At 37.9% G+C, this 112,140-nt stretch overlaps 2 protein-coding genes and 1 pseudogene across 7 annotated transcripts in view; all 3 read left to right on the top strand.

Annotated features, from left to right (window-relative positions):
* Abca5 (ATP binding cassette subfamily A member 5) overlaps positions 1-6,837 on the top strand; it is a 68,614-nt gene extending 61,777 nt beyond the window's left edge. Inside the window, exons 35-39 of the mRNA XM_055592412.1 lie at positions 103-222; positions 1,319-1,468; positions 1,809-1,888; positions 3,211-3,266; positions 3,926-6,837. Coding sequence (XP_055448387.1) covers positions 103-222; positions 1,319-1,468; positions 1,809-1,888; positions 3,211-3,266; positions 3,926-4,033 — 514 coding nt within the window. The 3' untranslated portion in view covers positions 4,034-6,837. The remainder of the gene's footprint in view (positions 1-102; positions 223-1,318; positions 1,469-1,808; positions 1,889-3,210; positions 3,267-3,925) is intronic.
* A 6,407-nt stretch (positions 6,838-13,244) lies between these two features.
* LOC129665650 (splicing factor YJU2-like) lies at positions 13,245-15,664 on the top strand (annotated as a pseudogene).
* A 16,385-nt stretch (positions 15,665-32,049) lies between these two features.
* On the top strand, positions 32,050-97,195 carry Abca6 (ATP binding cassette subfamily A member 6). Of its 6 annotated transcripts, none has more exons than XM_055592523.1 (39): positions 32,050-32,253; positions 33,265-33,365; positions 35,092-35,296; positions 36,278-36,436; positions 38,256-38,359; positions 39,050-39,276; positions 42,473-42,614; positions 46,771-46,956; positions 48,624-48,771; positions 50,166-50,334; positions 51,556-51,614; positions 56,244-56,354; positions 57,299-57,474; positions 57,649-57,768; positions 58,010-58,148; positions 58,900-58,990; positions 60,918-61,057; positions 64,202-64,321; positions 65,456-65,639; positions 66,015-66,181; positions 69,321-69,454; positions 70,721-70,858; positions 75,170-75,277; positions 78,744-78,917; positions 79,545-79,658; positions 83,356-83,475; positions 84,912-84,989; positions 86,566-86,657; positions 87,298-87,418; positions 88,028-88,142; positions 89,440-89,531; positions 89,931-90,106; positions 90,562-90,637; positions 90,726-90,820; positions 93,108-93,227; positions 93,406-93,546; positions 94,440-94,519; positions 96,090-96,145; positions 96,271-97,195. In XM_055592523.1, exons 2-39 carry the CDS (start codon positions 33,276-33,278, stop codon positions 96,370-96,372), a joined length of 4,869 nt encoding a protein of 1,622 aa, XP_055448498.1. In that variant the 5' UTR covers positions 32,050-32,253; positions 33,265-33,275; the 3' UTR covers positions 96,373-97,195. The 6 variants fall into 6 exon arrangements, with proteins under 6 accessions (XP_055448498.1, XP_055448499.1, XP_055448495.1 ...); XM_055592524.1 differs by having other exon boundaries at positions 32,051-32,253; positions 46,888-46,956; positions 88,025-88,142; XM_055592520.1 differs by having other exon boundaries at positions 32,051-32,253; positions 88,025-88,142.
* The last annotated feature ends 14,945 nt before the right edge of the window (positions 97,196-112,140 follow it).

Raw genomic sequence — 112,140 nt, 5'->3', positions numbered from 1 at the left:
AGGATGCAATAGCTTATAGCCCTTTACATCGGGCAAGGCTTAGTCATTGCCAGTAGCAGACAGGTGCATTCGTCCTGCTTACATTTTCTTTATATCTTGTAGGAGAGCTATTCGAGCTGCATGGAAGGACAAGAAGCGGGCTGCCCTTCTCACTACTCACTACATGGAGGAGGCAGAGGCTGTCTGTGACAGAGTGGCTATTATGGTGTCTGGGCAGCTAAGGTACATGTTTAAATAGCATACCTTTTAGAGAACGTTAGGGTAGATTTTTGAATGTGATCTTTTAAAAGCGTAGAGAACTATACATTAACTTAAAATGTAAAAACATTTCTTTTAGCTTTTAAAATCAGTTTTCAATAGCTTTTTTTTTTTTTGGAAATACCTGTGTTTTTGTTTATTACAAAACATGTCCAGCTAACTCTATTAGCATATTTTCATGTCTCGGGTTTGTTATTTTTAAATTATTAGGCTATTTAAAAATAATAGGTCTTTTTGAATAATAACACAAAGTATAAAATAAATATCTTGAGTTTATATTTGCACAAATAAATGTGTTGAATAAATAAATGTGGGCAAAGAGGCAAATTTTCTTTACACATTGATTCCAAATAATATATGTCTATATTGTTCCCTCAAAGGAAGTTTACCCTTTCTTGACCCCAGGTTTATGTTGGATATAACTAGTTTCTCCTGGAAAATTGAGTAAGAAAAAGAAAAAAACAGGTTCACAGTTGAAAAGCTTACAGCTACCTTAACTTAGCAGGACTTGCACATCCCCGAATATGATATGGTAATGAGAAGCATGCTTCACATGTGGTTTTCTGTCCCAAACCCATAACCCTAATTTAACATAAGCAAAATAAACACTAATTGAAGGACATTCCCACAAAACATCTGATCAGTATTTCTTAAAATCATACAAGTCATAAAAAGAAGGAATGAGTAAGGTATGTCATTAACTTTGGAAACTATAGAGACATAACGACTAACAACATTGCAACATGGAATAGAATCGCAGAACAAGAAAGACACTAATGGAAAACTAGCAAAATCAAACCAGGCCTAATTTTGGCTAGACATGTATAATGTAGGTTACTTGATTTTGACAAATTTGGCATAAGAATAGAAGAAGAAAATATTAGGGAAAATGAAACTAGATAGAGCATATGAGCATGCCTCATGATGTTTGTAACTTTTTCTACACATAAACAATTCCCAGGGTCATTTTATTCAGACAAATTCAGTAGAGACATAAGCAAGAAATCATTCATGGAAACTGTCAAGCCATTTTAGCTCTTTCTTTTAAAAATTACTTCAGATGTATTGGAACAGTACAACATCTAAAGAGTAAGTTTGGCAAAGGCTACTTTTTGGAAATTAAATTAAAGGATTGGATGGAAAACCTGGAAATAGACCGCCTTCAAAGAGAAATTCAATATATTTTTCCAAATGCAAGCCGCCAAGAGAGGTAACAACTTTTTTAAATATATTTAATACTTTTAATGGTGTAAAAATCTTACAAGGTTATTTTTTTCAGTTACGTTTTCTGTCTGTGTCTTTGACTATCTTACTTTGAAGTGCTGTGTTGTCACCAGTATAGGACTGTGCTGTCAGAATAGACACTTGTATCTATTTCAGGGTTAAAACTACATGGTATTACCATGTCATTTTGTACACATTTTTAGGAAAATGAATATCAAAGTATATTATTGAAATTTAAATTTGAACTTAAAAAGTTTTAAGCTTTAGGTTTCAAACAAACAGTAGTTAAGCTTTGTGTTCTCTTTTATTTTATCTTTGTTTTTCAGCTTTTCTTCTATTTTGGCTTATAAAATTCCTAAAGAAGATGTTCAGTCACTCTCACAGTCCTTTGCCAAGTTGGAAGAAGGCAAGTAGCATTTGAGAGTATTGCAAAATAGGTTTTAAATAATGAAAGTATTTTAATCAAAAAGTTCAGAACTGGGAAGTAGGTTATTGTTGCAGTTATAGCAAATATAATCTTTGGTTTGAAGATAAATGTAACTGTATATATTTTTGCATACATAGATCAGTAACAATTAAGAAGACTTTGCAAGGAAATTTGGGAGACACAGGAGGACTTGAGGGGAGAGAGAGAGGTAGAATAATGGAAATTTAGTCCTCATGTATATAATTCACAAAAAAACATAAAAATTTGTAACATATAGAATTTTTATCTTTTGTTATGTGGATTCTAAATAAGGCAAGATTTATGCATCTCCATAGCTGTAGAGTTAATTATTAATGGTAAAAATTTTTACCTTTTTGGTGTAATTTCATGATTAAAAGAATAAATATACTAACGGAATTTGGTATTGGATTGAAATGCAAAGGGATTTGAAGTGAATATCGAAAAGCTTATAATGACCAATGTTAAGAAATAAATTTAAGAGTCAAGAACAGGCCATAGTAGAATTTGGAGAATGGGAGAAAGAAATCTGACACCACAAGAAAACAAACAAACAAACAAACAAACAAAACAAACGAAGAAGATGCAGGAGGAAAGGAGGGGGTAACGTAGAACATAGTCTGTCATCTCTGATCTGTGGGACCTACCTTTTCTCGCTCTGCTCCTTCTCAAACTCACATATTTTGTTCTGAGGTCATTGTTTCTGAGAATTAATTAGGTCTTACTCCATGTTGCCTCTTGGTTTCTGGCCTCTTGGGGTGTTGACTGTTACAGTAGCAACACTGCCCCAGCGCTGGCCAGCGGGTCCTGCCAAGGCCATTTAAAGGCGGATGCCTGGAGATTCTTCTCACAGTGTCCTCTTGATTTTCAAATTGTCTGGCAGCTTTATGTACAGTAAACTTTCAAGAAAACAAATAAAAGTTTCTTTTTTATTTAGGATAAAATAGTTAGAACCTGGTGAGCAAACTTGTATGTACATGTGTGTGCATGGCATTTGTGCACATATACCTATACAGATTATATTATACACACAGTTTTGTACTATCATTTAAAATAAAGACGCTTGTTAATAAAAAGAAAATGAAGTTGGTCACATAACACTTAGTGCTAATTGTGTACAGAGGACGAGTAGTGGGCAAGGTGGAGAGAAAAGTAAGGCTGAGGGGAGTAGCATGTCTGGGCCACTTGAGGTTTGGATGCACAGAGTAGACCTAGCCTTAGAATTATTGCCACTTCATTCCTTAAAATATTGCTAAGTATGATGCTCTTTTTATGTTTAATAGCAAAACACACCTTTGCCATTGAAGAATACAGCTTTTCTCAAGCAACACTGGAACAGGTACTGTAAAGTTAAATTAGAAATGATTACTATATAGTTAAGTGTATCTAATAGCAATTGCTTAGGTCTATATTGTACAATATATTGTATATTATATTAAAACTATATAATAAAAAACATTTACTTATTTATTTCATGTGTGGGTGTACAAGTGCCACAACATTTCTGTGGGGGCCAGAGGATAACTTGTGGGCATCAGTTCTCAACCATGTGGGGCTTGGTGATTGAACTCAGGTTAAACATCTTTAACTGAAAAGTCATTTACATTTATTGAGTACAGTGTGATGGTTTGATTTATATATACATTAGTGAATGATGAATTCAAGTAAGATTTATTTTGTTAATTTTGAATATCTTTTTGTTCATATTGGTAAATAATGAAAAGACTCATATTTTATATTAGAATACTTGAAGTTGTTTAAGCAATTGTAAATTAAGACAGCACTACTTGATATTAATCAGAACTTTTATTAACCCTTTAAATGTGTTTGTCTCTGTAGCTAATGGACATGGCTTGTTCTTTTTTAATATCATCAATATCATTAAAGCTCTTGATACTTGTTAATATGTTAGTTACGGCATTATATCATATCTGACTTAGTTAAAAGTTCTTTGACTATAGCATAGTTTATATATTTTTTTCTTTCTCTTTTATCTAGGTTTTTGTAGAACTTACCAAAGAACAAGAGGAAGAAGACAATAGTTGTGGGACTTTAAACAGCACACTTTGGTGGGAAAGAACACAGGAAGACAGAGTAGTATTTTGAATGTTTCTGGTCACTCTGCTTACTGACACAGAACTTATTTATTCTTTTTATTTTAACTTTGATTTAAAAAGGTTATTACTTGAATAGTAATTGAAACATGAAAGCACTTGGGAATTTCTTTACTTCTTAATTTATATACTATGGTTGTTTGTTTGGCTTTCCTTTAAATAAATTTGTGTCTAATTGTCAGTCTGCATGTTTATAGCTGAAGTATATTGAATGTAGTCTACATGCCATCTTTTTCACGTTTCACAAAACAATGTTTTTCAACTTATGATTTAAAGAAATAATGAAAGAATTCTAAATAATATTTAAGTTTATACTATCTTACATAATTATGTAATTTCCCAGTGCTAATTAAAAGGACGATAGACATAAAGCAATGAGGAAACTTTGGCTTTTCTTTAGAGTTTGTAAAAGAAACTCTTAGTGGAAGCTGTCATCTGTAAAATGCAGAGGCTGAGAAGTGACATCCACTAGGTGGCAGTCATTATCGTAGTAAATAAAGCAAAGCCTTAGTCTAGTAAGTGATTTTAAAATATCTAGGTAATTAGATGTTTTAAGTTAAATTACTTTTCCTACATTAAAATTCACATGTGTTTTGGTGATTGTAATTCACAGAAAGACTATGACTAGAGTCTTGCTATGTAATAGTCTGATTTTCTAAAACTACAATGACAGATGTCTGTCGAGGCTGGAGAATTCATATATACCTTTCTCCAAATGATGATTCAAACAAAATAAAACCAAGACATTGTTGCCTTTCTCACAAAGGGCACCCTTAATTTTATTCTTAGACAAGAAATGTATTGGATAATATTTTATGTTTTAAGTAGGTCAACATATATATTTCCTTAAAAGGTCACCTTAATCACCTCAAAACATGGTAGAATATAGTAACTCTTTCAGGGATTAAATTAAGAAATAAAAATTAAGAGTTTCATTCTTACTACAGTCGGAACATGATATGATAATATAATCTTAGAAATATTTCATTATATGACTCACATGAAAAGGTGTACTAACGTGATAGTGATAGATATTATATTTCAGTCTGTTGTATAAAGTTAGCTTTGCAAAAACGTGTATGTTGTGGTGTGACGTCTGCATTGGAGAGATACAAAGAACAGAAAGGCTTGCTACCAGCTTTCTTTAAACACTAAAACTTTCAATGAAGTTATTAATTACTTAATGAACTTTTAGTCCTGTTGGCTAATGAACCATTGGTGATTTTAGGCGTAGTAGCGAATTTAGTTGTTCCTTTCTCAGTACAAAGTGGTATATGGCTGACAATTTCCTCTATTGCTTTGATACTTTCCGTCCACCTTCCTAAAGGTATTTGTTGTAGTCTCATATCTCAGAGCTACTCTAATCTAAACAAACAATTCTACAAGTCTGCCTAGATTTTGTGACCCCCTCAGCTAAGTTCTGTATTTATAGTTTCCTAGGACAGTTACTGAAAAAAGTAGGTTTCATTTGTTTTTGAAAAGCATTTGACCATTCTAAGACAGAATGGTTGTTTCAGAGAGATGGTGAACATACACCATTATCACCCGCTTTTTCGTAAGAATTTGGTCACTGTCTATTAACATTTCTGAATGTGTGATCAATATAAGGTATACTTTTTCTTAGGGAGTAAAAGTTGAGATTACATTATCTAATCATCTGTTGTGTTAATCCAGTTATATTATTTTTCTGTGTAAAACAAAGTTTTGTAAACATTTTAGATAAGACATTTGAATATAGCTTTTAGGTTGCACATACCCAGTAAATATATTTTGGTCATGAACCAAGTTTTTTGGTTGGAATCTCCTATTCCCCTTTAAAAATAGTAACATGATTTAAACTATTCTTAAAACAAGGATAAGGCAAAAAGAAGACAGAAAGACAAATAGAAATTATCATATTATAGTATAAAGCTTGATTTGCACATATACATATTTTAAAATATCTTAAATTATTGCTATTAAAACTTAGTTTCATATCAATACAAGTAAATACGTAAGTATATTTGTTAGGCAAAAGATGAAAATAAACAGCAACATCACCTTCCTGCCTTACATTTTCCATCTGTGGCCAAATACTGAAAAATAGAATAAAGGTAAAGCTCTAGTGACTGCCTATGAAGGCAGTGCTGTCCTTAGCACAGAGAAGCCAGTCGTTTGGTGGCAATGAAAAGCGTTCCTAGTGTTTTACTTTGTGCAGTTCTTTTCCCCTCCCCCTTCCACTTTATTTTTAGTAAAAACAATGTTTTTGGGTTTTGTTGTTCCAAAAATTATTTTTTATATATTTTGGTAAAAACTATTCTTAGTCAGTTTTGATTTCACTATTAAAATCTTTTTCAGTACTTTCATTCAGCACATCCTCCAGTGACTGTGTTTCCAGAATGGGCTTTTTGCGTAGGAGGAGGAGCTGGTTTTGGCTGTGTAAGATCTCACATGCTATTAAAAGAAGGATAGGTACTTAAGTAACTAGTTATGGTATGGAAATGCTTTGCTACTAGTACTAAAAATATCTTATAGGACAATTAATAGCACAATTAATTTTACTCTAGGGTAAGTGTTGTTTTCATGTGTCTTTTTTGGTCACTCAGTATCTCATTCTGATTGTGCTTTTTGCGTTTGTTAAAATGCGATATTTTCATGTCGCATATAAGTAGGCATTAATTTTTTTAATAGTAAATACTTTTTCTTAATGTATTTTTAATATTGTTAACATTGACTTTTCATCTTTTCCCTTGAAATAGCATAACATAAAATGAAAGAATTTATTCTCAGGTGAATTATTTTTGTATCAGCTATTCTTATAAGGTAAAAATTTACTTATTTTCTATTCATAATGTGTTGTATGTAAAAATTCTCAATACTACCCTTTAAGAAAAATGAATGTGCTTATATTATGAATAATAAACTTTAAGAGCTAAAAGTCTAAGACAAATTTTATTTTGTAGAGCAAGGTGGACTCTTTGTTATTTAGTGTTTATAATTAGATGAGTTACTTAAACTAAAAATGGAAGCAACAATATATAACTCAAATAGTAATATCTCTTAAGGACCTGCATAAAATAACAGATAAGAAAATGTTGATGAGGATTGTGATTTGATTAAACTTAGGTTGTGTTTATTTTTATGTTAAAGGTATTTCATACAAACACCAGTCATTCATTTATACTGAATAAATATCTGTTTCCTTATGTTTTTAAAATAAATTTGATTCTTTCACTTAGGCAGTATTTTGAATTTAATGGATAAATTTTTCCTAAGCACTTAAACAACATAACAAATCAAGGGCTGTAAAAAAAAGTTAAGCTAGTCAAGTTCTGCAGAATTAGAGACATCTTCAAACTAGACTACATGTACAACTACATGTGCTAACATAACTACACAAATGTAGACACACCGAGAGGCATGTTTCCATGGTGAGTAAATCCCTAAAGCCTGACAGTCAAGGTTCAAGCGCAGTTGTCTATTATGATTGGGGCGGAAGAAAGGCCATGTGTTCAAGTGAGCAGGCACAGGCACATAGCCTGGGTTCAGCTGCTAAGACAGTCCTTTCTTAAAGTACAGGTTTTGATGTTTTTCATCCTGCAGTTCAGACTTAATCCATTGTAGGTTTCCAGTGTTTTCTGCTAAACTAAGACAATACATAATTTTACTTTTATAGTTCATCTAACCTGGTGATAGAGCTTTCCAAACTGTATTCTCACTTTTTCACCATCGAACTTAAAAGGTATCTGAAAAAGCCTCCTAACTGAAGCTGCAAGTTTACCTTGCTGTTTTAAAATTAGTATATAATAATTTTATCCATTTATGAGATGTGCTGTGCTAAATTCTTTTTTTGTGTGTGCTTGGGATTGAGCCAGGAGCTTGTGTATTGCAAATACACTATCTCTTACTGAGCTGTGCACCTGCCGCTTTCAGTTAGTTTAAGTGTTATAAACCATGAAGGTATTTTACTAACAGAATGATGCCATTATTGTTTTAGGACATTACCAGTTATTAGTTATTAAAGTATCTTTGACATACAATAGTAGGGAAATGTATTGAGTACTGATTCTCATTGCTTGTTGAGTAGTACTTTCTTTAAGGAATCTTCATCAAGAACATGAACCTGGGGCTTCATGCATGACAGGCAAGTGCTCTACCATCAAGTCACACCCAACTTGATTGTTATTGTTTAACAATAATAAATATAAGCTTGATATTTGTTTTCTACTGATTATATTTAAGTACTTATACATTAATGTATATGAAATCACACTTGTAACTGAATGAGTCCAAAATTGTTTCTCAAGTTTTATAAACTGGGCTTGATTTTATAGACATACTATGATTGTGGAGAACAAAGTAGGTTGTTAGATTTCAAGCAGGAAGGAATACAGTAGTGATAAGAAAATTGTAATAAGGTAATCTGTTTGTAAATATTTATTGTGGATGGATATTAAGAGTTGGTGAATGAAATGAACATAAATTGCTTACAAAGACAGTATGTTCACATGTGTATGTAGATATTAGCTATAGTTTGAAGTTTAATGCCTCAAAAATTGTTATGGATGTAAGTATGCAATTGTTCCTTCAAGAAGAAAACCCAGAATCTTAGCTTGGTCCCCATAGACTTTACTTTAAAAACTACAAAACCTCAACAATACACAACTGAGAAAAAAAAAAAAAAAAACCACAGGATTTTGTTGCTTAGTGAGCCACTGGACATATTTTGGTCATTTTGTCTAATTGAAAGTCTTAGAACTTAGAGTTAGCAATTTATAATTTAAATGTAGAGCTCAGTGTTGAAGAAAATAAAAAATGGCTAATAATGTTTATTAATGCTTATAATTATTACAGTGGTTTTATTTAATCCCGTGTCAAACAATAAAAGACATAGACGCCTGATAGATTTTAGATAAGCCTTATTTTACCTGGTGCTGGGTAGAGATTAATCCCTGCTCCACATTCCAAGTCTTTGGCTTAATCATTCCTATCTAGGCTACTTCCCTTCCCGTATCCCCATAAACACTTGTACATGTTTTCCATCTGGGCCACTCCTCTCCATGCCATTCACTCCTGGCCCACCTGGTTCTTTCCATGCTAACCCGCCGGTTCTGCTTTCATCTTCTCTTGTACCTGTCTCCCCTTCCCACCATCGTCTTTCCTCAAAACCCATGAAACTGTCACACCTACCTCAATTCTGTCCTGCCCAGTTGTGTAGGCATTAATTCAGCTAATCAGGGATAATTTTGGAGGCAAGGATTACAAACGGGGTACCTGAGTGTCCACTCGTAAAAGACTTAGAAAATGATTAACAATCAAATACAAGGCACCAGACCAGGCTGGTACAGCTCTGTGTTGGAGAGAGTGACTCTCATTAGAAATGTAACAATTCCAAAGTTATTTATTTAGAGGTGTTTTATTTCTATTTTATTTATTGCAATTAAAGTTTGCATATTAAAAAATACCTCATTAGCCAGAAGGCATTAATCCAGTTAGATGGAAGAAGCTCCAGCTTTTTTTTTCAACATATTTTTAGTGGTTATGTGCCCTGATAACACTCACTTTCCAGCCCTTCCAGGTTTGCCCCCCCCCCGACCCATGTGACCTCCCTCCCCTGAAAAAGAAGAGGGTGAAATGAACAAGTCCAGTTTATATTGTCCAAGCTCCAGTGGAAAAAGCAAAGTAGAGAAATTGATAAATCCTTTGACCACTAGATGGTAGCAGGGAGCTGGGCTGAAGAGCACATTCCTATTCCAGGAAGTCAGTGGGGTCATGCTTCCACGGCAGAGGCACAGCCAGCAAGGCATTCTTGGTGACCAGAGGCTGAACTCTGCTGAGCTCAGTGGTTACATAAATGCTTGTCTGTTTGGGAAATGGTGACAGAATTCAAGAGATAACACAAAGGGCAAGAAATGTGAAGTGAGTTGTCAACCTGAAAGCAGAGAAGCCATTACAGATATAATTATGATGGTTTTTGTAGGCCCAAGGCAAGGATTAAATCAGTCGTTTCCAATTCCTCCTCTGATCCCTTTAAGGAGTCACAAAATCTGGAAAATTCCATCTAGTCTTCAGGGATTTTATTTTATTTTTTATTTTTTGTTTATTTTTTATTTTTTAAATTTTTTTGTTAATTACAGTTTATTCACTTTGTAGCCCAGCTGTAGGCCCCTCTCTCATTCCCTCCCAATCCCACACTCCCTCATCTCCTCCCATGACCCTCCTCAAGTCCACTGTTAGGGGAGGTCCTCCTCCCCTTTCCTCTGACCCTAGCCTATCAGGTCTCATCAGGACTGGCTGCGTTGTCTTCCTCTATGACCTGATAAGGCTGCTCCCCCATCAAGGGGAGGTGATCAAAGATTCAGCCACTAAGTTCACATCAGAGACTGTCCCTGTTCCCCTTCTTACTAGGGTACCCACTTGGGGACTGAGCTGCCACGGGCTATGTCGGTGCAGGGGTTCTAGGTTATCTCCATGTATAGTCCTAGGTTGAAGTATCAGTCTCAGAAAAAAACCCTGTGCCCAGAATTTTTGGTTCTGTTGCTCTCCTTGTGCAGCGCCAGTCCCCTCCAGGAATTTCTATCTCCTCCTTTCATAAGATTCCCTGCACTCTGCCCAAAGTTTGGCTATGAGTCTCAGCATATGCTTTGATATACTGCTGGGTAGATTCTTTCAGAGGCCCTCTGTGGTAGTGTCCTGTCCTGTTCCCTGTTTTCTCCCTCTTCTGATGTCTGTCCCGTTTGCCTTTCTGAGAGAGGATTGAGCTTCTTGCCCTGGGTATTCCTTGCTTAGCTGCTTTAGGTGTACAGATTTTAGTATGTTTATCCTATATTATATGTTTAATATCCACGTACAAATGAGTATATACCATGTGTGTCTTTCTGCTTCTGGGATACCTCACTCAGGATGATCTTTTCAAGGTCTCACCATTTGCCTGCAAATTTCATGATTTCCTTGTTTTTAATTGCTGAGTAGTATTCCATTGTGTAAACGTACCACAATTTTTGTATCCATTCCTCAGTTGAGGGGCATCTGGGTTGTTTCCAGATTCTAACTATTACGAATGAAGCTGCTATGAACATGGTTGAGCGAATGTTCTTGTTGTGTACTTAAGCATATTTTGGATATATGCCTAGGAGTGGTATAGCTGGATCTTGATGTAGCACTATTCCTAATTATCTGAGAAAGCACCAGATTGATTTCCAAAGTGCTTGTACAAGTTTACATTTCCACCAGCAATGGAGGAGGGTTCCTTTTTCTCCATATCCTCTCTAGCATGTGTTGTCTCTTGAGTTTTTGATCTTAGCCATTCTGATGGGTGTAAGGTGAAACCTCAGGGTTGTTTTGATTTGCATCTCCCTGATGACTAAGGATGTTGAGCATTTCTTTTAAGTGTTTCTCTGCCATTTGATATTCCTCTGTTGAGAATTCTCTGTTTAGCTCTGTACCCCATTTTTTAATTGGATTACATCATTTGCTGCTTTTTAACTTCTTGAGTTCTTTATATATTCTGGATATTAGCTCTCTTTCAGGTATAGGGTTGGTGAAGATCCTTTCCGAATTTGTAGGCTGTCTTTTTGTTCTGATGAGTGTGTCCTTTGCTTTATAGAAGCTTTTCAGTTTCATGAGTTCCCATTTATTGATGGTTGCTCTTAGAGCCTGTGCTGTTGGTGTTCTGTTCAGGAAGTTGTCTCCTGTGACAATGACTTCAAGGCTCTTCCCCACTTTTTCTTCTAACAGATTTAGTGTTTCTGGTTTTATGTTGAGGTCTTTGATCCACTTGGACTTTAACTTTGTGCAGGGTGATAAGAATGGATTTATTTGCATTTTTCTACATGTAGACATCCAGTTAGATCAGCACCATTTGTTGAAGATGCTGTTTTTTTCAGTTGTATGGTTTTTGCTTTTTTGTAAAAAAAAAAAAATCAAGTATCTATAGGTGTATGGGTTTGTTTCTGGATCTTCTCTTCGATTCCATTGATTCATCATTCTGTTTGTATGCCAGTACCATGCAGTTTTTATTGCTGTTGCTCTGTAGTACAGCTTGAGATCAGGGATGGAGATACTTCCAGATGATCTGTTGTTGTACAGGATTGTAATTTTTTTTGAGACTTTTATTTTATGCCAGTATGTATTTCTATGCACCACATGCATATAGTTTGCCAGCAGAGGCCAGAAGATGTCAGAATCCCCAGAACTGAAATTATAAACAGACAGGCCGAGTTTCCATGTGGATGCTGGGAACCAAGCTCTGGTCTTATGGAAGAGCAGAATGCACTCTTAACCTTTGAGCTAGTTCTCCAGCTCCATGATCAGGGGATCTTATCATTTGTTATTTCAAGAGCAAAGCTTATTGCTAACTTGAAGAATTGGGAGAGGAAGGCGAAGCTGGGAAAAGAAAACCTTTAAAAAGGGATTGCTAGGCTATCATCTTTGTTAGTGTAGACATCACTACAGCCTCCAATTAGTTTTTGTATCTCAACTCTTATTTTCAACAGGAAAGCTAATATTAGTCACGTATTTGAAATAGGTTTAATGTTTCTCTTACAGAGTCATTTAGGGATTTAGCTGGTAATTCTTATAGTGAGTATAATAGACCATTGATATTAAAGTACCATTTTCTTAGAATATTTGAAAATTAATTTTTCACCATTAGAAGACAATTGACTTTATTAAAGTTACACGCTGGGGACGGGATAGGAAGGTGGCAGTTTAGAAGCTTTCTTAGTGTGAGTCTCAGAAAGAAAGGGCTGGGTATCAAAACAGTCTCCATTGCAAAGATACAGAGAAAGAACACAGGGAATCATGAAGCTCTCTTGGCTATTGATAAACAGGTCATATAATGGGGAAAGAGGAAACAACTTTTTAGCCTCAGCTGCAGGGAAATGAGGAGGGGTGTGGGTAGCACAGCCATAGCCACAGGAAGAAAAGCTCGGCACCTCTCCTGAGGTGGCAAACGAGGGAGCTCACAGTTTTTGTAACTTGTAAGCCCAGTAAGATGATACAGCATTTCAATGAGTCCTCCATGGTAGCCCAGCATTGGAAAAGAAATTCACTGTGCTGCTACTTAAATCTTCCGGTGTTATAGCAAGGTGCCATCTTGAAAGTGGGCCTATTGTTTGAGACTGAAACACTTTGGTGACCCGAGAATAGAGCAACTGATATTCCAGGAGTCTGAAGACAGCCTGCCTCATTGCCTAAATAGGCAGAGGCCACAAGAGGTAGTCATGGAGCAGGGAACAGTCAGGCATCAACAAGGTGAGTTTAATCGTGAAGTCAAACTATGGAAAGCATGGTAGGCCATCCTGCTCTGACACAGGCCTGAGTCCTCATTTCAGAATAACTGGAGAGAACAGCAGGGAGCCCCTGTAGAACCGACCAGCTTCTGGAGCTTGCTTCCTGCCAAGTGCAGTTTGCTGCCAGGTGGGACTAAGAAAAATTTCCCTGGTTCAGCAGATAGATCACTGTTTTCCTTTAGACTCTTTCCTCCATTTTGGTGTAATATACAGAGGTGCCTAAATTCACTGAGACCAGCAAACGGAGTTCTTCCTTTTATAGCTTGTTCCCTTTCAGGTGCAGGGGCACCACCTCTGCCAGACACATTTGCCACACCTGGCAGGCAACACATGATGACTCAGAAGCAGACTGCGTATTAGCTAATACTATGCTCCCATAAATTGGAAAATCTGGAATAAGTATAATTTTACAGTAACTTACCATAATTAAATCAAGATACAAATTACTTGAACAGATATTCAGTGGTTGGTAAGACTGAAGAAGCGATAGAGTTCTCATCAAAGGAAGGCCCCGGGAAAGATTTATCACCATATTATACCAGACTTTTAAATAACCAACAAACACTCCCTAAGCTGTTTCATAAAATAGAAGAATTCACTAAATGAAGCCAGTAATAGATAAGAATTCAGGTTAACCCAATATGCCAATGATATGAAAGGCCCTAAAAAGCCCACCAGAAACTATTGAGTATGATACTTTTAGAAAAAGTAAGATACAAAATCAACATATAAAAATAAATGGCTTTCCTATATGCCAGAATCAACATTTTGAGTAAGAAATCAGAAAAACACTCACACAATAGCCTCAAAGATGAAATACCTTTAGGAATAAACCAAACCAAGGAAGGAGAAAAACCTCTAAAATTTAAAGCATAAAAACTTAATTGTAGAAGATACTAGGAACTGGAAAGATCCCATGTTCATAGGTTGGTAGAATTAATAGTATGTGAATGACTTGTAGTACTAAAATCAGTTAATGGAGTTCCATCAAAATTTTAGTGAAAATCTCCATAGAGTTAGTAAATACAATTATATATGGAAACATGAAAACCCCACAAATAGCCAAAGAAAACTTGGAATGCCCTGAAACCCAAAAGTCTCTGTTCCTAGTAATACGGTTCGGGGAAGGAGGCAGGAAGAGGTAGGACTCCCTGGATCCATGTGTTCGGATGCCTGACCCTGTTTCCCTGCGTCATCCTCCATCTCCCTGTAATCCTTTACATGCTCACCCGCGGGAATGCTTTTAGGGTCCTCTGCCCTCTCCCACAGGCCTGAAGCCTATCTGCCATCTGCCTGGCTTCAGAAGTGATGCCAGTGCTGTGCCTGATCTGAGAAACACCAAGAGAACCAAAGAGAACTGCTTGTTTGCTTGTTCGAGAACAAGCAGTGAAGGTGTCATAATGGAAAGCTTTAAACAAATACTACCCACCTGACTTTGACCCGTTGATGATCTCGAAACTCAAGCTACCTAAGGATCAGCAGTATGTGGTGCGGCTGATGCCCCCTTCAACATGAGGTGCAAGATATGTAGAGAATGCATCTACAATGGGAAGTTCAGTGCGCTCAAGGGAACGGTCCAGCACCAGGCATATCTGGGCCTGCCCGTCTTCTGGTTCTACATCAAGTGCATGCGCTGCTTGGCCGAGATCACCTTCAAGATAGACCCAGACAATACGGACTCCACCGTCGAATAGCACAGGGCTACACACAACATTCTGTCTGAGAAGCTTCTGGAGAAGGAGAAGCAGGTGCAGAAGGAGCGTTGAGTATGAAGGGCTGAACAACCCCATAAAAGTCCTAGAGAACCACACAAAGGACTCGAAGCTGGAGACAGAGGTGCTGGACAACCTGCAGGAGCTAAAGGACGCGAGCCAGCGGCAGGTGCATGTGGACTTTAGTGCCGTTGCGACACCACCTGTCACAGGAGCAGCAGCAACAGCAGCAGCAGGAGGAAGACAAGCGTGGGACTGCAGCCTTGTTAAAGGAGGCTTGCCGCCGCAGGCTTCTAGAGGATTCCGACTCAGAGGGTGAGGGGCCACCTTCCCGAACATTGCTGTGCTCAGCTCCACAGCCATCTTTCTTGAGGTTCCAAAGGCCAAGAGGAAGGCAGAGGCCCTTCCTCTGGGGAGTAAGGGCAGTAGGGCACAGCTGGCTGCCTTGATTGTGCTAAAGAAGGTGAAGATGGAAACCAACAAGGCCTCAGAGCAGGTCCAGGTGCCCCTGAGAGCAGGAGAGCAGCCAATCTCATACCCCAGACTGGGGGGGCGGGGGGGAAGAAGATGGTTTTAGGGAAAGGGGACGTAGCCCTCTTCTTCCTGCTGGGTAGGACTGTAGGATTCTCTTGGGGGTAATACCAATATCCGTCGTCAGGAAATCCAGAAGTTCAGGTAACCAGCTAGTACAAGCTGTCCTCCTCCAAGCCACTGTGCCTTTTCCCCCCTCTGGGCTATTTATACCCTACAAAGTCGTCAGGATTCAACTAATTCCAGCTGGCAAAACCACGATCCCCACGAGACAATTTACAGGTGTGGACAATAAAATCCCCCACTTGGGATTATAACAAAAACATGTTTACATATAAACCAACAACATTGCAGAGCATGCAAATGCTTAGAACATCTACAGTGCATTCAGTTACAAGATGAAAAGATCTATTTCATTAACAGAGAACATTAATCTGTAAAAACAAAGAGAAATGGGGGTGGACACCAGACCTGGGGTGAGTTGGGGGTGAGAGGATAGAGGGTCTACAAAGAGAAGAAAAAACATGGGCAGGGCATCTCCGTGACAATCTGGAGATCTAGGACAGCGTAGGCTTATGGAGGTAACTCAAGCTGAAACTCCTAGTAGCAGGGTTCATGGATACTGCAGAGGATACCTTCTAGCTAGACAGGACTCCTGGTGGGGGGGGATGGGAACACTAACCCCCACACAAAAATTTTGATCTAAAATTTACCCTGTGTACAAGTTGTGCAGGTAAAAGATAGAGCAGAGATTGAGGGAATGCCCAACCAATGCCTGGCCCAACTAAAGACCCATCCCATGGGAGAGAGCCAACCCCTGACACTGTTGGTAAGCGCACCAACAGGAGCCTAACGTAGCTGTCCTCTGAGAATCACCACCCAGCAGCGGATTGAAATAGATGCATAGACTCACAGCCAAACATTGGGCAAAGTGTAGGGAGTCTTGTGGAAAAGAGGGAAGGATAGACTTGGAGGTGACAGGAGATCTACAAGACCAACAAAGCCAGTTATCCAGGTTCCAGAGGGACTTGTGGAGCCTGAAGCAACAACCAAGGACAATGCATAGATTGGAGCTAGGCCCACTACACAGATGTAGCAGATGGGCAGCTGAGGGTTCATGTGGGTGCCCTAGTAAGGGGAGCCAAGGCTGTCTCTGACATGAACTCTATTGCCTGCTTTTTGATCACTTCCCCCTGGTGGGTCTGCCTTGCTAGGCCTCAGGGTAAAGAGCTTAGTCCTGATGCAACTTGATGAACTTGGGTGGGTGGGTATGAGGGGGCTCTCCTTTGCTGAAGAATAGCGGAGGGAGGGAGGTTGGGGCTGGGAGGAGAGGAGGGAGGGGACTACTTGTGGGATGTAAAATGAATAATTCAAAAAATATGGAGAGGAAAAAATTAAAAATATATGCACATGTGTCATATTCACAATATACAATTCATGGAACCACTGTACATGCTCATTAATAAGTGAACTGATAAAGAATATATCACATAACTTTTTTTGCAAGTCAAATTTAATAAAGATCAGTCAGTGGGTATATATAATCCATGGTATTAGTTATTTGATTCTGTCATAGAAGCAGAAACAATAGATGCTGAAGTAAAATACTACATATTACCTTCTTATTCATAATTTTCTCTCAAAGAATCCTTAGCATTTTTTCTGTTTCTCCTCTCATCTTTTGGAGCCATTGCATGTTGTTCTTTAGTCAATTCATCAGTCCAGCTAAGTTGTAGTTCAAAAGTTTTATTCTTAGCTTTGTTGTATACTTTGTAAACAATTTAAAAAACTTCTTTAACAATACTATGACCTGTCTTTTCTTCTGGAGCTTTTAATTTCTTTCTTTGCAGCTTACCTGCTTTGGCAGTCACAGAGCTGCAGTAAACCATGTAAAAGGATTGGTCAGACATCATCATACGCCATAATTTAAGCTAAGACTAATGTAAAACTACAGCCAGCATTTCTAAGAATGTTCTAGAGAATACATGCACATTCACAAATGGCTGTTTTGTATGCAAGAAGTTTTAGTGATTTGTTATAATTAAGGATGGAAGTTCATTCTTACTAAAGTAGAAGAATTCGAGAATAAACTTTTTATTATCATTCCAACATTCTGATTGGCATTAAAAGGTTGGGTTTTGGAACCTTCATCAGAGATCTTCAAAAATTAAAAATTTCTGTTTCCCCCAAAAGACAATACCATCTTTACATCTGATCCACATCGGTGGACTATTTTCCACAACCTCAATCAGAAAAATGTTTTATTCAGAAATGGAAAAGGTGGCAGTTCAATAAGCTGATACTTACTGAGATAATCATGCAAAAATACCCACAGGATAGTTTTTTCCATAGTTAATGCATTTTATTAGATGCATAGCAGTATTAACAGTTTTTGAATATGAGAGAGCAATAAAGGACTGAGCCCACACAAATGATTGTCATTTTTGAGTACATAGAAGTTAGTAGAAAGTTAACACCAGAGGGTAGGGAAATGGTAATGAGTACATAGCCCTAGGTCTTTGAATTAGAGATGAGAGAGAAGATAACTGGCAGAAGAAGAGGAGGAGGAGGAGGAGGAGGAGGAGGAGGAGGAGGAGGAGGAGGAAGAAAAAGCTACTATAGAATCACCAGAAGATCCAGAACACCTGTGGGTGAAAACTGCTTTAGAAACTATACTTTGAAAGATCAGTCCAACTAAGAATATTATAACATGTTTATAGCAGGAGTTCTGCTATATTGTCGACATTTCAGTTTTAAGACTATGAGGCTATTCTCATGCAAACCTCCACATTCCACATTCCCTGGCCCTCATAGGCTCATGGCCACATCACAAGGCAAAAGGCATTTGGTTTAACTTCCAAAGTGCCCACTGGTTTTCAAAGTCTCAACACAGTTTAAAATTCCAAAGTCCAAGTCTCTTCTGAGACTCAAAACAGCGTAATTGTCAGCCCCTGTAAAATCAAAACGCAAAGTGCATCCTTCCAGAAGGGAATGTCATGAAATGGTGCTACTATCCCAAAAGGGAGGAATGTGGGCACAGTGAGCTGAAACAAGACTGAGACCAGCAAGGCAAATCCCAAATTCTGTCACTGTTGAGCAGGCATCCTGTCTGATGTCAAAGGGCTTGGATGGCTCCAACTTTCCAGCTTTGCATACTTCTCTCTTGAGCTGGTTCCACTCCCCTTCCATTTGGTACTTTATATCACAGCTATTTGGTACTTTATCTCACAGCTAAACCTAAAAGTGCAATTTGTAATTGACTTCATCACATAATGATGAATTTTTTGATTTTTAAAAATTTTCATATTTTTTATTGAATTTTTTTTTATTTATTCACTTTACATCCCTATCACAGCCCCCTCACTCAAATGGTGGGATCTAGAAAAGATCATCCTGAGTGAAATATCCCAGAAGGAGAAAGACAAACACGGTATATACTCACTTATATAGACCTAAAAGATGTGATAAACATAATGAAATCTGTACACCTAAAAAAGATAATCAAGAGAGCAGACATGGGGTAAGATGATCAATCCTCATTTAGAAAGACAGATGGGATGTGCATTGAACGTATGACAGGAGTCTACTGAGCGCATTTGAAAGACTCTAACTAGTAGTGTTTTCAAAGCAAAGACTCATGACCAAACCTTTGGCAGAGTACAGGGAATCATAAGAAAGAAGGGGAGTTAGTCTGATGGGGAAAGGATAGGAACTCCACAAGGACGAAATATATCTGGGCACAGGGTCTTTTCCGAGACTGACATTCAACCAAGGACCATGTATGGATATAACCTAGAACCTCTGCTCAGATGTAGCCTGTGGTAGCTCAGTAACCAATTGGTTTCCCATAGTGAGGGGAACAAGGACTATTTCTAACAGGAACTCAATGACTGGCTCTTTGGCCTCCCCACCCCCCAAGGGAGGAGCAGTCCTGTTAGGCCACAGAGGAGAGCTTTGCAGCCAGTCCTGAAGATACCTGATAAAACAGGATCAGATGAATGGGGAGGAGGTCCCCCCTATCAGTGGACTTGGAAAGGGGCACGGTGGAGATGAGGGAGAGAGGGAGGGACTGGGAGGGAATGAGGGATCAGGACAAGGCTGGGATACAGAGTTAATAAAATGTAACTGATAAAAAATAAAATTCAAAAAAAAAAAGGTGGGAGGAGAGGGAAAGACAGAGGAAGGGACTGGGAAGAAAAGAGGGGGCAGAAGATTCTATTCAAATCTAAACAAAATAACTATATTATTTAATGAATGAAAAAAAAGAGTAAGAAATAGATTAGCCTAAAGGTATTTCTTGTTTCATAATGACTTCCAAATCATGCTAACATGACCAGAAAGGACAAGACTATTGAAGAACTTTCACCTAATATAGAAAGAGACAGAAATACTTTTAACAGCCAAAAGGTAAATTGGCACATCTTGCTTTCAGTCAAACATTGCCAGATCTTGAAAAAAAAAAAAAAAAAAGAAAATGTGGCTCATTATAAACAAAAATGATCAATAGTATTTAAATTAACAGACAAGGGGATATAACCATTATCATTGTGTTTCATGTGATCAGAACACTAAGTAGGAACATGGAGATTATTTTTCAGAGCAGATTGATATTACAGAGATAAAACCTACAATATATGATGTGAAGAGAACACTTGATATGTTAAAATAAGTTAAGTATTGCAGAAGAAAATAATAGTGAAGTTGAATTTGAAAATACGTAAATAAAACTTTCTAAATGAGAAGACAGAATGAGAATTTGTGAAGGAAACTGAACACAACTTTCATAAACTTTGGATGAATTCAAGCTATTGAGGAGTCAAGTTTCTGTTTCCTTTATTACTCTCTAAGTACAAAAGTGTAAGTTTGATAAAGTGGGAGGAGCAGGAAAGACCTAGACTAAAGTGTCTGTGTGCACGCGCATGTGTGTGTGTGTGTGTGTGTGTGTGTGTCTGTGTGTGTGTGTGTGTGTAAGAAGCAACCTGAAGAAAGAAAGGGGGGAGGTAGGAAGAAAGAGGAAATAGAATATGTGTGTATTGCAAGCAGAAGAGCTGTTAATAGGAAGAAAAACAATAGATAGGAGATCATTGGAAGGAAATAAAGGTAGAAAGTAAGATCAGTACAAATGGAGGAAATTTCTTAATGCAACCCATTCCTTTGCATGCTACCTTAAAACATTAATAAAAGTAAAAAGTATACTGGACGTAATTAAGAAAAGAGTAAAAGATGCATGTGTACTTTGCATGTGTGTTTCACAAAATAATATATACTTGCATGTCCTGTGCACACATGCACACAGAGCATTTATAGTTAAAAATATAGTATGCTCTGCTTGCTGGTTTATATGTCATCTAGGTATAACCAGAAAATAATCATCTGGGAAAACGAAACCTTGATTGAGAAAGTACTTCCATAGGATTGGCCTGTAAGCAAGTCTATAGGGCATTTTTGGTTTGTTTGTTTTAATTATTGATGATTGATGTGAGAGGGTGTAGCTCACACAGATGGTGTCTCCCATGAACAGGTGACCCTGGATGGTATAAGAAAGCAGGCTGCACAAGCCATGGGAAACAAACCAATGAGCAGAGCTCTTTCATAATCTCTGCATCAGTCCCTACCTCCAGGTTCCTGTCTTTGTTTTCTGCACTGGTTTCCTGAGCTGACAGGCTACAAATTGTTTAGGGTATAGAAATTGATAGATAATAGAGTACTTTATCCAAGGGTACAAATATCCAAAACTACAAATGTAAAACTTAACCAATAATTTTCATAATTGTGATTATTACATACCCTTTGTTATTGTAAGAAAAAGAGCCTTATATTAGATGGAAAGGGGACGATGTAGGCATAAGGTGATTGTGTAATTCAAATGCTGATTTTGCACTTCTTGCATCTGGTTACAATACTTGTTCTGAGAATCTCTTTCTCAATGTTGTGTAAACGTTGCTCCCCAATTGTCCCCTGATATGCCAATAAAGATGCTTATTACAAATTGTTGAGCAGGGTCTCAGAATATGGGACTAAATACTCTTGTCAGAATTTGAAGCAGGAAGTGAAACTTCTGCAGGACAGGCTCACCCAGTAGTAAGCTAAGAAAAAAAGCACACATGTTCAGAGAAGGACTTTTTGTGGAGTAGACAATGAGATGAATGTATAATAGAACTTAAGACCCAGCTGAGACTGAAGATGCTAAAGTTGAAAGATCCGTTTCAACAGGTTTTGTGACCCAGGAAGAAGACTGAGTTGACTTCATTATCTGATGACAATTACTGAGGTACATTTGGTATGGGGAGTACTGTTTTCTAATCTATCCTCTCCATCTCTACACGGATTGTTTAAATTCTTCATTACCCAGAAATAATAAATTTTTGGTGCATGGGTTTTATAGAGGAATTAAAAAAAAACAACATCAAGATTTGTGATAAATAAACATAAGACTCAGATGGAGATAATTGGGAGTCTGATATTGTTTCCCAATAGGATCATCATCCATGCAATTTATCTTCAAGGAGACATGTTCTTTGGAAACATTTTTGTACTAGTAAGTTTTTCTTTCTTTTTCTTTTTATGATGGGCATACAGCTTGGCTAGGTTTCTATTGCTGTGATAAAACACCATGACCAAAAGCAGCTTGGGGAGGAAAGGACTTATGTTTTGTAGTCAGGGATTGTTTGTTTATTTTTTGTTTGTTTGTAAGGTTTACAACACAACAAGTGAGCAGTTATTACTTTATTCTTAACCTTCTAAGCTAATACGGTTTTCTCTTTGCCAAAGTTCCCAAGATATTTGTACTTTGTGTCTTTCTTTGCTCCAGCTGAATCCTCTGGCTGGCAAACATATATGAGAAAATTTGTTGCTCAAACATATATGAGCATATATAGCAAAATTGTTTTTACAATGATATATACTGATTAAAAACAAGAAAACCTAAAATTAAAGGAAAATAATGAAGGCTAAAAGTCAAAGTTTGTCTATTATAAGTTTATTGTGGTTATTATTATTAGAGATTTTTTTCTTAAAATTTTATTATTGTTTATTAAAATTTTATTATTTATTACAATTTATTCACTTTGTATCCCTATTGCAGCCCCAACCATCATATCCTCTCAGTCCTACTGTCTCTCCCTATTCTCTTATGCTCCTCCCCTAGTCCACTGATAGAGGAGGTTCTCCTCCCCTTCCATCTGACCCTACCCTATCAGGTCTCTTTAAGACTGGCTACATTGTCTTCCTCTTTGGCCTGGTAAGGCTGCTCCCCACTCAGGGGGAGGTGATCAAGGAGCCAGCCATTGAGTTTATGTCAGAGACTGTCCCTGTTCCCCTTACTAGGGAACCCACTTGGAAACTTAGCTACATCTGTACAGAGGTTTTAGGGTACCGCCATGTATTGTAATTGGTTGGAGTATCAGTCTCAGAAAAGATCGCTGTGACCAGATTTTTTGGTTCTGTTGTTCTCCGTGTGGAGCCCCTGTCTCCTCCAGGTCTTTAATCTCCCCTTTCATTTATAAGATTTGCTGCACTCTGTCCAAAGTTTGGCTATGAATCTCAGCATCTGCTTCTATACCCTGATCAGTAGAGTGTTTTAGAGGCCATCTGTGATAGGCTCCTGTCCTGTTCCCTATCTTCTCCCGCTTCTGATGTTTATCTCATTTGCCCTTCTGAATGAGGATTGAGCATTTCCCTAAGGTCCTCCTTCTTGTTTAGGAGTACAGATTTTAGTATGTTTGCCCTATATTATACGGCTAATATCCATTTATAAGTGAGTATAATAAGTGAGTAGAATAACCATGTGCAATAACAGATCTTCTGGAGGTATCTCCATCCCTGATCTCAAGCTGTACTACAGAGCAACAGTAATAAAAACTGCATCGTACTGGCATAGGATAGCATATTCTTAACCACCCAGCTACCAGTGATCACCTACTTTCTCACCTTTAGTCTTCTTTCATCAAATTCTGACACCAGATGACTTACACTGAGCACACAGAGCATGAGAGAACTAAGCGTCAGACTGTATTTTTTTTTTCATCCTGATTAATATTACTCACAGAATGAAAGAAATTGCTTATTTTTTGGCACAAATTATAAAATAATAAAAAAAGAAAATTTAGACTTCTAACTTTTAAACAGCTAATGTATTTCTGTTTCTTAAAACACTTTATTCATTATACATTTCTCAAACACAACCCTAAAAAGAACAAATTCACTTTATTGAGTGATATTAAGTGGTTAATACACAAGGCTGTTACATGTCTATGTAGAGCTACAAGAAATAAATCCCTCATGTGAAAGGGCAAACTCTTTTCTATTACCAAACTTCCTTTGGTGTGATCATTGGGCTTAAAATTAATTCTCTAATCCAAAGAAAACAGTCCCTATTTGCTTTCAATATATGTCATTTAAGCTAACTATTTTTTTTTTCAATGGTGAGAGCAAAACTTGGAAAAGCAAGTATGTAAATATAACTTGAAATTTACATTGAAGTTCAAAATATGATGAAAATTAGATGTCTAACAAAGACTTTATTTTCTCTAATTTGTATTAAATTTCCATTTAAAAAGAGGAAAGATTACATTTAGTTGAATGATTGTTTCTGTAAGAGCCATTAAAGGGAATTTTAACAAATCAAAATATTATAGCAATCTTGGATGTCTCCTTAGGTAAGAATTCTACAAGAGCTTTTGTGGAAAGATGATTATTGCTTCTAAAAAGAGCCATGTAGATAATAAAATTATGTCATTTGATTTTATTTTTTGATTCTTTTATCAGATAAGAAATGTTTGTTTTATATGCAATATTGGAAATGTAGCCTCTTTGATCAAATTTAATTTGGAGGTTCTGATGTCAGAATCTGGTTTGTATTTAGTCAAGTTATTCATTCAATTATTTATTGGCAATATTCACACAAACATTAACACAGCAAATTGATATTGTTAATCTCAGTCACTGGTGGGAAAACAGTATCATTACTGTCAAATTACTTGACAGCATGGTGTCTGGTCAAATTAAGCAACCTTTCTCTTTCATAATAAATCAAGTTAATGCCTTGCTTTGCAAATAAAAGTGTTAAAGTTAATCTTTTCATTGATATAAAACCATAATATGAGAGCACTTGAAAAGACATGGTTTAATGACTGAAAAAGTATTTCAGTTTTACCTAAAACTTCTACATAGGTAAGTATACGTCCAGGTTTTTTGAATTAGCATTTCAGACTATGTCTACAATATGTATAATGTGTGTATATATACATGTATGTGCACATGTATGGGTGTGTGTACATGCATGAAAGAGAGGGGGTTAGAAAATGAATAAAGACAAATTAAAACAATACTCACATTGTGGAGTGCATTGTTGTAGCCACTGCATATTCACTGTACACTTAGCACTGAGTAAGCAGGTAGGGATTGAAATGATGAGCTTGACATGTTGCTAGAGAGCAGAAACATTTGAAGAATGGGCAGAAGAAAGAGTTAATAAAATGTAACTGATAAGAAAAAAATAAAATTAAAAAAAATTTTTCATATTTTTTATTGAAATTTTTTTTATTTATTCACTTTACATCCCTATCACAGCCCCCTCACTCATTTTTTCCCTGTCTCCCCTCCCCACTTCCCTTTTTCCTCCTCCTCCTCAGAAAATGTAAACACCCTCCTACCAACCTGCCCTGGACATTAAGTCACATCAGGACTAGGCACATCCTCTTCCACTGAAGCCCAACCAGGCAGCCCAGCTAGGGGAAAGTGATCCGAAAACAGGCAACAGAGTTCATGTCAGAGATAGCCCCTGCTCTATTTGCTAGGGGACCCTCATGAAGACAGAGCTGCTCATCAGCCACATATATGTAGGGAGTCTACGTCCTGTTAATGCATGCTCTTTGGTTGGTGGTTTAGTCTCTGTGAGCCCCCATGGTCCTCTGTTAGTTGACTCTGTTGGTCTTCTTGTGGAGTTCTTGTCCTTTTCCAGTCCAGTCCCTCTCTCTCTGTCCCAATTCTTCCACAAGACTCTTCGAACTCCTCCTAATGTTTGGTTGTGGGTTTCTGCATTTGTTTCAATCTGCTGCTGGGTGGAACCTCTCAGAGGACAGTTATGCTATGCTCTTGTCTGCCAGCAGAGCAGAGTATTGTTAATAGTGTCAGGGATTGGGTCTCTCCCCTGGGTCTCAAGTTGGGCCATCAGTCATTGTTTGGCTCTTCCCTCAATCTGTGCTCCCCCCCCCCTTTTTTTTAAAGATGACTATTGAGCTAGACATTAGCTTTTGCGTTACTTAACACAGAAGCAAAGAGGATCTGAGGCTTTTCAAATTGCACTCAATGTTGTAGTGAAGTGTCTAAATTCAATTTTTTTTTTCATTTACCCCTGCCCTTGTGACTTTTGGACATGTTTAGTCATATAAGTACAAATGGACAAGCCCTTCTTCAAAAGCCCATTTAAAGCTTCTGTTCATATTACCTGTTGTCTTTCATATCGCACACTTTACCATCTATCTAGATTGTGAAGTGTGCACCTTAATTCCTTGGTTCTTTTCTGATATCACTGCCAGGTTTGTCTTAATACTTAGGATTTTGATTCAGGCTGTCAGGTATGAAGTCACTGTTCCGAGTTATGGCATACCTTCTTTGTGATGAGCAATGTACTGTGATATTATTTCACTGTATAGTTCATGTAGTCCCCTGAACTTGATATAAAGCTAATGTCCCCTATAGGAATACTAAGATATGCAACAGGACATCCCAAGTTAATAATTCCTAACTGTCGGATCCTCTTCCCTGGGTTTCCAGTGCCTATTTTCAAACTCTGCCCAGAAATGATTTTCATGAGCTCACTCTGATACATCAGTATCAGGATCATTTTATTCCTCTAACATGTCTTCATACCCAAATGTTAGCCAAGGGTTCAAAGGCCATCAGAAGAACGGGACGAAGATACTGGAAGAAAAACAAATGAGAGATTGCAAAATACAGTGGGTTTTCACAGATTGAAAGAAGTATGACAAAAGGGATTTTGTCTAAAAATTATTTTCTAGATGAGGAAATTGAAAGGTCACAATGTTGACAGAAACAAGGAAGTTCAAAAAGGAAGTTTGTATCTTTCATTTTTCTTTTTTTGAGACAGGATCTCGCTATGGCTGTTCTGTAACTCACTATGTAGACCACGATGACCTCAAACTCACAGAGATCCACAGCCTCAGCCTCCTGAGTGCTGGAATTAAGGCTGTGCATCACTACACCCGGCTAGCAAGTTTATTTGGAAGTGATATTCATGTCAGTATGAGAATTAGTGCATTCGATGAAAGAGGAAACATACATAAGTAGATACTTCATGTAGAATATTTTTTAAGTAAGGAGAGACACCAGAGGAATGAAGATGGTGCACACTTTGAGAGTCATCAGGATGGAGCTGAGTGCATGCAGAAGACAGATGGGAGAACAAAGAACCAGTGCTTAGATGAGTAAACTAAGAAATACTCACAGATAGAAGGCATAAGCCTAAGGAGAAAAATTTATTTAGATAGACTACTGAAAAAGAGACAATAGCCAATGCATATCAACTAATGACAGTATTTCATTCAAAGTCTGACATCAGGATCAACTAGGTGGAAGACACTTCTTACCATGGAGGGAAGCTAGGAAAGGGGATATGATAATCCAAGTTGCACATTTCTGCAATTAAGACTGTGCATTTGTTAAGTGCCTGGTGACCTTGTTCTTCCCGCATCTATATCGATCATTCAAAAACGGTATTCCACTGCTTTTCTGCCCATGTGCGTGTGTGTGCACATACACACACGTCCACACACACAATTTATCTCTTTTGCATTCTATTTATTTCATGGTTAGCATAGTAACACATTTCCTCATCTGGGAAACAATTTTGTTTTTTAGTAAGACATATCAATTCCTTAAAGGAGTTTCTAATAGCAAAGAAAATATTGGTTGAAAATGAAAGAGACAATTTAGAGAATGGGAGATAGTATTTACCTGGCCAAAGGATCCATATCTAGATTACATAATGAACTTCAAAAGTAGACAAACTCCAAGAAATCAAAAAAAAAAGGGAAAAAATAAAAAATAAGTCAATCAAATGAATACATATTTTTATAAAAAAAGAAATACAGATGGCCAACAAATTTATATCTTTAGCTGTCAGGGAAATTCAAATCAAAACCACACTGCAAAATCATTTTACTATAAAAAGAATGAGTATTGAGGGGAAAAACAAACCAATCAAAATATTCAAATGCAGAGATGAGGCTGTGGAATAAAGAGAATGAAAGCAAGGTTAGTGGGGATATAAAAGTTCTACCATCTGATCCAGCAAGGCCACTGCTGGGTATATATCCAAAGGAAATGTAATGTATCAATGCATCAATGCTACATGTATTGCAGTGATAGCTATTGCAGTCAAGATGTGGATGCAACCGAGGTGTCTTTTCAGTGGTTGAATGGATAAAGAGACTGTGGTGTACACACCATGTTTTATTGTATTACACTTTCATTTGTCAAATGTGACATGGAACTAGAGAACATTAGGTCAACTAAAATCAATCAGACACAGAAAGACACATACTATATGCTATTTCTCATATATGGATGCTACAAAAAACAAACAAACAAACAAACAAAAAAAACAAAACTGGTGATCTGAATGTACAATGTGGTTACTAGAGGCTGGGATGGTGTTTTAGTAATCTCCATGAAGAAACTTCTTAGCCACATGGTTGGCTTCGCTTGCTTTCCTTAACTGCAGAGAAAGATTCCACAACACCTTTCCTGTATCCTTCTCGAATAGAAATCTATAGACACATGGCAAAACTGCCAAGTTCTGCTGCCTCTTAGGATTGGAACCTGGCTCCTTCCAAGACTTGCATCTGCATAAGCTTTAGCTTGATGCTCTTTCCTTTGCTGCACAAACTTTTCTTTAATTTCCTTTCATATTTGGAAGCTTAGTTGGGTGGTAATTAGACTTGTTCTGAGGGTACCCTCTCTTTTTTTGTTGTTGTTTCTTTTCCATTTTAAATCATGTTTTTCTTCAAACTTCTCATTTCACTGAGCTCAAGAACTCGCCCTGACATTAAATCCTCTCAAACTGTACATTTTGTATTTTTTTTTTTTTTGCCCTGCATGCTCTTTTCCATTGTAAATTTACATAAGAGTATGATCACCAATAACCATGTGGCATAGTCAATACTAGGCTGTCTTAAAAACTCCTTTGCAAGTGAACTTAACCCAAAACTCTTTAGTTTAGCCTCTGGTTGGATTTTGGACAAGGACAGAAAGAAGCCACAGTATTTGGCAAAATATGACAAGCACAGTTTCCAACATTATTTCCCTCTGAAACTCCTTGAGCTGGGCTACCACTGTCCACACTGCTCACAGTCTTCCAATCTCCTACTAGAAAAGCTTATAAAGTCTTATAATATTCCAGTGCTTCTCTAGTCCAAAGCCCTATCTTCCATATTTATTCAACAAATAGCATGGTCAGGCATATAACAGTAAACCCTGGCACCAACTTTTGTCTTAGTTACCTCTTTATTGCTGTAAGGAGACACCATGATCAAGACAACTATTATGAAAATAAAACACTTAACTGGAGGCTTGCTTGCAGTTTTAGAGGGTTAGTCCATTATCATAGTGGGAAGTAGATAGGCAAGATGCCAGAAGAGTACCTGAGAGCTTTACGTCCTGATCTGCAGACAGCAAGCATAGAGAGATTGAGATTGGGCATGGTATGGACCTTTGAAACCTCAAAGCCCAACCCCAGTGAGCCAACAATGCCATGTCCACTCCAACGAGGTTATACCTCCTAATCTTTCTTAAACAGTTTTGCTAACTGGGGACCAAGCATTGAAATAACATGGTCCCATAGGGATCATTCTCATTCAGACCACCACAAAGAGAGAGACAGAGACACACGAGAGAGAGAGAGAGAGAAAGACAGAGAAAGACATAGACACACACACACACACACACACACACACACACACACACAGAAAGAGAGGGGGGGGGAAGAAGCCAGGCAGTGGTGGCACACACCTTTAATCCCAGCACTTGGGAGGCAGAGATAGGTACATCTCAATGAGTCTAAGGCTAGTTCTGATCTACAGCTGGAGTTCTAGGACAGCCAAGGTTACACAGAGAAAACCTATCTCAAACCCCTGTAGTGAGAGTCTTAGTTTCTTTAAAATATGTGAATATATTAATTTCTTTAAACTATGTGAATATGTTTTTGTTTTAATCTGAGGTGTGGGATATGGGCCCACTTCACTTTATCTACAGTCATTAACTATGATTGTCTTGTGCACTCTAAGGGGTATTTGCCAGCTGTTGATAGTTCAATTCTAGGGACTCTGGAGAGGAAACAAATGCCAGAGCCCAGAGAGGGACAGGGGCCACTCTGGAGAAGAAGGAGGAAGAAGAGGAAGAGACGAAAGAGGTAGAGGAGGAGAAGGAGGAATGAGGAGGAAGAGGTTACTTCCCACCTCCCCCTGCTGCTCCTGGTTGCTGTTGTTATGTGTTGCAGTTTGACAATAAGAAGTTGGAGATATCCTGACTATACAATAAGATTTTCAATACTTTATACGAGAAGACTGGACTTTCCCCAAGGAACCTGCCAACCCTAATCAGGAGCAAGAAGTAGTCTAAAGAGACCTATGCCCTCTTTCTCCTCTTTCTTTCACTCATACCTGGTGTTGGGGTGGGATTGGAAGGGATTGGAATGGAGAAGGGAGTTAGAGGTACAAGAACCCAAAAAAAGGAGCATTAAAAAAATAAAATAAAACCACACAACAATCCCACCTCCAGAAAAAAGAAAAAGTGAAAAAGACGGAAGATAAATAATGGGTTCTGCTTGAAGGAGTCTAATGTTCTACAACATGATTCGGTGGTAGTAATATACAATAAGATTTTTAATAGTTTTTGGAGAACTTAAAGAGCTCTCTTTAGGTGGCATAATCTGCTGTAAGTGTACCTATTAAGTGTTATTGCTATTTTTAAATTGTATGCATTCTAATGGATTATTTTCTTCCTCTCCTAATTTAACTATTTTACATAGTTTCTTAAATTTGAAGTATAAATTCTGTACTCTATGTTACAGAGCCTGTTAACTTTACTTCTTAGTTTACTAGTGATCTCATTCCTCTCCTCTCTGTCTCTCTGCTCTGTCTCCCCTCCCCCCTCCAAGTGTATATTGGGCTTTTGCTCATGATGTTCTCTTCTAGGAGGAATATAGTTTCAATCTGTGAGCTGGCTTATGTGTTTGTAGCTTTCCAGGAGTGAGAATAATAAAGAGAGATGTGGGGAACAGACTGGGAGGAGTAGAGGGAGGAGAAACTGTGGTCAGGATGCAAAATATGAGAGAAGAATAAACAAATAAATAAGTGAATAAATAAACACAGAAATGCATAAATACATAAGAATAAAGAGGTCTAGGAATTAAATAAATAATATAAAACTTTTAAGAAAGAACTTTTAATTTTTATTAAAAAATAACTACAGCAATACAATTAATGAAAATATGAATTATAGTTTAGATTACTTCAAAAGATTTGTTCTGCTATTAAATTTTTTAAAAATGTTTGTAGCTTTTTTTTTTTTTTCACAGTCCTGGAACTTTTAAAACATCCCTGTTAACTTGTTTGTTTTGAAAGTTTTCAATGTAAAAGACGTGATATTTCACTTTTGTTTACTTTTAAAAGTAGAATTAATTACCAATTAACTACCATGGCTGAAATTGTTATTATCCTAAAACTGTCCCCTATACTCTGGAACTTCTCTCTGCTTTATGATTATTAACACATGTGGATGAGGAGCCATGTCAAATATTTGAGATTTCCCAACTCCTGGACTTTGCTTTCCTGTTTTGCCATTTACGGTGGCAGGTCAAAAAGTTTTCAGTGCTTTTCAGACACACTGTGCAATGAGAATGGAATAGATTTCAGGTATACTCATATCAATGTATAAAAATCAGAATCCTTTACGTGCATTTGTCACATAAAATCTATTTTATTTGCCTACATAACTCATAAAATCCCACATGACTGTGAATAGAGTAGGAGAAATTCGCTTGAAAAGAACTCTTCGTCTGCCTAACGTAAGAATTTCTTCAAGGGAGAAATGTGGATTGGTTTACTTTTAAAAGAGAAACAGAAAAAGAAAAGAAACTATCAGCTTTAGCTATTGTTTTTACTTGGCATGAGTTTGCCAAGTTGAAAACTGACAACTGTGCTTAGCTATGCATAGTGAGAAAACATGACTTAATACTTCCCACACAAGTTTAAAGACTTAGTTTCATTAGTTAATATTTTTACTCTTGTTTTTGTCCTCTCTTCCCATCTTGATCTCATCACATCAGAAGGGCTTAAGCAAGTTTTCCTTATTTGCATTACTCTTCCTGGAGTTGAAAGGCTGAACGAACAGACACCCGGTTTGTTTTATTCCCAACCAATCACAGGACAGTATTTTCCCAGGAGAATAACCGGCTTACGGAAAAAAGGGGACACAACACAAAACAAAACAAATTCATCATGTACAGCTTGGATTGACCACATCCCTTTTCAGAAACTAGTCTGAGTAGCAGCTGCTGAGGGTAGGCACCTACTTAAGAAATATATCAGGAACCAGAGATAATGCTTTAACTGGTAAGCTAGGAAGAAAAGGAGAACGGTGTGAATGCCTCCAGAGATCGTGAGCGTTTCTCATCAGTAAGTAAAGCTTAGCGCTGTTTGTGCCCTGACGAATAAATGGGTGGATAGTGCTAAGATCAATCTATTTTTCAGACACTTGAACATTTTACAGTGACTTCAGAGCTAATTTTCATTTTGTCCCCAACCAGATTTTATTTTGTAGATATTAGCAATAGACTCTAGTTTGCTTCCATTCTAGCCAAGAGAAAATTACACAAAATTTTGTTATGTAAATTTAGGAAAGATGAAATTTTATAAATAAAAACCCAAAAAGTTTTATAAATGTGTTTGTTTGAAAAATTTCTGGGCAAAAATACTTTTCCATCAAATTTCTCCTATTCTCTCTCTCTTTAAAAACTTATTTTGTACTTTGCTTTCAGAGTTTTTGAGGGAATTGCATATTCACAAAATTGAGAGTAATATTATTCTCCGTGTGTGTCAGAATCAAGTAATTTTCAGCCTGGGTTATTTTTTAAAGCTTTCTTAGTTCTTCTGGTAAAAGTTATTCAGTTAAATTTTATTTTATTTAATCTGATGGTAAATATTACAAACATATTTCATTGGGATGGTATTTGATGAATGTAAGTTTTTATTTGGGTGAGTTAAGCAATCAGAATTTTGTTGTTGATTTGATTAGTTATGGGATTTTTTTTTACTAAAACATAAGGAACAAGAATGAGTGTTGATGGAATGAAACTAATTGATTACTTTATTCACATCATTGAATTCAATTTCAAAACATAATTGTACACATTCTGTGACCTAATGACATTCCCCCAATTGGAGTGTTCTGTTTTATTGTGAAATTGTGAAAACAACCACCCCACAACTTCACCATCACCCATCTCTCCATAGAGCTTAAATGAATATATTCAAGGTAAAATTCAGTCATAAGCTTTTGCAATAATATTTTACATTTCATTACAGTTCTTAAGTGTAGTAAATATTTGAATAAGAAATATAGTCAAGGTTTTTCCAATTATACTTCCATTTTTTTGTTTGCTTACTGTTTGTTCACTTAATGAGCAGGTGAAAGGGGTATGAAAAAGATGAGTGTGTATCAGCAAACCCGAGCACTTTTGTACAAGAATCTACTCAAGAAATGGAGAATGAGAAGAGAGAGCTTGCTGGTATGTGCAGACAGTCCCTCCTTTCCTTTGTGTTCTCTTTTTTGTCTGATTCTTTAATATGTTACATTTTAATCAGCAGACTGTATTTATTTTGAGGTAGGTACTTCTAGCTATATTTGTTGGATTGGGAAACTCGGAACAGTCTATGACCAATACCATAGAATTACAAAGACTAAAAGTATTACATTTTTAAAAAAGTATTACATTTTTAAAACAAAAATGTAATTGTATGGTAAATTGTAGCAAAGGTTAAAGTATCACATGTTCTACATTGGGAACCAAGACATAATGTAAAGTTTGGCAAGGATAAGTTGAAAAATTTTTATTTTTATTATTTTATATTCAAAACTTGATTTTCTACATAACGATTATTTTCAAGGATTACAAAAGGATAGCTATGTTGGTTTGTACTAAGAAGATGGGTTGAGAAATGGTGAATAGTACAAATTTCAGTGTCTTAACACATGAAAAATGTTCAGTTTTTACTATTTTTAGTAAGTCAGTAGTTGGAAATAACATTCTTTCCATTCATCCAGGTACCTAGATTTCCTCATCTAGGGACTTTTCCATCTCCTCAGATCCTGGTAACCTCTTGCTAACCTGCTCATAAGGAAAAGAAAAATAATAAAAACAGAGTATAGTAGATTGGGTAAGGGTCTACAACCAGGCCTGGAAGTGGCATGTACTATATCTGTCCATTTTCCACACAAAATAGCTCAACCACCCATTCCCATTTGTATCTGAGAGTATGATATAGTCAAAACCTTATACTATATTAACTTAGTGTGGTCACTTTAAAGAAATGAACATAAAGTGTCAATATTTAGAAGGAAATTCCAAAGACAAGGACATAAATGATTTGTCCAGCATCATATTAGGAAGGAAAAAATTATTGCTGTTTGTGATTTACTACATGAAGTTTATACTGATTTCTTTTAGTTTATAATGGAAATATGACAATTAGCAAGAAAAATGATGACTTGCCATCACGAATAGTGTCTGGAATATTTTGTGCCTTATGTCTAGAATTGGCATTCCAAGCAACCGAGACTGTCACACTGTTAAGTATCCCATTCAGTTTCTAGATGAGGCCTTCATGATTTAATGTAAATCTTTAGATCAGAGAGATACTTGTGGGTACTAACTTTGAATCTGTCCTTCACTGAGTTTTTCTTTCTCTGAAGAGTAAACAGCAATAAAAAGCCAATTATATGGAAAAAATGAACTTGTCTTTAAAGTTTTTTTAAAAATTTTTATTTGTTTATTATTTATTACAATTTATTCACAATGTATCCTGGCTGTAGGCCCCTCCCTCATCTCCTCACAGTCCTCCCTCCCTTTTCTCCCTCTATGCCTCTCCCCTAGTCCACTGATAGGGGAGGACATCCTTCCCTACTATCTGACCCTAGCCTATTAGGCCTCATTAGGACTGGCTGCATTGTCTTTCTCTGTGGCCTGGTAAGGCTGCACACCCCAGAAGGAGGTGATCAGAGAGCTAGTCACTGAGGCAGCCCCTGCTCCCCTTACTAGGGAACCCACATGGAGACTGAACAGCTTACGGGCTACATCTGAGCAAGGGGTCTAGGTCCTCTTATGCATGGTCCTTGGCTGGAACATGTCTTCAAAGTTCTTTGGTGTTGACCAATTTGAAGAGAAATGAATCTTGGCTCATCGTTTTCTCTCTTAAAAAAAAAAAAAAAAAAAACCTGATTTTTTTTTTTTATAGGAATGGACCATCCCAGTTATTGTAGGACTTTATATGGGCCTGTTTTCATATTTCAAAGAAAATATTCATTTCCCCGAAGCTCCTTCTCAGGATCTTGGAAGGGTAGATGAATTTAATGGATCATCTATAACGGTTGTATACACACCAGTCTCTAACATAACCCAACAGATAATGAATAAAACACTGTTTGCTCCAACAATGAAAGGTAAATAGTCTATAGACAAGAAAGAATTAGTCTTATTTTTATGTTTTATTTATATCTTATTATATTCATATTTTAATAAAATATGTGCATATGAGTTTGAAGTTCTAGTTCAACATCCCTATAATAAATTCAGGTATCCGGCTCCCTCTTCTCCCCTTATGCCCTTTCCCTAGTCCCCTGATAGGGGAGGACCTCCTCCCCTTCCATCTGACCCTAGCTTATCAGGTCTCATCAAGGCTGGCTGCATTATCTTTCTCTGTGGCTTGACAAGACTGCACCCCCGCCCCCCCAAAGAGGAGGTGATCAGAGAGCCAGCCACTGAGTTCATGTCAGAGACAGTCCCTGTTCCCCATAGTAGGGAACCCACTTAGAAACTGAGCAGCCATTGGGCTTCCTCTGAACAGAGAGGGTCTAGGTCTTCTCCATGCATGGTCCTTGGCTGGAGTATCAATCTCTACACAACCCCTTGGGCCCAGGTTTTCTGAGTCTGTTGTTCTCCTTGTGGAGTTCCTTTCTATCTCCCTCTTCTTCCATAAGGACTCCGCACTCTGCCCAAAGTTTGGCTATGAGTCTCAGTATCTCCTTTGATACCCTGGTGGGCAGAGTCTTTCAGAAGTTCTCTGTGGAGGGCTCCTGTCCTGCTCCTTGTCTTCTCCTACTTTCGATGTCTATCTTGTTTGTCCTTCTGAGTGAGAATTAAGCATCTTCCCTAGGGTCTCCCTTGTTGTAACCACTCTTATACTTAGCAGGCATGATGGTCTCCTCCATATCTATAACTTGTCTTATTAAAACATGTAGTTCTCAAGCACAAATAGATTCTGTCATTTGAAACAGTAAAATAAGATTTTTCTAGGTTGCTTTTTAGTATGTTTAGTTTAATTGGAAAAGTTTATAAAAATGTGGCTAAGTCTAATATCACATTCTGTTGTATGGGAACACTGTATAATTCAGTATACCTATTTTTTACTTTATACCTCACAGGAACAAGAATCATTGGAGTACCAAGTAAAAAAGACTTGAATGAAGTGCTTCTGGAGGGTCTTTCACATGCTATTGGAATTGTATTTAATGACACCTTCTCTTACAAGTTAGAAGTACATCTAAAGTATGGAAATCCATTTTTAAATGAAGACTTATTAGGTGACTATTTATATAAAATTCTATTGTGAGTCCTTATGTTTTTGACAAGAAGGAACAGGTAGGGTTGGGCAACAGCTACTTGAAATTTCATTGGAGAGAACAGACTAATATTTTATTGCTTCACTTTTCTTTATTTTAAAGGTTAATTTCACAGCATTGCAGAATACTTCAGCATGCATCTGTTGAGCTCACAGGTCTAAGGGAATGACTAGATTCCAATGTCAGATGAGGCTTAAAAAGCATTGAATAATCAGTGGCAAGTGCAAGGGAAGGGACCTATGGTAATCTGGCCTCAGGATTCTTAATTGAATGCTGGATTAGAGAACTAACTTTTAAATTAAGACCAAGAGAACAGCAAATGTGAAGAGCTAGAGATACTGTGTCCTAGTAGGACAAAGGCATATGATAGCATCTTATCAAGAACTGGACGAAGATCATGCAAGGCCATGGGATGTGAGGGGAGAATGATTTTGCATTCACATTAGAGCTAGGTCCTGTCTGGTACCTTGTAAACCTACACCACAGATAGCCATTGAACTACTTTAATCAGAGCAAGCATGTGGAAAGTTGTTCACAATTAAGAGAGCACTCCTGACACAGCCCAGAGACCTCGAGTTTTTCAGGGAGAGTGTAAGGAAACTTGATGGCCATTAGATGATAGTGGAGGCAGCTGAAAAGGAGGAAGGCTTGTGGGTTAAAAGACACTCGAGGAAGCAAAATTGGTGCAATATGTAGAAATGGTTCTTTACCACTATTCACACAGTGTGTACAGACTACACATGCTCCAATGAGTTCCTGAAGGATGCAGTGACCGAAAACCATGGAGCCTGTTTGTAAGAATTGTTCTAGACAGGGGCAGGAGGAGTGGGTTTGTATAAAAAAGTATACAAACAAGATTAGATGCTGAAGATAATAGGGCTAGGATACCCCTCTAAGATAAATTCATTTTGTGAGGAGATTAGGATAAAGGCAGTATAAATATAAATTGGAAAATTGAATAATCAAAGAACTGCAGATCTTGTCACTTCTAGAAAAAGGATTATCCAGAGACACTCAAATTCAGAATAAAAGCTATATTCTTATGCTACAGCACAGGAGAGACCACATGAAAATATTCGGAAGAAAGTTCCTGAGGTTTCCAGAATATAAGTGGTGTGCCCCCCCCCCCAACCTATTTTCTGTTTCTTCCCCAGGAAGGGCTCTAGCCTTTGTCTTAGTCAGTATGTGTCTATGCAGCAGCTTGTCACAAGTCTTCAAATATTGCATCTCATTAGCATCTCCATTTCCCACCTGGGGATTTTACTGTGATAAACTAATTCCAACTTATCTGTGGACAAATGTACATATCCCACTTTAGGTCTCTAGGCACATCACTGGGGATTTGTGTGTGTGTGTGTGTGTGTAGCTTTAATATAGAAGCCCTAAAGTATTGTTTTTCATGTCTCGGGAGCTAGGGATTGCTGTTACCCTAGTCTCATAGTGTGTATCACAGTAGCTGCTTCTTCTAAACCATATAACCTTCATCTTAATGTGTCTGCTTCATCATCAAAATGACCTTATTGGTTTGTTTGCTTGTTTCCTTTGCTTGAGATAGTGCCATGACATATAGCTTAGGCGGGCCTAAAAATCTATTATTCTCCTACTTCAGCATCCTGAAGACTAGGATTACACGTGTGCAGCACCGTGACTATCTTCTCCTGAGGTTAACAGTTCTGGCCAGTGGGGTCTCTTCTCAATCATTGTCTCTTAGGTTCTTGTTCCTCATTTCCCATCTGTTTTCATCCCATACTAATATTTATACTTTTCCTTGTGCTTATAGTTCATTGCTGGAATTCATATGGTGGTGCTTCATGTTTATTGTCCAGATACTGGAAAAGAGGATTTGTGGCTTTACAAACTGCCATTAACGCTGCTATTATCGAAGTAAGCACCTAATTGAAAAGTTACTATCATTAATTTCAGAGGCATGAAAATGTTAATGGAGGATGATGTTGCAGTTCATTTTCCCTACAATGACTACATATCAAGGCTGGGTAATTCATAAAGAACATATGTTATTTGTTCACAATTATCAAGTCCGGAGAGTATATGATTAGACCTCAGCAAGCTCACTCCTCACAGATGTCAGTCTGGGAGTTTTTACATGGCACAAAGGATGAAAGGGCAAAGAGAAGAACACTGTGTTTTCACTTGGCAAAAGAACAAAAGGGCAAATTGCGCATTAAGACACACTTGGCAAACCCTTTGATGAGTCACTCATCTATCCACGAGTGTCTCATCCGATGACTTACTTCCTCAAACATCCTACCTCTAGTGCTATAGTAAGGATGAGTTTCCGCATGCATTATAGAGGGACACATTCAAACTAGCAAGTATGTAAACTCGATTGTCAGACAAGGAAGAGACCACTTAATTTCAAACTTCTAGTTCTGCAAACTTCTAGTTCTAGAAACCTGCAAAATAACACACCCAGTTCCCTCAAGAGAGGAACATCTTGTGTGACTAGACTTGAGCAGTAAAACAAGGAAACTGATATCAGTGCAACCTCCAACACTTACTCCAGTTTTGTCAATTCATAGCCTTTAATTTCTGTTTGCTTATGTCCTTCTCTAGGTCACAACAAACCATTCTGTGATGGAGGAGTTGATGTCTGTTAACGCAATAAATATGAAGACATTACCTTTTATTTCTAAAGACCTTCTTCAATATGAATTTTTTATTTTATGCTGCTTGTTTTATTTCTCCTCGTTTATACATTTTGTATCCCACAATGTCACAAAAGAGAGAAAAAGGTATAAGGAATTGATGAAAATAATGGGTCTACGAGACTCTGCATTCTGGTGAGTCAGAGAAATCATAAAACACAAAAGTATAATTGTTTTTACAATTCTACAGTTTAAATTTGAGATGTGAGGTACTTGCGTTTCTGTGGTTGTTTTTTGTGTTTTTGTTTTGTTTTGCTCTGACTACTAGATTTAGTCTTTGTTAAATCTTCTGTGGAAGATAGTCATTATAACTCACTGAACATTGTTGTAATGCTGGCTTTTATCAAGGTTGTAAATGAGGAAATAAAGGCAAATGAAGATAATGGAGTTGGTTGCCCAGTGTCAGGTAGACAGTGAATGCCAGAGTCGGGCTTCAGTGGTGGAAACCTAAGGGCAATTCTGTCTTATCCTTTCCTCATTATGAGCTGACTTCTTCACACTTCTCTATGTGAAGAAAACAGCCTTGTGAACGGCATGCTAGATTCATCGGCTTGGCCAACCAGAGATGTTTTGAAACAAGTAAATGATGTATGTTGTGATGCACTATGAACAGGACATAACAGATAGGCTGGTGGGTAAAGCAGACTTAGTAACAGTATCTGAACCAGGCATTAATGTTTATACCTTGCCCCAGTCAACAATCACTTTAACTTTGAAGTATATGTATATATTTGTATATATACATGGACATATCTATGCATGTACTTGTGACATAATAAAGGTGTGTGTAGTAATAAAGACATATAAAAATAGTGGGTGTGTTTAGTTGATAGAAATACAAGTAAGGTCTAAACTCCTCAGAAGCAAAGCACAGAATTTGTTATCAGTGATAAAATGTATATTTCCAGGTCAAAAAGAACATCATGTGCTTATTTTTGCCCAGAAGAAACATGACATGTTTTGATATTGATTCTTAGCGGATGCTTCTCTGTATATTGCCCAAATCAAGAAAATGGTGTATTGGGCAGATAGTACAGGCATATGATCTTAGCAGTAGGCAGGTGGACACAGGGAGATGGAGAGTTCTTGGCCTGCCTGAGATATACAGAGAAACACTGAGACCCTTTTTGGCAGATCACACACCATTTAAAACATGTATGAACAAACAAACCCTCCACAAAACCCCAAATCTATGTGTGTGGAATGATAAAACTATATGTACTGGATGTATAGTTATTTACTGAACAATCTAGTTTTTAACTCATATGCTCCCTGAAGTAGAATTATGGTCCAGAAACCTTTATTTCTGTGTAGAATATATTTACCAACAAAGAAAATTTTTGTCCTAATGTATACCAATTGTGAAATAGGAAAAGAGGAAACCTTTAAAAAGGAGGAATTTTTGTGTGGGAACACTGGTAATGACAAAAGAACAGATGTAAACCCATCATGCAGGTCTCTTAGGAGGGAAGAGGGAGAGAGAGAGAGAGAGAGAGAGAGAGAGAGAGAGAGAGAGCACAATTTCTGTAGAGGGGTCTCTTTTTAGTTCAAGGCAAGTCCTAGGGGCGAGGATGCCCAAAGTCACCTGAAATTAGGGATGCACCAGTCAGGCTGACCTGAACACAAAGGAGATATTAAACATTCTGATGTTGATTCAGTTTCAGGGTGATTCTTATCATGCACATAAATTAAGCCCTGGAAAAAATGCACTGATATGTCCATTCTTAGAACTAAGAAAGAAAATGCCTTGGAAACATCTTTTTTAATTATCAGACATCTATTGGAAATAAAATATGACTTCTAGTAATGCCGTGAATGTGAAATGGAATCATTCTTTTTAAAAATATGGTGCATGTATTTCTTTGCAAGCAAGAGGATTTTATATGAATTTATTAATATCCTCTTTCCTACTCCACCCTGTAGGTAGTTCTCTTTTTAGGTAATTATTTTGATCTCTTTATTTCATAATTCTCCTACACCACGGTTTTTCCAGTCGTACTTCAAATACTCTTCTTCTGTAAATTCACAGAATAGGTTACTTTTTTCAAAAATGCTGATGTTTCTAACACAGCTCACTATATTGATATAAGATTAACAATTAAGGAAGTAGTAAATCCAGCTAATCACATTTTACTGGGATGTACTGTTGTAAACCAAGCATCTTTTGCTGCATTCTAGAGGAGATAAATTCTTATTAATTATGGTTTTAAACAGAGGAAAAACTCTAGACAGAATTAATGCCTGCCATTACATTTGTATCTTATTAATGATTTATTTTGTGACATTTCACACACCCATTAACTAATGAGAGGGACTAAAGCTTTATTCCTTGTTAATGAGAAGCTTGGACTCATGCACCCTTATAATCTTGTCTTATTTATTTGACAGTGTTCTTTAATAAATATTGTGTAAAATGAGAACATCAACATATCTAAAGAAAAATAATATAAAAGTGTAAAGATGCAGGTGTGTGCCATAACTTATATCCATTTGAGTAAAGAAATAACAGGATTAGGAAACATGATCCATCAGTGGAAGGTTTTCAGCATCCGTAAAGAAGAGCAGTAGTGTTGCCTGCTGGGATCCTCCAGCTCTTGATGCTTGTAGAGTAATTTGACTGACATTTGACTGACCAAGTAAAAAAGACTTAGCAGTCTTTTTCCAAATTTACAATTAGATTCATTTGGTTGTCTAATAAAACTGATGACATAAACTTTAATTCAGTAATTTCACTTTAGAGTTATTCTTTTACATCTTACATAAAAACAAATGTAATAAAATTCTTTGCACCATTATAACAGAAAGAAAACTAGAGAACAATTATCTAAGGTCAGAAGAACACTAGCACATATTAATATAATGAAATATCATAAGCTTCATATGTAATAGATACTGTTGATTGAAAAAGGCAAGTTACATATAATATACACAGCATGAAATATACAGTTCATACAATGCTCATACACTAGATGCATAAGGATGCCTGGCCTTCAAGTACCAACAAGGCCATAATTTGATTTATAGTCACTTAACTGGTTGTGGCATTCTTTCACATTGGTTGGTGCCATACTAATATTTGGTATCTGTCATTACTGTGTGGTAAAGGTCATCTGAATGCACGGGATTCGTAAGCAGGATGTTTGCCAAAGTGATTACCTTGGGGCAGGGGGAAGATGGAGAATTGTGCTGAAGAGCACACACAATTTTCAATATTATAGTTATTAAACTAGGGTGTGCATACATGAGTAATGGTGTTATTTAGGTGCTTTTTGTAGTTTAAAAAAGACATTTGAAAGACTAATTTAAATGACTTTTGTCTTTTTTTTTTTAGGCTGTCCTGGGGCTTAATCTATGTTGGCTTCATTTTTATTATTTCCATATTCATTGCAGTTATTATAACATCTACCCAGATTATAGTGATGACTGGTTTCCTTGTCATATTTACACTCTTTTTCTTATATGGATTATCTTTGGTAAGTGTGTGCATTTGTTACCACCTTTTACACATTAGATCTTAGCTATGTGTTGCAAACATTAATTCTCCAGGATGTTAGGAAGGTACTTTTTTTTTTTAAGTCCACTGTGTGTGTATGTGAGTATGTGTGTGTGTGTGTGTGTGTGTGTGTGAGAGAGAGAGAGAGAGAGAGAGAGAGAGAGAGCATGTTCACACATTCATGTGTTTGCTTGAGAAAATTTCAATGGCTATAGGAAAGTAATGTAAAACCAAGTAAATTTGGCCTCTTTTTTCACAGAAGTCTTACGAATCACACAATAAAATTGTGCATCAAATTTTCTTTATAAAATATTTTTATCGAGATATTTCAAAATTTTAATTGTGAAGCTTTTAATTACCTTAAATGAGTGAAAACCTAGCTTGCTAAGCCACTGCTACCACTGCTCAAACTTACTTTTTATTTTATCGTGGTGACCAACTAACATCGGACTCACGGAGATAAATTTTAAATTTTATGACACCATTTTCAGTAAATGTACGTGAAAACAACACATTAATACTTAGAGTTAAAGAAAGAAAAAGAGAAGGGAAGAGTGGGAGGAATGTAGAGCAGTATACAACTCTAGTTTGATCATAGTCATTAGAATAACTCTCTTATGACTGAAAAAGGCCTTGTGAAGCATTAAACTTCATTGAGGTGCTATTCCAATTGCTTTGTATGTCTCTAATATGACTTAGACATAAGCAAGAGTCTTAAAATACTCACACTGTATTCTAAGTTTTTTTTCCCATTTTTCACTTATTTAAAATAGATTATTTTCTCATACAATATATCCTGATTATAGTTTCCCCTCTCTCTACTCAACCCAGTTCCCCTGCGCCCCTCTCCTCTCCAGACCTACTTCCTATCTGAATCTCATTAGAAAAGAACAGGCTTCTTAGGGATAACAACAAAACATGACAATTTAAAATATAGTAAGATGAAGCAAAAACTATCATATCAAAGTTGGACATGGCAACCCAAAAGGAGGAAAAGAGTCCCAAGAGCAGGCCCAAGAGTAAAGACCCGGTCATTCTCACAGTCAGGAGTCATACAAACACTAAGCTAAAAATTATAATATATACATAGAGGACCTGATTCTATACTTATGTAGGACCTGTGCTTGTTGCTTGAGCCTTGCTTAGTTGATTCAGAGGACCTTGTTCACCTGGTGTCTTCCATCTCCTTAGGCTCTTACAATCTTTCTGCCTCATCTACTGTGGGATTCCCTGAGCTCTGAGAGGAAGAGTTGCTAGAGACCTCCCATTTAGACTTTCCAAATAATGCCTGGCTGTTGGTCTTTGCACGTTTCCATTTGCAGCCAGAGGAAGCCTCTCTGATAATGACTGGCTAAGACACTGGCCAATGAGTATAGCAGAACATTATTGAGTCATTTTATTGATTCATTTTGGTTTTACCTTATATCTCTTGCCTATCTAAGTCTTTGGTTCTTGATTACCCAAACCAGTGTCAGGTATGGGTTTTATCTTGTGCAGTGGACTTTAAGTCAAATAAGACACGAGTTGGCTACCACAACAAGCTCTGTGCCAGCATTGTCCAAGCATATTTTGGAAGTCAAAGGTTTTGTGGCTGGGTTGGTGTCCACATTTCTCTTTCAGTGGCCTGCAGAGTATGTTCCTACACCAAAAAGACTAGAATATAGGAGTGCAGGCTCTATGGAGGTACCAGTGCCACTTCTCCACGTTCAGTGATTTGTGTGGGTATTGTCCATGGCAGTGAGGTCCTATTCTCAGTTTGCAGAAAGCAATCCTTTGCCATAGCATCAGCCTGGTTTATTTGGGAATTTCCATGGAACCCTGTTGGCCAACAACTCAATTGAATGTAACACATGTAACACAGTCCTACCACTGGGAGCCTCATTTGGCTACAAGGGATGGCCAATTGAGATTCCATATCCCCCATGATTAGGAGAGCACATTAGGATCCCCTTCATATACTTCAGGGAGTTTCCACTGTATTAGGTTTCCATATCAGCCCTCAAATACCCCCACTTCCAGGTTTCTCTCTGTGGTGCCAATTTAGGTTTCTTAAAAACAACAACAACAACAACAACAACAACAAACCCGAGTTATGTTAGTTATGTTAGTCCCAGGTGTGGGATATGGGGCTACTTCAGGTTATGCGTAGCAGCTGACTATGATTTGTCTAGTGCTCTGACAAAGGCGTGATTTTGCCAGCTGCAGATAGTTTTACATTGGAATTCTGAGCTTCACGACTGACACTCCATAAATACTGGATCATCACTGAGCCTTGTCCCGGATATCATGTTGTTGCCCAGAATCAGGATGATCTTGTGGCTAGGCAGGGCATCTGGGGGCAGGTTCTGGGTGAGCTCTAAGCTGCTTCACACCTCCCTGCCTTCTATGTTGGCCACCACAAGGCTTGCAGGGCTTGACCTTTGTGTTTGTAGGCTGCTGGCAGCACCACTGCCCCCTGCTCTCTGTCTCCCAGCCGGGCTTGGGCTGCAGCCACCATGGCTCCATACTGCCAGCCAGAGGAATATTGAATGGCAGAGAAACACTTAAATGCAGATCAAAATGACCCTGAGATTCCATCTCACACCCATCAGAATGGCTAAGATAAAAAACTCAAGTAACAACACATGCTGGAAAAATAGGAACCCTCCTCCATTGCTGGTGGGAATGTAACCTCATACAACCACTTTGGAAATCAATCTGGTGCTTTCTCAGAAAATTAGGAAAAGTGCTACCTGTATATATTTTTAAAGGCACTTGTTCATTTCCTCTTTAAGGACCTCTATTTTATTCACAAAGACTGTTTTAAGGTCTTTTTCTTGTGCTTCAGCTTTGTTGGTGTGTTCAGGGGCCTGCTGAGGAAGGATATCTGGGCTTCAGTGGAGACATATTGCCCTGACTGCTGCTGATTGTGTTTTTATGGTGGCGTCTAGGCATCTGGGTTTGGAATGGTTTTAGGTCTAGGTGCTGATTTCTGGATTTGAGTTTGTTGGATGGGTCATTTGTTTCTTGGTTTTCCTTTCCTCCTTGGGTTTTCAGAGAATGTGATGTCTTTGTGTGTTGCTTGTTTTCCTGGCCTGCTCAGTTGTACTCTTCACAGGGAATGCCTGCTGGTGTTGGAGGCTGGGATACTGGGATGAGTCATAGGGGAAGAAAGCTGAAGAAGGTATTTGTGATCCCTTAGGGATGAGATCAAAGAGGAAAAGGAGATCACAGCATGTTTCCTGCTACAGAGTTGGGGGTAGGGGAAGGGGAAGGATGAGATCTCAGAAGCAGTAGGAGAGATGTGGGTTCACCTTCATCCTACTTGTCTTGGGAGAACTAGCCCTAGGGTTAGTGACAGGAGGGGGTGCCTGTTAGAGATGGGGTCTGGGACACAGCAACAAGGGATGGGAGGAAGTTTAGAAGAGGGAGATCTGTGGGATCCACAGGAGATGGGGGAGGGGAAGCAGGGAAGGCTGCCATAAGTGTTCTGCTGCAGAGCTGAGGATGAGACTTGAGGATTGGATGTAGGGGAACAGAGGGAATAGCTTAAACATTTCAACTCTCAAAATTCTGAAGGATTTTTAAAAAAGTGTCATATGATTCAATAGTACTTATAATTATCAACACACATTATTAAACAAATTAGTGGGATTCATTGTGACATTTCCATAGAGGCAGATACCCTCTGCTGTTTGATTTATTCTTGACAATCTTCCCATACCACCCTTCCTAATCCCTTTAGTTTTTGTTTTTCTGTCCTTTCCTTCTCACCCATCCCTTTCTCCTTCTCTGAAGAGCAGTTTTGGTGTTTTTCTCAAATTCTAGTATGTTTTCTACAGAAGTCAGGTAGATGAATAATTTTCCTTAGTACACTAATTTAGCTTTGTTCTATTTCTCCAATATTGTTTTTCTACCCTATTCTTGAATCAGCCTTCAGCTTTCCTTATCTCTTCCATAATAACAAAAGAAAATGGGTAGGGCATGTAAAGATCTTACTTAAAAAAAATAAAATAAAATTGAGGACAGAGCAGTGACTTTACACTCCTTTCACTGTTTCATTGATAATATTTTGTATGAAGTAGTTAGCTTGGTTTTTCTGATAATTATCAAAAGCGATTACCTGTAACAAACAGCTAATGTCTTCTCTCTTTCAGATAGCTGTAGCTTTCCTGATGGCTGTTCTGTTTCAGAAAACTGTCCTCACCAATCTAATCATATTTCTCTTCACCCTCCTTTGGGGGTGTGTGGGGTTCACTGTACTTTATAAACAGCTCCCCTCATCTCTGGAATGGATTCTGAGCTTCTGCAGCCCCTTTGCCTTCACCTCTGGATTGGCTAAGGTAAAAACATAGGTTACTATTGATCCTTGACTCCTCTTTATAGTCCTGTTTGGTCTTAACTAAAAGCTTTCACTGGAGTAACTCTCCCACTACAATGCAAAATTTGTTACGTTATATAAAAAAATTGCCATTAAATAAAAGAGTTAAAATAAAAATTGCTAGTTTATTAAACAATTTGTGTGAACCTGTTTGAAACATTTTGTTGCATAAACTGTGAATCAATTGTGAAGGTCTTTGAAGATATAAGTACACAGTACAACAAACTTTATAAAGTCCTCCACTGTACTTATGAAATTATTTAGAAGTGGAGCCCTGTGCCCGTTCTGAAGCACCTCTCTAAACGCTATCCTTCATCAGATAACCATTTTATTAAAATTACTTCCTTGCCGTTTATGATAGGCCAAATGTAGGTTTTGAAATATAAACACTTGTTCCATCTGTCTTTAAATTTATGTAAGGGATATTATACAATATACATTTTAAAATATTTAACTTTTTCTGCTCAGTATTACCTTGCTAGGTCTCAGGCATAGCTACAACGTAGTGTTATTTACCATCTTACTGTGTGCTCACGTTATTTTATTTTTGATAAATGAGAGTAAATTTTCAGGCTTTGATGGTTTTTTGATAAAGCTGTTACCATATTCTTTCATGCGTTTCTGTATACCAGTTCATTTTGGTGTATTGGTAGGGGTTGGATAACAAGACCAGAACATACAAGCCTTAATACTCATGGCTGTCACTAAATTAAATACTTTTCTAAAATGGTTACATCATTCTACTTTTATAAAAATGATGCTAGAATATTTCAGTTTTTTCAGTTTTCAACAAGATTTGTTATTAAGTTTTCAAATACTATCCGTTCTGATGAAGATATGATTTATTATTATGTTCATTAATTAGTTTTTTCTGTGCTTTTGACAAAATTGTATCCCTTTTCATTTAGCATCTTTCATGTTTTTCTTTTGCAAATTGTCTATTCACATCTTTTATGTGTATTTTTACTGTTTTCCGTATTTTCTTTATTACTTTATAACTTTCTTATTTTTTGTGTACCAGTCTTTTTTTTTTTTTTTTTCAGTTATTGCTAGCTTTTGTCCTTGCTTATTGTTTCCTTTGACGAAAAGAGATTTTAGAGAAAGGATTATTCATTTTTATTTTATGTGTATGTGTGTGTATGTGTGTGCATGGGTCCAGGACCGGAAGAGGGCATCAGATCTCCCGGGGCTGGAATTACAGACACTTGCGAGCCCTCTGGCTTGTACAGTTCTAGACCTCTGCTGCTACACTGGCTAGAAATGCAAGCAAAGGAAGACTTTCAGCATTTTGCTATTAATCATGGTTTTTCAAGAAGACACACCATCTTCTTAGTGTGTGAAGAGATCTCTTGTATTGTGAATGGATACTCAAGCGCTTTTCTTTGATCTACTGGATTAATTACATCTTCCCTCCATGCTTTATTCTCTTTTATGGAGAACTGTATTGGTTTATTTTCAAATGTTGGCGGAGTCTTGCATTTCTAGTAGCTCTATTCACTTGTATATTATTTACTACACCTTTATTATTAAAACATTTATTTAAAAAGCTAACATGTAAACGAATAATCATTGGTGTTATGCCAGTTTATGAGTTTAGGAATTTATTATTATTATTTGTCTGAATCTTAGATTTTCTTTCTGGATTATAACTTGAATGGTGTAGTATTTCCAGACCCTTCAGGAGAATCATATGTAATGATAGCGACGTTTTCCATATTGGCTTTCGATGGTCTTATCTACTTGGTCTTGGCCTTGTATCTTGATAGAGTCTTGCCCTGTAAGTATTAGTGAATTTTTCTCTGATCTTTCAGTTATTGATTATGTAGAAAAATTTTTCTTAAGATTATATTAAGATAGCCTCCGAAGTGAGACTAAATGTCTAACCTCAGTCTGAAGGAATATAGTTATACTTGGCAGTGAGTAATATTTATGAAAAATTATTTTGATTTAAAAATAATATAATTATGCAAGTTATTTTCAGATATAATTTTATATTAAGTTTTGTCAACTTTAAGTGGTTCTTCAAAGTGTTTTGAAAGAGTAATAGTAAGAATTTATATCAAAACAATCTGAAAAATATGCAAAAGTCATGAGAGTAGGGGCAGACTCCTGGGAAGAAGATGAGTGTAACAAGCAGGTGGGCAGCAAGACAAGGTAGTACAAAAGAGGGAGCCAGTGACAGAGAATAATATGCAGTGAGGAAACAGGCAAAGGTAAAAAGCGTTTCAGAAGAAAACTTAAAAAATGGACAATAATTAGTTGCTATTATGGTTTAGCTATTACTGGGCCATTACACTGTGGAAACATTTTCTAATTAATATTTGTTATTTACTGTTCTCACATTTTCATGCTGTTTATATTTACAAATTTATAGATTATGCAATTAATTTTCTTTCTCTTGCCCACAACCAAAAAATTAATCCAAAGTTTTTTTTATATGTATTAGAATCAAAATATTCATTCCTATGCATGACTGTATTCATTCATTTAATTTTAATAGTCCCTCACTTTGGTAAGAGTGTTGTCTTATATAACTTTATGTATTTATTTTTTTGCCTATGGTCCATTATTTCCAGCTTATATAAGAATATCCTTAACAACAAATAATATTTAAATTATTTTATATCAATAAGAATTTACAGTATTGTCATATTCATCTTAAAAAATAGAATTTCTTCATGTGTTTTTTTATTCATGTAATTATATATGAATTTGTAGATTTCAATATTAAGTTCAATTATATTGGTATGGTCAACCTATTTATATATAGATAGTCAGCCATATATATATGTGTATATATTTATTTATATGTAATTATAGTTAAATATATAAATATGTAACTATATATGTATAATTATATACTATAACTGTAAACATGTGTATTATTATTTTATGTACCATATTAATAATTGTATTTCTAAAAATATTTGTTTTCACCTATTCTCATAAATATCTTTAAGATTATATTTTTCAATTATTTAATTTATATTTTGTTGAAAGTTCTATTATATTAACTTGTGCAATATTAAATTTTGATTGCTTATTAGTTTTTTTCTGAATAATTGTAAATTTGAAGGGAAAAACTGTATTATGTTTGAAAGGTCAAAATATTTCATGTTAGCAAGGCATCTTTATTTGTTGATCTGTTATTTATCACTCTTGACTAATCAGATGGGGATGAGCGCCGTTATTCTCTACTGTTTTGCTTGAAGTCAACATCTTGGTTTCGAAAAGCAACCATTAGAAACGAGGTCACTGAGAGCGTCATGGACCCCGAGCTTCCTTCTGACGATTATTTTGAGCCTGTAGACCCAGAATACCAAGGAAAAGAAGCCATCAGGTAAACACGTTTGTAGCTGTGCTGATGTGAATAAAAGGCCGAAAATTGTTACCCGACAGCTATCTGTGAGTCTGTGGCAAGTGTAGAAGGGGACGCATTTGTCTTTATCTGCATCAATTTGAACCACTCACATTCCTTGCAAATCACTAATTGTTCCTCGTAAATGTTTCTTGGAGGGGAAATTCCCTTTGAGGGGCTCTATATCAGTGGTTCTCAACTTGTGGGTCGCGACCGTTTTGTTACCAACTCTTGCACAGGGTAGGCTAAGACCATCAGAAAACACAGCTATTTACGTTATGATTCATAACCATAGTAAGATTACAGTTATGAAGTAGCAATAAAAACAGTTTTGTGGTTGGAGGTCACCACAACCTGAGGAATTGTACTAAAAGGTCTCAGCGTTAGGAAGGCTGAGAACAACTGCTCTATATTTCTACCCTTGTCTTACCACGTCAGGCTTCCCGCTTCTGTCTTCTGTGTTTGTAGTAACACTTTTGTTTTTGCTTTGCTTCACTTTTTGAGACAGGGTCAGCTCAGGTTGGAATCATGTAATGTCTAAGAGTCAAAGATGACCTTGAACTTCTTTCCTCCACCTCCCAGGTGCTGGGGATTGCAGGCGTGTACCTCCATACCCGGCTGAATGTTCTTTTAAGACAGAGTAATTGCATGTACAGAAGGCACACAAGGAGAATGTTTTGTGACAATATGGGCATAAGTTTTAACATTTCCAGAGAAACAACAATGTCTGCCCCAAATGCAAATGATTATTTTCTGCTCTAAAATATGGAAAACATTAGTTTCTTCTAAGTGGGAGTTTTGTTTTTCTTTTTCCTTTTTCTTTCTTTCTTTTTTTTTTTTTTACTAAAATAAAATATTAAAGGCTAGGTACAAAGGACATGTAAGGCCAATGTGCATTATTTCACGCAAAGAATGGCTTAAATGAAATGTCTGATAAGACTTAATTTCTTTTAACTCTTCTCATTCACTAAACATACTGCTTTGATGCTAAAGTCAAAGGACAGAGTCAAAATGACCAAAGGCGGAGAATATCGCCTACTTTCTATTTCAGAGAAATGATTAATTGAAAATAATCATTTGCATCTATGAACAGTTAAGTTATGTCATACTTTCTTTACTATAAAGTGTTTGTTCTTCATCTACCTGTCTAGGCTTTTTTCACTTGTGTGTGTTGGCTAATAAAGTACCTCTTTATTGTTTTAGAATAAGAAATATTAAAAAAGAATATAAAGGAAAGTCTGGAAAAGTGGAGGCATTGAAAGGTAAAGAAAAATATTTCATTTTTTTACTTGACTTAATTATGAACACCAAAACCTGGGGAACATTCAGCATGAAAATGTAAATATATTTCAAAAAACAAAACAAAACAACACAAAACCGAAACCCCCAAAACAACAACAACAACAACAAAAAGGGGGAGGAGGTCCTCCCCAATCCAGGGACTTAGAAAGGGGCAGGGAGAAGCTGAGGGAGGGAGGGTGGGATTGGGAGGGAATAAGGGAGCGGGATACAGCGGGGATACAGAGTTAATAAAATGTAACTACTACTACTAATAAAAAAGTTATATTATAAAAAAAAGAAAAAAATGCTTTTCAAGGTCATAATAAATGACTCAAATATTAAAAAAAAAACAAGAGAAAGAAGCAAGATTACAAGTGATCTAACTCTACCATCTGGACACTAATGATAATTCAGAATTTGTTATAAAATCTTTCCAGCTATTTCATGGATTTATTAATTTACAAAAATATAGTACTGTGGAAAACATAGCTTTATTTTGCTTTTTACTATGGTTACCATAAACACATTTATATTTGTACCATCAGGAAAAAATGCTAGAATATGGAAAAACTTTTAGATAAGTCATGGAATTTACACAGCTCATTTTTATTGATGCATGAATGAACTGAAACATTAACCAAAACCTTTGACAGTGACTTAAATTAACAAATTAATATTTCATGACAAACTAATTTTTAATTTTGTATGATTAGGCATGTTATAATACTAAATATTCTAACACATATACTTTTATATATCTAATATTGAGCAAACATCAGTTAACAGCCACATTTTAGAGATTCAGCTACTTTTATTAAAAATGACTTCTAGGCTCAATGTGGTGATAATCACACATTTTTCTTCTGCCCATTTTATTAAAAATAGATTCTTTTCTCATATAATATATCCTGACTATATTTTCACTTCCCTCAAGTTCTCCCAGTTCCTCCCCACTCCCATTTCCATCTGGATCCACTCCCTTTCTGTCCTCACTAGAAAAGAACAGGCTTCTAAGAGATAAAAACAAAATATAACAAAATAAAATATAAGAAGATAAGAAAAAAATCACATTGAAATTGGAAAAGCCAGACCAACAGAAGATAAAAACTCTCCAAGGAAAGTCACTAGAATCAGAACTCAACTCATTCACATACTCAGGAGATAAAAAAAAAAAGCTGAAAGATATAATTATATACACAGAGTGTATTGTAATACACACTGACCCGTGTTGGATCTGTGTTTGCTGCTCAGTCTCTATGAGTTCATATGATCTTTGCTCAGTTTTTAGAGGGTCTTATTCTCTTGGTGTCCTCCATCCACTTTGGCTTGTGAACTCTTTCCACCTCCTCTATTCTGCAGTATTTGTTGAGCCATGAGCAGAAGGATTTGATAGACATCTCATTTAGAGCTGTGTGTTCCAAGGTCTCTCTCTGCATAATGTATGTTTGAGTGTCTCTATAATTGTTCCCATATGCTGCAGGAAAAAAAAAGAAAACAACAATAAACTTTTCTGGTGATGGCTGGATAAGGCATGATCTATGACTATAGAAGAATATCATTAGGAGCCATTTTATTTTAAATTTTCTTTTTTCTTTTTTTTTGGCTAGTATTATTTGTTTTAACTCTAGGTCTTCGGACTACCTAGTCTGGTTCTCCCACAAGCTTTGTACCACCATTGCCATAGCACATTTTGCAGGAAGGGGAGATTGTAGATCAAAGTTTTGTGGTTGGGTTGGTGTTTCTATTTCCCTTTTGTTAGACTGCAGAGTATATTCCAATATCAAAGACATTAGAACATAGCGGCGAAAGTTTTATGTAGGTACCAGCTTGATCTCTTCATGTTCAACATTGGTGTTGTCTTCAGCAATGGCGTCTTGTCTGTTTGTGGAGAGAAACTTATAGTGTTGGCAACAGTCTGTGTTGTTTGTAGATTTCAATGGGACCCCATTGGCCAACAATTCAATTGGATGTAACCCAGCCCCAGTAATGGAAGCTTGGTTTGGTGACAAAAGAGAGCCAGTCAGGACTCCTTCTTCCTCATTGTCTGGGGACTTCATTAAGATTGCCTTCATGTATTTTAGGAAGTTTCCACTGCAAGGGCCCATCATTCAATTTGTCTTTCCCTGCTTTCTTTCCCTTAACCTTATCTCCCTTCCCCACCTGATCTTTATATATTTGGGTTTTTGGTTGTGGAATTGGTAAAAAAATCTTTTTCCATTATATAGGCTGCAGCTTTGTCCAAATGATGTGTCCTTTGGTTAGTACACATTTTTAATCCCAGTATTTGGGAGGCAGAGGCGAAAGGATCTCTATGAGTTGAAGGCCAGCTTCATTGGGAGTTCTGGGACAGCCAGGGCCACACAATGAGACCCTGCCTAAAATGAACATATAAGAAAATAAAATCAGACATGAGTTTGACAGAAGTCCAAGTCTTAAAAAGCTAAAACCAATGGATCATAAACCCTACTAAAGATTGCGAGTTCTCTGTCCATTCTGTTTACATTGTGTTTGTTTCCTAACAACTGGGCACCACTTAGCTCAATATTATTTATTTTAGTGAGATTGGGTCTTTGAGGATTTAGTGCATATGTGAAAAACTTTATTTTCTTTTAATTCTTTTCATTAAATATCATCCAAATCTGCCATTTTCTTCTTTAAGTTTGGCACAGGATATACTGAAGTAATTTTACATTTAATTAAAAATCCCAGAGCACATTATGAACTACCTTGGCACTTATCAGAATGTCTTCAAATTTTTCTTTCATTTTCAGAAGTAGTAGTACTATAAAAAATTAAAGTGTTGCATCTCAAGACATTTAAAAAAGTGTACAAATGTTCCATCTGGAGATTTTCTACGTGGAATTACTCTTTGGAAAGCCAGGCCAGGAGGGAGTGCCCTCTCTAGGACTTCTCTTCTTGCAGCTGGCCCTTGTGGCTACTCTGGTTCACCTCTGAGAACTTGCTTTTACAATCTCTAAATAATATTGCACTGTCGGAAGAACAGGACAAGTGCATCTACACATTTAGTTTATTTCTAAGTCTTTACTGTCTGAAAATACTAAAATGAATATTTTTTCAATCTCTGTAAAGATTATCGTCTCCTGAAGATGAGTTTATAGGAGCAAGATCGCAAAAAAAAAAAAAAAAAAAAAAACAGAAACAAAAACAAAAACAACATATTTTAAAGATCCTGATTCATATTTTAAATCACTTACCTTAAGTCACAAAAACTCATGAGCTATACACAATTAAATGGCAGGGACAGTTAATTTATTAAACAATTAGTGTGTGTTGGGAACTATGCTAAGAACTTTATGTGAAAATTTTCATATTTAATTTTATGAATGTCTTAATACTTTCTCTTAACTTTGCTGATGAGAAAACTGACTTATTATTATTTATTACAATTTATTCACTTTGTATCCTGGTTGTGTTCCCCTCCCTCTTCTCCTCCTAATCCCACCCTCCCTCCCTCTTCTCCCCCTATCCCTCTTCCCTAGTCCACTGATAGAGGAGTTTCTCCTCCCCTTCTGTCTAATCCTAGCCTATCAGGTCTCATCAGAAATGGCTGAATTGTCTTCCTCTGTGGCCTTCCGGGGAAGGTGATCAGAGAGCCAGCCACTGATTTCATGCCAGAGAAAACCCCTACTAGGGAACCAACTTTTTATATTTAATTATTGATGTGATAAGAATCAGTTCCAGCGTGGTCAATGCCACTTTCTTCTTGCTTTCGAAAATGCAATGTATCATTATTTTATTGTATTCAATTGATTTCTTAATTTATTAGGGTGTGTGTGTGCTCATGTACATGATGTGTTTGTGGAGAGGGCCGATGGGCCATAGTACTTATGTGCAGGTGAGAGGTTAACTTTCTGGACTTGGTTCTCTCCTCCACTTTTACATTGATTTTGGAGGTAAAATTCAGGTTGTCAGGCTTCCTCAGCAAGAGGAATCTACTGAGCCATCTCACTGGGCCATGCTATAATATTTTTATTTAAAAGCAACAAATATTCCAGGCCAGTTAGGGCTACACAGCTACATGTTTTCTCAAAACAAGAACAAGCCCCAAATATAAAAGTTGCTAATATATATTTTTAATTGTGCAAAATTGTGGTCTTAGTATGTTTTGGTTTTTTGTTTTGTTTTGTTTTGTTTGAGACAAGGTCTCTCTATGTAGCCATGGATGTCCTGGAATCTGTACATAGACCAGGTTGGCCTCAGACTTATAGAGAGTCTCCTGTCTTCTCTGCCCCCTAAATGCTGTGATTAAAGTCGTATTCCACCACACCCAGCATGACATTGTTTTTAAGCAATTCATCTTTTTAAAAAAGATTATTAATTTGGAAGGTAATTTATTAATCTTTATTTTATAAATGCTTTAGCCCATTTCAGACTTCTGCTAGATCCTAAACTATTACCATATTGTTGTCAGTATTTTACCAATGTCATTGTGTCAGTAGCATTGTTTAAGTTACCAAAGTTCTTACATTGTGTGTTATATAAAGTATTGCTAAATTCATCAGGAAATTCAGTTGTCCTGTTCACTGTGTAGGACTAGCCCTGTCTAATACTCTGTTATTGATGATGTGAATATCTCACACTAAAAACAGGCTTGTTCTTGGATATATATGATAGTCAAATCACGGCAATTCTGGGCCACAGTGGAGCTGGCAAATCGTCATTACTAAACATCCTCAATGGATTATATGTTCCAACAGCGGGTAAGTAAAATACAATACTTCAAAGATAAGATATCTGTTCCTTCTCTTCCACCGCTTCTGTTGTCTATCCTGTTTGCCCTTCTGAATGAGATTTAAGCATCCTTCTTAAGGTCCTTCTTAGTATTTAGCTTCTTTAGGTCTGTATCTTTTAGTATGTCTATCCTATATTATATGGTTAATAACGGCTTATAAATGAGTGTATACCATGCCTATCTTTCTGTTTTTGGGTTACCTCACTCAGGATGATTTTTTCTAGTTCCATCCATTTGCCTACAAATTTAATGATTTCCTTGTTTTTAATAGCTGTAAATGTGCCACAAGTTCTATATCCATTCCTCTGCTGAGGGACATCTGGGTTGTTTCCAGCTTCTGGCTTTTACAAATATAACTGCTATGAACATAGTTGAGCAAATATCCTTGTTGAATGGTGGGGAGTCTTTTAGTTCTGATGAGACTTGATAAGCTAGGGTCAGATGGCAGGGAGGAGAACTCCCCATAACAGTAGACTAGGAAAAGGGAATAAGGGGGAAGAAGGAGGGAGGGTGGGACTGGGAGGAGTTGATAGAGGGGGAGTCAATCGGGATATATAATGAATAAATTATGAGAAAATAAGATATATGATAAGAGAATGGGGCAAATATATGCCTGCATTTTAAATTCTATGGCTTGATGGATATAATCTTTTTTAAAGTTGTTTTTTAAAACTGTATGGTTTTGAGTGTACTTCCCAGGTTTCAGGGGAATCACTTGTAACCCATTGTGTGTTACTCAGAGAAAACACGCTGTGTATTGTGAACTTAATGCTAAGGATAACAATTGTTAACAAAATTATAATTTTATATACTTATGAGCATATGGAATGATTTTGTTGAATGAGATCCCCAAATATAAATGAAATATGTTACTTTGCTAACCTTAAAATATTTTAACCTTCTCCTTTTTAGGATTAGTCACAGTCTACAATAAAAACCTCTCTGAAATGCAAGACTTGAGGGAAATCAGCAAGATGATTGGTGTTTGTCCTCAACATAATGTTCAGTTTGATGCACTCACTGTGAAGGAAAACCTCACCCTCTTTGCTAAAATAAAAGGGATTCCTCCACAGGAAGTAGAACAAGAGGTAGACTTTGAGTTTGCATTATCTCAGCTCCCCACCATTTAGCACGTTTCCATCATGATCACAGAACTCTCTCAGCCATTTATCCACCTTTATGAATGAAAGTTAGTCAAAGAAATCCTTCTTGAATGGGCAGTTTGTAAAGTATGGCTCATTTTGTGTATATTTCTTGTATAGGTACAACAAATTGTACTGGAATTGGACATGCAAAACATTCAGGATAACCTCGCTGAACATTTAAGTGAAGGACAGAGAAGAAAGCTCACCTTTGGGATTGCCGTGTTAGGTGATCCCCGGGTAAGTAAGATTTTGCATGGCAAGAAAGGAGATTGTCAACAAGTCATGCTCTTTACCACTAATGGTGACCGAGCTTTGATGTATCACACTACACTTAGTGTGCCAGGAAATAAGCTGAGCTTATTACACAAAGTTATACTACAGCTATGTTTACTGGCTGTGTTTTTCTTATTCTTCATGCTACTGTGTGGACATAGTTAACTTGGAGGGGTCCTATTTTGAGTATCTTTATCCTTTATAGATCTTGCTCTTAGATGAACCTACTGTGGGACTAGATCCCTTTTCCAGGCAGCAAGTGTGGAGTTTCCTGAAGCAACGCAGGGCTAACCGTGTGATCCTCTTCAGTACTCAGTTCATGGATGAGGCAGACCTCTTTGCTGGTAACTGATAATTGTAAATTGGTATTATGTTGAAAACTGTGGGGAATTTGCATGCGATGTTTATTCCTATAGTAAGAACCCTGTTCTCATTATCTCAACCCCAAAGCAGTCTATAGGTTACAGGAATCCATTCCTGTCCTGGAGCTCCTCACTGGCTGCACATTTGTTGGATTGTGGCCAGTAGAGAAAACTTGTGATGACTTTTTCCAGATCATTTGTATGTTTACTAAATTCCCAAATATTGAATATATGTTTGTTTGATAAATAGCTACCTGTTCCTTATCATCCAGATAAATAATATACTCATATGTAACTTGAAGTGATACCTAGTTTTCCTTTTTTTAAAAAAAATAATTAAGAAATGAGTATTATTTATTTATATATAATATAGTTATATATTTATTTTTATATAGAACATATATGTACATATTTTTTATATATATATACACACACATATAGTCCAGGAATGGTGGCACATCCTATCTATCTATCTATCTATCTATCTATCTATCTATCTATCTATCTATCTACCTATCTATCTATTTTTTTTATTTGGAAGTGTGGGAGGAAGCTTTAGTGCTGGGAGTGCCAATTGCAGCACTTTTAAGATGTGATTCAAAATTTCAAATGTCCAGCAGGATCATTTATGCCTCCTAGAGCATTCCTTTGGAATTCTGAGCCTTCATTTCTCATGTTTATTTGCTAGAGTAAAAAGAAATGACTGCTAATATTCTTGCTTCTTGTTACTCAGACAGAAAAGTGATCATCTCCAATGGGAGTCTGAAATGCACAGGTTCTTCTGTGTTTCTGAAGAGAAAATGGGGTTTTGGATATCACTTAAGGTAAAGATTTTTTTGAGAAAAGACTAAACAGATGATTTTCAGAGGATTTTAGATATGAATGGCAGTGCTTGTGGAGGTCAGAGGAAGACAATGGGCACCCTGGAGATAGATATAGGCAGTTGTGAGCCACTGGGGTACCAGGAACGGAACTCTGGTCATCTGGAGAGTATCAAGTGCTGCTAACCACCGAGACATCTTTCCAGCCCAATATATATGCTTTCCTAGTCGTTCACTAGAGGTGCACATTTCTGAGAATAGGTCTCAAGCTTTTTTTTTCTGACAAAATGGACTGAGAACTGTTGAGTAAATAATTTGCCTGTTTTTCTGGCTTCCTGTAACCCATAGTAATACTAACTATTGCAAAAATTTCTACATTATAAACCTAACCCATTTAATAAGGACTACCATTCAATAAGGACATTTGCTCAACTATGTCAATAGCAGCTTTATTTGTAATAGCCAGAATCTAGAAACAACCTAGATGTTCCTCAACAGAGGAATGGATACAGAAAATGTGATACATTTACACAATGGAATACTACTCAGCAATTAAAAACAAGGAAATCATGAAATTTGCAGGCAAATGGATGGAACTAGAAAAGATCATCCTGAGTGAGGTAACCCAGAAGCAGAAAGACACATATGATACATAAGCACTTACAAATGGATATTAGCCATATAATATAGGCTAACCATGCTAAAATCTATAGCCCTAATGAAGCTAAACAACAAAGAGGACCCTAGGGAAGATGCTTAAATCTCATTCAGAAGGGCAAACAGGATAGACATCGGAAGTAGGAGAAGACAAGGAAAAAGAGAGGAGCCTTCCACAGAGGATTTCTGAAATATGAAAGGAGATACTGAGACTCATAGCCAAATTTTGGGCAGACTTCAGGAATCCTAATGGAAGAAGGGGGAGATGAAAGACCTGGAAGGGACGGGAACTCCACAAGTAGAATGACAGAGCCAAAATACCTGGGCCAGTTGGTCCTGCAGAGACTGATACTCCAACTAAGGACCATGCATGAAAAGGACCTAGAACCCCTGTTCAAAGAAAGCCCATTGACTGCTCAGTTTCCAAGTGGATTCCCTAGTAAGGGGTACAGGGGTGAACTGAGTGGCTGGCTCTTTGATAACCCCCTGGGGGAGGGGTGCAACCTTGCCAGGCCACAGAGGAAGATGATGCAGCCAGCCCTGATGAGACCTGATAAGCTAGGGTTAGAAAGAAGGGGAAGAGGTACTCTCCTATCAGAGAACTAGGGAAAAGGCATAGGGGGAGAAGAGGAAGGGTGGGTAGGACTAGAAGGAGAGATGAGGGAGGGAGCTGCAACGGGGATACAAAGTGAATAAATTGTAATTTATAAATACATAAATAAAATTAAAAAAAAGAAACCAAGGCAATTCTAACAGAAACCTGTATGAGTAAGGAGTGAATATAGTTCCAAAGAGTTGTGACAATGGTGTTTAAAAAGAAACCTGAGTGTAGGCTACAAGGAATTCTAAAAGACAAAAATCTCCACCGAAAAGCAAACCAAGAATGTTCTGATAGTACACTAATTTCTGATACTTCACTGCTAGGTGTGCTAGCTACCTCCCCTATGGAGTCTCTTGTTTGACGCCTTCCTCTTTGTCTGCTCATGTTTATACTACACACTCAACACTAACTACAATGACCATGTAATTGGAAGGCAGCCATGCCCAGCTCTATACCACCAGCGCCACTCTGAGCATGGGTTTGTGTATTTGTAGTTGTTTTGAGTTTGTACATATTCTGTGTATAGATGACAAGATTTTCAAGCTGGCGTATTATTGTTATTATTATTCATTTTGCTTGTTTCATAAAAGCTAAGAAAAGTAACATTCAAACAACTTTTTAGGGTGTCAGCAATACAAAAATATAATTTATTTGTCTTTTTAAAAATATTAGCTTGTTTGTGAACGAAACATGTGATTCAGAGCAGTTAACATCCTTCATCAATCATCACATCCCTGATGCTAAATTAAAAGCAAAAACCAAAAAAAAGCTTGTGTACATTTTGCCATTGGAAAAGACAAGCAAGTTTCCAGGTAAGATATATGACTATGATGGAATAAAATTACAGAAAAAAATTGAATGTTGTCAATAATTTTTGTTATTTAATGGGTCTAAATTTTGTCTTAGCCTTTATCATTCAACAAAAAATTAGGATGATGATTTGAGTGCACTGTATTAACTTGGTAATTGATCAATGGAAGTACCAATAGGGAAGAGACATGAAAAGAAGACGGAGAAAAACCTAAGAAAGCTTGCATCATTGAGCAGGTTGCCATGGTGGGCGATTGAAGTGTAGCATCATTGGGGGAAAATGAGAGGCAGTGTTCTCACAGTGACAGCACTGGAGAATTGTGAAGAAACTGCTTAACTCACTTCACCTGTCCATCATAAGAGACATCCCCAGGAATATTAACTGTTAACTCCTTTGGCTTGCTTTGAACATTAACTTAGCATACACCTAAGCTCAGTAAAAATAATCTTATTCGGGTAGATGTTCTTGTAGGCAGATTTTATTGAGTCTGATGAGTACAGTGGAGATGAGGTTGTGATAAGAAGGTCTCTGCTGCAAGTATTTTTGTATTTTCATTTTATTTGTATGTGCATTTATTTTTCAAGGAAAAAACATAGCTTATGTATTTAGTCTCACTGGGTGAACACGGAGAAATTTAGCTCTTAGTTCTATTCCCAAATATATCTGCTCTCTTTATTCTTGAAGGATTATGGAATGTGGTATTCTATATTATGCTGTTCTTTTCTTGGACTAAAATCCCCCAAGGAACAAGTGGCCCACCTTCTTGGTCAGAGGAAGGTGATGGGCAATTATATGCTGGTACCGCTTAGTCAGATACTGATGTTGATGCTCTAGCCCACAGCAGGCATTTTAAAGAGACCCAGGCTTCTGCTAATCCAGTGGTGTGTCTATGTCCATACTGGGACGTGGAATGCCAAGTCCCTTGAATTCTATGCACATATCCTAGAAAACACACTGTTCACTACAGTCTTACTTACCTAGTTACTCTCTGTAGAGATATTGGTCAATAACCCAACCCATGCAGAAAGGTGGGATTTTGGAATCTTTTCGAAGCTCATGTTAGCATCCGTATATTTCCCAGGAAAGAGATGATTAATCAGCATTTTGATCTTGCAAATCCATTATATTAAAAATGCTGCTTTATACTAGAAGCATAGCATTAAATACTATGTGCAAGCCTCTATTCTCATGGAGCCTATACACAACTATACAAGGGTGGAGGGAATTGAACTATAACTGTTTGGAAACATAATAAACAAGGCCACATGAATTAGAGTGAGGATTGTTTTTAGACGCACGCTTGTGTTCGTCCCTCTCTCTCTCTGTGTGTTTGTGTGTGTGATGGTAGGGCTTATTTATGCATACTGGCCAGGCACTCTGGTGCCAGTGTTTATATAGAGTAGGGTCAAAGACCATAAAATCAAATGCAGTCCGGTTAGAAAGCAAAGTGTGTGTTTGAAGGAAATTAAGAGAGTGAGCAGAGTGTGGGTAGGAATGTATAAAGCTGTAGGGTAGATGAACGGCTCCTGGAGCTGAAGGGGCTTTTAATATTTGATTATTGACATTGATTTTTATTCTAAGCACATTGAGAAACCACTAAAAGATATTAATCTGGAGGGAGCTAATGTGCGGCCTCTACTTCCATCGTTGGCATATAGAAGGTTACTCCAGATATAAGTGAACAAGCAGTCCATAAGAGACTAGCTATGGAGCTAATTTTGAGGCTTAGAAGGACCTCTGGTCTACCATGGTACTAGTAAAGATGGCAGAGAGTAGATCTCTTTTAAAAAAATACTTTATCATAAAGCTGAAAGGTCTATCTCACGGAATGCATACAGAATGTGACTTGTAGATTTTGTCTTCTATTAGTGAATGGAAGACAACGATATTTATCATAAGGTAGTGCATAGAGTAGTTAGATCATAGTAAGAAGAAAATATTAGTGCTCTATTTTAGAATTTAACTGGGGAATGCCTTTTGACAAAAGAAAGCTCCAGTATATAGCTACACATAGGACACTGGAGCTCAAGGGACAAAATGAGGCATGAATTTGAGGAACTTCTGCATGGGTTAGGAACTGAATTTGTGTGTGGGTGGAACAAGAACTTTTATTTATTTTTTTTAAGGATCTGAAACTCTGAGAGAAAGCAAAGGAGAAATCAGGAAGGATGTAGGAGCTGAAAGTCCTACATGAGACGTGAGACGTGATTAGTAAACTTTTTCCCCGGAGCTGTGTCCATAGCCCAAGTAAATTGCTTTATTAAAGATCAAAAGAAAAGAAGAAAGATGAAGAAAGGCACAGGGAGTAACAACAACAACAAAAAGAACAATTCAATGAAGTTAGAAAGGGGATGTGGCAGGGCCACGGGGATCCAGGAGAGGCTGGAGGGAAGAGTGGGGCTGAATATGGAAACATATTGTATACATATGTAACAATTTCCAAAGACTAAGTGAAAATATTATGTTTAAACATAATAAAAGAGAAATAAAGGCTTGCTCATTAAATTTAAGATATGAGGGCCTGTGTAACCTACAAGAGAGCATCTTCTATATGGACCTCAGGTTTTTGTGAGATGTGGCAGGTCAAATGTTGACAAGTCTTTGGAGACAAATGTGTATACAGATAGTGATGGGAGAAAGATATTTTTTGGCTTTGGGGGACACGGTAGCCTTCTACTTGACACAGCAGGTACATGAGAAGATAACGAAGGAAGAGAGAGGAGACCGCTTTGGGAAGCCCTTGGAGGATAAAATTCAGAGCACACTTGAAAGGGGGCAGCCTTGGAAGGAGCAGTTGTAAGTGTCACACACGTGCAAAAAGAGGCCCAGAAATGGGTAGGGACTTACATGGGTTTGTTTTATGGTGGCAAAAAGACTATGGTCTTTATGACTGCTCATACATCCTCAGAGGAGTCCATAGGAAAATTAGAATCTAAGAATATAAGATACAGTCAGACACCTTGAAGATGAATTTGGCATAATAATTTCTGACAGAGTGCTTTTTTTCCTTTAAATTATGATTATATAACAAAGATGTGAAATTTCTGAACAACATTAAATATAATATTTAAGACAAACATTAATTTACTAGGCTTAGTATGTTTATGTTACTTTGAAAGTTTATATATTCTTTCTGTTGACTTAGACTTCTTCAGTGATCTCGATAGATATCCTGGCCAGGGCTTGATTAATTATGAAGTGTCCATGTCAAGTCTGAATGAAGTCTTCAGGAACCTAGAAGGAGCATCAGCTACCACCACACGAGGTAAAACTATTTGCATAATTCACAGAATCAGTTAATAAATGGCCGTGTACCACTTTAGCTGTAGTGACCTTTTAAGGAATGGGGACCACTGTATATTTGTTTGACTCTATTGTTTGACATGGGCTGTTAGGTTTCCTGACATCATCAGCTCAGCTAGCCAGAGGTCCACTCTTGGTGTTGATAAATTCCTCTTTGGAAAACTAACTACTTTGTATTGCAGCAGTTCTGGCTCCATGATCACTGTTTCTTAAGTTCTCTGAGGCTGGAAACGTTTTTAATTAGAGGTGCGGCGTCTGAGCATTACTTCTTATAAAAATTGTTTCTTGCTTGTTAAGAGAGAAGGCCTATGTGGAGAGAATTCTTACCAACTTCCAGGTAGTTTAATGGGAGATAAAACTGTCACATTTGGAGCTCTTCTTTTTTACAGACAGTCTGATCCATATGGACAAATACTGTGGTATATCGATATCTCATTACTGTAACAATTCTTTCAATACATGTGATTGACACCATTTTACAGACGAGAAATTAAAATTTAAGAACAATTAGATGATTCTTCAGAAGCCATTCCATGTGTAGTTAATGTATCAGTGCAGCATAGATATGTTAAGCTTCTTCAGAGCTGATGATTTTTTCATTTCAAGCCCAGGTTATTGACACCTTAGTATTAAGCATTTCAGCATTAACAACTGTTGATCCTGACGAAAAGGGTTATTTTGAACTCTTTCAGGATAGCATTACAATTGAATGCTTGCCTTTTCAAACACTGAGCATAGCAAAATTACCCCTTTTCTGAATTCCTCTTTTGGCATATATTTAGCATACATTCAGGAGTATATACAGTTTTGATGTTATGCTATGTTCCTTACAATGTTTGCAATATAACTAAAAACATTTTTATTAATTTTCATATTTTCATCATGTTGGAAATTGTAAAGATATAATTATAAAAAAAAATCCTGAAGGCATTGATGGTGTATAACCTTAATGAGATATTGAAAATGTTATTTAAATAATTACTTTGCATGAAAGTGTAAAAATAGGATCAGACATAAAATGATTTAAAATTTTTATGAAGAAAAGTTTTTTTATGCTTCAGGATGATAGTTATAATATGTATGTGTGTTCACACAGACTTTGAGAAAGGAGAAACAGTGAGAGACTCAGAAAGTTTAAATGACATGGAGCCGGTTTATCCTTCTCTTTCTAAAGTGCAAAAGACCATGAGTGCCATGGGCCTTTGGAGAATGCAGGTCTGTGCAATAGCACGACTTCGCATCTTAAAACTAAAACGAGAGAGAAAAGCCATGGTGACCTTGTGAGTATCAGAGTACTGTATTTTTTTTAAGATATAAAATTTTAAAAGTTTTAAACTACAAGAATATTTAGAAGTAAAGCACATAACCTATTCCTGCTATACAAGAGCTAAATGTAATATTGATTTTACTTACAGTTGGGATTGCATGTATAAAAATTCTTGATTGGGCTTATGGATGCTTGCTGTTTAGTTTTCATAGTGAAATTAAATAACAATGCCTTTCAGTACTGTGACATTTTGAGATACTTTTAGAATGTTAGCACTTAAAGTTATGGTTGTATAAAGTAGAATTAATAGCTAACAAAGAGGTGTAGAATATATTACTGAGGAAAAAAATGCTATAGAGTCCTATGGTAACTTTTCTTTGTTGTTTAGTTTGTTGATTCTTGGAATTGCACTCTTCCCACTGATTATGGAAAAGATCGCTGATGGTATGCTAAATAACAAAAACGACTGGGAATTTAAAACAGAATTGTATTTCCTGTCCCCTGGACAATTTCCTCAGGGTGTGCGAACCAGCCTATTGGTCATCAATAACACAGGTGAACAGAGATTGATGTTTTAATACAGAAATAGATAGTTAAGTGTTATGTAGTACAATGGAAGGGGTTAGGAATCTTGGCAGAAGAAAAATGTACATTTATAGAAAATGACCTTGAGAAGCAGTGCAGTTTCCCTGATTTTGGGGAGGACAAGGTTAGTGGACACATGGGTAAGGGACTTGTGACTGACCACTCTGGCCACCAGTTTTTATACCTAGCCGCCATCACTGTTGAGAGAGAGCTTTATCTTAGCTGAAGACATTTTTAATTAAATTTTAATTTTTATATTAATTACAGTTTATTCACTTTGTATCCCAGCTGTAGCTCTCTTCCTCATTCCTTCCCAATCCTACCCTCTATCCCTCATCTCCTCTCATTTCCCTCTCCAAGTCCACTGGTCCTCCTTCCCTTCTATCTGACCCTAGCTTATCGGGTCTCATCAGGACTGGCTGCATTGTCCTACTCTGAGGCCTGGCAAGGCTGGTCAAAGAGCCAGCCCCTGAGTTTATGTCAGAGACAGTTCCTGTTCCCCTTATTAGGGAACCCACTTGGATAATGAGCTGCCATGGGCTACATCTGTGCAGGAGTTCTAGGTTATCTTCATGCATGGTCCTTGGTTGGTTGGAGTGTCAGTCAGCTGAAGATTTTTTGGTCTCTTTGTTGCTATTACTTACCATGTATCGTGTTTGTAACGCATCTTGACTGACATGCAAAGAAGAGATGTCTACACTTCATGCTCTTGGATGAAATTCAAGAAGATTCAGGAAAACTCCTTGTTTTGTTAAAGAATGGGTAATTGATTTAGAACTGCTTAAATCTTACCCTGGGTCCTCTTTCTTGTTTATCTTCTTTAGGTGTATAGATTTCAGTATATTTATCCTATCTTATAGGTCTATATAAGTGGGTATATACCATGTGTGTCTTTCTGCTTTTGGAATACCTCACTCAGGATGATCGTTTCTAGGTCCCACCATTTGCCTGCAAATTTCATGATCTCCTCATTTTTAATTGCTGAGTAGTATTCCATCGTCTAAAAGTACCACAATTTCTGCATCCTTTCCTCAACTGAGGGACATCTGGGTTGTTTCCAGGTTCTGGCTATTACGGATAAAGCTACTACAAAAATGTTTGAGCAAATTTCCTTGTTGTGTACTTGAGCATCTTTTGGATATATGCCTAGGAGTGGTATAGCTGGATCTTGAGGAATCACTCTTCCTAATTGTCTGAGAAAGTGCCAGATTGGTTTCCAAAGCGGTTGTACAAGTTTGCATCCCCACCAATGGTGAAGGAGGGTTCCCCTTTCTCCACAACCTTTCCAGCATGTGTTGTCACTTGAGTTTTTGATTTTAGCCATTCTGATGGGTGTCAGGTGAAATATCAGGGTCATTTTGATTTGCATCTCTCTGGTGGCTAAGCACGTTGAGTATTTCTTTAAGTGTTTTTCTGCCATTCTACAATCCTTTATAGAGAGTTCTCTGTTTAACTCCTAAATTACTTGAAAGGAAAGCTTTTCTGTTTCTTCCAAAGATGTTTATAAATACATTCAGAGTAGAACTGCTTATGCCAAGGTGGATAGATCTTCATGGGAGGTCTGCCTTTTTCTGAGGAGAAAGAGAGGAAGGGTGGATGGGTAAGAGGAGAGGTGAGAGGGAGGGACTAGGAGAAGAGGAGGGAGGGGAAGCTGCAATTGGGATGAAACGTTAGTAAACAAGACATATACACACACCATTCAGAGTAGCAGTCTTTTCTTAACTTTCTTTCTGATTTCAATTTTCACAGGTATTTTTGATTCAAGGTTGTAGAGTGTTTTCTCTTTCATTCTTCATTACTTTACCCTTCAGGTTTAGAAAGTAAAATTCTTTGTTTCTTTAGTGTTGAGATGTATATTTTTTCCTATTGTTTAGAATTGCCGTTTACCCTTCAGGTTGTTGGCATCTCTTTCTCCACTCAATCTGAGGATAAGGCACTTGTATTCACTCATGCCCCCCACCCCCAACCCTCTTTGCATTCAGTTGTCAAGTATTTCGGAGATTTATTTTGTCATGTTTCTTCTTCCTCTAAGTATGACGTGATTATTAACAACGTGTAAATTTTCCCATATGAGAACCCCTGTTTTCTTTATGTGAATGGTACCCACCATTATTGTACCCTACTGTGGAATGGAGTTGTGGTGTGTGACTTCCCCAGTGTACACGGAAACATGGTTTTCTATGTGTGTTCCATCCCATCTTGGAGGAACCCAGATTTGTATTTGATACTACTTGTCCAATTCTTAGACCCCCATATATTTCCAGTATGAACTTTCACTTCAGAGGCCAGAAAAAAAAAAAAAGTCTCTTTCGTTATCCATTCTGCTTTTCCTTTACTGGTGTTTGGAGTTATCCCACGTCTTGCCCTGCTGCTCTTCTTAGGCATCTTTTATGAATGAGGGATGCTCCCAGAGACCACTACAGCAGCTGTCATAGTGTGCAATGTGGAGGGCCCTGACTTCTCATTTTGCTCCGCCTCTAGCGGATTGTGGCTCAGAGCGTGATAACGCCTTGTCCACTTGAGTTTTGACGTTATAGAAACTAGTCAGCTGTTGCATATTTTTCTCCTGTGTGTACCAGCCTGTGGGGTTTCCTTAGCTTTATTCCTCTCTCACGTAATTTCACCCATTTTCGTATTTTAGATTACATAAGAATTTTTGATTTGATGGTGGCATCCGTGTATTTTTCCAAGAAAAATACAATATGTATTATATATGAAAAAGTGGAAAACACGAATCATACATCTATTTTTATATTTAATTTTTAGGTTTAGCTTAGGAAAAGGAGGAAAATGTTATCAGCTGAGCAATCTGTAGTATTTCTCATATTACTTCTCCAGAAATTATCAATTTATACAGTTTAAAGGAAAAGTTACAAAATAGAATTATGTTCTTTTAGGTATCACATATTAATGGACATTAGGTGGAATTATGATGATAATTTATTATAATGTAAGATTTACTAAATAGAAGATGGATGAGTGAATGGTTTATCTTTATTATGTCATGCATGTAGTATGCCTCATGGTATACTAGGAATGTTAACTTTATAATGCTCATAAAATTTTTTACTTCCTTTTATATTGCCTTCTGTTATCAAAATCACACTAGAATCAAATATTGAAGATTTCATACAGTCACTGAAGTGTCAGAACATAGTTTTGGAAGTAGATGACTTTGAAAACACAAATGGTACTGAAAGCCTTTCATACAACGGAGCAATTATAGTTTCTGGAAAACGAAAGGTATGTGGTCCTCTTGGTTTTTGCTTTTGTGGCTACACACACTCAAATACAATATCAAATGACTACATTTTAGTTGTTTTAAAGAGATAGAAAACTAGTATATAGTAACTCAACTCAGCAAAATATATGAGTCTATATTGAATAAGCCAATATTTTGGTGGAACATTTTCTATCTTTGTTTAAAATTAAGTAATTTTGTGTTAAAAGGGAGTGAGTCCATTGCTTAAACTAAATAACTTATTATATTACAAAATCATTGATTAATGTAACTATGAATTTAATGACTTATTTAATGTTTAAGTGCATGATGTTTTATATATTAAGAAAATACATTAAATATTATAATGTCTGTATGAAATCTAAAATATAAAATTATTCTTCTTGAATTCCAAATTAACTGTAACCATCAAGGATCTATCAAGGACACACCTGTTGCAAATACATCCGTAAAGAAGAACTTGAGTCTCATTTGCATTTCAGTAAAGTTAAGAGACAAAAGTAATAAAAAGCATGTTTTTCTTTCCTCCTACATGTAAAACAAAACACAAAAGAAAACTAGAAGCCTTAAAAGATGTATCTTTTCATATATTGTAAAAATTTAAATGTAATTTAAAATATATAATTTTTAACATATTGTAAAAAATGCCACCATTTTTATGTCAACTTTAGAAACTAGTGTGACATCTGCTTGGTGATTTTTGTATATTTATTATACAAACTCTTGATAGTTTTAACATTAAAACAGTACTGACATGATTGTATGGATGCTTTCATAAACATTAAGTATTCATATTTTCTTTGAAATTGTAAAAATCATAGGCAATGTTATCATAAAAAAATCTCTTTTATTCCATTTTTATTTCCTATCTGCTTGCTCACCATAAACTGACAATTTTTCCTTGTAAGGGCAGCATTTATACACTATAGCTAAAGCTTCCTCATAAGCAAAATAGGGATGAAGTGATATGATACTGATTACACTAATGAAATTTGGAATTAACTGGATCCTGCTTTGTTTTATCCACTGTATAAGGATCTAATAAAGTCTCACTCAATTGATTTCTGAACCCCTTATGACCCCCTCTTTCACAGATGAGAAAATGAAGGCTGAGGAAAGCTAGTTAACTTGAAGATTAACACATAGATAAAACCTAACTGTTACGTGTGTGTGTGTGTGTGTGTGTGTGTGTGTGTGTGTATGTGTGTGTACGGTTCCTTTATCTGTCAAGGATTTTATCTTATTTGTTTGTTTTGGTTTGTTTTAAGGATTACAGATTTTCAGTTGTGTGTAATACCAAGAGGCTGTACTGCTTTCCTATACTGATGAACGTCATCAGCAATGGGATCCTTCATATGTTCAACCACACACAGCGTATTAGAATCAAGGAAACTGTATTTTCATCAGTAAGTATTAATTGATCTTATACAGTTAAACCTTCGAAGTGAACCTACATTACTATACTTGATTGTTGGTCCTAAGGATGGTTACTGTGTTCTCATAGTTTGTATGCTGCCTGACTCATGCCTTCAATGACTCAGTTTGCTTGCATTGAAAGAGTGATATACACTGGCTGCATTTCCACAATCCTGGCTTTAGAAAGTTTATAGAAGGGAAGTATTGGTGAGAGATAGAAGAACTGAGAAGACACCATCATGCTTTATAGTTGTAGTACTTCCTTTCTTTGTCATTCCATCCCAGAAGTGACAATGACTTCTCATTTTTGAGAAACTTTCTATTTATTTTTTGACAATTTATTAAATTACCCTCTCTTACTCCTTTCCCACATCTATTGACTCTCTTCTTCTTTCCATGCAGTCCCACCCCCCCACCCCACCCCACCCCCCCATGTGTGGAAGCTTTGCAGGAAGCTACAAGTGCTTTATGTTTGTGACTGAAGTGATAGCCTAAAGACAGAATTTCATAGTCCTCTTCTCCCTCCTCTGATTTTCACAGTCTTCCTACCTCTTCTGTGATTGTTCCCTTGGCCTTGGATGGGGTGACATACATGTCTTCTTTAGGGCTGAGTATTCAATAACTACTTATTCTCAAGGCACTTTGACCCATTGTGATTCTCTGCAGCAAACTGTCACCATATATCCACAAGGAGAATCTTGTCTGAGCCTTGATGAGAGCAGCATTAGGCTATGGATGTAAACATAATGTTTAGCAGGCATTATGGCTACATGCCCATTTATCAAAACATCAGGAGGACAGCCAGTCTTCTATAGATCTGTCTGTGACCCTCCCAGTTTCAGACCTTTGACCAGAGTTACAGTACCAGTCACCTTTTCCCTTCCAAACAGAAGATATGAAATCTAGTCACAAAGTCATTAGTTATTCCTTTAGTGGTCTTACCACTACTGCACTTGCGTGGCAGGTGAAAATTGTAGCAAGCAGGGTCCATTGATGACTTTTCTTCCCAGCAGCCTACACATCCTTTTCTGTCGTTCTAGCTTTTGGATAGAGTGCCTTGGATAATTCTACAGGATTGGTATATCTGTGTCATAGGGCAGCTTTATTTTAGCTTTTTGAGAAACCTCCACACTGATATCTGTAGCAGCATCACCAGTTTATACTCCCACCAACAGTGAATAAAGATCTCCTCTTCCACTTCCTTTCCACTACTTTTCTTTTTCTTAAAAGTAGCTATTCTAATTGTGGTGAGAACCAATCTCAAAGTAGTTTTAATGTGCACTCTTTGTCTGGGATGGATGAATTTATAGAATTCATATACCATAATCAATGAGGTAAATAATTCAAACATACCTATAATAAACAATAAAATCAAAGGAGTAATAAAATCTTATGACTAAAAAAGTCCAGGTCCTGATGGTGTTAATGCAGGATTCTGCCAATTTCTTAAAGAAGAATTAAGACCAATACTTAGCAGATTATTCCAAAAACAGAAGAAATCAGAACACTTCCAGTTTCTGCTTACGAAGCCATCATTATGGTCATACCAAAACCACACAGAGACAGAACAACAAAATAAGAAAACAACAGAATAATTTCTTTGGCGAGCATAAATACTGAAATTCTCAATAAATTAATCACTAATCAAATGAACAAATGAAATGGATTACAGAACAAATGAAAAGGATTATGATCACTCTGACTTCATTTCAGAGATGCATGGATGGTTGAACATATGTTTACCAGTAAAATTAATGACTCCTGTGAATGTCCCTAAGAACAGAAGTTACAGACTCATCTCAATAGTTGCAGAAAACGTCTTTGACAACCTCCAATATCTTCCATATATAAGCTGAACAAAGACAACATCAACAGACATGCTAACAGGGATGTGGTGGGTGGGGAGATCTTGAGGCCTCAACCCTATGCATAGAACCACAGACAACTAAAGTACTGCTGAGAGCAGGAGAAATAGTCTTCCCCAGGGAGGAGCACGCCAGTTGATTATCCAATACCAAAAGGGCAACCCTTAAAACCTATACATACAAGTAACATTATATAGCCTAATAAGGTTGTATTCATGTATTTAGGAATACACATGTGCGTGTACACATACAAGTACATGACAACAATTATGAAAAAGAGGCCATGAATTCGAAAGAGAGCAAGGAAAGATTTATGCGAGTGTTTGGGGGGAGGAAGGGAAAGGGGAAAACAACCTAATTATGTTAAAATCTCAAAACATAAAAGAAATAATTACAAAAAAAATGCTAGAGAGATTAGGGATATAGGCAACATATGTACATAATAAGGGCCATTTCTAACCAACCTACAGTCAACATCAGGCTAAATGGAGAAGAACTCCCAAGTGTTTAAAATCAGGAACAAGACAAGGGTGTGAGCACTTCCTCCACTCTTACTCAATACAATGTTTCAAGTTGTAAGTAAAATACTAAAGCAGTATAAACAAATAAGAGATACATATGGGAAGGAGGAAGTCAGTTTTCTTAAAGATGATTTGATTTTGTTCATAAGAGACCCTAAAGACTTCAACACCTAGCCAAAGACACTACTTAATGGGAAAGTGAAAGTTTTTGCAATAAAAATCCTATGATGTGAGTTTAATCCCCAGAATTCTCATCAGGGTGGAAGAAAAGAACTGATTCCACAAAGTTGTTTTCTGCCCATGTGACTTAGGCAGACACATCACACACAAATAGTAGCAGTAGTAGTAAAAAAAATAAAAATTGAAGAAGACTATGTTATAAATTCACAGAGCTAATAAATACTTCATCAGAGTATCAGGATACAAAGTTAACATTAAATTCAGCAGTCGACCTAAATACCAATGGCATACTAAAAAAGTAATGCAGAAAAGTAACTCCACTCACTATAGCCTCAAAACCGTGAATAAGGGCTGGAGAGTTGGCTCAGTTGTTAAGGCCACTGGCTGCTCTTCCAGAGTTCTTTTTTTTTTTTAAATAGTTTATTATTTTTGTTTATCTATATAGCTATCTATCTATCTTTCTATTTTACAATATATTCACTTTGTATCCCGGATGTGGTCCCCTCCATCTCCTCTCAATCCTACCCACTCTCCCTCTTCTTTCCCTATGCCCCTCCCCAAGTCCCCTGTTAAGGGGGTCCTCATCCCCTTCTATCTGAACCTAGCCTGTCAGGTCTCCTCAGGACTGGTAGCAGCATTTTCCTCTGTGGCCTGGCAAGGGCTGCACCCTGCAGGGGAAGGTGATCAAAGACCTGGCCACTGAGCTCATGCCAGAGACAGCTCCTTCTCCCCTTACTAGGGCACCCACTTTCTTCTAAAGTTCTCGAGTTCAATTCCCAGCATCCACATGATGTCTTACAACTTCCTATAGTATAAAATTTACCTAGCATGTTTAAAGATCTGTTGGGTTTGAGCCCCAGAATCCCAAAGAGGGGAAAAACAGCCTGAAGAAACAGTTGTGATCAGCTTCTTAATTTTTTTCATTAAAAAAGAAGTATATATTTTTATTTTACCTGTATGGGTGTTTTGCCTACATGTATGTTCGTATACTATGTGCATTCAGTGCCCAAGGAGGCGAGAAGAGGGCATTAGACCTTATGGAACTGGAGTTACAGACAGTTGTAAGCTCTCTGTGGGGTCTGGAAACTGAACCTGGGCTCTCTGGAAGAGTAACACACACTCTTAACTGCTGAGCCATTTCTCTAGCCACCTGCCTTGATTTTTTAAAATTTATTTTATTTCAGGCTTTCTCAGAATTCAGAATTTCTTCATCTAAGGGAGGGGAACCTTGGTGCCCACAAAAGACCAGTTTAATTCTATCAACTCCTCATTCTTTTCCTCTGCTCCTGGGAATTACCCTCTCACTTGCTGTTTCTAGGAATTTGACTATTTTACATGTCTCATGCAATGGAAACACACAATATTTGTGCCTTTTGTCAGGTTTATTTCACTTAGCATTATATATTCCAAGAGAGTCTATCCCGGAGCCCTTGATTTTCTTTCTTTTAGAGTTGTGGACTTAGTTTTCTTTTTTCTTAGCACACCTACTAATGGCGTTTGCATTATTTCCGCTCCTTGGTTGCTATTACCACTGTTGTCTAGATATCTCTCCAAAAGCCCGCTGCTTCTTCTTTTGGATATATACTCTTAAGCTGGTCCTGACATAGTCTCAGTTTCTTTTGTTTTTGTTTTTGTTTTTTTTTTTTGAGTTGTCTCATCATAAATGATAAGTATAATTTTCACTTTAATAAACCATATTTTGATTTTCCACTAAAAGTTTCTTTTGCATTTGCAGGACATTACGATGTACTGGTTTGGGATAGTGGAAACTTCCCTGTGTATCTTGCTTATTATATGCAGCATTTCTCCACACATTGCCATGAGTAGCATCAGTGACTACAAAGTAAGAAGTGTGGGTAGGGGATTTTAAGATTTTCAGTAATTGTATTTTTAATGCTGTAAGTATGAAATATTTTCCCCTTGTGATATGGGGAAGCACTGAAACATTAATTTAGACAATGTAGTTTGGAATTATTTCAGGTGACTCAAAAAGCTTATTTTTTAAATGAAAAAGGGTTTTTACTTCAAAGTTTTTTTCAGATTGTCACATTACTTTGAATCTTCAAAGCAGAATATTATATATCTTCTGAATGAACAATTTCCTAGCTGCAAGGAAAACAGTCAATGAGGTTGACATTGAAGATCAAATTTAAGACATATATTCACTTTGTACTCTGGAATTCATAATTTTAGGTTTTATTTGTGTTTATTTACATCCTTTATCCAGACAAATATATAAGATTTACGTAAGCCTGCTGTCATTCATCATCCTGAGCCACCAACCTTCACAGAAAATACACAGGAAATTAAATTTTATTTTATCCATCAGGTTCACAATAACCTTCTTCATCATCATCATTATTACTATTATTATTAATTTTAACTTGGAAGTATTTGGAAGGCTTTAATTTATTTTATTTTCAGTAGCTTGTTCTTTTTAAAAAATATTTTTAAAAGATTTATTTATTTTAAGTATGTGTGCTCTATCTGCATTTATGCAGGCATGCCAGCAGAGGGCATCAGATCACAGTATAGATGGTTGTGAGCCACCATGTGGTTGCTGGGAATTGAACTCAGGACTTCTAAAAGAGCAGATAATGCTCTTAACCACTGCACCATCTTTCCAACATATGGCTTGATCTTTTAAAAGACGTAATTAAAGTTTTTCAAGAACTTCATGTACAAATACTGAATTAGTTACATAATTTCTCCTTCTCCCAAGTCCTCCAACTCCTCCCATACCCTCTCATATCCATAATCTTCTTTTCTCACACTCAGAGGCATATATATATATATATTCTAAAGATGCAAAATCTAGAATCAAACAATTTCAAAAGCTGACACACACAAACCATTGTTGAAAACGCCCCATGCTTGACCTCAAGATGAGGACTAGAAAATATTTAGGTTTCTTTTCATTATTTATGGATTTAAGTGGCATTGTGCATTAGCATACCAAATAAAACATGGTAAGGGAACTGGGTTTGTGGAACTCAGGTTCCTGAACACTATGTGTACAATTAGTTTCAATAGGAATGTAACATTAATTTCTTTTAAAATTCTTGCACTTTCACCCAGCTCCACACGTGTACACGGATGTAATGCATAAGCCAGTCAATGACAGCAACACATCTTTTAAGATGAGGAAACAGGGTGAATTTATATCTTTGTTAGGACAAGACCCGCTGGCCCAGCACTTGGCACACAAGAAGTCAGTCATTCCTCCTTGCTCTGAATTTAAGTTGAATGTTGATACCGTCTTTTATGTCATTTGTATCAAAGAATAGATTAACATCCTATGGATTTTGCATATCTTGAGTATCTCGACTTTTGATTTCACAGTAGCAAGTGCTTGAGAAAATAATTGAATATCTCGTAAAACCATTCCTAGGGATCAGGAATGATTGGGAGGATTAGGTTCACTGCTAACAGACACAACAGTGACTCCAGCAAGAGAAGGGTCTGTTCCTATAGCAACAATGTTGGCCAGGTGGTGGTGGTGCACACTTTTAATCCCAGCACTTGGGAGGTAGAGGCAGGTGCATGTCTTTGAGTTTGAGGCTGGCCTGGTCTACTAAGGCTACACAGAGAAATCCTGTCTTGAAAGATCAAACCAAACCAAACAAAAAGAACGCTGCTCCATGCAGTAGATGTATCAAAACCAGTGCTGCGAGATAGCCTGCTCTCTGAAGGCCAAGGAACACAGGACTGGCAGCAAAACAGATATGGAAACATCTATGTCCCTCCCTTTGATGATCAGACTAGTAAAATAATAATCTCCAAAGAATTAAACTTTCTCTAGAGATCTCATCTTTGGGGAAAGGAAAGGCTAAAACTTGATGCCAGACAGAATAGGCTCTTGCTCCCCAGACAGAGATTTCACACAGTTTTCCCAAATTTACCAGACTACCTTGCAGGAGAGATGGAGCTGAGACAATAATTGGCCGGCAATGGCCCGCACCTTGACCATGCCGCTTTAGTTATGTACACCACTTGCGTATACTTGCCCTTCATGGGAACCCAAGCCTCAGGTCAGATCCCTGCCTGTGCCTTGCCTTCCCAATATGACTGCAATGAACAAATCTCTTTTCTCTGCTTTTTGGTCTTCTTTGTCCCTTTGATTGGCACATTAGGGTGAGTGGCAAGCCTTAACTTATTAGGACTGCCAGATCCTGGCCTCTGACCCTAAAATGTCCAAAACAACAACTCTGACATTTCTGAAGATGAACCCTAACCTCATGATATGAGATGACAGAATTCCATCAACCACACCACAGTTTGGCACACACTGAGGAAAGAACAAAGACTAAAAGGCATGAAAAATTTGTTTGTTATTATTTGAGATAATTAGCTGGAGGGGCTGTTTATATCCCACATTATTGCTCTCAGAATTGGAGAGGGTAGTCTCCCAAAAAGAACTTGGGATATCATCTTACCCTAAAGGTAGCAAATGGGTACTAGAGACACATGTCTAACATGTAGACAGTAGACACACATGAATTTGATATGATTTTCCAAGATGCAAAAAAAAAAATGTACTTCCCCAAAAAAATGCCTGGGAGTGGAGCTAAAAATAAAACCAAGCCGGGCGCAGTTGCGAACACCTGTGATCCCAGCACTCCAGGGAGGCAGAGGCAGGCAGATCACTGTGAGTTTGAGGCCAGACTTGTCTTCAAAGTGAGTCCAGGAGCCAAGGGCTACACAGAGAAACCCTGCCTCAAAAAACAAAAAACAAAAAAAAAAAAAAAAAAAAAAAAAAAAAAAAAAAAAAAAAAAAAAAAGAAAAGAAAAAAAGAATAAAACCATCTCACAGCCTTGATCTGAGTACTAAATTATATAATACACTTAAAATGTAAAGTGTAACTCTCCAAGTAGGAATAAAGTTTGGTAAAAAAAAAAAAAACAAAAAAACAAACCTATTCTGTGAAAGTTCTCATCTACTCTGTCAAATTAGATCCTAGAATGTTGTTACCATATTCTTCACAGAATAACTAGAGAAAGCCCTTCTCTAAAAAGAATGAGTAGCCAAAGCAACCCTCAGTAGAAAGAACCAAGCCAAAGGGACTGGGCTGTAGCTCAGCCTAGCACGCTCGAAGCCGTGGGTTTGATCCCCACCCACTGACAAACCAGGCAGAGTGCCACATGCCTATAATCCTAGCACTTGGGAGTTGGAAACAAGAAGATCAGAAGTTCAAGGTCATCATGAATGCATAGTGCCCGGCTAGCTTCGACTACATAAGAGCATAAGAGCCTAAAAGAAATTCTTGCATTTTAACCGAACCGGTGTACGTTCTGTGTTTTCTTGCCAGAATAAAGCCGATTCTCAGCTGTGGATTTCTGGCCTCTTCCCTTCTGCCTACTGGTGTGGGCAGGCGGTCGTGGACATTAGCCTCTTCAGTGTGTTTCTTCTTTTAAGCAACTTGACGTTATACCTGACAACAGCGACGCACATTCCTTTGACAAGTGAAATTGTGCTGTCTATAGTAAGTAACACAGCTTCGACCAAATTCTAAACAGTAATTAAAAATAAAACACAGCGTTAGTTGTTTATATATTTGAGAATATTCTATAAAACTAACAAAATGCAGATTACAAGCACAATTAAATATTTAAAAATTTACTTTATTTAAGTTCATTTACTTTACATCTCAACGGTGCCCCCTCCCTCTTCTCTTTCCTGTTCCCCTCCCCCCTCCTTTCTCCTTTCCCCTAAGAAAAGAGGTATCCCCTCCTCCATATTAACCCTCCCCAGCACATCAAGTCACATTTGGACTGAGCATATCCTCCTCCACAGAGGCCAGGGAGAAGTGATCCAAATGCAGAAAATAGAGGCCATGTTAGAAACAGTGATCACACCCCCACCCCCGCCTCCACTCGCCAGGTGACCCATATGAAGACCAAGCCGCCCATGGGCCACATAAATGCAGGGGCCTAGGTCCAGACCATGCATGCTCCCTAGTTGATGTCTCAGGCTCTGTAAGGCTCCTTGGGTCTGGGTTAGTTGTCTCTGTTGGTCTTCTTGTGCAATTAACATTTTTTTTAAATATGTATAATTTAAAATTTCCTTCAGACGTTTCATTTTTGACTGATGTTCTCTATATCACTTTCAGATTTTTCTTTCATTTGGTTGTGCAGCTTCTCTTGTCTTCTTGACATATGTGATATCATTTGTTTTTGGCAAAAGGAAAAAAAACAGTGGCTTCTGGTCAGTTTGCTTCTTTATTGTAAGTATGGACACTGTCAAACATAGTCACTTTTCGTCTCGAGCAGTGGGAAAATTAAAAATGTACATTAAAATTAAATATCCGAATCCAGTGCCCCAAATTTTTGGAAGCTGACATAATACCGCAATACCTGACTTCATGTGTTGGTTTCCTGACAAAATACAAGTGAACAACCAAATTTACTCAACATTTCCAATGGACCGTTTAAAGTTATGCATCTAAAGTACACATGAACCATCATTTAATTCTGTCTGAAGATTTGAATCCTATCCTAACAGCATCTAATATATATGCAGTTATCCTACAAGTCCGGTACAGTCTGAACTTCAAATGATTATCGTTCTCAAAGATTTCAGATTAAAATTACCCTGTAGCAGGGACCTGGAAGTGTTACTTATTTTTTCAAGTTGGTTATGTTTCTGAAGAATTCCTGTAAGCTCTGTGAATAGAATTCAATAAGAACACCAAAAAAGACCAAAATTTAAAATATCCTGTTGAGTCTTCAGAGCCTTCAGAATAAAGGGCTTCCTGGTACTGTAGAACTAGAACTGGCTTCCTAAGCAGTTCTGAAGAGCACAGGTGCCCAACTTTTGGCATCGCAATAGGCTCTTGTCATCTGCCAATGCGCTCTGCTGCACTTGTAGCTATCCTAGGATGCTTGTGGCTTGCATGCCACACTTTGGGCATGCCTGGTCTAGAAAGTCTGTCTTATCCTCAGCGGTGAGAGTTTCAGATACCATATTTTAATTTCTGTGTCAAACAATTTATTAATATCCACATGTACTTTGTATCTATAGATGTGAAAATGGAGAGCTTGTCTGAGATTATGGGAAACTGTTCTATTATTTACCCAAGCAATGGAGACCTAGACTGCTCTCCAGGCTGCCTTTAAGCTGGTATTTCTAAGACATGATTGAATGGCTGTCAATACCATAGCTCTAAATTTTTGGTATGGGAGGCCTGGAACTATGAGAGACTCCAACCCAAGACCAGCCATGAAAAAATATACTTATCTGATACCACTGACTGGCTTCTAAAGGAAATGAGTGGGCACAACTGGCTGCTGTTCATTTTTATATGCAACACTCATATTTTATGTCTTTAGATTGAGTTGAGTTGTATTTAACAGTGGCATTTAATACTCTTACCTTCATCTTCACAATCCACCCTAAGTAGAGAAGGTAGAGAAGCTATATAAAGTACTACAGAATGCCTCATTTGAAAGACTACCTTTGAGGCCAGCCATGAGAATCTGCGAATCAGTCATTAGAGAACCTTTTTGACAAGCTAACATAATTGATATATATATATATCAATATATATATATAATTGATATATATATATAATATATAATATATAAAAACTGATACCTGGCCAAACCTGAGACCCACTCATTTGAGAAAGCCAACCCCTGACACCACTGAAGACACGCTACTGTGTTTGCAGATGGAAGCCTAGTACGGCTGTCCTGCCTTAGAGGATAATCTTACTGTAACTCACCTGCTTTTTATTTCAACTAAGACTCTCGTATGTTTAGTAAGGGCGATGAAAGCTATCACTCCGATTCCTTAGGTTTTTCAGTAGTTTCAACATTCAATGAATTATTTCTTGGAACTGATGGTTAAGTACTTCAGAGTTAAGGTCAATATGGCTGTTGACAAGTGTCTTGCTATCAGCCTAGAAGATGGGAGAGTTGCTGCAGTAAAGGCCCTCAAAGTTACTCTTTCAGCTACTTTATCTTTAGTTCCAAGTAACGGACATCCTGCAATAATCACTTCTTCTGCAGCTTTTTCCTCTCTTTGTGTTGTCTCTATTTATAAAGAAATCATGTAACAGCAGGGTTATGTGCTCATCTGGCTCAGCACTTTTGCTGTACTTCAAGTGAAAAAAAAAAACAACCTGTGGTCTTAATGTACACAACTTATCCCAGTTTGCAGAGAACAAATTGTCAGATGAAGGTGCGGCTGTTCAGATGAACAGAACTAGGAAATACACATTTTTAAAGGAAACAAAGGTGCCCTGGAAGTTGAGAGAAGAGAAAATAGACATGGACAAGGGTGCAAGGCCTTGGCAGAAAGATTGTAGAGGTTGTTGCAAAATGAGAGAAGACCTACATAACTGCAATCTAAAATAATTACTGTGCTGTAAAGTTAACATTTAGTTATAAAGTATTTGGTTCTATTCTAAATTGTTTTTAGGGAGCAGTCAATCATCTTGGGAAGACATAAAGTGTGGGTCTCCCCTTCCCTGGGGAGCTGTTGGCCACCAGTCCATGAGGGCAGGAGGAGCAGAGGTGGAGTGCAGGGCTCTGAAGGCTGTGAGCACAAGGAAAGAATAGCATCCAGCTGCAGGGAGGCAGATCAAACTGATTCCAGGGGTGAGGGGAGAATATAGGCAAAGGGAAGCAAACAGTTACTCTGATAGATGTTCATGGCATACTTCATTTGCATCAAACAGCATAGTCCTATTGCCTGTGCAGAGGTACAGTACCTAATTATCCTATAGGTGAAGGAAGGGGAGAGCTAGCAGGGAACGTTGCCAAAGGCTATATATCAGATATGGTTAGAGGCATCTGTGCCTAAAGACACTCTCCAGATGAGGTCAGGCAGAGAGTAGGAGGCACCAATGGGAGAGGGAGTCCTCCATCTAGTGCCGAGCTCAGAGCTCAGAAAGGCTGTTCAGAGTGGGAGGACTGCAGCCTCAAACAGCATGCCGAAGAAAAAGAAAGCTCATTCATGCCCTGTTGAAGGGATGGAAGTCAATACATTCAGAACAGAGTATCCCTCACTTCTGTGTGTGAATATTAAGGAATTTAAATCAGTGTACCGAAGAGATAGCCACATTCTGTGATTACTGTGTCACTATTCACAAGAGCAGACAAAAATGGCTTCACTTTTAAGTGACATCTGGCAATGAATGTGTAGAGAAAAATGTCACATAAAACGTAAGAAAATATTTTGTAGCCATAGATTGCAGTCCTGTCTTTTTCAGAAAAATGGGTGGAACTTGAAGACATTATATTCAGTGAAACCAGATACAAAACCACGAACAGCACTTGTTCTTCCTCCAATACGGAAGCCAAGAAAAGTGAGGACAATTATAGAAGAGTGATTATTAAAAGCTAGGAAAGGATGGAGGTGGAGAGCTGTTTAACCAAGACTGGGTGCCGAGTTCTAAACCACAGATACAACGACTTATTTCTAATGGTCTACAGCACAATGGAATCAACATGAGTATGTGCACATCACACACACACACACACACACACACACCCACACACGGTATCTAGAAAGAATAAACTCAGAGGTGGCAAACAAAAATGATAAGGTGAGAGAAATGCTAATTTCCCTGGCTTGATTGGTACATGCTGTATGTGTGTATTCAAACATCATCCAGGCCAGAGGTCCAGCTCAGTGGTGTCAAACATGTTTAGCATTGTGAGGCTATGGGTTCAGTGCTTAGCATCCCTTATTAAAAGAAAGAAAAGTCATACTGAACATGCAATAGGTATAATTAACATGTATTGATAAAATTAATTTTCTATTGGGAAGATAACATTTCTGTGTGTTTTTAGTAACAAAACCATTTCCCCTTTGGTCTTAGAAATGGAAAATTGTTATGGCCATGTATTTGTGTCTTTATATGGGGATTTGTGACATTTGTCATTTGATGTAGTATTCTTGGTCTTGCCCTGTAGGTCTTTGCCATTATGTTGGACATCATTTTTAAGTATTTCTTCAGTGAAACATTTCTAATTATCATCATGGTGTTAGTTCCTTCATTTTCGTTGAATGCACTCATGATCATTATAGAAATGGTAAGAAATGTTATCAACTGTTTAAAAAAATTATTATATAAGCTATTTGCTATGCCTAGATCTACAGAAATAGAAGGTGTGTTTGTGGGTTTGGAGAGTGAAAGCAAATGGACATGAATGAGTTCTTTGTGAGAATTAGAGTACTCTGAAGTTGAACTGTGATGATGCTTACAAAAACATTTTAAAAAGTCCCAAGTCGGCAGACTTAGAGTGGGTAAATGGTATGGCATGAAAATAAGCCTCAATAAAGCTGTTGAAGAGCTGTGCCTTAGGCACTTTGCAAAATGCAGGCATGAGTGAATTCTATTAGAAGCTAAAGCCAGGTTTCAAAAGAATGTCCTACTGCAATGGCTGCTTGATGAGTTCAAACACAATACTGTGCAATTACTCAAAAGCATGTGTCAAACACCATTCTGCGTTAGTCACTGTGCTAGTAAGTAGGGACACCTGATGGGCAAAATAGCACAGTTCTTTCTTCATAGAGCTGAGCAGAAACAAGGATGGCTCAACCTCAAGCAAGTCATAGTGCCTTGAAGTGAGCTGAAAGGTTACAGTGGCAATCGGCAACACACTGAAGAAGAACATGCAAAGCAAAGCTGGAGCACTTAGGAGTTAGAGAATTCTGGGGAAATAATGTTCCTAAAGGATGAATAAGATTTAGTGAACGATTAAGACAAGAGAGAAGCATGTCTTGCAGAGAAAAGCAAAGCATGTCTTGCTTTGGGAGAGGAAGGACCATGGAGACTTGGAGAAGCTGAGTATCAGGCAAATGAACAGGAACTCAGTTGAGAGCACATTTATGGGGAATCTTCACCACTCTAGATGACCTTAAGCAGAACATAGCAAACGACATTAATTGCATTCCAGGGGGAGGCGGGGGAGACTTGTCTACAAAAATACTTTTTTGTTGTTGACAAAGCAAGGACTGAAAGCTATGATCATAATGTCCTTTTGCTTAGTATTTTTCCTTTTAAGAGTTAATCAGGTGACATACACAAATCTAGATGTGTTACAGGGGATTCAGGAGTAATAGCTTGCTTTCTCTGTAATTGACTGATGATAAAAGAATAATGTTAAGAGATACATGATACAATTGAGGAAACAGCTGTCATTGAGATACAAAGGGACCTGTGAGTAGGCTTGTGTTGGAACTTCAGACAAATATCTTAAATCACCAAATTTCCACAATGTAAGCATCTCTCCCTGCTTTGCTTTTAGTAATTGTTTTTTTTTTTATTTTAAGTCAAAACATTAAAAAAATGAAAATAGATATTGGTTCGCTGCTTATTGAGAAAGGGTACTTAGCAGGGGCTTCTCTCTTCTGTAGGGAATGCGTCACCAGTGCACACAGAACTGAATTGACTCAATATGCAACGTACATACTGCTTACATGAAAATTGTGAAGAAAATATATTTAGCTATTTTTTTCTTTTCAGAGAGCCTACAAGAACTATGAGGGACTTGGAGAACTCAAATATGCTTTATCTGCGGTTGATCTTCTGTTTTGTCTAATAGTAAGACTTTCTACCTCACTACATACCCTTAGGATAGATACTCTTCACTATAACTGTATGATCTTGTCTGAAGCTTGGTATCTATGAAAGCATTTTAAACATAGTTTTAGATAAAGCAATGACTTTCAGACATGAATCTTAATCTTAGTATAAATTTTTGTGTACATATATGTGATAAGAATTCAGTATAATGTCAATTTTGGTTTGTTTATTCTTTTCACCATCCTACCTCTAAATATGAAAGTGTTACAAAATTCAGATACAATGTGAATTTTCTGAATTATGAATAAAAGACAAAACTGAATAGGAGTGAATGGAAAAATGATTATTTTAGATTTAAGGACGATGAAAGCTATTGTCTTTTATACTACCTATCCATGATATTCTAGGCAAAACAGTAAGTATGAAGTCCATGCCCTCCTGGGGTTTATATTTTAGAATAAATATATAGATAAACTAAACAAAAGGTAAATACTGTGACTTTGGAAAGCATCTTAGTTACTTCCTATTGCTGTGAAGAGACACCACAAACAAAACAAACTGTAGAAGAAGACATTTGATGTGGGCTTAAAGTTTCAGAGGGTGAATCTATGACCATCATGATAGAGAGCATAACAATCAGATCCATAAGCACAAGAAAGAGAAAGAAGAGCTAACTGGGAGTGATGTGGGCTTTTGAAACCTCAAAGCTCACCCTCAGTGACATACCTTCTCTAACAAGGCCATACCTCAAATCCTTCCCAAACAGTTTCACTATCTGGTGACAAAACATTAAAAAACTATGAGCCTAGGCAGCCATTCTCATTATACACAACTCAGATAGTCAGGGAAGACTTGAATGACATTGTAGTAGATAGTAGCAAGAGTGACCCTATCTTGCTTCAGGGTCATCTATGAGAAAGAGGAAATTTAATCAGTTAGAAGATCTTACAAGTAATGTGGTAAAGTAGGAGATGAGCAGAATGGTGTCCACATGTTGTTCTATGTGACTCCAAGGATTTTGAAGCAACGTTGAGTGACTGAGGAACCACTGGGTAGTTTTAATCAAAGTGCAACGATCACATACAGCTATAGAAAGCAGTTTCTTTTCTTTCTTTCTTTCTTTTTTTTTCAAGACAGGGTTTCTCTGTGTAGCCTTGGCTGTCCCTAGACTCACTTTGTAGACCAGGCTGGCCTCAAACTCACTGAGTGTTGGGATTAAAGGCATGCACCACTGTGCCCAGCTATAACTGTAGTTTTTGTGATAAAAATACATGTGTAGGACAAGAGAAGAAGAGAGAAACCGTGTGGGAATGCATTGCAAGTTGAGAAAGAACAATGACTTACATCTGGATGGGCATACCACAGCAGAAAGATCTAGTTGTATTATGAGTCATTTTAAAGACAAAACAGAATTTACTTACCTTTAAAATAAGAGTTATGTACCGTAGAAAAGAGAGGTTAAGATGTTGTATTTTCTTTCCTAACATAAGAATTTGCTACCAATTACCTGTAAACACAGAAATAACAATTTTAACTTAAAAAGCTCAACTTTGTTAACTTATGTCTAAATAAAACTTTTTTTCTTTTCTCCTAGCCTTACTTTCATACTTTGCTATTTATTTTTGTTCTGAGATGCCTGGAAATTAAATATGGAAAAAATGTAATAAGGAAGGATCCCATTTTCAGGTTAGAATTACCTTTAATTTCATATATGAGATCAGAGTTTAGTATTTCTATTGTGGCTTTGCACTTTCAATTTGCTGATAGGAATTTCCATTTGCAATGCAAGCAATATGATTGGCGTTATAGCTGCGAATTTCTAACTTACTGTCAAGAAATAAGACCTGCTACTAACCACCAGAAAAATATTTAATTTTTTCAAAAATGTGAAAATTATCCAAGTATTCCACTCTCCCATCAAAGGTGTTATACATTCTTGAGGAAAAGAGATGGGAATAAGAGATTTAATAACAATTGAGTCGAGGGAGGGAGAATTGCACATAGACAGTATGCCCAGTAAAAGATGCTGAAACAAACTCTGATGTGACTAAGATAGGGCTGCAGTGCCCAGTGGCAGTAAAGGTGAGCTGAATTTTAGGAGGGGAGGGGCAGTACTTGATGATATGCTGATGAATACTGGCTTTAAAGGTCAAAGGTGCTGGAAGAATCTCTCACGAGATTCTGGTCAGTAGGATGAGAGTTCTATACAAGGTTGTGGCAGCAGCAATAGTGACAGTCATCACCACTCTATTGGAAAAAGGCAGCTGGTAAAATCACAGGGCTTCAAAAAAAGAAAAACAATGTGTAACTCAATGATTTTCTACAGGATATCGCCACAAAATCTCAGTGTTCAACCAAATCCAGAAGAACCTATAGATGAAGATGAAGATGTTCAAGCAGAAAGAATAAGGACATCGGATGCCCTGAGCACTTCAAATTCAGATGAGGTCGAAAAGCATAGATATCACTGAAAGTCTGCAAGAATTGCTCAGAAAAGAGCTTGACGTGTCGATTTTAACCTTTAAAACTTGAAGATTGCAGATACTCAAATATGTAGAATTCCTAGAAGGTTCTGGAAACTAAAAGGGCATAAAACATAATGATTTTATTCTTCTTTTGAGAAAAACGAGTTTTAACAACTAGGATTATACTTTTAGAAAAAAAATGAGACTTAAGAGTTGAAGAATGTGATATTTGCTGTCAAATGCTTAGTAGAGATTAGGAGATTCAGCCACACCATGCTTGGTAGGTGGGCGCCATCCCACTGAGCTGTATTTCCAGGCACGGGGTTTTCTTTTATCTGACTTAGATGCTGTATTCTTTCCAGTGTGGCCAACTACCTTCCACCGAGACAGTGAGTTGGCTTCCACGGCACTTTGGTATTTTTTCTGTGTTAGAGACACTCAATGTGTTAATGAATGTCTAATATTGGTAACAATGGTAATGATCGCTCTCAGCTCAGAACACGGTTTGGCTTATGGTAAACATCATGAGAATGAAGGAAGATAACACCTCTGCAATTTAGAGGTAAATCATGTTTCTATCTCTTCTAGAAGCCAGTCATAATCGCTAGCTGTCTGCACAAAGAGTACACAGGTCAGAAGAAAAGTTGCTTTTCAAAGAGGATGAAGAAAGTAGCAGCAAAAAACATCTCTTTTTGTGTTAATAAAGGTTTGGAGCAATCACTTTTTGAATTTACTGTTTAAAAATCTTTAACTAATTAATTTTTTGTGGTATTGGAGATTAGAACCTAGAGCCTTATGCATGCCAGTCAAGTACTCTACCACTGTGCAGTATTCTTTGCTCACTCTCTCCCTCTTGTTTTTAGACAGTCACACTAAGTTGCCAAGGGTGGCCCTTTGAACCCTCTCTGAACTTCAGGCAGGTCTTGAACTTGTGGTCCTCCTGCCTCAACCTTTTGCATAGATGGTATTATAGGTCTGCACACAACAAGCCATCTGCCATTATTTTTAAGAATAAACATCTATACTAAAGCATAATTTCACTTGTTGCAACTGTCAGTCCTTCATTTGTTCAATGTATGTATATATACAATGTTATATATATTGTACAATGTATATGTACATATGTATATATATTAGTGTAAGAGACTGTCCTAGGAAAAATAAAGAAACTTCCTGTCCTTATGGATTTAGCTGATAACTAAATGAAATATAACTGATAAAATATCAGTTATTACATAAGCCCTGTGTGGCGCATTGAAACTTGTGGACTGATGTGCGAGACTTGGAGTTATGTTTGATTACAAGGGAAGGCTTTCATTGAACAGTACCATTTAAATCAAAACCTACGTGACAAGAAGATGAGGACAGCAATAGCAAGCATTCAGACACAGCGGCATGTTTGCATTGGTTGATTCTAAAGCAAAGGCTCCAGCCGATGTTTCTGGGTGTGGGAGAGATGAAGTCAAGCAGGGTTAGAACAGGGTACATTCCTTTACAGCAGCGAGAACAGTACATGTTACACCATGGCAGGAGAATGCTGTTAGAGGAATTATTGCAGACGGTTTGTGTTGTGAAGAGATTACATACTGAAACCTGTTTACGAATTTGTGATGGGGTGATTTACATCAGATCACAAGAACGATAATTGTAGTTTGAGTACGCATGGTTTATTTTTGGTATTCCAGCCTTCCAAGGCTTAGAAATCATTTGCATGACACACAGGTACACATGCTCTCCCATATTGTGCACTGATGATCTGTTATGGAAAATAACTGGGACAGAAAATTTGGGGGCAAAAAGGCTGATGGATCAACATGAAATTATTGAGCTTTTGATAACATTTTAATGATGAGAATTAAAGACTATGTTTCCGTGACATATATTGTGTATATTTTAAAATTGAGTTACATTATTTGAGGGATGTACAGACTTCTCAAGCTTTCACTGAAAAATATAAATTTGCATTTTATTTCCAAAATTGAAAATCTTCTCCTCTCTTTCAGGTGAAATTTTGGGATTGTTAGGACCCAACGGTGCTGGTAAAAGTTCCTCTATCAGGATGGTAGCTGGGATCACAAATCCAACATCTGGGAAGGTAGTAAAAAGTGAAGAAATTGTCTCCATTTCCTCAAAAATATTATAATTATAACAGATATAGATTATATATTTGTAGGACTGTACTTTGATTGGTGCTCTGGATATATATTTTGGGTTTTTTTCCTCTTACTGTTTTTGACGGTAATTAAAAGTTTATAATAGGAACTGGAATGGAACCAGTCATACGTTTTATACACAACTTCTTAGATACTACCTGAATTTGAAGTCTTTCCCACCTCGCTCTCATATGAAATTAGCAGACTTCATTTGTTTCTGTGATATATGTGATATATTTTTGTTGTCCTAATAGGTCAGGTATTTACCAGCTATTTGACAGTTTCTAGACTGTATGAAGAAAAGGCTACACATATGTCAGTAAAGCTGCTTACTGTTGTAGGTGGAACTGAAAGGATTCAGTTCAGCTGTGGATCACCACGATGATGGCACAGTCAAGTTTGGATACTGTCCTCAGGAGAATGTGCTGTGGCCCATCCTGACGGTGAAGGAACACCTGGAGATGTATGCTGCTGTGAAGGGGCTGAGGCAGGAGGATGCTGTTGTTGCCATTGCAAGGTATAGCAGAGGGTCCTGTAATCTGCTCTCGTCAAGAGGTGGGGAGGGCTACTCACCGTGAATTCACTAATGAGGAACAGGAGCAGAAAGGCATTTCTACCTTTTCAGAGCATTAGTGGTAGAAATGAGAGACAACCCCTGACTCCCCACAGGGCTTAAAAATCACTGAACTAAATAGTTGAAAGACTATTCATGAGTCTATACTTATGAATAATCATTGTCTAGGGTTTTCTAATGGAAAAAAATGGAAATGGAATAACCATCAACTTAGTTTCTCATTCAGAATTGTAATTAAAAAGCTAGTTCATGAGACAAAAAATGAAATAACTTTTATCATGATTAGAATTTTGAGAACAATACCTCTATGCTACCCTCCAATTTTCTTATAGCTAGGGGTGAATTCATTTTCCAAAAGTTCTTTCTTAGCATGATATTTCCATCTTATTTTCTATCAGGTTAGTGAATGCTTTTGAACTGCACGACCAGCTGAATGTCCTCGTGCAGAAACTAGCCGCAGGGGCCACTAGGAAGGTACGTGCCATATCCAGTGCCCTTCTGAGGGCTTATGTGGCACAGAAGCAAACAGGGGACATTGGTTGTTTTTTTCTCTGCATTACAGCTATGCTTTGTGCTGAGCATTCTGGGAAACCCATCTGTCCTGATTCTGGATGAACCATCTACCGGCATAGATGCCTCAGGGAAGCAACAAATGTGGTGAGAATTCTTACAGGTCCCAGACTCATAGTGATAAACATGTAAAATTGCACCGATAAACTCATCTTTGAAAAGAGATCCACAAGCCCACTGGTTCCTGATCCGGTGGAGATTGTATCAGCTGCTGTAGCATGGGTGGTAAATGTTTCTTGCAGGCCCTTGTGTTGGAGGTTTGGTCTCCAAACCTCCCGGCAGTAGAGATGTTGAGAGGTGCTAGCTGGAGCCTTCAGGAGGTAGAGCCTAGCTGTAGGGAGTTACGTTGACCTCTCAGAAGATACCGGAACTCTGCTTCCTAGTGTCTTCTTTACTGCCTGGCACCCGAAGAAGGCAGCTGTGTCTGTTTCCCCCATGGCTTCAGCACCACAGTGCTTTGCCTTGGCACAGGCCCAAAGCAGTGGGTCTAATCCACCGTGGCTTGGAATCGCTGATACATTAATGCAGAATAAACTTCCTCTTTTGAGTCAGTTATCCCAGGCATCTTATCCTAGTGATAAAACTCAGCTGCCATTATCGCAAGTACTTCAGACGATCACTTACAAAGAGAAAAGATCTGTTTGGGCTTGAAGGTTTGGGGGCTATCGGCCATATTGGGTTGGACTCATTGCTTTGGGGCTGTAGTAAGGTGGGAACACAGGATGGCTCTGGTCACTTCACAATCAAAGAGCAAATGAGGAAGGTCCCCAGGTTCTGTAGACTCCTAGAAAGGGATGCCCTTGATGTCCTCGCCTCTTAAAGATCCTGTCACCTCCGATAGCACTGCCTAGGGACCAAGCCTTTAGCACATGGTCCTTCATGAGACATGCAAGGCTAAACTCTATCTACAGAGATAGTCTGGCTTATTAGGAAAACAAACGTTTAACAGATGGATGATCTAAAATGCTCCGTATTCCTGCAGTTTTTGGCTTCATAAAAATGCTAGGCATCTTGTCAAAGTTTTAGTTACCTTGGAATTGTCTTAATGTTGTGTTTTAATTCTTGAGAGTTTTATAACAATTTATTTTACTGCTTAAATTGTTCTCCTAGAGACCCTCAGCTTACTGACATAATTTCCTCATAATTTTCTTTTTCACTTTCACTTAATCTGTCAAATTTACTTATCCAATTTATTTTAGTTTTCCCTTCCTTCCTGTCTGTGAATTACCTTTTTGACTAATAAAACTCCAATTTAATTTCACATTTGTGGTTACCTAGTAAAAATTTTCCATTTAAAATAAACCTTTGTTATCACTCTGTAATGCAAGTGTAGAGAGAATTATCTGTGAACTCATTATACCTATCACTCAGTTCTAATCCTTGTCACTAGAAGGCCAACCTTCTTTTCATCTATTCCTCAATCCATTTCCTTTTCCAACTCGTTTTGTTTTTGCAACTTTTACGATTTAAAGAAAAATCATGAAGCAGCATGTACTTTCATTCATCATTATTTCAGCTAGCATCTCCAAAAGACAAGGAGACTTTTTCTTCAAGTTTAATTGTAACAGCATGAACACAGCTAACATATTAAAATTTTCTCTTTATTTAAAAAAAATACTAGTTCCACAGAGGGCCTCTGAAAGACTCCATCTCCATCTAGCAGTGTATCAAAGCAGATGCTGAGACTCATAACCAAAACTTGGGCAGAGTGCAGGGAATCATATGAAAGAAGGGGGAGTTAGTATGACCTGGAGAGGACAGGAGCTCCACAAGGACCAAATATATCTGGGCACAGGGGTCTTTTATGAAACTGTTTGGTCCAACCAAGGACCATGTATGGATATAACCTAGAACCCCTGCTTGGATGTAGCCCATGATAGCTCAGTATCCAAGTGGGTACCCTAGTAAGGGGAAAAAGGATTATTTTTGATATAAACTCAAAGGCTGGCTCTTTGACACCCACCCCCACCCCCAAGGGAGGAGCAGCCTTGCTAGGCCACAGAGGAAGACATTGCAGCCAGTCCTGAAGAGACCTGATAAGCTAGGGTCAGATGGAAGAGGTGGAGGACCTCCCCTATCAGTGAACTTGGAAAGGGGCAGGGAGGAGATGAGGGAGGGAGGATAGGATTGGCAGGGAATGAGGGAGGGGGCTCCAGCTGGGATACAAAGTAAATAACCTGTGATTAATATAAAAAAATAAAAATTATTAAAAAAACAATAAAAAAAACTAGTCAGCATTCATTTCTCTGGTGCTTTTGAAGATATGAATGTATTTGTAAACTCTATTTCATCTATACATTTTCACTCTATTTCTTTATCTTTCCTATTGCTCTTTACTTTTTGTTTTAAAGTCTATTAATTTTGCTCACCCCAGGCAGGAGATCCAGGCAGCTGTTAAAGACAACAAGAAGTGTGTACTCTTGACCACCCATGACCTGGCTGAAGCTGAGGCTCTGTGTGACCGCGTGGCCATCATGGTGTCTGGAAGGCTGAGGTGAGTCTCTCTCTAGACCTTGATTTGGGATTGCCCGTAGGAGAGCACGTCACTGTGAGCTGCTCGTTCCTTCCCTCTGCCTCCCTCGTGGATATCCTTTCTACTGTCTCTGAAACTTAAGAACAACAAAGTATTTAATGAAAAAAAAATTCCCCCATCGTGTTCTCCCTGCTCATAGATGCATTGGTTCAATCCAACATCTGAAAAGAAAATTTGGCAAGGACTACATCCTAGAAGTAAAAGTGAAGGAATCTTCTCAAGAGCCGTTAGTTCACAGGGAGATTCTGAAGCTGTTCCCACAGGCTGCACGCCAGGAAAGGTGAGGAGAGCTGTTAATGATGGATACTTCACACACTCTGTGGCTTCTGTTAGCTTTGTGCCAACACTGGCGGTTGACCATCACAGGAATAGTGAGGGGCCTCAAAAAGCAATATGCTGAGTCTTCCAGAGTATGAGAACTTCGGAAACTATACAGGAACTTGCTTTTCCTCCAGGAAATAGCAACAAAGATAAGGTGTCTTCCTTTAATAGAATATCTAAGGTATAATCCAAAACCTGCTCTTACTCTTAAGTCTTAACAACATAGACTTTGATAAATGCTGGACTATGATGAATGATAAGAAACAAAAAGGGTGGTCTGGTCTGGAGACAGCCAGCCCTGGATGTTTGGCCAGTCTTATTGCCACGTAGGAACACAAAACTGTTAATCTAGAGTGAATCTGGACAGGAGAGGTTTCAGTCAGAGGCATCACAAGAAAGAGAAATGTCTAACTCAGTCTCTTCCTGAGAGTCCCCCGGACGTTTCAGTCTCTCCACAGCTGTCCTGCCCTCTCCCCAGTCTTGGATCTCTGTTTACGAGTTAGCTTTATGGTGACAATACTGAACTTTTGTTTGGAGTTTTTTTTCCGGCCCTAACTGGACTAGTCTAAGGATGTAGTTTAAATTTCTGTTTTTAACAAGTAAGCAGTTTGAGTTAACTGGGATATGTCAGAATATAAGCAGGAATACTATGCTATTTCGAGAAACGTCTGTAACAGCTAGTTCCCTTTAGTTATTTCAAAAGCTTCTATTGGTAAATAATTTGGCTTCATATTTTACTTAAATATTACCTTGTACCAATTTTATTTTTAAAAATGAACAGTTAACAATGTAAAGATTTATTTCCAGGGACCTGGAAATTCAGGGTTGACTATAATGTGCTCCGATTCCCAGGTCTTTCTCCTTGCTGATCTACAAGCTACCCACCACAGATGTTTACCCTCTGTCTCAGGCCTTCCACAAATTAGAAGCAGGTAAGAATGAAATTCTTGGAGAATCATTTTTTTATGCTCGTTCCAAAGCTTTATTAACATAAGCATATCACATGAGTGCAAGACTCCAGTTCTACAACCTGAAGAGAAATGTTGCTATTGTATTTTCGCTGTGATTTTGACTTGGAGAATATTGTAAGGAAAGGTGGATGCTGTACATTTTAAAAACAGGCCCTGCCGGGTGTTGGTTTTTAAGAATTCTAATGGTGACACGTCCAGCTCTGGAAGGAGGTTTGTTTGCCATGGGAGCTGAGGCTGCAAAGGACACACAGTGGAGCTTAGCTGTTCCCATTGCTCATCTGTATGTGCAGGAAAAACCGTGACTGTGGCTGATGGATTTGACCTCCTGTTGACCTCCTGAATGACAGCTAACGCTATCCTTCTATTGCTTAGAAGTCCTCTTGTTACTTGAAATTCCAACAACCCAGTCTGTCTGTCCACCATCTGTCTGTCCTTCTGTCTGTCTTACTTTTAGCTAGTTACATTGGTTCCAGCAGCAGATCATCATTGTGTAGTTTGCTGAAGAGCTCTACCTTTGAAGCTGGTCTTTCTGGGTTCCCATCTCAGTGCTGCTGCTCACTGGATGGGAGATATTGGGTACAATTACCCAACCTCTGCCCCTTTACAGAGCTCATCTCTACAGGGAGAGACAGTGCCCAGATCAGTGCCAGAGCATTGTGCTTGGGATGATATGTATCTCTGCTAGTGTCTACACTAAGTAGCTGACTTCCTGGTTCTTCCTAGCCAACAGCATTGTGCTTGAGATAATACGTATCTCTGCTAGTGTTCCCACTAAGTAGCTGACTTCCTGGTTCTTCCTAATTGTTGCCAGTCACATAGTTCCTGCCTTAGGACTCTGCACTTGTTGATCCTTCTGTCTGGGATTCTGTTTCCTAAATATTTAGCTTGCTTCTTCACATTTTTTTAGGATTCTGCTCAATCATCATATTATTACTGTAACTTCCCCGATGGTCCTATGTCAAAAGAGTACAATAAGGTTACTGTGTGTGTGTATGTGTGTGTGTGTGTTTATTGGCTTTACTTTTCTCCAGGGTTTCTCTTACCTATGCTTCTCACACAGGAGATGCCTACTGTGTAAGTGGTAAACTTTGAACAAGCGAGTACCTGATTCTAGTGACAATTATCAGGTCTCCTAAGGTACCCAATGGAGACCTGATAAGATGGATTACTACTATTTTAATCAATGGTGTAGTTCCTCAGGGAACATACGTGTCTCCCAAACACAATACACACTAAATAGCAGATATTAGGAAAACATCAGAAAAATCGCAATACTAAGATGAATTTGGTATGCCTTTGTATTATCTTTTTTTACTCTAAACCTGTGAGAAAATTTGCTAAAATCCTTTAAATCCAGCACTTACTCTGTAGGAATGCCTCATGCCTGCTCCTCTGTATCCTTACACATCCCTTGTGATATTTTTCTGTCCTACATTTGTTTATTCAATTTACTTATTAATTTTAATATTTAATGTTGGTGCATTTGACTTTGAAATCTTCATCGTCTTTTATTGGTTGATTGATTTTTCAGTGAAGCATGGCTTTAACCTGGAAGAATACAGTCTCTCTCAGTGCACACTGGACAAAGTGAGTTAGCTTGTTTGACTTCATATTATCACTGTAAATTCGGAGAAAGGAACATGTATTTTCCCCAGTCTTTTGGACGACAACCACACCTCCATAACTGTTTTCCTGCTTTATCTCCTACTTAGGTATTTGTAGAACTTTCAAAGGAACAGGAGCTGGGCAATGTTCATGAAGAAGTTGATACAACAGTGAGATGGAGACTCCTCCCTCCCTCAGATGAACTGTGAAGTCTCAGACCTAATTATTCTGTCATCCGACAAACTTGTTTAATATAGTAATGAACAGAATTAATAATTTCAAAGATGTTTTATATCTATCTTATACATATTTTATCTGCTTAATCAACATCAAAATAAAGTTTACAGTCATCCATGTCCCAAAACTTAGATGCTTTAAGGAAATACAAATTACTGATGAAGTAAAATCACCCAGAACCATGCACAGGGTACTGTAGAGACAAAACTACAAACGCAATTAAAATATTAATTTGTAGCAATTACTAAAATGTTCACTGGCTGAGATATGTGGAGTGTCCTCAAAGCCCTCTTCTGTCATACATGGTCTCCCACACACATATGGTGCACGGACATACACTCAGCCACCAACATCTAAATAAAATAAAACTTAAAAAGAATATTTAGAAATGGAGAAAACATAGAAATAAGATAGAGCTTAATGAAAGAGCCCCTATCGTTCTTTCATACAAAAATTCAATTGTTTACTTTCTTTAATTCATTGTGGAGTTGTTACCATATATAGTACAAGTATTTCCTAACAAGACACTTATATTTACTGATATAACATTGCAGTTTTTACCTGATTTCAAATTTATAGTAATGTTGAAGCATTATATACTTGCATTTAAATTTGTGCTGTTTATATTCTTTGTTCATTTGCTTTTGAGCTTACACTCTTTTTACTACCCACTTACAGGATTTCTATGTAATAAAATAGTTCAGCTGTGTATTTCAAAGTTGAGTACCACTATCTGGAAGGCTGATCTAGCAAAAAGCCAAATATTTTTAATTAAATTTTTATTTTTTAATATTAGTTACAGTTTATTAACTTTGTATCCCACCTGTAGCCCCCTCCCACATTCCCTCCCAATTCCACCCTCCCTCCCTCATCTTCTTCCTGCCCCTCTCTATCAGTATACTGATAGGGAAGGTCCTCCTCCCTTTGCATCTGACCCTAGCTTATCAGGTCACTTCAGGACTGGCTGCAATGTCCCCCTCTGTGGCCTGGCAAAGCTGCTCCTCCCCCTGGGGGTGGGGGAAATCAAAGAACCAGTCACTGAATTCATGTCAGAGACAAGTCCCTGTTCCCCTAACTAGGGAACCCACCTGGATACTGAGCTGCCATGGGCTACATCCGAGCAGGGGTTCTAGGTTATATCCATGCATGGTCCTTGGATAGAGAAACAGTCTCAGAAAATACCCCTGTGCCAGATATATTTAGTCATTGTGGAGCTCCTGACCTCTCCAGGTCATACTAACTTCCCCTTCTTTCATATGATTCCCTGTACTCTGTCCAAAGTTTGGCTATGATTCTCAGCATGTACTTTGATACACTGCTAGGTAGAGTCTTTCAGAGGCCCTCTGTGGTAGGCTCCTGTCCTGTTACTTGTTTTCTCCTACTTCCAATGTCCATCCCATTTGTATTTTTGTATACTCCAGGTCCTCTTTCTTGTTTATCTTCTTTAGGTGTACAGATTTTAGTATGTTTATCCTATCTTATAGGTCTAGTACCCACTTATAAGTGAGTATATACCGTGTTCTGGTTCTGGGATATCTCACTCAGGATGACCTTTTTTAGATCTTACCATTTACCTGCAAATTTCATCATTTCCTTGTTTTTAATTGTTGAGTAGTATTCCATTGTATAAAAGTACCACAATTTCTGTATCCATTCCTCTTGAAAGAAAAATTCTCAATTTCATATGGAGAAACAAAAACCCCAGAATTTTCAAAACAGATCATCTGGAGATATCTCAATCCCTGATCTCAAGCTGTACTACAGAGCAATAATAGTAAAAACTGCATGGTACTGGCATAGAAACAGAAAGGTGGATCAATAGAATGGAATCAATGGAACCGAATAGAAGATCCAGAAATAAACCCAAATACGTATGAATACATGATTTTTGACAAAGAAGCCAAAACCATTCAATGGAAAAAAGACAGCATCCTCAACAAATGGTACTGGTCCAACTGGATATCTACATGCAGAAAAATGAAAATAGATTCACATATATCACCCTGCACAAAACTAAAGTCCAAGTGGATCAAAGACCTCAACATGAAACCAGATACACTAAATCAGTAAGAAGAAAAAGTGGGAAAGAGTCTAGAATTCATTGGCACAGGGGACAATTTCCTGAACAGAACACCAACAGCACACGCTCTAAGAGAAACAGTCAATAAATGGGACTTCATGAAACTGAAAAGCTTCTGTAAAACAAAAGACACTGTCGTCAGAACAAAATGACAGCCTACAGACTGGAAAAGGATCTTCACCAATCCTATATCTGACAGAGGTCTAATATTCAGAATATATAAAGAATTAAAGAAGTTAAAAAGCAACAAATCAAGCAATCCAATTAAAAAATGAGGTACGGAGCTAAACAGAATTAATTCTCTGTAGAGGAATATAGAATGGCAGAGAAACACTTAAATTAAAGAAATGCTCAACGTCCTTAGCCATCAGGGAGATGCAAATCAAAACGACCCTGAGATTTCACCTTACACCCATCAGAATGGCTAAAATCAAAGACTCAAGTGACAACACATGCTGGAGAGGTTGTGGAGAAAGGGGAACCCTCCTCCATTGCTGGTGGGAATGTAACCTTGTACAACCACTTTGAAAATCAATCTGGTGCTTTCTCAGACAATTAGAAATAGTGCTTCTTCAAGATCCAGCTATACCACTCCTAGGCATATATCCAAAATATGCTTAAGTACACAACAAGGGCATTTGCTCAGCCATGTTCATAGCAGATTTATTCATAACAGCCAGAACCCGGAAACAACCCAGATGTCCATCAACAGAGCCAAACATTTTAAGTGATGCTACAAGTTAAAAATTTCTCACCTGAGATTTGACAGGTCATGGTCAAATCAAGGCTTGTTAAAACTATTGTATTAATTTACTTTTGGGCTATGTATGTCAGATGCATTTGAAACATAAGTGAATTGCACACCAAGATTTAAGTCCTATATCCAAGAAATTTAACTGTGCATATACCAGTATTTCAAAATCTGAAACACTTCAGCTTTTTAATAAGAAATAGTCAGCCTGTACCATCCTCATAGCCAAAGGATCTACTTCCAAATCTATGATAAATAATCTCTAGTTACTCTTCGGGAGCCAACAGTCCCTTTTAAGAGTTTCTACAGTTTTCTTTTTTTTTTTTTTTTTTTTTTTTGTTTTTTGGTGTGTTTTTTTTTTTTTTTTTATTTTTATTTTTTTTTATTTTTCTTTTTAGTTACATTTTGTTAACTCTGTGTCCCAGCTGTATCCCGCTCCCTCATTCCCTCCCCAACCCCACACTCCCTCCCTGGTCTCCTCCCTGCCCCTTTCCAAGTCCCCTGATAGGGGAGGACCTCCTCCCCTTTCATCTGACCCTGTTTTATCAGGTATCTTCAGGGCTGGCTGCAAAGTCCTCCTCTGTGGCCTAACAGACTGCTCCTCCCCTGGGGTGGGGGTCAAACAGCCTGCCCTTGAGATCCTATTAGAAATAGTCCGTGTTCCCCTTACTTTGGAAAACTACTTGGTTACTGAGCTACCACAGGCCACATCCGAGCAGAAGTTCTAGGTTATATCCATAGATGGTCCTTGGTTGAGTGTCAGTCTCAGAAAAGACCCTGTGCCCAGATATATTTGGTCCTTGTGGAGCTCCTATCCTTTCCATATCATACTAACTTCCCTTCTTTCATATGATTCCCTGCACTCTGCCGAGGGTTTGGTTATGAGTCTTAGTGTCTGCTTTGAAACACTGCTAGGTAGAGTCTTTCAGATGCCTTTTGTGATAGACTCCTGTCATAAGTTCAATGCACATCCCATTTGTCTTTCTAAATGAGGATTAATCACCTTCGCCTGTGTCCACTTTCTTGATTATCTTCTTTAGGTGTGTAGATTTCATTGTGTTTATCATGTCTTGTAGGTCTATATAAGCGAGTATATACCAAGTTTGTCTTTCTCCTTCTGGGATACTTCACTCAGAATGATCTTTTCTAGATCCCACCACTTGCCTGCAAATTTCATGATTTCTTCCTTTTTGATTGCTGAGTAGTATTCCATTGTGTAAAAATACCACAGTTTCTGTATCCATTCCTCCATTGATGGACATCTGGGTTGTTTCCAAGTTCTGGCTATTACAAATAAAGCTGCTATGAACATGGTTGAACAAATGTCCTTGTTGTGTACTTGAGCAAATTTTGGGTATATACCTAGGAGTGGTATAGCTGGGTCTTGAGGTAGCACTACTCCTAGTTGTCTGAGAAAGCGCCAGATTGACTTCCAGAGTGGTTGAACCAGTTTACATTCCCACCAGCAATGGAGGAGGGTTCCCTTTTCTCCACAACCTCTCCAGCATGTGCTATCACTTGAGTTTTTCATCTTGGCCATTCTGATGGGTGTAAGGTGATATCTCAGGGTCGTTTTGATTTGCATTTCCCTAATGGCTAATGAGGTTGAGCATTTCTTTAAGTGTTTCTCTGCCATTCGATGTTCCTCTTTCGAGAATTCTCTGTTTAGCTCTGTTCCCCATTTTTTAAGTGGATTACTTGGTTTGTTGCTTTTCTGCTTCTTTAGTTCTTTATATATACTGGATATTAGCCCTCTGTCAGATAAAGGGTTGGTGAAGATTCTTTCCCAATCTGTAGGCTGTCTATTTGTTTTGATAACAGTGTCTTTTGCTTTACAGAAGCTTTTCAGTTTCATGAGGTCCCATTTATTGATTGTTGCTCTTAGAGCCTGTGCTGTTGGTGTTCTGTTCAGGAAGTTGTCTCCTGTGCCAATGAGTTCTAGGCTGTTTCCCACTTTTTTTTTCCAGCTGATTTAGAGTATCTGGTTTTATGTTGAGGTCCTTGATCCACTTGGACTTTAGTTTTGTGCAGGGTGATAGATATGGATCTATTTTCATTTTTCTGCATGTAGACATCCAGTTGGTCCAGCACCATTTGTTGAAGATGCTGTCTTTTTTCCATTGAATGGATTTGGCTTCTTTGTCAAATATTGAGAATTCATAGGTGTGTGGGTTTATTTCTGGGTCTTCTATGCGATTCCATTGATCCTCCTTTCTGTTTCTATGCCAATACCATGCAGTTTTTATTACTGTTGCCCTGTAGTACAGCTTGAGATCGGGAATGGAGATACCTCCAGATGATCTGTTGTTGTACAGGATTGTTTTGGAGATTCTGGGTGTTTTGTTTCTCCATATGAAGCTGAGAATCTTTTTTTCAAGGTCTGTAAAGAATTGAGTTGGTATTTTGATGGGAATTGCATTGAATCTGTAGATTGCTTTTGGCAGGATGGCCATTTTCACAATGTTAATCCTACCAATCCATGAGCACGGGAGATCTTTCCATCTTCTGAGATCTTCTTCAATTTCTTTCTTCAAAGACTTGAAGTTTTTCTCAAATAGGTCTTTCACTTGCTTGGTTAGAGTCACACCAAGGTACTTTATGTTGTTAGTGGCTATTGTGAAGGGTGTTGTTTCCCTAATTTCTTTCTCAGCCTTTTTGTCTTTGGTATACAAGAGGGCCTCTGATTTTTTTGAGTTGATTTTGTATCCTGCCACTTTGCTGAAGGTGTTTATCAGCTGAAGAAGTTCTCTGGTTGAATCTTTGGGGTCGCTCATGTATACTATCATATCATCTGCAAATAGTGACACTTTGACCTCTTCCTTTCCGATTTGTATCCCCTTGATCTCCTTTAGTTGTCTTATTGCTCTGGCTAGGACTTCAAGTACAATGTTAAAGAGATATGGAGAGAGTGGGCAGCCTTGTCTTGTCCCTGATTTCAGTGGGATTGATTTAAGTTTCTCTCCATTGAGTTTGATGTTGGCTATAGGCTTGCTGTATATTGCCTTTACTATCTTTAGGTATGTGCCTTGTATCCCTGATCTCTCCAAGACTTTAAACATAAATGGGTGCTGGACTTTGTCAAATGCTTTTTCAGCATCTAAGGAGATGATCATGTGGTTTTTCTCCTTCATTTTGTTTATGTGGTGGATTACATTGATGGATTTCCGTATGTTGAACCACCCTTGCATTCCTGGGATGAAGCCTACTTGGTCATGGTGGATGATATCTTTGATGTGTTCTTGGATTCGGTTTGCAAGTATTTTATTGAGTATTTTTGCATCAATGTTCATAAGAGAGATAGGTCTGAAGTTCTCTTTTTTTGTTGGATCTTTGTGTGGTTTAGGTATCAAAGTGACTGTGGCTTCATAGAATGAGTTTGGTAGTGTTCCTTCTGTTTCTATTTTATGGAATAGTTTGTGGAGAATTGGTGTTAGTACTTCTTTGAAGGTCTTGTAGAATTCTGCGCTGAAGCCATCTGGTCCAGGGCTTTTTTTGGAGGGGAGACTGTTAATGACTGCTTCTATTTCCTTGGGAGATATAGGACTATTCAGTCTTTCTACCTGATCTTGACTTAATTTTGGTAGATGGAATCTGTCAAGAAAGTTATCCATTTCATTTAGATTTTCAAATTTTGTGCCATATAGGCTTTTGTAGTATGACCTAATAATCGTTTGGATTTCCTCAGTGTCTGTAGTTATGTCCCCATTTTCCTTTCTGATTTTGCTGATTTGTATGGTTTCTCTCTGCTTTTTAGTTAGTTTGGCTAAGGGTTTGTCTATCTTGTTGATTTTCTCAAAGAACCAGCTTTTTGTTTCATTGATTCTTTGGATAATTTTATTTGTTTCTAATTGATTGATTTCTGCCCTTAGTTTGATTATTTCCAGCCGTCTGCTCCTCTTGGGTGTATCTGCTTCTTTTTTTTCTAGGTTTTTCAGTTGGGCCATTAAGTTGTTTGTATGTGATGTTACAGATTTCTTCTTGTAGGCACTTAGTGCTATAAATTTTCCTCTGAGCACTGCTTTCAATGTGTCCCATAAATTTGGGTATGTTGTGCCTTCATTTTCATTGAATTCTAGAAAGTCTTTAATTTCTTTCTTTATTTCTTCCTTGACCCAGCTGTCATTGAGTAGTAAGTTGTTCAGTTTCCATGTGCGTGTCGGCTTTTTGTTGTTTCTGTTGTTGTTGATGTCCAGCTTTAGTCCATGGTGGTCAGATAGTATACAAGGGATTATTTCAATCCTTTTGTATCTGTTGAGGCTTGCTTTGTGACCAACTATATTGTCTATTTTGGAGAAGGTTCCATGCGGTGCTGAAAAGAAGGTGTACTCTTTTGAGTTTGGGTGAAAAGATCTGTAGACATCTATTAGGTCCATTTGATTTAGGGATTCTGTGAGTGCTTTCATTTCCCTATTTGGTGTCTGTCTGGTTGATCTGTCCCTTGATGAGAGTGGGGTGTTGAAGTCTCCCACTATTAAGGTATTAGGATCAATGTATGATTTAAGCTTTAATATTGTTTCATTTACGAATGTAGGTGCTCTTGTATTTGGGGCATAGATATTCAAAATTGTGATGTCCTCTTGTTGGATTTTTCCTTTGATGAGAATATAGTGGCCCTCCTTATCTTTTTTGATTAACTTGGGTTGAAAGTCTATTTTATTAGATATTAGGATGGCTACTCCAGCTTGTTTTCTGGAACCATTTGCTTGAAAAACATTTTTCCAGCCCTTTACTCTGAGGTAGTGTTTATCTTTGTTGCATAGGTGTGTTTCTTGGATGCAACAGAATGTTGGGTCCTGTTTCCGTAACCATTCTGTTAGCCTGTGTCTTTTTATTGGTGAGTTGAGTCCATTAATATTGATAGATAATATTGACCAATGCATGTTAGTTCCTTGTGTAATGGAGTCGATGATCTTACCTTGTTTCATTGCTTGTTTTCTTTTCATTTTTGTTGGGACATTATCTGTATGCCCTGTTTTCTTGGGTGAATTCGTTTTCGTTGGATTGGAGTTTTCCTTCTAGTATCTTCTGTAGGGTTGGTTTGCTGTATAGATATTGCGTAAATTTAGTTTTGTCATGGAATATTTTGTTTTCTCCATCTATGTTGATTGAAAGCTTTGCAGGGTATAGTAGTCTGGGTTGACATTTGTGATCTCTTAGAGTCTCCATGATGCTTGCCCAGGCCCTTCTGGCTTTCATAGTTTCTGATGAGAAGTCTGGTGTGATTCTGATAGGTCTACCTTCAGATGTTACTTGGCCTTTTTCCCTTGCTGCTTTTAATATCTTTTCTTTGTTCTGTAGATTTAGTGTTTTGACTATGATGTGACGTGATGTGTTTCTTTTCTGGTCTAGTCTATTTGGTGTTCTGTAGGCCTCTTGCATATTTATGGACATCTCTTTCTTTAAGTTGGGAAAATTTTCTTCTATGATTTTTTTGAAAATATTTTCTGGACCTTGGAGCCTGGAGTCTTCTTTTTCATCAATTCCTATTATTCTTAGATTTTGTCTTTTCATAGCATCCTTGATTTCTTGGATATTTTGTGATTGGAATTTTTCTGATTTTACTTTTTCTTTGAGAGAAGTATCAATTTCTGCAAGTGTGTCTTCAGCTCCAGAGATTCTCTCTTCCATCTCTTGTATTCTGTTGGTGATGCTTACTTTTGTGGTTCCTGATCTTTTCTCCAAGTTCTCCAGCTCAAGAGTTTTCTCACTTTGTGTTTTCTTTATTGATTCTAATTCTGTTTTCATGCCTTGCACCATTTCTTTTATGTGTTTGAATTTGGATTCCTGTCTCTCTACGATGGACTCTATTTCTTTGTTCATTTCCTTTTTGTATGCCACTAATTTCTTCTCTACTTGTGCCTCTATTTGTTTGGCTATGTTTGCCTGTGTTTCTTTAAGGGTTTTGTCTATTTCTTCTTTCTTTACCTCCAATTGACTGGCCATCTCTTTGAAAGATTTGTTCATTTCCTCCTTATGAGCCTCAAATAATTGAGCAAGCATGGCTTTAAGGTCATTTTCCTGTGCTTCTGATGAATTGGAATATCCATCGATTTTGGGGTTTGCTGGTGAAGTCATGATGTCCTGATTTATGTTGGAAATGTTCTTTCGCCTACCCCTGGCCATTGGCTTATCTGAGACCTTCCCTGTTTGTTTTTGGATTCAGCCGATCAGACTGGTACTGTCTCTCTCTCGAGTCTGGAGAATTCTTCAGGAAGTTGAGAGAGGTCCCGTGTCCTTAGCGTATGCTGAGGACTAGCTGTACCTGTGGGAGGAAAGTACGCAGGCGCAAACAGAGGCAAATGCAAGCGTGCGTGCGTGTGTGTGTATATGTGTGTGTGTGTGTAAGTGGGTGTGGGCGTGTGTCTCGAGGGACAGAGTGATGGCTAATGTTGAACCCTTGAGTGTGTGGGAGGGGCTCTGCAATGTATATGTCGCAGGCGCTAGTGATGATCGCAGCGCAATTTCTGGCATTAACTGCCTTAACTCCTCAATTAGACCCACAGAGCAGGAACTTCAATGTTCCAAGTGCCCCTCTGTTTCCCAAAGTGGGTATATGGGTGGGAGGGGGTTCGATGCCTGGCTTCTGTTTTAGAAGAAGCCAGGATCAGTGGAGCTGCAGATTCTCAAGGGTGCACTCACTTACAGGCAGGACACTTGGTAGAGATCGGCGTATCTGGGCTGTCTGCTCTCTGGTTTGGCCCTGCTTCTTTGATGTGCTCCGCCAGTTCCGTGCTGCTGTCACTGCCAGGTTATGAGGTCTTGCTGCAGCTGGAGATTTCAGGGTGGTCACGTCAGTGGGAATCGGGGTAACCAGCCTTTCTGTTCTCTGGTTTGGCCCTGGTTAGTCTTAAACTGGAGGGCTGATGTGCCCCGCCAGCTCAGTGCTGCTCCGCCGCCAGGTTAGAAAGTCCCGCTGTAACTGGAGACTGGGTTGCTAGTCCAGATGCTTTCTGGGAAGTCCTGGGGTCTCTTTACTGTGCTCTCCAAGCTTCGGAGGCCCAGCGCCTGGTGTGTCTAGCTTGTATGGCGTTTCTGTCTGGTTTTGGTGAGTATATAGCGTATTCTCTGTCACTGTGGTATTGGGCGGGCCGTACCGTCAGTGATAACGATCCTGCGGAGCTAGTATGGCGTCTAGCAGACTCGGGCCCTGGGAGGATGGTGCAGCTGCCGCGCGTGAATCTGGGGCTCCGAGACACAGTACTGCTGGCCTTTGCCGATAAAGGACTTGGGGCTCAGCCTCAGTGGCTGCAGGCCCCAGGCAGTTAGGTCTGCGCTGAGAAAGGCGAGTCCCGTTTCTACAGTTTTCAAAGACATGTTTTCCTTTATGTTTCCAAGAAACATGAGAACTTTCAGTTTTCTATATGTAAAGAAATGCTCACTTTCGAACTGCTTACTTGTCAGAGGCAAAGAATTAAATTTTAAGTATTATGGATTTAAGTTAATGAAGACGTATATTTAAATCTGTACCTGGGGCTATTGTCTAACAGACTGGACACTGCAGTTCCAAAGTTAATCAGTACATCGTTTTCAACTGTAAGCTTTACAGGAGATTTAGCCACAATCATGCTTCTCTCCTTCAAATAACACATTTAAAACATATTTTCTCCATTGTGTTTGCTACCCTCCCACAAAATTAGTCATTATTATCATGATTCTCTCCATCAACATTTATTTCTTTTACAAATGGATTTAAAAATTTTGATCACGAGACTACTTCCTTCTAAGTAAAATTGTTAGTAGTTCCTTTCAGAGATAATCACAAAAGACAAAAATCTCAGTTTTTTTTCTGTAAACATATGCTCACTCAACCCTTATACAATGAATTATATTTCAGCTGTCTCATCAATCAGCATTTGTACTTGTCTTTCATTGTTTACCAGTTTTAGTAGTCAATGTTTCTATTAATTCATTAATTTCAGTTGTTAAGTTACCTTTTCATTGATTGGCTTTATGATTTCATCCATGTGTATAATGTATTTTGATTGTGCTTACTCTCATTACTGTCTCTTCTTGTATACCTCCCATCCCACTGGACTCTTTCTGCTTCCTGCCTAGTTCTTTTTCTATTTGTGGGTGTGTTGCTGAGTTTAACTAGGGTTATGTGAATGAGCAAAGATGGGCATTATTTATCACACTATGACAAATTTATCAGTGGCTACACTGAAAAAATGACTCGCCCTTTGTCTTGATTGTTCCTTTTTTCTTTTATTTGTCACAAGCAGTGGTGTGGGAACATTTATAAGACTGGCCTGTATACAAGTCTAGGGGGCATTTTCTTCATTAATGATTAATAAGAGAGGGCCCAATCCACTGTGGGAGGTGTTATCTCTGAGAGGATGTTCGTGGATTGTGTGAGAAAGCAGGCTGCCAAAGTCGTGGGGAACAAGCTAGTGAGCAGCGTTCCTCCGTAGCCTCTGCTTCAGTTCCTGCATCCAGGTTCCTGCCTGGAGCTCCTGCCCTGCCTCCCCTCAGTGATGGAATGTGACTTGAAAATTGCAGGTGGAATACCTTTCCTCCTAAGCTTCCATGTCTATGATTACCTATCACTTCCACTTCCCCTGGTCAGTGTTGTAATTTTGTAATGGTTGGACTTGTACAGGTCTTGTATATCCTATCGCATCATTTTGATTCATTTATCAGTTCTGTTGTGTCTGGAAAATGCTGTTTCCTTGGAGTTGTTCATCACCTTTGCTCTTATGGTCTTTTTTCCTCTTCTGCATAGCTTCCTCAGCCTTGAGGAGAGGGATGTGGCATAGACATTTAAAGCTGAGTCCAACATTTTTTTTCAGTTTGCACAGTGTCCAGTTGTGTATCTTCATGTTAATAACCATGTACTTCGAGAGAAAGCCTCTCTGATGCACCCACTTATTTATGGGCACAACAATATATCGTTAGGAGGCATTTTATTGCTGCAGCTATTTAGCAGATCCACTTAGTCCAAGGTTCTTGGCCTCATTTAATGTCATGTATGGGTTCCTTCTCATGGAGCAGACATTAAGTATAATTTTTAAAAGATGTTGGTTACTCCCACAATATTTGTGCCACTATTACAGCCAATGTGTATAGCTTGCACTCGTGATGCTGTTGTAGCTCACAGGGTTTTAGCTAAGTGTGACACTGATGATTACTTTCCCACTCTTGAACATGAATAGAGATTTCCAGTAGACACTTCCTAAAATATGACACATGAAATGAAGCTCGAATGGAGTTACCATATAATGGAGGAGACAATGCTGACTAGACATTACATGCTATCAACTAAATTCTCTAGAACCAAATAGGTTACATCTTTTTGAACTGTGGGCCAATGTCATCCTATAAATGCCACCTCAAATAAAACATCAGCTATGGCCAGTATTAGGGGTTACGCTCCATAACCTGGCTTGACAAGGCAGGCCCACCAGGGGAAAGTGATCAAAAGCTGGCAAGTGAGTCTGTGTCCAATGCAGTCCCCCCTTCTCTTACTAGAGGATCCACTTGAGTCCTAAGCTTCCCATCTGCTACATCTTTGTAGGGGGTCTAGGTCCAGTTCCTGCATGGTGTTTGGTTGATGCTTCAGTCTCAGCAAACCACTCTGGACCTTGGTTAGTTGGCTCTGTTGGTCTTCTTGTGGAGCTCCTATCATCTCCAGGCCCTTTTCTCTTTCCTCACACACACTTTCCCACAAGACTATCCAGGCATCACCCAGTGTTTGACTGTGAGTTTCAGCATTGTTTCTGAGGCACTGCTAGGTAGAGCCTCTCAGAGGAGACTCTGTCAGGCTCCTGTCTGCGACTTTAACAGAGCATCCTTCATAGTGTCAGGGTTGGCACTCTCCAATAGGGTGGGTCTTTGGTTGAGCCAGGCACTGGTTGGGTATGCCCTCGATCTCTGCTCTATCTGCTCTATCTTTATCCCTGCACATCTTGTAAACATGGTAAATTTTGAGTCCAAGTTTTCGTGGGTGGGTTGGTGTTCCCTTCCCTCTGCTAGGAGACTAGTTAATGGGAGTCCTCTTCAGTCTCTATGACTTCTTCTATTAGAAGTCTTTGAGGAGACTTCTAATAGACTCCCAGGAGCCTACCCTGACTTAGGTCTCCAGCTTGACAAAAAAATTACCCCCATCCTCAGTTTCTCTTATCTCCACAGTCCTTTTGTCCTCTTGTTTTTGCTCTCCACAGGTCTGTTCTCCACCCTCTTAACTCTCCTCTCTGTTTGCACATTTCAGCCATTACCTCTGTTCACTGACCCTTCATGTTTCATCTTAAAAAAAAAAAAAGCCAGAACCAAACGAGGCACGATGCTTCTCACCTATAATTGCAGCATTGGGGAGGAAGAGACAGGAAGATTGGTGTGAGTTTAAGGGTAGTTTATTTAGTAAGACCCTGTACTTAACAACAACAACAACAACGACAACACACACAAATACACACATGCAACACAACCCTCTCTTGACTCAAAACTACTAATACTTCTAGAAAACAATAGGTAGTATTTTCCTTTGTTTCTCCACTGCATCTTCTTCACTATACATTTAAACTCAAAACATATTCTGATCAACTTTAATATCCCAGGCCGTGTGGAAAGTATAATACAGATTCTCTTTTTTTAAAAGATAAGATATTATAAACCCAGGTCTTCTGCAAGAGTGGCCAGCACTCTTAACCCATATCCTCAGCTCTGTATATGGATTCCTTATTATTATTATCTGTATCTTTACATTATGTATGTCCAGTTTATAAGGAAATGAGTTGTATATAGTATCCACTGTATGTCAGAAGAGCCCCTGGCAGTGGTGTGCGACCCGAACAGGATTAAAGAGGCATTCTAGAGGCAATGGTGATCAAGTTGTGGCTAACTCCAGGAAAGAAAAGAGGGCTAAGTAAAATCTGGTATGGGTACAGTGCCATATGGCTGGAGCTGTAGACATGGCAAGGGAAGGAAGCACAAGAAGAAGGCAGAAGGTCTTGTGTGTTTCCAGGGTAGGCAAGGCACCATCAAAGCATATTTCTAAGATGCAAGCAGATGAAAGATAGACGCACAATATATCTCCAATAGCTGATAAATTACTAATAAAAAGAAGGCTAGAAAAGAAGCGATATTTGACAAAAATGTTTATTTGAAAACTTCAGAACTTCAAAACCAAACCAAACTTCAAAGTCTTTGAGACTACAAAGTTTCATAAAGACAAAACAAAAATCTACAACCGATCCTATTGTGGTATTTCATACAACTGTGGTCAAAGAGAAAAAAAAATCCTCAAATTTTCTGGTAAGAAAATTAAATAACCCACAAAAGTTCAGGGAACTGAACTTGAGTCCTCTACAAAAGCAACAAGCATTCTTAAATCCCGAGCTATCCCTCCCCCATTCACATGTGCATTCTTATCAGCAAAACTAGACGGGAAACAGGGAAATTACATATTATTGTTAATGTAGATAAGACACTAATTACAGCCAAAACCCAACAACAGAAAGCAAGAACTATATTTGGCATGTCTTCATCTTTTAACCACTTGTTCCTCAAATTCCAAAAACACTTCTTAAATTACTATTTTTTTAACTTTATGTGTATGGGTGTCCTGCCTGCCTGCATATTTGAGCATCACATGTGTGCCTGTGACCAGAAGAGGACATTGGGTTTCTTGGCACTGGAGTTACAGATGGTTGTGAGTCACCATGTGGCTGCTGGGAATCAAACTCAAGTCACTGGGAGAAGCAGCCAATGCTCTTAGCTGCCGAGCCATCTCCGAAGTCCCATATCCCCAAAATTAAAATTTTCGATTATTCTTATTTGGATAGCATCATCTATCTTCTAATTCTCATAAAGGTGGGGACTCAGGTTTCTGCGTGAATTCTTTTAAAAAAATTAATTTATTTATGTATTCACTTTACATCCAGATCACAGGCCCTCCCCCTTCTTCTCCTGTTCCCACCTTCTTTCCCACTTCCCCCTGTCCCCCCTCCCTACTCCTTAGATAAGGAGAGCCTCCCCACTTCCTCAAGTCAAATCATCTTAGTGCATCTTCTTCTCCTGTGGCCTGGTGAGGAAACCCCGCCATGGGGAAGCTATTGAAAGGCAGGCAACAGAGTCCATGTCAGAGACAGCTCTCTCTCCCCTTTCTAGGGAACCCACATGTTGGCCAAGCTACCCAACATCTGAGTATGCGTAAGGGCCTCCCAGGTCGAGTCCATGCATGGTCCTTGGTTGGTGTGCATAAGCTCACCCTGGGCCTAGGTGAGTTGGCTCTGTTAGTCTTCTTGTGGAGCTCCTGTGTCCTCTTATTCTTCCCCCATTCTTCCACAAGACTCCATGTGCTCCCCCCAGTGTTTGGCTGTGAGTCTCAGCATCTGTTTTGACCTGCTGTTGGGTGGTGCCTCTCAGAGGGCAGCTGTGCTAGTCTCCTATTTGTAAGCATAGCAGGGTATCGGTAATTGTGTTGGGGTGGCTCTCTCCCATGGGGTGGGTCTCAGGTTGGGCCAGGCATTGATTGACATTCCCTCAATCTTTGCTCTATCTTTATTCTTGCATATCTTGTAGGCAGGGTAATTTTTGGATGGAAGTTTTTGTGGGTGGGTTGGTGTTCCACTCCCTCCACTAAGAGTCCAGTCTAGTTAGAGGGTGGCCTCTTTAGTCTCTCTGACCCTTGCCACTAAGAGTCTCAGCTAGAACCACCCCTGTATCCTCCCAGGAGACTAAACATGTGTTTTGCTAAATGTCTGTAGTTCACACGCATGCAATTTCCATAGAGGCCAGAAGAGGGCATCAGATCTCCCCGAAACTCCATGTGAGTGCTGCGAACCAAACTAGATCCTCTCTCTGTAAGATCAGTCTGGTTCTTTAACCACTGAGCTATCTCACACATTACGTTCTAAAGAAACAATGTGTGTGTGTGTGTGTGTGTGTGTGTGTGTGTGTGTGTGTGTGTGT

This window comes from Psammomys obesus, unplaced genomic scaffold (assembly GCF_907164565.1).
Source record: "Psammomys obesus unplaced genomic scaffold, mPsaObe1.curated_primary_1811, whole genome shotgun sequence".
Taxonomy (NCBI): Eukaryota; Metazoa; Chordata; class Mammalia; order Rodentia; family Muridae; genus Psammomys; species Psammomys obesus.
Note: the sequence above shows the minus strand (reverse complement) of the source record. Positions and strands in the feature narration are given on the sequence as shown.

Bases quoted from the DNA above. Each gene is read 5' to 3' on its own strand.
- Abca6 (XM_055592520.1), top strand. From the start codon at position 33,276: ATGAAAAAGATGAGTGTGTATCAGCAAACCCGAGCACTTTTGTACAAG. The intron at 39,277-42,472 runs GTGAGTCAGAGA...TTTTTTTTTTAG, and splicing joins CTACGAGACTCTGCATTCTG to GCTGTCCTGGGGCTTAATCT. The intron at 94,520-96,089 runs GTAAGAATGAAA...TTGATTTTTCAG, and splicing joins CTTCCACAAATTAGAAGCAG to TGAAGCATGGCTTTAACCTG.